Consider the following 124,803-nt stretch of genomic DNA (forward strand, 5'->3'; position numbering starts at 1 on the left):
ACATTTAACTATTTCAATTTTATCGATAAAATTTGAGAGACATGTATTTTAATAATTTTTAGTTCATTTCGAAGTAAAATAATGACAACGCATAATGCATTACAGTTTATTGTTTATGATATTAAGACAATGAACCTAATCGTGTACAGCGGGGACTATAGGATTATGTAGAGGAGGAATGATAAAAGGTTTTATATCGAATGATTTGATGTCATCTCCAGCTATAGCCTCTTTGATAGCAATGGCTAAAGAACAAAAGTAATTCAATTAGTAAAATATTTTGAAACAAGATCTAAATTTTAACAAGCATACGAAGCAATAAAAACTATTGTCGAATATAGCAAAATTAGTAAAAGAAACAAGCTTTTAGATTTGCATCAAAATAATTGAAGATAACTCTTCACTTCATATATTTCCTATATGGTCCGCATTTAGAAGAACTTGGTGTTATTTATCATTGTTTTAATATCAAAACTACAATAATGCTGGATCCTACGCTATTTCAAATACTATAAATAAATAAATAATAATTACTACTGACCTAAGATTTTTGCCAACTATTCTAATGCTGAAGATGATGTTGGAGCAAACTTATCAGACGCTACCGGGAAAAATTGTACTGTCGTTAAGAGGAGGAAGACCATCAGGCTAATGAGAAGTTGTCTTAGAAACATGATGGGCCAACACTTGAATATTTGAAAATGAAATTACAATACTGAAGTAATATATCTTGATGGATGAATTGTTTATCGTAAGAGTGAGTTGCTTTAAAGATTAGGATTAATTAAACGTTATGCATGAGGTTTTAGTTTTATGAAACTGACCATGGTCGTCTAGAAACTGAAATCTTCATTGTATATTGTAACTTTCTTTGCATGCAATAACATATCTCTTGTTACAAGGGAAATGAATATAAATTAAATAAAGAATTGTGACTTTATACACTATGCTTGTTATATTTATTAATAAATATTTTATAAAAATAATGTCATCTTTTAACATTATGCATATACTTTATGTAAAAATCTAAGATTATTGTATGGTAAGTTGAAAAAACTATATTCCATATCCTTCAAGTGCATAAATATAAATGAGAGAGGAATAAGAATCTCTTTTGTAAATTGGCTAGTAATCCTTAGTCATCCAATACTTTATGCTCTTTTTGTGATCAATTACATGAGGCATGGTCCTAAACTCCACACATAGAAATCTTTTTTAAAAATAAAACTAACTTAATTTTTTTGACGATCAATTTTCTTGTAATTTTTGAAAATATAAAAAGCAAAAATTCTCACTCTTAGAAATAATGATTTGAATAATATCTAGTTCACCTTTATTAATGAACCTAGTCGATGATCTTTTTCATAAAATTTAAAAATATCAAAACGTGGATGAAATTATTGTCAATTTGACATATTCAAGATGTTTGTTCGTTATTTTATATCAAAAGAGCAAAATATTTCAATAAACATCAAGATTATCATGATAATTTGAGTCATAATATGATGTTATCATAATTTTAAACGAGCATGGCAAAGTTAGAAATATTTGTAAAAAAGTCTTTCATTTTGTGTTAATTTGTTTCCCTCATTCTAAAAAATAAAGATGAATTTTAATAATCAATTGTCTAAATTTGTGAACTAAAAAGGTAAACATAATCAAAATTTATGAAGACAAATTTGATATTTTGTTAAAATACCTTAAATATTTATTTTGCCAACATTGACTTTGCAATCAGTTAAATTTCAAGATGAGCAAATTCTAATGCTCTAAGATTATTTTATTATAGGTAACTTATAATGAGAGTTTCTTTTTATAGAAATATTTTGACTTAGTAAATGCTAGTGACCTGAATTGAGAATTTGTTCATTTAACTATCGACTAATATCAATTGATCTGATCTCATCCCCAACTATCGCCTCTTTTATAGCAATGGCTAAAAAAATAAAAGTAATTCATGTTAGTAAAATATTTTGAAGAAGATCTAAATTTTAATAATTATATGATATTATCTAAAATGTTGAATAATATAGCATAATTAGTTAAAAAAAAAAAAAGCAATCTTGATGGCATTAAAAAAACTACACAAATTTTCACAAACTACTTATTTTTACGGTCCATATTGTGGTGAACTTGGTGTTATTAATCATAAGTTTTAACATCGAAACATGCATAATGCGTCATCGTATATTATTCTGAATATCTTAAGCAAGTGAAACTATTTTATTACTAAAATAATATTTTAGCCAACTATTCTAATTCTCAAGATGATGGTGGAGCAATCTCTTTATATGATAGTGCAAAAAATTACATTGTCATTTAAAGAAGGAAGATCGTTAGGCCAATAAGAAGTTATCTTCGAAACGTGATAGACTAACATTACATTAAATGTAAAAAAAATAAATTTTGCATTATTGAAGTAATGTGTAGATGGTTGAATTATTAATCACAAGAGTGAGGTAATATAAAGATTAGGGATAATTAAATTTTATGCATAATGTTATATTATTTTAATACTTTTTATGTAACTGAAATCTTCATTGTATATAGCAACTTCCGTAGTATCTAATAATGTATAAAATGGAAGAATTGAAATGTATAAAAGTTGAATAAAAAATTATGACATCATACAATTTATAAACTATGCTTGTTATATCCATAAGGTAAATATTTTATAAGAATATTATCATCTTTTGACAAGATACTTATAGTTTATATAACACTATTAAGATTTAAATTTTACAAAATTATTTCATATCTTTCAAGTGCATAAAAGCTACTAAGAGAGGATTTAAAGTTTACTTTGTGAATTACTAATTAATACCTCAGTAGTTTAGTATGTTATGCTCTTTTTGAGATGAAGTATATAAAGCATGGTGTAAAACTCTCCACGCATAGAATTCTTATTTAAAAAGAGGCCCAATTTAATTTTTTATGTTGTCAATTTAGTATTCTTGTAATATGAAAAAATCTAAATGTGGATTGAAAATTCTCACTAGTACAATTTTATATTTGAATAATTTCTCGTTCACCTTATTCAGGAATATTGTTGATGATCCTCTTCGTACCAGTTAAAAATATTAAAATACGGATGTATTGATTGTCAACTTGACTTGTTCGAGTCATTTGTTAATTATTTTATATCAGAAGTATAATATTTTATAATAAATATCTATTATCTCATGATAATTTAAATCGAGATATGATGTTATCAATATTGTATTTGTCGATAATAAACCTAAAAATATTTGTAATTATTTATATTTGCTTTTATGTTAATTCTTTTACTCAAATCCTAAAAAAGATTAATTTTAATAATGTATTGTTAAAACGAGTGAACAAAAAGTCAAACATATTAAAAATCTAAAATGTCACAATTATATAAAAATTTTAGAAAACTTTAGTTTTGCCTACTCTAAGATTATAACCACTTAAAGTTCAGAATGAGTGTATTTTAATGGTCCAATGCTAGTTTATCTTGGGCAACTAATAAGGCATTTATACTTTCTTTTTATAGCAATGTTTCAACTCATTAACAACTAGTGACTTGAAATTAAAATTTTTTCATTTAACTATCATGTAAGTTATTTATCATTAAAATATAAGAGCTTAGAATATTGGTATAATATAATGGAGTGAGGATATTGTGTGTTGGTCTACTTTTGTAGTGGAAATTGGAACTCTAACTCGCTCTCACGAATTATCAATTTATGGCAATAGACTATATAATTAAATAATATTGAGAAATAATATGTTATATTGGAACAATTATGTAATATAATGACATAACTATATTTTATGTGGTAATAGTTATATCCAACCTTCTTTTCAAGAAAACATAGAACCGATAATTATAATAATGCTTTTTACGGATGAAAGTTAATATTTAAAATTTCATTTGGGTTATCTTTTCTACAAGCTCACATTTAACTATTTCAATTTTATCAATAAAATTTGACAGACATGTATTTTAATAATTTTTAGTTCATTTCGAAGTAAAATAATGACAATGCATAATGCATTACAGTTTATTGTTTATAATATTAAGACAATGAACCTAATCGTGTACAGCGGGGACTATAGGATTATGTAGAGGAGGAATGATAAAAGGTTTTATATCGAATGATTTAACGTCATCTCCAGCTATAGCCTCTTTGATAGCAATGGCTAAAGAACAAAAGTAATTCAATTAGTAAAATATTTTGAAACAAGATCTAAATTTTAACAAGCATACGAAGCAATAAAAACTATTATCGAATATAGCAAAATTAGTAAAAGAAACAAGCTTTTAGATTTGCATCAAAAGAATTGAAGATAACTCTTCACTTAACATATTTCCTATATGGTCCGCATTTAGAAGAACTTGGTGTTATTTAAAATGTTTTAATATCAAAACTATAATAATGCTGGATCATACGCTATTTCAAATACTATAAATAAATAAATAATAATTACTACTGACCTAAGATTTTTGCCAACTCTTCTAATGCTGAAGATGATGTTGGAGCAAGCTTATCAGACGCTACCGGGAAAAATTGCATTGTCGTTAAGAGGAGGAAGACCATCAGGCTAATGAGAAGTTGTCTTAGAAACATGATGAGCCAACACTTGAATATTTGTAAATGAAATTACAATACTGAAGTAATATATCTTGATGGATGAATTGTTTATCGCAAGAGTGAGTTGCTTTAAAGATTAGGATTAATTAAACGTTATGCATGAGGTTTTAGTTTTTGAAACTGACCATGGCCGTCTAGAAACTGAAATCTTCATTGTATATTGTAACTTTCTTTGCATGCAATAACATATCTCATGGTACAAGGGAAATGTATATAAATTAAATAAAGAATTGTGACTTTATACACTATGCTTGTTATATTTATTAATAAATATTTTATAGAAATAATATCATCTTTTAACATAATGCATATACTTTATGTAAAAATCTAAGATTATTGTATGGTAAGTTGAAAAAAATATATTTCATATCCTTCAAGTGCATAAATATAATTGAGAGTGGAATAAGCATCTCTTTTGTAAATTGGCTAGTAATCCTTTAGTCATCCAATACTTTATGCTCTTTTTGTGATTAATTACATGAGACATGGTCCTAAACTCCACACATAGAAATCTTTTTTAAAAATAAAACTAACTTAATTTTTTTGACTATCAATTTTTTTGTAATTTTTGAAAATATAAAAAGCAAAAATTCTCACTCTTAGAAATAATGATTTGAATAATATCTAGTTCACCTTTATTAATGAACCTTGTCGATGATCTTTTTCATAAAATTTAAAAATATCAAAACGTGGATGAAATTATTGTCAATTTGACATATTCAAGATGTTTGTTCGTTATTTTATATCAAAAGAGCAAAATATTTCAATAAACATCAAGATTATCATGATAATTTGAGTCATAATATGATGTTATCATGATTTTAAACGAGCATGGCAAAGTTAGAAATATTTGTAAAAAAGTCTTTCATTTTGTGTTAATTTGTTTCCCTCATGCTAAATAACAAAGATGAATTTTAATAATCAATTGTATAAATATGTGAACTAAAAAGTTAACCATAATCAAAATTTATGAAGACAAATTTGATATTTTGTTAAAATACCTTAAATATTTGTTTTGCCAACATTGACTTTGCAATCACTTAAATTTCAAGATGAGCAAATTCTAATGCTCTAAGATTATTTTATTATAGGTAACTTATAATGAGAGTTTCTTTTTATAGAAATATTTTGACTTAGTAAATGCTAGTGACCTGAATTGAGAATTTGTTCATTTAACTATCGACTACGTTATTCATTATCAAAACCTAGTAGCTAATAATATAATTGTACTTTAATAAAGTTAGTTTTATGGACATTGATTTGCATTTGCAGAGGAAATTGAAAATCTACCCCTATTACAAGAATTGCACATTTAAAATAATAAACTATATAATTAAATAATATCGAAAAAAATTATTCATCTTACTGGAAAATTTCTGCAAAATAATGATATAACTTGATTTCATGTGGTAATAGTCATGTCAAAACTTCTTTTCTTATAAACTTGGATGTTTCTATTTCTAGAAATAGAAAGAGAGTATTCTTTGATATAATAATACTTGTCATGATTATTGGCAATCTATAAATGTTCAAAATTGATATTTATAATTTCGTTTGGGTCATTTTTTCCTCAAGTTGACATCTAACCATATCAATTTTATCGATAGTATTAAAGACTTTTATTTTATCATTTTTTATTCATCACATATTATGATAATGATAATACATAATGCATTAAAATTTAGTTTTTATGATATTAGAAAAAATTAGCTCGAGGAGATGTAAGGTGTACTAGATTTTAAAGGGGAGGTATGATTATAGGATTAATATCAATTGATCTGATCTCATCCCCAACTATCGCCTCTTTTATAGCAATGGCTAAAAAATAAAAGTAATTCATATTAGTAAAATATTTTTAAAGAAGATCTAAATTTTAATAATTATATGATATTATCTAAAATGTTGAATAATATAGCATAATTAGTTTTTAAAAAAAAGCAATCTTGATGGCATTAAAAAAACTACACAAATTTTCACAAACTACTTATTTTTACGGTCCATATTGTGGTGAACTTGGAGTTATTAATCATAAGTTTTAATATCGAAACATGCATAATGCGTCATCGTATATTATTCCGAATATCTTAAGCAAGTGAAACTATACTATTACTAAAATAATATTTTAGCCAACTATTCTAATTCTCAAGATGATGGTGAAGCAATCTCTTTATATGATAGTGCAAAAAATTAAATTATCATTTAAAGAAGGAAGATCGTTAGGCCAATAAGATGTTGTATTCGAAACGTGATAAACTAACATTACATTATACGTAAAAAAAATAAATTTTGCATTATTGAAGCAATGTGTAGATGGTTGAATTATTAATCACAAGAGTTAGGTAATATAAAGATTATGGTCAATTAAATTTTATGCATAATGTTATATTATTTTAATACTTTTTATGTAACTGAAATCTTCATTGTATATAGCAACTTCCGTAGTATCTAATAATGTATAAAATGGAAGAATTTAAATGTATAAAAGTTGAATAAAAAATAATGACATCATACAATTTATAAACTATGCTTGTTATATCCATAAGGTAAATATTTTATAAGAATATTATCATCTTTTGACAAGATACTTATAGTTTATATAACACTATTAAGATTTAAATTTTAAAAAAATTATTTCATATCTTTTAAGTGCATAAAAGCTACTAAGAGAGGATTTAAAGTTTACTTTGTGAATTACTAATTAATACCTCAGTAGTTTAGTATGTTATGCTCTTTTTGAGATGAAGTATATAAAGCATGGTGTAAAACTCTCCACGCATAAAATTCTTATTTAAAAAGAGGCCCAATTTAATTTTTTATGTTGTCAATTTAGTATTCTTGTAATATGAAAAAATCTAAATGTGGATTGAAAATTCTCACTAGTACAATTTTATATTTGAATAATTTCTTGTTCACTTTATTCAGGAATATAGTTGATGATCCTCTTCGTACAAGTTAAAAATATTAAAATACGGATGTATTGATTGTCAACTTGACTTGTTCGAGTCATTTGTTAATTATTTTATATCAGAAGTATAATATTTTATAATAAATATCTATTATCTCATGATAATTTAAATCGAGATATGATGTTATCAATATTGTATTTGTCGATAATAAACCTAAAAATATTTGTAATTATTTATCTTTGCTTTTATGTTAATTCTTTTACTCAAATCCTAAAAAAGATAATTTTTAATAATGTATTGTTAAAACATGTGAACAAAAAGTCAAACATATTAAAAATCTAAAATGTCACAATTATATAAAAATTTTAGAAAACTTTAGTTTTGCCTACTCTAAGATTATAACCACTTAAAGTTCAGGATGAGTGTATTTTAATGGTCCAATGCTAGTTTATCTTGGGCAACTAATAATGCATCTATACTTTCTTTTTATAGCAATGTTTCAACTCATTACCAACAAGTGACTTGAAATTAAAATTTTTTCATTTAACTATCATGTAAGTTATTTATCATTAAAATATAAGAGCTTAGACTATTGTTATAATATAATGGAGTGAGGATATTGTGTGTTGGTCTACTTTTGCAGTGGAAATTGGAACTCTAACTCGCTCTCACGAATTATCAATTTATTGCAATAGACTATATAATTAAATAATATCGAGAAAAAATATATTATATTGGAACAATTATGTAATATAATGACCTAACTATATTTTATGTGGTAATAGTTATATCCAACCTTCTTGTCAAGAAAACATAGAACCGATAGTTATAATAATGCTTTTCACGGATGAAAGTTAATATTTAAAATTTCATTTGGGTTATCTTTTCTACCAGCTCACATTTAACTATTTCAATTTTATCGATAAAATTTGACAGACATGTATTTTAATAATTTTTAGTTCATTTCGAATTAAAATAATAACAACGCATATTGAATTACAGTTTATTGTTTATGATATTAAGACAATAAACCTAATCATGTACAGCGGGGACTATAGGATTATGTAGAGGAGGAATGATAAATGGTTTTATATCGAATGATTTGATGTCATCTCCAGCTATAGCCTCTTTGATAGCAATGGCTAAAGAACAAAAGTAATTCAATTAGTAAAATATTTTGAAACAAGATCTAAATTTTAACAAGCATACGAAGCAATAAAAACTATTATCGAATATAGCAAAATTAGTAAAAGAAACAAGCTTTTAGATTTGCATCAAAAGAATTGAAGATAACTCTTCACTTAACATATTTCCTATATGGTCCGCATTTAGAAGAACTTGGTGTTATTTAAAATGTTTTAATATCAAAACTACAATAATGCTGGATCATACGCTATTTCAAATACTATAAATAAATAAATAATAATTACTACTGACCTAAGATTTTTGCCAACTCTTCTAATGCTGAAGATGATGTTGGAGCAAGCTTATCAGACGCTACCGGGAAAAATTGCATTGTCGTTAAGAGGAGGAAGACCATCAGGCTAATGAGAAGTTGTCTTAGAAACATGATGGGCCAACACTTGAATATTTGTAAATGAAATTACAATACTGAAGTAATATATCTTGATGGATGAATTGTTTATCGCAAGAGTGAGTTGCTTTAAAGATTAGGATTAATTAAACGTTATGCATGAGGTTTTAGTTTTTGAAACTGACCATGGCCGTCTAGAAACTGAAATCTTCATTGTATATTGTAACTTTCTTTGCATGCAATAACATATCTCATGGTACAAGGGAAATGTATATAAATTAAATAAAGAATTGTGACTTTATACACTATGCTTGTTATATTTATTAATAAATATTTTATAGAAATAATGTCATCTTTTAACATAATGCATATACTTTATGTAAAAATCTAAGATTATTGTATGGTAAGTTGAAAAAAATATATTTCATATCCTTCAAGTGCATAAATATAATTGAGAGTGGAATAGACATCTCTTTTGTAAATTGGCTAGTAATCCTTTAGTCATCCAATACTTTATGCTCTTTTTGTGATCAATTACATGAGGCATGATCCTAAACAACACACATAGAAATCTTTTTTAAAAATAAAACTAACTTAATTTTTTTGACGATCAATTTTCTTGTAATTTTTGAAAATATAAAAAGCAAAAATTCACACTCTTAGAAATAATGATTTGAATAATATCTAGTTCACCTTTCTTAATGAACCTTGTCGATGATCATTTTCATAAAATTCAAAAATATCAAAACGTGGATGAAATTATTGTCAATTTGACATATTCAAGATGTTTGTTCGTTATTTTATATCAAAAGAGCAAAATATTTCAATAAACATCAAGATTATCATGATAATTTGAGTCATAATATGATGTTACCATGATTTTAAACGAGCATGGCAAAGTTAGAAATATTTGTAAAAAAGTCTTTCATTTTGTGTTAATTTGTTTCCCTCATGCTAAATAACAAAGATGAATTTTAATAATCAATTGTATAAATTTGGGAACTAAAAAGTTAAACATAATCAAAATTTATGAAGACAAATTTGATATTATGTTAAAATACCTTAAATATTTGTTTTGCCAACATTGACTTTGCAACCACTTAAATTTCAAGATGAGCAAATTCTAATGCTCTAAGATTATTTTATTATAGGTAACTTATAATGAGAGTTTCTTTTTATAGAAATATTTTGACTTAGTAAATGCTAGTGACCTGAATTGAGAATTTGTTCATTTAACTATCGAATACGTTATTCATTATCAAAACCTAGTAGCTAATAATATAATTATACTTTAATAAAGTTAGTTTTATGGACATTGATTTACATTTGCAGAGGAAATTGAAAATCTACCCCTATTACAAGAATTGCACATTTAAAATAATAAACTATATAATTAAATAATATCGAAAAAAATTATTCATCTTACTGGAAAATTTCTGCAAAATAATGATATAACTTGATTTCTTGTGGTAATAGTCATGTCAAAACTTCTTTTCTTATAAACTTGGATGTTTCTATTTCTAGAAATAGAAAGAGAGCATTCTTTGATATAATAATACTTGTCATGATTGTTGGCAATCTATAAATGTTCAAAATTGATATTTATAATTTCGTTTGGGTCATTTTTTCCTCAAGTTGACATCTAACCATATCAATTTTATCGATAGTATTAAAGACTTTTATTTTATCATTTTTTATTCATCACATATTATGATAATGATAATACATAATGCGTTAAAATTTATTTTTTATGATATTAGAAAAAATTAGCTCAAGGAGATGTAAGGTGTACTAGATTTTAAAGGGGAGGAATGATTATAGGATTAATATCAATTGATCTGATCTCATCCCCAACTATCGCCTCTTTTATAGCAATGGCTAAAAAATAAAAGTAATTCATGTTAGTAAAATATTTTGAAAGAAGATCTAAATTTTAATAATTATATGATATTATCTAAAATGTTGAATAATATAGCATAATTAGTTAAAAAAAAAAAAAAAAGCAATCTTGATGGCATTAAAAAAACTACACAAATTTTCACAAACTACTTATTTTTACGGTCCATATTGTGGTGAACTTGGTGTTATTAATCATAAGTTTTAAAATCGAAACATGCATAATGCGTCATCGTATATTATTCCGAAGATCTTAAGCAAGTGAAACTATATTATTACTAAAATAATATTTTAGCCAACTATTCTAATTCTCAAGATGATGGTGGAGCAATCTCTTTATATGATAGTGCAAAAAATTACATTGTCGTTTAAAGAAGGAAGATCGTTAGGCAAATAAGAAGTTGTCTTCGAAACGTGATAGACTAAAATTACATTATACGTAAAAAAAATAAGTTTTGCATTATTGAAGTAATGTGTAGATGGTTGAATTATTAATCACAAGAGTGAGGTAATATAAAGATTAGGGTCAATTAAATTTTATGCACAATGTTATATTATTTTAATACTTTTTATGTAACTGAAATCTTCATTGTATATTGCAACTTCCGTAGTATCTAATAATGTATAAAATGGAAAAATTGAAATGTATAAAAGTTGAATAAAAAATCATGACATCATACAATTTATAAACTATGCTTGTTATATCCATAAGGTAAATATTTTATAAGAATATTATCATCTTTTGACAAGATACTTATAGTTTATATAACACTATTAAGATTTAAATTTTAAAAAATTATTTCATATCTTTCAAGTGCATAAAAGCTACTAAGAGAGGATTTAAAGTTTACTTTGTGAATTACTAATTAATACATCAGTAGTTTAGTATGTTATGCTCTTTTTGAGATGAAGTATATAAAGCATGGTGTAAAACTCTCCACGCTTAGAATTATTATTTAAAAAGAGGCCCAATTTAATTTTTTATGTTGTCAATTTAGTATTCTTGTAATATGAAAAAATCTAAATGTGGATTGAAAATTCTCACTAGTACAATTTTATATTTGAATAATTTCTTGTTCACCTTATTCAGGAATATAGTTGATGATCCTCTTCGTACAAGTTAAAAATATTAAAATACGGATGTATTGATTGTCAACTTGACTTGTTCGAGTCATTTGTTAATTATTTTATATCAGAAGTATAATATTTTATAATAAATATCTATTATCTCATGATAATTTAAATCGAGATATGATGTTATCAATATTGTATTTATCGATAATAAACCTAAAAATATTTGTAATTATTTATCTTTGCTTTTATGTTAATTCTTTTACTCAAATCCTAAAAAAGATAAATTTTAATAATGTATTGTTAAAAGGAGTGAACAAAAAGTCAAACATATTAAAAATCTAAAATGTCACAATTATATAAAAATTTTAGAAAACTTTAGTTTTGCCTACTCTAAGATTATAACCACTTAAAGTTTAGGATGAGTGTATTTTTATGGTCCAATGCTAGTTTATCTTGGGCAACTAATAAGGCATTTATACTTTCTTTTTATAGCAATGTTTCAACTCATTACCAACTAGTGACTTGAAATTAAATTTTTTTCATTTAACTATCATGTAAGTTATTTATCATTAAAATATAAGAGCTTAGAATATTGTTATAATATAATGGAGTGAGGATATTGTGTGTTGGTCTACTTTTGTAGTGAAAATTGGAACTCTAACTCGCTCTCACGAATTATCAATTTATTGCAATAGACTATATAATTAAATAATATTGAGAAACAATATATTAAATTGGAACAATTATGTAATATAATGACATAACTATATTTTATGTGGTAATAGTTATATCCAACCTTCTTTTCAAGAAAACATAGAACCGATAGTTATAATAATGCTTTTCACGGATGAAAGTTAATATTTAAAATTTCATTTGGGTTATCTTTTCTATAAGCTCACATTTAACTATTTCAATTTTATCGATAAAATTTGAGAGACATGTATTTTAATAATTTTTATTTCATTTCGAAGTAAAATAATGACAACGCATAATGCATTACAGTTTATTGTTTATGATATTAAGACAATGAACCTAATCGTGTACAGCGGGGACTATAGGATTATGTAGAGGAGGAATGATAAAAGGTTTTATATCGAATGATTTGATGTCATCTCCAGCTATAGCCTCTTTGATAGCAATGGCTAAAGAACAAAAGTAATTCAATTAGTAAAATATTTTGAATCAAGATCTAAATTTTAACAAGCATACGAAGCAATAAAAACTATTATCGAATATAGCAAAATTAGTAAAAGAAACAAGCTTTTTGATTTGCATCAAAAGAATTGAAGATAGCTCTTCACTTAACATATTTCCTATATGGTCCGCATTTAGAAGAACTTGGTGTTATTTATCATTGTTTTAATATCAAAACTACAATAATGCTGGATCATACGCTATTTCAAATACTATAAATAAATAAATAATAATTACTACTGACCTAAGATTTTTGCCAACTCTTCTAATGCTGAAGATGATGTTGGAGCAAGCTTATCAGACGCTACCGAGAAAAATTGCATTGTCGTTAAGAGGAGGAAGACCATCAGGCTAATGAGAAGTTGTCTTAGAAACATGATGGGCCAACACTTGAATATTTGTAAATGAAATTACAATACTGAAGTAATATATCTTGATGGATGAATTATTTATCGCAAGAGTGAGTTGCTTTAAAGATTAGGATTAATTAAACGTTATGCATGAGGTTTTAGTTTTTTGAAACTGACCATGGTCGTCTAGAAACTGAAATCTTCATTGTATATTGTAACTTTCTTTGCATGCAATAACATATCTCATGGTACAAGGGAAATGTATATAAATTAAATAAAGAATTATGACTTTATACACTATGCTTGTTATATTTATTAATAAATATTTTATAGAAATAATGTCATCTTTTAACATAATGCATATACTTTATGTAAAAATCTAAGATTATTGTATGGTAAGTTGAAAAAAATATATTCCATATCCTTCAAGTGCATAAATATAATTGAGAGAGGAATAAGCATCTCTTTTGTAAATTGGCTAGTAATCCTTTAGTCATCCAATACTTTATGCTCTTTTTGTGATCAATTACATGAGGCATGGTCCTAAACTCCACACATAGAAATCTTTTTTAAAAATAAAACTAACTTAATTTTTTTGACGATCAATTTTCTTGTAATTTTTGAAAATATAAAAAGCAAAAATTCTCACTCTTAGAAATAATGATTTGAATAATATCTAGTTCACCTTTATTAATGAACCTAGTCGATGATATTTTTCATAAAATTTAAAAATATCAAAATGTGGATGAAATTATTGTCAATTTGACATATTCAAGATGTTTGTTCATTATTTTATATCAAAAGAGCAAACTATTTCAATAAACATCAAGATTATCATGATAATTTGAGTCATAATATGATGTTATCATGATTTTAAACGAGCATGGCAAAGTTAGAAATATTTGTAAAAAAGTCTTTCATTTTGTGTTAATTTGTTTTCCTCATGCTAAATAACAAAGATGAATTTTAATAATCAATTGTATAAATATGTGAACTAAAAAGTTAAACATAATCAAAATTTATGAAGACAAATTTGATATTTTGTTAAAATACCAGCGGACTCTTTTTCCCAGTTAGCGCTCCAGATTGCGCTGCAGTTTGAAATTATTCATCACTCTTTTTCCCAGTTAGCGCTCCAGATTACGCCTCCTCCGCTCGCGGAGAGTAGCCAACTTCTCGCTCATCATGTTCGTTGATGCACTCCTCTTGAGCGGCTCCAACAACATGAGAGCGAGTGTGCACATGCAGCCCACCTGCGGCTGCTTGGGGCAAGGGTCCGGCTTGCCCCGTCTTGCTTGATTCGCCACGATTATTTACCATGGCGAAGTTGCGAAGTCCCTTCGCTGCTCGCTCAAAGTGCTTGCCCGCTCTGATACCACAATGTCACGGCCTTAGCTAGAATTGCCTAAGGCGTGAGGCACCCTTGCGGCCAAAGACGCGAACTTAGCTTGCGTTGCCTAAGTCGCGAGTCACCCTTGCGGCAAAGATGCGAACTTAGCTTGCGTTGCCTAAGTTGCGCTTCGCCCTTGCGATATTGCTTTGCAAGGATCAGCCCACTTGTAACCTCTCATAAGTCCCGAAGGACCTGTAAAAAGAGAAAGTTGATTAGTTCGAAAGAACGAGCGACGGACAAGTCCCGACGTCTCACGAAAAGGGGAAGCTTTACAAGCAATTCAGCGAGCACCTTGCGTGCATAAGAGAAAAGAGGGAGAGGGGGAAAATAAGGGCTTTAGAAGGTTGAATGAATAGCTGCAAGCCCACAAACAACCGCTCACCTGGTCCCGGGCGTGACAACAAGTTCCCGTCAAGGCAACGTGCGAACTTGCGAAAGAGTGTTCAACGCCCGGTATATATCAGAAGCCCCATCCAGCCCTGTGCCACCCGGGGGGTTCAAAGGGGCTGAAATGGCTGACGTTTTGGTGAGCGGAGGCAGATTCCAGAAATCAGCCCGCGGCACGCGAAAACGGAGCTGTTTTGGGCTGTTTTGGGGCTGTTTTGCTCGGTTCGGTGAGCGGTCGCTTTGTAACGCTGTAGTTTGTTCGAACTTACATTTTTACAAGAAAAATGACCCAAAACTAAGACAAAATAGGCTACCAAGCAGCTGTACATGTAGGTGTGAGTGACGAGCGGTTCGTTGAACGGAGTTATTGCGGGTGTGCGACGACCGTTCGTGACAGAATGTCTAGACTTCTGACAAACTCTCGAACTCCCAACAAAATCGTGTCCTTGACTCCAGAACTTCATTTTGCTTCATGCCTTGCTATCGTAGTTAATCCTGCACATGTAAAACACACTACGATCTAAATAATTATTACTAAGCATGAATCATGTTGTCCGATATGTCATTGGTCCATCGACGTTTCGTCCGATTCTTCGGCGCATCGTCCTCTCTTGCAGCCTATTGCCTAATCGACCAGTTGACCTCCGCAACTCCGATATACTTGGCAGAATTTTTGCTCTTCTTGGCCCGATGCCCGAATCCATGGCCCGAAGCATTCTATCGATACATCATCCGATCCTTTGGCTAGACGTCTAATCTTCTGATATGTTTTCCTCTGGCACAACATGATTCTTCCTACTTTAATTGTCACATCCTGATCGAAGCATCCTGCGTCACTAAAAACACAGATCAAATCATAAACACTTATCAATTGGTTTCATTATCAAAATACGAGATTCAACAATCTCCCCTTTTTTGATGATGATAATCAATTGATGATGAAGTTTACCTTAACTCCCGGAGTTTAAACAAACTCACCCTATCAATATGCCATATTGATAGAACATTGAATTTAAGCTGAATTTAAGTCATTGTAAATTTTATCATGAATATTTACAACAGGTCATCATGCATAACATGATCATACTTCTTCCCCTTTATCATCAATAAAAAGAAGTATAACTTTCTAGTGTTTGGAAATACAAATTCAAATCATTGTATAAAAAATATAATATCAAGTTTTATCATCATGCAATTTGTAAGCTAGAAAATTTAACAAGTGCTACATCATGCAAGCTATCATATTGTAGATATGCAAGGTAGTAAGATAGTAAGTTTACAACATACAAGCTAGCAAAATTTAAAGATATGTAAGTTGACATATTTGCTTTTCTAGCAAGTTTTTGAAATGTACAAGATAGCATCATTTTTGCATTTTCTTGCAATGTGAAACTTAGCAAAATTCACAATATAGCATCATTCATTCTTCTCTTTTGAGAAGTGCAAGCTTATCAATTTTGCTTTCTAGCAAGTTTTGCTCCCCCTTTGTCATTGTCAAATAGAAGGGAAGAATACAATATTGTAATTCTTTTCCTTTTATATCAATTTCCAAATCATGACAAAGGTAAACAACAAAAATGAATGTCAAAAGATCATATCTCATTTTTGATAAGTTTCTTCTTTTTTGTAAATAGAAAGCATGATAAGAAACGATCTTGATTCAAAAAGAAAACTCAAGTTATAATTCATGAATTAACAAAAATCATGATTCATTTGATAAAAAGATTGTTGATTTATACATTTAAACCAACATCACTTCAACTCATCATGTATAATTTCAAAATGTAAAATCATCAAACATGATACAAACATTTGTGTTCAAAACCTTCATCATTACTCCCATGCATGATAATAAAGCATTCATGATACCAAACATTAAATCAATATTTTTAACCATTTATCTCTTCATGATTGTTGGTACCAAACATTCATCAATAAATCAACATTTTGATCATTTATTTTCTCTTGAGCAATTGGCAAAAAGAACCATAGGAGAAAAAATGATATAATATCTTGATTGATGCTTAAGAAATCTTTAGTTATAAATCTAAAAAAAAAAATCAAGATAAAGCTCATTCAAATTCAAATTGTCAAAATAATCAAAATCTCAACATTTTTTTTAAGAAATTCAAAATGGCATAAATAATTTTATTGATCTCTCAGTGAAAAATCGATAAGATAGAGAAAAAGAAAATTTTCAAAAAAAATGCTTTCCTCCTTTTGTTTCAACTTATTCATTGATTTCATACATGTATGTTCTTTTCTTTTATGCCAAATCAAAACATGCATTATTTTTAAAATCAAAAAAATAACTTTCATTACGGTAAAAATCGATAATCCATAAATCTCAAGAATCATCATACATAAATTTGAAACATAAACTTATTAAGCATGATATCAAATCATTACTTCAAATCAAACATGATTTCATTAATCATAGAGCATCTTCAATCAAAATTGAGAAACAATATGATTCATCTTGTTAGTGTACAAGCATTAGATTTATACCTAACATTCTAGTGCATTTAAAACATTAAGCATGATTTCATAAGCCATTTTTAATCAAAATCATTTTGTTTATTTATCATAAGAAATATAATTTTCATGATTATTTTTAAAATCACTAGAAAGGTAAGCATGATCCTTATTTTTTGCATTTTCATTATATTATTCAACATGTAATTTTTAAGAAAAATAATTATTCTAAACTAAATTAAAAGTAACTCATGAAAAGCATCATGTAATTTTGAAATAAATTAAAGACATTTTGATTACCTCATCGTCGAAAGCCATTAAGGCGTAGTATGCCACCTTGCCTTTGTTGATTTTCTCCTCATCTTCGGATGAGCTTGATTCGTCCAACATTACTTTATTCTTCTTGCGTATAGCAAGTAGTTGTGTTCTTTTTATTCTTTAATTTTTGTTTCATTAACTTTTTAAATTTCATAAGTAGTTCAAGTTCATCATCACTTGAGCTTATGCTCGAGTGGTCTTCATGTGTTCTAAGTGCCAAATCATTTGTGTTCTTTGGAAGGTTGTTCTTGAATTCTTCACATGCATTGCACATCATTTCATAGGTCATCAAAGACCCTATAAATTCTTGGAGAGGGAAATAGTTCAAGTTTTTTTATTCTTGAATAGCCGTTACTTTTGAATCCCAAGTTTTAGAGAGTGAGCTTAAAACTTTATTCATAAGTTCAAGATTCGAAAAACTTTTAACAAGAGCTTTTAAATCATTGACGACATCCATAAAACGGGTGTACATGTCAATAATGGTTTCTCTCGGCTTCATTCGAAAAAGTTTAAAATCATGCATTAAAAAGTTAATTTTCGAATCTTTAACTTTGCTAGTGCCTTCATGTGTGATTTCGAGAATGCACTATATGTCAAAAGTCGTTTCGCACATAAGAAACCTTCGTACGATAAAATCTATTTTCGACGAAAAACCATTTCGTAAAGGTAATAACTTTGAAAGTAGTGAATGTAAAGAGTAAGTAAGGAGGTTTACAGTTAAAGTGAATTACTCAAAAAAAATTCAAACCAGATTTTAGAGTGGTTCGGTTGTCGTGACCTACATCCACTTTGCCGATTCCTCTTCCGTCGAGGCCACCGGCATCCACTATCGATCTTCCTTTAATAGGCGAAGATCAAACTCCTTCTTACACCCCCTCTTCTCCTTTTACCGGGTTTAGGAGATAACTCTTACAAGCACTCACTCCTCTCTCAAACTATTCTAACACTTAGAACTTTGAAGAGGAGGAATCTCACAAGAGATTACAACAGCGTTTTTCCCTTTTAAAATTCTCTGTGCTTGTGTATATTAACAAGGGATGAGAGGGGTATTTATATGCCTCAAGTTGATTTAAACTTGGAGCCTAAAAATATCTCATCTCAAGTTTCCTGGGATTAGGCGGTACCACCGCTAGTGTCAATTTGACACTAACACTGCACTGGGCGGTACTACCGCCTGGGAGGACGTGCTGGGCGGTACCATCGCCCAGACTAGTGGTACCACCACCTGTAGCCTCACGGAGGCTGTGTCTGGGTGGTACCACCGCCAGACACAATCTCGAAGATTGTGCCACGACTGTGCCACCTCTAGGGTCACTGTTTGGGCCTTTCATTGGGCCCAACACAGTCCTTACATGAGCCCAACTAGCCCCTAGTTGGGTTGGCCCAAATCCAATCCCAATTACATGCTAACTATGAATTCTAAGACATTTCCTAAGCTAAATAAGTCTGTAAGTCTAGTTTCTTCCAAAGAGCTTTCGGCGATCTTCCGGCGAACTTTCGACGATCTCTCGGCAATGTTCCAGCGGACTCCCGGCAAGCTCTTGGATTTCACGGTAATCTTCTTAGCGAGTTCCGATGAGCTTCTTCCGACAAGCTCCTAGACTTCTCAGCTGGTTCCTGCAGAACTTTCGATGAACGTCTGGACTTCTAACGAACTCTCGAACTCCCAACGAAATCGGGTCCTTGACTCCGAGACTTCATTTTGCTTCATAACTTGCTATCATAGTTAATCCTGCACATGTAAAACACACTTCAATCTGCACAATTTCCACTAAGCATGAATCATGATATCCGACATGTCATTGGTCCATTGACGCATCATCGTATCTTGCAGCTTATTGCCCAATCGGCTAGTTGACCTCCGCAACTCCGATATACTTGGTAGAATTTCCACTATTCTTAGCCCGATGCCCGAATCCTTGGCCCGAAGCATTCAGTCGATGCATCATCCGATCCTCTAGCTAGACGTCCAATACACACACACACACACACACACACACATATATATATATATATATATATAAATAGAGAGAGAAAGTAAGGTTTCTGAGTTTTCTGCTTGACGATCGGTGGCCAAACGTTGTCAGTTTTGGCCCAAATTTTATGTGAAGAATCCTTGCAGCAAACTCTACAATCCTAACGGTGTTGATCTACAATTTATCCTCTCTGAGGTACTTTCCTACTATACCCACTTTGTGAGACCTAGAATTCCCTTTTTTAGAAGATCCTTCTTATGATATGCTATGCTAAAGCCAAGATTATGTTCTTGATTGTATTATGATCCTCTAGTTGTTCTTAAAAGATTTACTATAAACCTGTTATCATTATTATTGATAGTGGAAGTTTGAGGTGGACTACGGTCCCGTGGTTTTTCTCACATTGGGTTTTCCACGTTAAAAGATTTGGTCTCACTGTGTGATTGAAGATTTTCTCTATTGTTTATGCTGTGCTGGTTGATATAACCATATATATGATGGAGGCAGTTAGTCTCATAACTGCTCATGTGGTGACTTACATAGTTCAAAACCAATCGTGTAGTGGCTTAGAGTTGATGAGTTGAGTGAATTATTATGAATATAATAATTCACTGAGCTAGGAGTTTTGATATGTATGCCTCATGACAAGCTCGATATTATGCGTAGAGGGTCATATAAATATAATAGGTGTTTTGATGAGTAGAAGTTTGGATATGAGATATCTGCTAGAGCCCTTATCTTATTGGATATCCAATAAGCCCATGAATTATTGGATCATATGGATCAGATATAATAAGAGCCAATAAGAGATTATTGTGTAGAGATCCACTAATCTAAGAGGCTTGGGTAGTTGGATGGAGATCCAGTACCCAATAGGATAGGATCCATTATGGTTAAATTGATATGAGACCTCTATAAATAGGAGGAAACTAAAGAGCCATAGGATAGATCCCTTTTGGCTGTCACCTCATATTCTCCTCTCTTCCTCTCCTCCTCAACCTGCAGCCCCTATTTTGGGACATATGGACAACAAGAAGGGCTGGACCCTTCTAGATTGCGTGGTGCACGTAGCGAGGAGATTTAAGTAGCGATTTAAGGAGCATCTTCACAGCCCCTGCTGTGTGGATCAATGCTAGAGAGGAGGACAGTTGACCTTCTTCATCCTCTTTCATAGATCTACAGAAATTCAGGGATACAAGATCTCCCTAGGTAACATTTTCTTACATGCATAATTTTTTGTTTCACGGGTTTTTACACACCAATTTTTGCACGATGAAAAGAGACTAATTTTTATAGAAATCTGGGGTTTTTGTTTATGTTCTTCCATTATGCATATGATGCCACCCCCAGATTTCCCAACAGATATGTGGTTGGAGTGTTTAAGTCTTGATCGATGTCTTTTGGAGTCAAATTGAGTTGGTATTAGGCTAAAATCATGCCAACTTGTCAAGAAAGCTAATGGGCTTGGACCAGAGCCAAATGGGACCTATTATAATGCCAAATCAATGGGCTTGAGCAAGCTTGGGCAGTGGTACCACCTAGACAGACATTGTTTTGTGCATATTAATACAATTGGTGGTGGTACTGCCCAGGATGGTGGTGGTATGACTGCAGGATCATCCAAATCCCAAAATTTTTGATGATTTGAATTTTTTTGCTCCATCTTGAAGCCATTTGGGCTATAAATACCCCCGACCAAGGCTTGGTTGGAGCAAGAAATAAGTTATGAAGTTTGTAAGGGTTATCACTCTCTTTGAACAATGGTTGAGTCTCTTCCTCCTCCTTGAGTCTAAAAGTGATTCTCAAAATGTCGGAGGTGTGAGGTCTTTTATAAAAGAATGAGTGTAGAGGTTCTCTCTTGAGCTTGTTAAAATGAGAAGTGTTATAACAATGGTAGTTGATCTTCACCCATTGGAAAGAAGATCAATAGTAAAAGCTGGTGGCCTCGAGAAAATAGGAATTGAGAGTGGACATAGGTTGGGACGACCAAACTACTATAAATCGGTTTATATTTCTTCTCTTGCATTAATTTATTGTTGTATCCTGATTTATCGATTGAACTTTTTGAAATTGATTTAAACTTTTTATAGCACTAATTTACCAACCCCCCCCCCCCCCCCCACCCCCCATTATAACAAAAATCAATCCTACATAGCATGCAATTAAAAAACGATCATCATGCAAATAACCTGGCTCTGATACCATTGTTGGGAAACCATCGAAGGTGCATCACATGCGTAGTGAAAAAAAATAAAATAAAATGATTTTCCTAACAAGGAGTATTAGATCATTGGGTGATGATTGTGAGCATAAAACTCGAAATTACAAAACCACACTAAGAGGGTGAGATGTTCTCACCTAGGGGAGCTCATATATCCTATAAAATACCAATCCTAGTCCAACAAATGAAGAAATTCTGTCAAACTCCTCTCTGGCGGTGATCTACATAGTGGACGACAATGGCAATGCACCTCTTCCTCGTTGTGCGTTCTCTCCTCATGACAATATACCACCATGCAGCAACAATAAGTAAGAAGGGGTCAGCCCTCTTATTGTCCTCTCACACTAGGGAGGGGGCTCACAGCATGAGAGAGATGGGAGGAAGAGACGAGGAGGCCGACGGCTTTAGGGGTCTAGCCTATGATCCTTTGAGCACCACTCCTGTTTATAGAGAGCTCCTTCATGAAAACCCTAATAGATATTTCTTAATGGGTATTGGATCCTCATCCAATAACTACTGGCTTAATGGGTATTGAATCCCCATCCAATAACCCCTTTAAACTCCATGCTCTATTAGGTCTCACCCAATGGATCCATTAAAACAAGGGTAAAAGAGACTTATTGGATATCCCATATCTAATCCTCTATTCGTCGAGTCATCTACCATATGTATGTTGTTAGGATTAAGAGTCGGCACTAAGAGGGGGGGTGAATTAGTGCAGCGGTAAAAATTACGTCTTCAATAGTCTCGTTGCGATAAAACTGTTTACGTTGAAAATCGATCTCGAAAATATCTTAACTTGAAACACATTCGTAAATAAATTGAAGGCAGTAAGCACTTAAAGAGGTTTGCAGTAAGGTAATAGCAAGAATAAAATGTAAACCAGAGAACACGGCAATTTTAGAGTGGTTCGGTCAACGTGACCTACATCCACTTTTGGCTTCCTCCTTCGACGAGGTCACTGGCATCCATTAGAGGCCTTCCTTTAATAGGCGAAGGCCAATCACCTTTTACACTCCTCTTCTCCTTTTACCAGGTTTAGGAGATAACCCTTACAAGCACTCACTCTCCTCTCTAAACAGAATTCTAACACTTAGACTTGGAGGAGAGAATTTTCTAAAGAGATTGCAGCAGCGTTTCTTTACTTTTAGACTCTTGTGCTTGTGTATTTTAACCAGGGATGAGAGAGGTATTTATAAGCTTCAAGTTGATTCAAACTTGGAGCCTAAAACTTTCCCATCCCGGGTTCCCTGAGCATGGGCGATACCATCGCCCAGTGTCAATCTGACATTGACATTGCCCTGGGCAGTACCACCACCCAGGTCTGGTGGTACCACCGCCTAGGGGGTAGTGCTGGGCGGTACCACCACCCAAACTGGCGGTACCACCGCCTGGCACCTTGCCAGGGATGGTACAACCACCTAGACTGGCGGTACCACCGCCTAACACAGTCTCGAAGACTGTGCCATGACGGTGAGACTTCTTGGAGCACTGTTTAGGCCTCTCATTGGGCCCAACACAATTCTTACATGGGCATAGCTGGTCCCTAATTGGGTTGGCCTAGATCCAAACCCAATTAAGTGCTAACTACAATTCCTAAGACATATTCTAAGCTAAATAAAGTCCGTAAGTCTTGGTTCTTCCGTCGAGCTTCCAGCGAACTTCCGGGGAACTTCCGACGATCTCTCGGCAATGTTCCGGCGGACTCTCCGGCAAGCTCCTGGACTTCACAATGATCTTCTTGGCGAGTTCCGATGAGCTTATCTAGCAAGCTCCGAGACTTCTCGGCTGGTTCCGTCAGAACGTCCGACGAACGTTCGGACTTCCGACGAACTCTCAAACTCCCAACTATTAGAGCTAGCCCCAGGAAATTTACCAAAAGGTAATTTGGCAACCCAAAAAAAGATAATAAAGCAGAAAAATAAAAGAGACAAGAACACCAGATTTACGTGGTTCGGTCAATTGACCTACAACCACGAACGAAGGAGGAGCAAATCACTACTATAAAAGAGGACTATTACAAATGTCTTAGGAAGATGTTCCTAGGCTATAAAACACCTGAAACTACTAAACAAGAAAACCAAAAGCAAACAATTATGTGTTTCTTGTGGTGCTTCTTGTGATGCATCTGACTTCAAAGCCCAGGTCCTTATTTATAGTTTAAACAGGAGATACCAAACTTGATTTTCCTGATGTGGGACTTGCCAAACTAATAAATCTCCACCTTAGCATGTCCCAACATTAACAATTAACAAAACTTACTCTACCTTCTTCATAAAAGCCCTAATGGGCAATCACCAACAATGAACACCAACCAAGTCCAAGCACTGCTTGAACTTGTAAACCGGAAGAGGCTTCGTAAGCATATCAGCTGGATTGTCCTTCGTATGAATTTTCTGAACAAGGACCTTTCCCTCAGCAATGGTATCCCGAATAAAATGAAACTTCACATCAATGTGTTTCGTCCTCTCATGATACATCTGGTCTTTAGTCAAATGAATAGCACTTTGACTATTACAGTAAATTATAGTAATACCTTGATGCAAACATAATTCGTCGAACAAACCTCTTAACCATAAAACTTCTTTGATCGCCTCTGTCACTGCCATATATTTTGCCTCTTAGTATATAAAGCCACGATAGGTTGTAAGGAAGCTTTCCAACTAACTGCACAATCGCCAACGCAAAAAACATACCCTATCAAAGATCTTCGTTTATCAAGATCCGGAGCATAATTAGAGTCGACGAAACCAACCAAAGTGTCACGATTTTTTCCAAACTCCAAATAAGCATCTGAAGTCCCTTCCAAGTATCTGAGAATCCACTTCACAGCCTGCCAATATGTTTTACCTGGGAGAGACATATATCTGCTAACCACACTAACTGCTTATGAAATATTTGGACGAGTACAAACCATTGCATACATAATACTGCTGATGACATTGGAATATGGAACTTGCACCATATATTCTTCCTCTTCAACTAACTATGGTGACTGAGCAACAGATAGCTGAAAATGGCTAGCAAGAGAAGTACTCACTGGCTTAGCGTTTTTCATGCCAAACCTCTCCAAGACTTTCTCGAGGTAATTTTTCTGAGTCAGAAATAATTTTCCAACTCCTCATTCTCTTTTGATCTCCATGCCAAGAATTTTCTTAGCTGCTCCTAAATCTTTGATTTCAAATTCACTACTCAGCTGCATTTTCAAAGTGTGAATTTCTGACAAATTTTTAGCTGCAATAAGCATGTCATCAACATAAAGCAACAAATACACAAAAGAGTCATCAGTAAACTTCCGGAAGTAGACACCGCTATAATACATGCTCCTCGTGTAACCATAACTCAACATAAAAGAATCAAACCTCTTATACCACTGTCTTGGAGACTGCTTCAATCCGTACAAGAATTTCTTTAACAAGCAAACATGGTCTTCCTTATCATCAACTTTAAATCCATAAGGTTGTTCCATATAAATTTGTTCTTCAAGTTTACAATGTAAGAAAGCTGTCTTGACATCAAGTTACTCCAATTCCAAATCATACATGGCAACTAAAGCAAACAAAACACGAATAGAGCTATGTTTAACAACAGGTGAAAATACGTCATGAAAATCAACACCATGTACCTGACTATAGCCCTTTGCAACCAATCGTGCTTTGTACCTTGCATCTTCAACCCCTGGAATACCTTCCTTCCTTTTGAAGACCCATTTGCATCCAATAATTTTCTTACCCGAAGGTGGCTTCACAAGATCCCAAGTTCTATTCTGATGGAGAGATTCAATTTCTTCATTCATCGCAATCAACCACTTAGCGGAATTATCATAAGAAACTACATCTGAGTAGGTAGTAGGTTCACCAACTTCACTTGTTTCTTCTGCAACAGACAAAGCATATGCAACTAAATTTGTATATCTTTGTGGTGGTCAAATATCTCTCCATAGTCTATCCTTGGCTATGGAATATTGCTCTTCCTCTAGATCATCTTCGTTAGTAGACTTGGGATCATCTATTAGTATTCTTTGAGTCAAAGAGTTTGATTGAAAAGAATCAAAACTACCAATCTCAAGCTTCACCTACTTCTGCGCACTATCATTTGTACAACTAGTAGATTCCTCTTTGGAAGATAACATAGACAATTCATTAAAAGTAACATCTCTACTGATTATAAATTTTGGGGATTTAGGATCAGAACACCATAATCTGTATCCTTTCACCCTAGAAGCATACCCAAGGAAAATACACTTTTAGCTCGAGGCTCTAATTTTCCTTTATTTACATGCATGTATGTTGGACACCCAAAAAATTTTAAATTAGAGTAATTAGCAGGAGTACCTGACCAAACTTTCTCCGGAGTTTTAAAGTCAAGTGCTGTAGAAGGAGCGCGGTTAACAATGTAACAGGCCATATTAATCGCCTCTACCCAAAAGTCCTTTGTCAACCCTGCATTTGAGATCATACACCTTGCTCTCTCCGAGAGTGTTCTATTCATACGTTCGGCCATACCATTTTGCTGAGGCATCATCATAATAGTGCGATACCGAACAATTCCTTCGTTTTTACAAAATTCATCAAAGTAACCTTCACAAAATTCCATGCCATTATCTGTTCGAAGCCGCTTAATCTGTTTACCTGTTTGCTTCTCAATCAAAGCCTTTCATTGTTTAAAGGTTAGAAAAACATCATTTTTATGCTTCAGAAAATAAACCCAAACTTTCCTGGAAGAATCGTCAATGAAAGTCAACATATACTTGGCACCACTCTTAGACTGAACACGAGCTAGACCCTAAAGGTCTGAATGAATATAGTCAAGAGTACCTTTCATTTTGTGAACTACCGAAGAATTGAAGCTGACTCTTTTCTGCTTTCCAAAAATGCAGTGTTCATAGAAATCCAGTAGTCCAGTACTCTGTCCGCAAAGAAGACCCCTTTTGCTTAATATGCTCAAACATTTTTCGCTCATATGACCCAAACACATATGCCATAATTTGGTGATGTCAGAATCAGACAATGATGATGAGGAGACTGCAACCGAGCCTATGACAGTAGTTCCCTGCAAAATATTTAAGCTACCAGACCTACAAGCTTTCATAACAACAAGGGCACTTCTAGAAACCTTCATAACTCCACCTTCAGTTGCGTATTTACACCCAAGAGCCTCTAGGGTGCCTAAATAGATGAGATTTATTTTTAAATCAGGAATATGTCTAACATTAGTGAGCATCCTCACAATACCATCGTGCATTTTAATTCAGATTGTGCCTCTACCAACAACATCACACGCAACATTATTGCCCATCAAAACAATTCCACCATTACAAGATTCATATGTGGAAAACAAATCTCTATTGGGACACGTGATAAAAAACAACTCGAATTTAAAATCAATTCATTTTTAGACCTCGTCCTGTCATTAGTAGCAAAGAAAATATTTCCAAAATTCTCATCAGCTGCTACACTAGCTTCAGCGGACTCAGTAGTTTTCTCAACAAGTTTTCCCTTTTGCTTTAATTTATTTTTCAATTTAAAGCAATCAACCTTAATGTGCCCCATTTTATGACAATATTTGCACTCCAAATTTCTATGTCTGGATTTAGATCTACTACTATCAAATCCTCTTTTATCCATTCTACCCCTAACAACCAGACCCTCAACCTGATTCCCTCTACTTTTCCTAGTGATATCCCTGTCTATCTGCTCCTTAAATTTTAGTGCAGATTTAATAATTTCCTGATACGAAATTGTTTCTTTTCCATAAATCATAGTATCACGAACTACTTAAAGGATTGGGGAAGAGAACACAAAAGTAATAGGGCCTTATCCTCGTCATCAATTTTCGCATCTATATTCTCCAAATCTATAACTAAGGAATCAAATTTATCAAGATGTGAGAGTATAGATATACCTTCAGTCATCTGAAGCATATACAAACTCTGCTTCAAGTAGAGACGATTCTCCATTGTCCTCTTTATATACAAGGCTTTAAGCTTGTCCCACATGCTCTTAGCCATAGTCTCCGTAGCTACCTCCCGTAAAACCTCATTAGAGAGATTTAGAATAATACTTGATCGGGCCTTCTTATCCATACCCGCAAGCTCTTCTTTTAACATATCATCTGGAATGTTCTCAGCTCCCTGTAGTGTCAAATCAACTCCGTCTTGAACCAGAATGGCCTCCATCTTGAGTTGCCACATACCGAAGTTGACATTTTTATCGATTTTCTCGACAACGATCTTTGTTATTGTTATCGTTGTCAAAAGATCCCGAAACCAGGCTCTGATACCAGTTTGTTAGAGCTAGCCCTAGGAAATTTAGCAAAGGGTACTTTGACAACCCAAAAAAAGATAATAAAGCAGAAAAATAAAAGAGATAAGAATACTAGATTTACGTGGTTCGTCAATTGACCTACATCTATGGACGAAGGAGGAGCAAATCACTACTATAAAATAAGACTATTACAAATGCCTTAGGAAGATGTTCCTAGGCCATAAAACACCTGAAACTACTAAATAAGAAAACCCAAAGCAAACAATTATATGTTTCTTGTGGTACATTGACTTCAAAGCCCAGGCCCTTATTTATAGTTTAAATAGGAGATACCAAACTTAATTTTCCTGATGTGGGACTATATGGGACTTGCCAAACTAACACCAACTAAGTCGCGTCCTTGACTCCGAGACTTCATTTTGCTTCATGCCTTGCTATCGTAGTTAATCCTGCATATGTAAAACACACTTCGATCTAGATAATTAATACTAAGCAATAATCATGTTGTCCGGCATGTCATTGGTCCCTCGATGCTTCATCCGATTCTTCGGCGCATCGTCCTCTCTTGCGGCCTATTGCCCAATCGCCCAGTTGACTCCGCAACTCCGATATTCTTGGCGCAATATCCGCTCTTCTTGGCTCGATGCCTGAATCCACGACCCGAAGCCTTCTGTTGATACGTCGACCGTTCCTTCGGCCCGACGTCCAATCTTCTAACATGTTTTCCCCCGGCCCAACATGATTCTTCCTGTTTTAATTATCTCATCCTGATCGAAGCATCATACGTCAATCAAAGCACAGATTAAATCATAAACACATATCAATTAGTTTCATCATCAAAATCCGAGATTCAACATATGTGACTCTCTAGGCCTAATACCAAGCTGGCCATAAGTTGAACTTGTTAGAATCCCTTCTGACTTAGAACTTCTTCTAACTCAGTGAATTATTATCCTCATAATAATTCACTCAACTCATCGACTATGGATATACTAAGCAACTATGGTATAATCTATAGACGGTACAAGAGAATCTAATCCATTGGACCTATCTGTCCTCATTTACTATGTATTTAAAGTCTCTAATCCATCTAATATCCTAGAGATTGTATATTGGGCATGGTGTTGTCAGGCCCATATGGGATCCATCCTAGTCTCTTATTGAATTCTCTCAGAGAACTCATTCTCTCTCAATCTGAAGTGACCCTAGCTAGGGATTTGCTTGATTGAGAACATATGAGATATTTCTCTAATGATACTAAGAGTGGATGATCCTTTATTGATACCCAATTGCCTTATAAGGTTGGCTACTATTCCCAATAATGATTTGTACTAGATCTGAAACTTCTAAACCTATAAGTATGGTATCAAAGAATGAAGTACTTAAACAAGATATCCTTGGTGCCTCAAGTCTAAGGACTAGATACATAATTTAGACTACGGAATCATTATTTGACGATAAGGTATTATTAACCATTCAACATTCTGTAAGCGAATCATTTAGTAAACTAAGCACTTGCACTATACTCCTAGTGTTCTCACACAAACAACTATGAGACCAATTATCTCCATCATATTGATAAGTATATAATATATCAGTTTATCCGATTAGATGTCCGTAATCTATGACCATAAATATTTAAAATTTATGTTTAAAGATAAATTGGTCTAATTAATTATTATGATCTCTTCGTAATCTAATTCTCATTGCATAGTTTCATAAATATCATAATATATTTATTATATAATATAAAGTAAAAAATATCATAACTAAAAGTAACTATAAGAGATTAAGCAGCAAATTAATTGTGGGCTACATATTGTACATTAAATCATTATCAATATATTTTCTTATATAAGTAGAACCCTTAACACTTGTTCCCACAAGCTAATTGGCCTCGAGAGAGTTCACCTGAGTTTTTTCTTTTAGAAATCAGATTTTTATTCTCCCTTGTTTATGATGTAATTAGTTAAATTAATAAATAAATATTTATTTTTTCAAAAAAAATAATTGCAACAAGAAATTGTTTACATTGTCTTCGTGAGGACTTATGGACTCCTATGGCTGTTGTTGAGCATTGCAAACATCCTGAGCTTCCTTGAGTCACACAAGGTATGTCAGAATTTTAATACCTCATCTCCTTCGAATGTATTTACATGCCATGCATTTAGTATTTATTATCATCAAGAATTTTTATCCTAATATGTGCAATGTTGTCTCTTTTATAATCCTTGTTGTACGTATCCTATCGATGATAATGTAATAATCTAATTATACTTGAATATCAAATTATTCTATTGTAAAAATTAACTTGCTACAATCAATTAAGGGTAAAAAACTTGATATCAATAGTATTCTGACAAATCCATTATACATATTCAAAGTTTCGTAATGAAATATTTGCTCCTATAAAATTTTAATATAATGTATATGTTTACGGATGTGTGAATTCTATAATTTTAGGGTTTGATCGAATATAGGAAACAATTTGGGCTAACATGATGGATATTAGTGTAATTTTTGAAATGTATTGATTAGATTGGATAAAGTCTTGATAGATCAGTATATGGATAGATTGGATAAAGTCTTGATAGATCAAATCTCATTTTCTGACGTTTATGTTAACAAGAATAAATAAGAATTATGGATATTAAATTATACTTAAATGTAGAGGATGATACAAAAATCCCGAAAACCCTTGCCGGCCTGCGCTGTTCTCTTCTCCTGGCTTATGTAAGCACCGCGTCATCCTACATCCGTATCTAGTGTGAGCCGGGATACCAAAGGACACCTTCCGATTGGTTGTTTTGTGTGGGTCCAACAAAGAGAGTTATGAGGACCTTTCTGGTAGCGCATTCTCTCGTGCGTGGTGAATGGGACGGGACACAGGTGACACACCCCTTCCCCACTCACCCACTTAAAAATGCTCCGACCGGCCGGCCATTCCCATGGCTTCTCCTCGCCCGCAACCCGGAATCCGTCCCCTCTTCGCTCTCTTCCTCTCTCTTTTCTTTCTCGTTTTCCTCCTCCCATGGGCGGCCGGCTCTTCTCCGCTGGAGTCATCCCACCTTTATCGAGTCCTGCACATCCAAGAACGGGAGCGCTTACCGCCCGCCGTCCAGGTGGCCGCCGCCCGTGGCCTTCTCTCCCGCCTCCTCCCATTCCACGTTTCCAGCTTCGAATTCGAGATCGTTTCCAAGGTCGGCAAGTTCTTGATAATGTCTCTTACTAAGACAGACGATCAAAAAATATGAATACGTAGAATTTATTTCCTAAACTTGTTGCAGGACTACGCGTTTCTACATTTCTTGAAAGGTTTGTGTTGAATCGAGGCTTTATGGGTTTGATTCTTGATGTGCTAGATCGTTGGTTCTTGGATTTCTTTAGGAGGGTTAAATTATCTGGTTTCTGCTGAATTGGTTTCCTTCTTCGTCCATTTCCCCGAGTCTTGGGTTCCTTCCTCTCTCTCTTGTCTTTCTCCTAGGCCTCGTCGCATGGACGAATGGCTCTTCTCCGCTGGAGTCCTCCAATCTATATAGAGTCTTGTCGACATCCAAGAACGGAGGCCCTCGCCGCCGTCATCCAGGTGGCCGCCGCCCCTGGCCTCCTCGCCCGCCTCCTCCTTTTTCACGTTTCCAACTTCGAGTTTGAGATGGTTTCCAAGGTCGCCGACGTCTTTATTGCTAATTTCTCTTACCTTAGACAGACGATCAAATAATATGATTCTGTAGAATTTATTGCCCAAACTTGTTATAGGACTACGCGGTTCTGCATTTCTTGAAAGGTTTCTGCTGAATTGGGCTTTTATGGATTTGATTCTTGATGTGCTCTAGTGTGCTAGACCGTTGGTTCTTGGATTACTTTAGGAGAGTTGAATTACCTGAATCTTCAAAGGAGGAAAAAATTGACAAGTGGAAGTATTGGCATCATTGTATAGAGGATCATGGTATGTTATTCAAGAAATTCTTGCATTTCCATGCACTTTGGCAACATCTTCCACATTCAAACATGTACAGAAAATTATTACAAATGTTTGACCACCTTGCTTATTTGCCACTTCTTGTTAAGGGTGGATTACAGGCAGGAATTTGTATCAACTGTTGATCTCCTGTGTAATAATAGTAACTAGTGGCTACATAGTATCTAACAGTGACACTTCTGAATATTACAGTGGATTCAGTTAATAGTTAGATTACTTGGAAGCAAGAATGATGTAGGTCATGTAGCACAATTGTTTGTGTCTACAAGGAAAATTCTATGCATCAGTTTAGAACCTGATGACTGTTGATCATTTTAGTTTTCGTGATTAACATTAGGATGCATTAACATTTTCCAAGAACTAATTGCAATTAACAGAAAATAATTGCAGAGAACATAACTGAAGCTGCTGGATTATTTCCAAGAACTCTCAGGAACCATTTTTGGTAAGTGCAGAGTCGTTCTTATGATGAACTAAGTAATACATCTAAAATCGACCAACACTATATTGTGTTAAATTGAAAATTTGGACTAGCGACAAGATAGACTGATCAATGAAGCAGCAAATGGTATAGATGCATGAAGAACAAAACAAGCCATTGTCTCATCGAAACATCTGAGAATGCAAAATCTAGGACAGATAATGTGCAGATAACCTGAAAAATTCAGGACTCAGTTCGAAGGTTAAATCGACTCTAGCATCAAGGTCATAAAGACAAAAATTAGAAGGATAGAGATTTAAGTAACTGTTGTATATGGTTGGGTTATTTTGGTGCTTAGGTCCTCAAATATTCTTTTAGTAATTGATGAGGAACTTTGTTATTTCAAGTGGATGTAGCTATCATGACCTCGTTGATGCAATTGGAAGAAATGGAAAATTAGTAGCAAATGGTCATATCGAAAAACAATTTTGTTGATGTTAAAGTGCTACTGTTAACTTAATTAAAGGAGTCTACAAGTTAGTAAATATTTTGTGGAGAAAAGCAAAAAAGAAAATTGTTCAATATCCATAAGGGAATTGATTTATAGGAGGTTTTTCAGCAAGATACAAAGGACTGGCTTTTGGCTGATAATTAAATTGGATCTGCACTCTTCATTAGTGTATTTTACTAACTCCTTCGTGATTAGACTATATTAAAAGATCTAACATTTTCTGATGTGTCATGGACAATTGAATCTTGCTAATACTCAATGATTATTCCTTTTAAGTGTTCTGCAAACTCATTTATCTTTAGAAAGAAAATTGGGACATGGGTAAGGGAACTTAACATGTGTAACAAGTTCAAGTAGTTAATTCATGTTTAATATATTCTATTCAGTAATAGGTTCAAACAAGTATAAAAACTTTTGCTAGATGAAGGCGAATATAATATCCAATAGAGATACGTGGCAGATGAATACTTGAAATTTTAGATCGTTTAGTTGCATCTATTTGTTGATTGGAGTATTGTGTCAATCCTCTTTCAAAGTTCTATATTAATCAAGATATCTTTTGTATCTATATGATTGTAGTAATTGTCAACATCCAGATCATTTAAATGTTCAATTTTTTCATCACTGTATTCTCTGCTAAGTGGATAACACTTCACTGGACTTATTTTTAAGGAAACATGTGGTGGAGTAGCATGCTTCATTATTAGCAACCATCCATCATTAAGTACAAAAGGATTCCCAGAAATACTGTAAGTACCATTAATTGTTTTTCATATTTATATTGATTCATTCTTTTGTTCATTGATGGTATAGGTTGGTGATTTTGTAAATTGAAGATTAAAATGCTTATTTGCTTTGTTCTTTTATCAGATTGAACTTCACTGACAAAATATAGAAAAATCCATGAAGAGTATGGTCCTCAATGAAATTGCTAAAGTATAAGATTAGTAAAACAAGGCTAGATTGGTAATATTGTTAATTGGTTACTACATTATTGTTTTGGTCTTCCTCATAAGATGTATGATGGCAACCTCCTTATTTTTGATGGATGCTAATTTTTACTACATTATTATTTTGTTTTTCCTCATAAGATGTGGGAGGGTGACCTTCTTATTCTTGTTGAATGCTAATTTGGCACCAAGTCATCAACCAGGGTGAATAAGTTGGGAGTCAAATTACTTAAATGTAGCTTGGTTGTGTTGGATACAGTATGCAGAGGCATTCTTTTGTACTTTGTTGACATTTTTTATTCATTGGGTAAAGATGGAAGGGAGCTTGATTCTTCTATATCTGATTGGTTTTACTTACTGCTTTCCTTGGTCGATGCTGAAAATCCATCTAGTTGGCTTTCTTTCTTCCTTCTAATGGTTCTGTTTGTTAGACTGTGTCCATCAAGATATTGTGTGGGACAACATCTGGATGTCTTGGCCAATAAATTTGTTTCTAATTTATGGAACTCCTTTCCATCAAGATTTATGGATATCGGAATTTTGGTACAGAATTATGCTACTATAAGTTTTTGTATATGGTTTTTCATTTTTTTTTAATTAGTGAAATATGAAAGTATTTAAAAAATACTTCAGATGCTTATCCTGTAATTGTGCCTCCTGGTTTGTGTTCCAATATTGAAATACTCTGTCAATGTTTTAACAGAATCCAAGGGACAAGTGGTGTGGAACTTTCTGCTGGTCTCCATTGGTACTTAAAACACTGGTGTCTGATACACATATCTTGGGAGAAGACCGGTGGTCTACAGTTGTCATCTCTACCAAAAGTGGGCTCCCTTCCGCATGTTCCTTCGGCTGGTATTTTGGTACAAAGACCTGTTCCGTTGAGTTACTACCAGAATGCTGTTACATCCAGTTGTAAGTTACTTTATTATTTATTTTTTAAGTTGATTTGGCGCTCAATAGCCCCCTTAGTTTGGTCTAGAAGTCTATTAATGTGAGACAGAAGTATCTAATTTCATCTTGATAGCTATTATTTGAAATTCACTTTCTAGTTTTTATATTACTTAAAAGCTACACATAAAGTTGAAACGAGTTTAATCTAGTCTGAAAATCCAAGAAACCAACTTTTGGCATGTGTATGTATGAGAGCTAGCATAAGGACATTTTTTCTTTTAGTTTCGTAAATTTTAGTGAATACTACTACAAATTATTTGAGCATCTTATGTACTTCGGTACATTATTTATCCTCAAAAGAAGAGAAATAAATGGATAGTTTCACTGTTTTTGAACAACATAGCTATTAGTTAAAATAAAATACGAAAGCTGGAACAAAGAGGTAAAATTAACGTGATTATAACCTCCATGAAGTTCCATTCTTTATACCATTCACTTCAGAGCATATAATGGAGGTTCACATTTAAAAATGAAATATATTTTTTTGTTTGATTTTTTTGGATTAAATTTGCTGAACTGAGTGCTAATTTGCTCCACTTTCGGCTTTATACATGGTTGCTTGTCACCATCTATAAGCATATCAGACTCCATAATTTGTTATAATCTAGCCTCATGATATTTGTGCTTTCTATATGTTTCTAACTGAAATTTGGATGGGCCAGAAAATGTTTGTACTAGATGTGGATTCAGCACCTACATAGGTGCAGATGTTACATGTACAATCATGGTGGTTGCCTCCAAGTTCTAACTAACATTTTACAATCATAGAAGTTAAACCTACTGAAACATGTGCTAAGAGATAGTAAATCTGTTAGAATGTCATAGTCCTTAAGTCCATCTAGGTCAATTAGCTATTTTTAGTGATTACATTCTCTAGAATGTTTCTTCATTATGCATCTAGTAAAAAATTGTTTCGCAAAAGAAATGAGGATATGTTTAATAAATCATTAATTTCATGAATAGATTTCTCTCCACTATTAGTTGGGCAGCAGGAAGCGACATTTTCCAAGAATGGCAAGTTTGAGCCATTTGATTTATAGTCATTTCAGTGTCTTTGGACCATGGAGAGTCATCATCTGTTGTATGCTTAAACTCATCTAAAATATATAGTCAGTTACCATGACATATGTTTGTTGCCATTTAGTTCCATTGCTGGTGACCTCTTGACTGCTGACTACCTGGTTATTGACCCCTCCAGCAACTACCTACCAAGTTGTCGGTCATCAACAAATAACTATCCATAACTGTTCGGCCATCAACACGTTGTTAGATCAGTGTTGTCAATCCATTTAAATTGTCAGTTAACTTTTTTTAATGCAAATGGTTCAATTTACTTTAAACACTGAATTCTGTCATATAACAACAAGTTCAATTAGTTTATGGTTATATTTTGTAAATGCTTTCACTTCTCCAGCACTTCCATGGTGCATTGAATGTGTGTGCATGGTGCATTTTAACTGACACATTGCGTGAGCTTTTTACTACTTTGCGCTGCCCTTGTACTCGTTTTACATAATGTTGGCATGCCCTCGTGCTAATATTTGTCCATGATGGTAACATTCTAGTGTGAGTTTGTGTTGCTTGTACTTGCGACCCTTGATTTTGCTAGAACCTTTACGGTGTTTGGATAAATTGGCTAAGATATTGATGCATAGTTTATGATGTGAAATGCCAGCCCTTGGAACTGCCTCGGGTGGCATTCTAGGGGATGACACCCCAGTTGTATGCTATTTATATTTGTTTCTTCCATGTTGTGAACTTTGTTTTTTATTGTGTTAAGATTCATATGCATGGTGGAGTTGGGAAAGATGGGAGAAGGAAATTGATTGGATGGTTCTCCAAGGGGTCAACTTACCACTTGCTTTCAATGGGCAAGAAGCCATTTGGCAGAAAGTTTTTGAGGTACAATACTTTTCTTTTTCTTCTATCAGTGTCCTTTGCTATTAGTTTGTCAAGGTATAATACCTCAATATATGTAACTTTTCTATCAAACATAGAGCAACAAATGATGTTTTGCCTGGACTGGTATGTACATAACAGTCCTGGTGTGTGAACCAGTATGTGGACTGCCCCCGTTTTGGACAGTTCAACCTGCCCATATAAAATGTAAAAAATATGTTTGCACCTTTGCCCTAATCGTGCACGTCATTACCTTGTACATTGTTGCTCTGCACCACCTTTGCCCTAATCGCATCTCAATCACACAGGATACATCATGTGATGTCGCCACTCACCATCTCTGCGCACAGCCACCTAGCGCATACACCTCTTCTCCTCTTCCTCCACTGCCTCCTTTTCTTCCTTCCTTTACTGTGCCTTCGCCTTCTCCTTCATCTTCACTCATACATACCAGTGTACTGGTACCGACCGGTCCAGGTCTGGCTAGGGAATAATATGCATCCAGTATGCACTAGATGACAATCCTTTTTATATAGTTTGAGATGTTAGTTCCTTACGGATGTAACTTTGCATGCTGCTTTTTTGTACAAGACAATATTTTGCTTCTCATCCCTGTACCATAATTTTTAGCTCTCTCATCAGTCCATTGACCATTCAAGACTCTACTAACCATGGTTTGCCGTACCGAACTATACCGCCCGGTACGGGCGGTACGTACCGGTCCGACATGCTTTCGGTACGCGGACCGCATCTTACCGGTCCGACACTGTAGCAGTACTGTAGCTCGGCACGCCTGAATATACCGCTCGGTACACCTGGGTGTACCGCTCGGTATACCGTACCGTACCGGTACCGAGCCCAGGTCGAAACTCCGGTACGGTACGGTATTGCGAACCTTGCTACTAACAATAGGTCAACTATGGAGTACAACTCACAATGAGGAGGTTCCTTTGGTGATTTGACAGTATTTGATACTGGCCGTCAATCTAATGTCAATACCCTGGAGCAAGGTTTTAAATACCGGTTCGTACCGACGTATTGAGCTCCGCTCGGTACAGCACGTACCGTTGGTATGCCAGGGTATACCGATGGTACATCCAAAAACTTAAAAATACCTACACTTACCATGCCTCAGCAATGGTCGAAATCTGGGGCGGTATTGGTCAGTACGCCTCGGTACCAGTCTGTCATGGGCAAAACTGTAAACATGGCTTTTAATGTAATGCTTATGTATGTCCGTGTATTTTGGTTTGTTCATGCGTTGCACAACATGTAGAGGGACAGTCGAAGGCTTAACAACCCCATTTTAGTTGAGTTTGGTGGCCGTTTTAGGCTTGTAAATAAAGGTTGTGTCATGTGGACACTTGTGAGAGATATTTGGTCTATAGTGGACCATTTTGGATCCTTTGTTGTGCGACCGTTCAGAGCTTGTAAAGTCTGTTTGTAATTTGCATTGGCTATGCAAGTGTTTTTCGAAATGTTTGCTTGTGGATCCCGAGTGAGGCGCTTTCTCTAACCCGTTTTCTCTTTTGTAGGTCTTAAGGGACCATTAGATGTTTCGGAGAGACTGACCTTTGCGGATGGACACGCAACGGTGCCGCACGACTTAGGCAAAACCAGCTAAATCCATGACAGATGGTATCAGAGCTGGACAAGCACTCATAGAAACACTTGACATGCAAACGTGGGGGACTTAGCGGGACTGCATTGAGGGCAGCCCGCACGCGCGACCGTTTAGGGGAAAGCGGGCATGGAGATGTAGGAAAAAGGAGTCGCTAAGAGGAGCGGGCATCTGAGATTGGCATTCAGAGGAATGACCAACCCTTCGCGCAAGAGGCATCACGAGGATAAGCAAGTTGGGAAGAATACGTAGCGGTTATAAAGTTTACGCAGAGTCGAGGTTCGATCAGTTTTTTGTGCACCGTCTCGAATATTCGAAATATTGACCATTCCAAACATATTAGCTCTATGGAAGTTGTTTAAGCTGGGTTTTGCCAAAAGACGTGACGGTAATCAAGTTTGCAAAGAGTGAAGGTTTGATCGGTTTTTTGTGCTCCCTCTCAAAAATTTAAAATATTGACAATTCCCAATATATTTGTCTTCGGGAAGTCGTATATGCTGGGCTTCGTAAGAAAACGTGGCAGTCATAAATTTTGTGCAAAGTCAAGGTGTGATAGGTTCTTTGTGCACCATCTCAAAAATTCAAAAAATTGATCATTCCCAAAATATTTACCCTAGGGAAGTCCTATGAGAATGGTTTCACAGAAAAACATGACGGTCATAAAGATTGCGCAAAGTCAAGGTTCAATCGGTTTTTTATGCACCGTTTACAAATTTTATTGACCATTCCCAACATATTTGCCTTAGGGAAGTTGTATAAGCCTGGTTTTGCAAAAAAAATATGACGGTTATAAAGTTTGCTTAAAGTTGAGGTTCGAATTTTTTTTTTGCACCATCTCGAAAAGTCAAAATATTGACCATTCCCAACATATTAACCCATGAAAATTTGTACGAGCCAAGTAGGTAGCCCTAGGGAGAAGCAACCATCGCCCCTGCCACAAGTCACCCTCGCACTCGCCATTGAGGGCACGGGAGTGCGTGCTGCCCGTGAGGTGCCCTTACACTCAGTCGCTTCTTGTCGCCTATCGCAAGGGTCGCTTCCCTACCTCTTCTCTAGCCGAGAACTATCAATCATTGGGATATTAGCCCTAGGGAAAGTTGTAAAAGTCTGGATTAAAAAAAAATATATTACGATCATAAAGTTTTTGCAAAGTCGAAGTTTGATTAGTTTTTTGTGCATCATCTCGAAAATTTAAAATACAGACCATTCCCAACACATTTTCCCAAGGGAAGTTGTTAAGCTTAGTTTCACGAAAAATAATGACGGTCATAAAGATTGCCCGAAGCTGAGAATCGATTGTCTTTTGTGGACCCTCTAAAAAATTTACAATATTGACAATTCCCCTTTTATTAGCTTTCGGGAAGTTGTTTAAGCTTAGTTTTGCTCTTGTTCAATCAAACTTCTATTGGGCCTAAGATGTTTAGAGATGTGGAGAGACATGTATAGCAATGTCGAGTGTGTCATTTGGCAAAAACAAGAAGTTGTATAAGCTTAGTTTCGCAAGAAACATGGCTGTCATAAAGTTTGTGCAACGTCGGGATTTGATCGGTTTTTTGCACAGTCTCGAAAATTAAAAAAATTGATCATTATCAACTTATTTGCCCTAGCAAAGTTGTTTGTGCAAGGTTTCACAAAAAATAGTGTCAGTCATAAAGTTTGTGTAAAGTCATGGTTCAATTGGTTTTCTGCGCACCATCTAAAAAATTCAAAATATTGACAATTCCCAGCATATTAGCATTATGGAAGTTGTTTTAGCCTGGTTTTGCAAAAAAACATGTTAATCAAAATGTTTGCGCATAGTCCAGGTTCGGTCGGTTTTGTGAGCCGAAAAAGCTTGGTTCGAACAGTATTCTATTCACAATAAAGTAACGGTCATAAAGTTTTCGCAATGTCTTGAGATGTGGAGGGACATGTATAGCAATGCCGAGTGTGTCATTTGGCAAAAACAAGAAGTTATATAAGTATAGTTTCGTAAGAAACACGGCCGTCATAAAGTTTGTGCAACGTCGGGATTCGATCGGTTTTTTGCATAGTCTCTAAAATTCAAAAAATTGATCATTATCAACTTATTTGCCCTAGCAAATTTGTTTGTGCATGGTTTCACAAAAAATAGTGTTAGTCATAAAGTTTGCGCAAAGTCATGGTTCAATTGGTTTTCTGCGCACCATCTCAAAAATTTAAAATATTGACAATTCCCAGCATATTAGCATTATGGAAGTTGTATAAGCCGGTTTTCGCAAATAAAAGTAGCGGTCATAAAGTTTGTACAAAGTCGAGGTTCCAATAGTTTTTGCGCATCGTCTTGAAAATTCAAAATATTAACCATTCCAAACATATTAGCCCTAAGGAAGTTGTAAAAGCTTGGTTTCAAAAATTCAAAATTCAAAAATAGTCCTAAATTTTGAATAAAGTCAATGTTGGATCCGTTTCCTATTCACTATTTCAAAAATTCAAAAAATTGATCATTCCAAACATATTTTGTCCATGAGATGTCGTAGGAGCATAGTTTCAGAAAAAAAATGTCATAGTTATAAAGTTTTTGCAATGTCGAGGTTCGATCGATTTTTTGCGCATCGTCTCAAAAATTCAAAAAATTGATCACTCCCAACATATTTGCCCTAGGGTAGTCAGTATAAGCATAGTTTGGGAAAAAAATGTGACAGTCATAAACATTGCGAAAAATCGAAGTTCGATTGTTTTTCGCACACCATCTCGAAAATTCAAAATATTGACCATTCCAAACATATTAGCTCCAAGGATGTTGTTTAAGGTTGGTTATGCAACAAAATTTGACGGTTATAAAGTTTACGTAGAGTCGAGGTTCGATCAGTTTTTTGTGCACCATCTCGATTATTCGAAATATTGACCATTCCAAACATATTAGCTCTACGGAAGTTGTTTAAGCTGGGTTTTGCCAAAAGACGTGACGGTAATCAAGTTTGCAAAAAGTGAAGGTTCGATCGGTTTTTTATGCTCCCTCTCAAAAATTTAAAATATTGACAATTCCCAATATATTTACCTTCGGGAAGTCGTATATGCTGGGCTTCGTAAGAAAACGTGGCAGTCATAAATTTTGTGCAAAGTCAAGGTGTGATAGGTTCTTTGTGCACTATCTCAAAAATTCAAAAAATTGATCACTCCCAAAATATTTACCCTAGGGAAGTCCTATGAGAATGGTTTCACAGAAAAACATGACGGTCATAAAGATTGCGCAAAGTCTAGGTTCAATCGGTTTTTTATGCACCGTCTACTAATTTTATTGACCATTCCCAACATATTTGCCTTAGGGAAGTTGTATAAGCCTGGTTTCGCAAAAAAATATGACGGTTATAAAGTTTGCTCAAAGTTGAGGTTCGAATATTTTTTTTGCACCATCTCGAAAAGTCAAAATATTGACCATTCCTAACATATTAACCCAAGAAAATTTGTACGAGCCAAGTAGGTAGCCCTAGGGAGAAGCAACCATCGCCCCTACCACAAGTCACCCTCGCACTTGCCATTGAGGGCACGAGAGCGCGTGCTGCCCGTGAGGTGCCCTTGCCCTCAGCCGCTTCTCGCCGCCTATCGCAAGGGTCGCCTCCCTACCTCTTCTCTAGCCGAGAACTATCAATCATTGGGATATTAGCCCTAGGGAAAGTTGTAAAAGCCTGGATTAAAAAAAAATATATTACGATCATAAAGTTTTTGCAAAGTCGAAGCTCGATTGGTTTTTTGTGCATCATCTCGAAAATTTAAAATACAGACCATTCGCAACACATTTTCCCATGGGAAGTTGTTAAGCTTAGTTTCACAAAAAAAAAATGAGGGTCATAAAGATTGCCCGAAGCTGAGAATCGATTGTTTTTTGTGGACCCTCTAAAAAATTTACAATATTTACAATTCCCATTTTATTAGCTTTCGAGAAGTTGTTTAAGCTTAGTTTTTTTCTTGTTTAATCAAACTTCTATTGGGCCTAAGATGTTTAGAGATGAGGAGAGACATGTATAGTAATGCCGAGTGTGTCATTTGGCATAAACAAGAAGTTGTATAAGCTTAGTTTCGCGAGAAACATGGCCGTCATAAAGTTTGTGCAACGTTGGGATTTGATCGGTTTTTTGCACAGTCTCGAAAATTCAAAAAATTTATCATTATCAACTTATTTGCCCTAGCAAAGTTGTTTTTGCAAAGTTTCACAAAAAATAGTGTCAGTCATAAATTTTGCGCAAAGTCATGGTTCAATTGGTTTTCTGCGCACCATCTCAAAAATTCAAAATATTGAAAATTCCCAACATATTAGCATTATGGAATTTGTTTGAGCCTGGTTTTGCAAAAAAACATGTTAATTAAAAAGTTTGCGCATAGTCCAGGTTCGGACGGTTTTGTGAGCAGAAGAAACTTGGTTCGAATAGTTTTCTATTCACCATAAAGTAACGGTCATCAAGTTTTCGCAATGTCAGGAGATGTGGAGAGACATGTATAGCAATGCCGAGTGTGTCATTTGGCAAAAACAAGAACTTATATAAGCTTAGTTTCGCAAGAAACATGGCCGTCATAAAGTTTGTGGAATGTCGGGATTCGATCGGTTTTTTGCACAGTCTTGAAAATTCAAAATTTTGATCATTATCAACTTATTTGCCCTAGCAAATTTGTTTGTGCATGGTTTTCATAAAAAATAGTGTCGGTCATAAAGTTTGCGCAAAGTCAAGGTTCAATTGGTTTTCTGCGCACCATCTCAAAAATTCAAAATATTAACAATTCCCAGCATATGAGCATTATGGAAGTTGTATAAGCCAGTTTTCGCAAAAAAAAATATCGGTCATAAAGTTTGTACAAAGTCGAGGTTCGAACAGTTTTTGCGCATCGTCTTGAAAATTCAAAATATTAACCATTCCAAACATATTAGCCCTAAGGAAGTTGTAAAAGCTTGGTGTGAAAAACAAACTTATAGTCATAAATTTTGAATAAAGTCAATGTTGGATCGGTTTTCTATTCACTATCTCGAAAATTAAAAAAATTGATCATTCCAAATATATTTTGTCCATGAGATGTCGTAGGAGCATAGTTTCAGAAAAAAAACGTGATAGTTATAAAGTTTTTGCAATGTCAAGGTTCGATCGATTTTTTGCGCATCATCTCAAAAATTCAAAAAATTAGTCACTCCCAACATATTTGCCCTAGGGTAGTCAGTATAAGCATAGTTTGGGAAAAAAATGTGACAGTCATAAAATTTGCGAAAAATCGAAGTTCGATTGTTTTTCGCACACCATCTCGAAAATTCAAAATATTGACCATTCCCAACATATTAGCTCCATGGATGTTGTTTAAGCTTGGTTATGAACAAAATATGACGGTTACAAAGTTTACGCAGAGTCGAGGTTCGATCAGTTTTTTGTGCACCGTCTCGAATATTCGAAATATTGACTATTCCAAACACATTAGCTCTAAGGAAGTTGTTTAAACTAGGTTTTGCCAAAAGACGTGACGGTAATCAAATTTGCAAAGAGTGAAGGTTCGATCGGTTTTTTGTGCTCCCTCTCAAAAAATTAAAATATTGACAATTCCCAAAATATTTGCCTTCGTGAAGTCGTATATGCTGGGCTTCGTAAGAAAACGTGGCAGTCATAAATTTTGTGCAAAGTCAAGGTGTGATAGGTTCTTTGTGCACCATCTCAAAAATTCAAAAAATTGATCATTCCCAAAATATTTACCCTAGGGAAGTCCTATAAGAATGGTTTCACAGAAAAACATGACGGATATAAAGATTGCGCAAAGTCAAGGTTCAATCGGTTTTTTATGCACCGTCTACAAATTTTATTGACCATTCCTAACATATTTGCCTTAGGGAAGTTGTATAAGCCTGGTTTCGCAAAAAAAATATGACGGTTATAAAGTTTGCTCAAAATTGAGGTTCGAATATTTTTTTTGCACCATCTCGTAAAGTCAAAATATTGACCATTCCCAACATATTAACCCAAGAAAATTTGTACGAGCCAAGTAGGTAGCCCTAGGGAGAAGCAACCATCGCCCCTGCCACAAGTCACCCTCGCACTCGCCATTGAGGGCACGGGAGCGTGTGCTGCCCGTGTGGTGCCCTTGCACTCAGTCGCTTCTCGCCGCCTATCGCAAGGGTCGCCTCCCTACCTCTTCTCTAGCCAAGAACTATCAATCATTGGGATATTAGCCCTAGGGAAAGTTGTAAAAGCCTGGATTAAAAAAAATATATTACGGTTATAAAGTTTTTGCAAAGTCGAAGCTCGATTGGTTTTTTGTGCATTATCTCGAAAATTTAAAATACAAACCATTCGCAACACATTTTCCCAAGGGAAGTTGTTAAGCTTAGTTTTACAAAAAAAAATGACGGTCATTAAGATTGCCCGAAGCTGAAAATCGATTGTTTTTTGTGGACACTCTAAAAAATTTACAATATTGACATTCCCATTTTATTAGCTTTCGGGAAGTTGTTTAAGCTTAGTTTTGCTCCTGTTCAATATTGGGCCTAAGATGTTTAGAGATGTGGAGAGACATTTATAGCAATGCCGAGTGTGTCATTTGGCAAAAACAAGAAGTTGTATAAGCTTAGTTTCGCAAGAAACATGGCCGTCATAAAGTTTGTGCAACGTGGGGATTTGATTGGTATTTTGCACAGTCTCGAAAATTCAAAAAATTGATCATTATCAACTAATTTGCCCTAGCAAAGTTGTTTTTGCAAGGTTTCACAAAAAATAGTGTCAGTCATAAAGTTTGCGCAAAGTCATGGTTCAATTGGTTTTCTGCGCACCATCTCAAAAATTCAAAATATTGACAATTCGCAGCATATTAGAATTATGGAAGTTGTTTGAGCCTGGTTTTGCAAAAAAACATGTTAATCAAAATGTTTGCGCGTAGTCCTGGTTCGGTCGGTTTTGTGAGCAGAAAAAGCTTGTTTCGAATAGTTTTCTATTCACCATAAAGTAACGGTCATAAAGTTTACGCAATGTCTAGAGATGTGGAGAGACATGTATAGCAATGCCGAGTGTGTCATTTGGCAAAAACAAGAACTTATATAAGCTTAGTTTCGCAAGAAACATGGCCGTCATAAAGTTTGTGCAACGTCGAGATTTGATCGATTTTTTGCACAGTCTCGAAAATTCAAAAAATTGATCATTATCAACATATTTGCCCTAGCAAATTTGTTTGTGCATGGTTTCACAAAAATAGTGTCAGTCATAATGTTTGCGCAAAGTCAAGGTTCAATTGGTTTTCTACGCACCATCGCAAAAATTTAAAATATTGACAATTCCCAGCATATTAGCATTATGGAAGTTGTATTAGCCAATTTTCGCAAAAAAAATAACGGTCATAAAGTTTGTACAATGTCGAGGTTCAAATAGTTTTTGCGCATCGTCCTAAAAATTCATAATATTAACCATTCCAAACATATTAGCCCTAAGGAAGTTGGAAAAGCTTGGTTTCAAAAAGAAACTTATAGTCATAAATTTTGAATAAAGTCAATGTTGGATCGGTTTTCTATTCATTACCTCGAAAATACAAAAAATTGATCATTTCAAACATATTTTGTCAATGAGATGTCGTACGAGCATAGTTTTAGAAAAAAAATGTCATAGTTATAAAGTTTTTGCAATGTCGAGGTTCGATCGATTTTTTACGCATCGTCTCAAAAATTCAACAAATTGATCACTCCCAACATATTTGCCCTAGGGTTGTCAGTATATGCATAGTTTAGGAAAAAAATGTTACAGTCATAAACTTTGCGAAAAATCGATGTTCGATTGTTTTTCACACACCATCTCGAAAATTCAAAATATTGACCATTCCCAACATACTAGCTCCATGGATGTTGTTTAAGCTTGGTTATGCAACAAAATTCGACGGTTATAAAGTTTACGCAGAGTCGAGGTTCGATCAGTTTTTTGTGCACCATCTCGAATATTCGAAATATTGACCATTCCAAACATATTAGCTCTAGAGAAGTTGTTTAAGCTGGGTTTTGCCAAAAGACGTGACGGTAATCAAGTTTGCAAAGAGTGAAGATTCGATCGGTTTTTTGTGCTCCCTCTCAAAAATATAAAATATTAACAATTCCCAATATATTTGCCTTTGGGAAGTCGTATATGCTGGGCTTTGTAAGAAAACGTGGCAGTCATAAATTTTGTGCAAAGTCAAGGTGTGATAGGTTCTTTGTGCACCATCTCAAAAATTCAAAAAATTTATCATTCCCAACATATTTACCCTAGGGAAGTCCTATTAGAATGGTTTCACAGAAAAACGTGACGATCGCAAAGATTGCTCAAAGTCAAGATTCAATAGGTTTTCTATGCACCGTCTACAAATTTTATTGACCATTCCCAACATATTTACCTTAGGGAAGTTGTATAAGCCTGGTTTCGCAAAAAAAATATGACGGTTATAAAGTTTGGTCAAAGTTGAGGTTCGAATATTTTCTTTGCACCATCTCGAAAAGTCAAAATATTGACCATTCCCAACATATTAACCCAAGAAAATTTGTACGAGCCAAGTAGGTAGCCCTAGGGAGAAGCAACCATCGCCCTTGCCACAAGTCACCCTCGCACCCGCCAAAGATGGCACGGGAGCGCGTGCTGCCCGTGAGGTGCCCTTGCACTCAGTCGCTTCTCGCCGCCTGTCGCAAGGGTCGCCTCCCTACCTCTTCTCTAGCCAAGAACTATCAATCATTGGGATATTAGCCCTAGGGAAAGTTGTAAAAGCCTGGATTAAAAAAAAAATATTACGATCATAAATTTTTTGCAAAGTCGAAGCTCGATTGGTATTTTGTGCATTATCTCGAAAATTTAAAATACAGACCATTTCCAACACATTTTCCCAAGGGAAGTTGTTAAGCTTAATTTCACAAAAAAAAAATGATGGTCATAAAGATTGCCCGAAGTTGAGAATCGATTGTTTTTTGTGGACCCTCTAAAAAATTTACAATATTGACAATTCCCCTTTTATTAGCTTTCGGGAAGTTGTTTAAGCTTAGTTTTGCTCTTGTTCAATCAAACTTCTATTGGGCCTAAGATTGTTAGAGATGTGGAGAGACATGTCTAGCAATGCCGAGTGTATCATTTGGCAAAAACTAGAAGTTGTATAAGCTTAGTTTCGCAAAAAACATGGCCGTCATAAAGTTTGTGCAACGTCGTGATTTGATCGGTTTATTGCACAGTCTCGAAAATTCAAAAATTTGATCATTATCAATTTATTTGCCCTAGCAAAGTTGTTTGTGCAAGGTTTTACAAAAAATAGTGTCAATCATAAAGTTTGCGCAAAGTCATGGTTCAATTAGTTTTCTGCGCACCATCTCAAAAATTCAAAATATTGACAATTCCCAGCATATTAGGATTATGGAAGTTGTTTGAGCCAGGTTTTGCAAAAAAACATTTTAATAAAAAAGTTTGCGCATAGTCCAGGTTCGGTTGGTTTTGTGAGCAGAAAAAGCTTGGTTCAAACAGTTTCCTATTCACCATAAAGTAACAGTCATAAAGTTTTCGTAATGTTTAGCGATGTGGAGAGACATGTATAGCAATGCCAAGTGTGTCATTTGGCAAAAACAAGAAGTTATATAAGCTTAGTTTCGCAAGAAACATGGCCGTCATAAAGTTTGTGCAACGTCGGGATTCGATCGGTTTTTTGCACAGTGTCGAAAATTCAAAAAAATGATCATTATTAACTTATTTGCCGTAGCAAATTTGTTTGTGCATGGTTTCACAAAAAATAGTGTCAGTCATAAAGTTTGCGCAAAGTCAAGGTTCAATTGGTTTTCTGCGCACCATCTCAAAAATTCAAAATATTGACAATTCCCTGCATATTAGCATTGTGGAAGTTGTATAAGCCAGTTTTCGCAAAAAAAAGTAACGGTCATAAAGTTTGTACAAAGTTGAGGTTCGAATAGTTTTTGCGCATCATCTTGAAAATTCAAAATATTAACCATTCCAAACATATTAGCCCTAAGGAAGTTGTAAAAGCTTGGTTTCAAAAACAAACTTATAGTCATAAATTTGAATAAAGTCAATGTTGGATCGGTTTTCTATTCACTATCTCGAAAATTCAAAAAATTGATCATTCCAAACATATTTTGTCCATGAGATGTCGTAGGAGCATAGTTTCAGAAAAAAAACGTGATAGTTATAAAGTTTTTGCAATGTCGAGGTTCGATCGATTTTTTGCGCATCGACTCAAAAATTCAAAAAATTGATCACTCCCAACATATTTGCCCTAGGGTAGTCAGTATAAGCATAGTTTGGGAAAAAAATTGTGACAGTCATAAACTTTGCGAAAAATCGAAGTTCGATTGCTTTTCGCACACCATCTCGAAAATTCAAAATATTAACCATTCCCAACATATTAGCTCTATGGATGTTGTATAAGCTTGGTTATGCAACAAAATTTGACGGTTATAAAGTTTACGCAGAGTCGAGGTTCGATCAGTTTTTTTGTGCACTGTCTCGAATATTCGAAATATTGACCATTCCAAACATATTAGCTCTAGGGAAGTTGTTTAAGCTGGGTTTTGCCAAAAGACGTGACGGTAATCAAGTTTGCAAAGAGTGAAGGTTCGATCGGTTTTTTGTGCTCCCTTTCAAAAATTTAAAATATTGACAATTCCCAATATATTTGCCTTCGGGAAGTCGTATATGCTGGGCGTCGTATGAAAACGTGGCAGTAATAAATTTTTATGGAAAGTCAAGGTGTGATAGGTTCTTTGTGGACCATATCAAAAATTCAAAAAATTGATCATTCCCAAAATACTTACCCTTGCGAAGTCCTATGAGAATGGTTTCACAGAAAAACATGACGGTCATAAAGATTGCGCAAAGTCAAGGTTCAATCGATTTTTTATGCACCGTCTACAAATTTTATTGACCATTCCCAACATATTTGCCATAGGGAAGTTGTATAAGCCTGGTTTCGCAAAAAAAATATGACGGTTATAAAGTTTGCTCAAAGTTGAGGTTCGAATATTTTTTTACACCATCTCGAAAAGTAAAAATATTGACCATTCCTAACATATTAACCCAAGAAAATTTGTACGAGCCAAGTAGGTAGCCCTAGGGAGAAGCAACCATCGCCCCTGCCATAAGTCACCCTCGCACCCGCCATTGATGGCACGGGAGCACGTGCTGCCCGTGAGGTGCCCTTACACTCAGTCGCTTCTCGCCGCCTATCGCAAGGGTCGCCTCCCTACCTCTTCTCTAGTCGAGAACTATCAATCATTGGGATATTAGCCCTAGGGAAAGTTGTAAAAGCCTGGATTAAAAAATATATATATTACGGTCATAAAGTTTTTGCAAAGACGAAGCTCGATTGGTTTTTTGTGCATCATCTCGAAAATTTAAAATACAGACCATTCCCAAAACATTTTCCCAAGGGAAGTTGTTAAGCTTAGTTTCACAAAAAAAAATTACGGTCATAAAGATTGCTAGAAGCTGGGAATCGATTGTTTTTTGTGGACCCTCTAAAAAATTTATAATATTGACAAATCCCCTTTTATTAGCTTTCGGAAAGTTGTTTAAGCTTAGTTTTGCTATTGTTCAATCAAACTTCTATTGGGCCTAAGAAATTTAGAGATGTGGAGAGACATGTATAGCAATGCTGAGTGTGTCATTTGGCAAAAACAAAAAGTTGTATAAGCTTAGTTTCGCAAGAAACATGGCCGTCATTAAGTTTGTGCAACGTCGGAATTTTATCGGTTTTTTGCACAGTCTCGAAAATTTTAAAAATTGATCATTATCAACTTATTTGCCCTAGCAAAGTTGTTTGTGCAAGGTTTCACAAAAAATAATGTCAGCCATAAAGTTTGCGCAAAGTCATGGTTCAATTGGTTTTCTGCGCACCATCTCAAAAATTTAAAATATTCATAATTCCCAGCATATTAGAATTATGGATGTTGTTTGAGCCTGGTTTTGCAAAAAAACATGTTTTGTCCATCAGACGTCGTAGGAGCATAGTTTCAGAAAAAAAACGTGATAGTTATAAAGTTTTTGCAATGTCGAGGTTCGATCGATTTTTTGCGCATCATCTCAAAAATTTTAAAAATTAATTACTCCCAACATATTTGCCCTAGGGTAGTCAGTATAAGCATAGTTTGGGAAAAAAATGTGACAGTCATAAACTTTGCGAAAAATCGAATTTCGATTGTTTTTCGCACACCATCTCGAAAATTCAAAATATTGACCATTCCCAACATATTAGCTCCATGGATGTTGTTAAAGTTTGGTTATGAACAAAATATAACGGTTATAAAGTTTACGCAGAGTCGAGGTTCGATCAGTTTTTTGTGCACCGTCTCGAATATTCGAAATATTGACCATTCCAAATATATTAGCTCTAGGGAAGTTGTTTAAGCTGGGTTTTGCCAACAGACGTGACGGTAATCAAGTTTCCAAAGAGTGAAGGTTCGATCGGTTTTTTGTGCTTCCTCTCAAAAATATAAAATATTGACAATTCCCAATATATTTGCCTTCGGGATGTCGTATATGCTGGGCTTCGTAAGAAAACATGGCAGTCATAAATTTTGTGCAAAGTCAAGGTGTGATAGGTTCTTTGTACACCATATCAAAAATTCAAAAGACGTTGTTTATTAGCTTTCGGGAAGTTGTTTAAGCTTAGTTTTGCTCTTGTTCAATCAAACTTCTATTGGGCCTAAGATTGTTAGAGATGTGGAGAGACATGTCTAGCAATGCCGAGTGTGTCATTTGGCAAAAACTAGAAGTTGTATAAGCTTAGTTTCGCAAAAAACATGGCCGTCATAAAGTTTGTGCAACGTCGTGATTTGATCGGTTTATTGCACAGTCTCGAAAATTCAAAAAATTGATCATTATCAATTTATTTGCCCTAGCAAAGTTGTTTGTGCAAGGTTTTACAAAAAATAGTGTCAATCATAAAGTTTGCGCAAATTCATGGTTCAATTAGTTTTCTGCGCACCATCTCAAAAATTCAAAATATTGACAATTCCCAGCATATTAGCATTATGGAAGTCGTTTGAGCCTGGTTTTGCAAAAAAACATTTTAATAAAAAAGTTTGCGCATAGTCCAGGTTCGGTCGGTTTTGTGAGCAGAAAAAGCTTGGTTCAAACAGTTTTCTATTCACCATAAAGTAACGGTCATAAAGTTTTCGCAATGTATAGAGATGTGGAGAGACTTGTATAGCAATGCCGAGTGTGTCATTTGGCAAAAACAAGAAGTTATATAAGCTTTGTTTCGCAAGAAACATGGCCGTCATAAAGTTTGTAGACGTCGGGATTCGATCGGTTTTTTGAACAGTCTCGAAAATTAAAAAATTGATCATTATCAACTTATTAGCCCTAGAAAATTTGTTTGTGCATGGTTTCACAAAAAATAGTGTCAGTCTTAAAGTTTGCGCAAAGTCAAGGTTCAATTGGTTTTCTGCGCACCATCTCAAAAATTCAAAATATTGACAATTCCCAGCATATTTGCATTATGGAAGTTGTATAAGCCAGTTTTTTCAAAAAAAAATAGCGGCCATAAAGTTTATACAAAGTCGAGGTTTGAACAGTTTTTGAGCATCGTCTTGAAAATTCACAATATTAACCCGAACATATTAGCCCGAAGGAAGTTGTAAAAGCTTGGTTTCAAAAACAAACTTATAGTCATAAATTTGAATAAATTCAATGTTGGATCGGTTTTCTATTCATTATCTCGAAAATTCAAAAAATTGATCATTCCAAACATATTTTGTCCATGAGATATCGTACGAGCATAGTTAAAAAAAAAAAACGTAATAGTTATAAAGATTTTGCAATGTCGAGGTTCGATCAATTTTTTACGCATCGTCTCAAAAATTCAAAAAATTGATCACTCCCAACATATTTGCCCTAGGGTAGTCAGCATAAGCATAGTTTGGGAAAAAAAGTGACAGTCATAAACTTTGCGAAAAATCGAAGTTCGATTGTTTTTCGCATACCATCTCGAAAATTCAAAATATTAACCATTCCCAACATATTAGCTCCATGGATGTTGTTTAAGCTTTGGTTATGTAACAAAATTTGACGGTTATAAAGTTTACGCAGAGTCGAGGTTCGATCAGTTTTTTGTGCACCGTCTCGAATATTCGAAATATTGACCATTCCAAACATATTAGCTCTAGGGAAGTTGTTTAAGCTGGGTTTTGCCAAAATACGTGACGGTAATCAAGTTTGCAAAGAGTGAAGGTTCGATCGGTTTTTTATGCTCCCTCTCAAAAATTTAAAATATTGACAATTCCCAATATATTTGCCTTCGGGAAGTCGTATATGCTGGGCTTCGTAAGAAAACGTGGCAGTCATAAATTTTTGTGGAAAGTCTGGGTGTGATAGGTTCTTTGTGGACCATCTCAAAAATTCAAAAAAATTGATCATTCCCAAAATACTTACCCTTGGGAAGTCGTATGAGAATGGTTTCACAGAAAAACATGACGGTCATAAAGATTGCGCAAAGTCAGGGTTCAATCGGTTTTTTATGCACTGTCTACAAATTTTATTGACCATTCCCAACATATTTACTTTAGGGAAGTTGTATAAGCTTGGTTTCGCAAAAAAAATATGACGGTTATAAAGTTTGCTCAAAATTGAGGTTCGAATATTTTTTTTACACCATCTCAAAAAGTCAAAATATTGGCCATTCCCAACATATTAACCCAAGAAAATTTGTACGAGCCAAGTAGGTAGCCCAAGGGAGAAGCAACCATCGCCCTTGCCACAAGTCACCCTCGAACCCGCCATTGATGGCACGGGAGCGCGTGCTGCCTGAGAGGTGCCCTTGCACTCAGTCGCTATTCGCCGCCTATCGCAAGGGTCGCCTTCCTACCTCTTCACTAGCCGAGAACTATCAATCATTGGGATATTTGCCCTAGGGAAAGTTGTAAAAGCCTGGATTTAAAAAAAATATATTACGGTCATAAAGTTTTTGCAAAGTCGAAGCTCGATTGGTTTTTTGTGCATTATCTCGAAAATTTAAAATACAGACCATTCCCAACACATTTTCCCAAGGGAAGTTGTTAAGCTTACTTTCACAAAAAAAAATGACGGTCATAAAGATTGCCCGAAGCTGAGAATCGATTGTTTTTTGTGGACCCTCTAAAAAATTTACAATATTGACAATTCCCCTTTTATAAGCTTTCGGAAAGTTGTTTAAGCTTAGATTTGCTCTTGTTCAATCAAACTTCTATTGGGCCTAAGATGTTTAGAGATGTGGAGAGACATGTATAGCAATGCCGAGTGTGACGTTTGGCAAAAACAATAAGTTGTTTAAGCTTAGTTTCGCAAGAAACATGGCCGTCATAAAGTTTGTGCACCGTCGGGATTTGATCGGTTTTTTGCACAGTCTCGAAAATTGAAAAAATTGATCATTATCAATTTATTTGCCCTAGCAAAGTTGTTTGTGCAAGGTTTCACAAAAAATAGTGTCAGTCATAAAGTTTACGCAAAGTCATAGTTCAATTAGTTTTCTGCGCAACATCTCAAAAATTCAAAATATTGACAATTCCCAGCATATTAGCATTATGGAAGTTGTTTGAGCCTGGTTTTGCCAAAAAACATGTTTATAAAAAAGTTTGCGCATAGTCCAGGTTCGGTCGGTTTTGTGAGCAGAAAAAGCTTGGTTCGAACAGTTTTCTATTCACCATAAAGTAACGGTCATAAAGTTTTCGTAATGTTTAGAGATGTGGAGAGACATGTATAGCAATGCCGAGTGTGTCATTTGGCAAAAACAAGAAGTTATATAAGCTTAGTTTCGCAAGAAACATGGCCGTCATAAAGTTTGTGCAACGTCGGGATTCGATCGGTTTTTTGCACAGTGTCGAAAAGTCAAAAAAATGATCATTATCAACTTATTTGCCGTAGCAAATTTGTTTGTGCATGGTTTCAAAAAAATAGTGTCAGTCATAAAGTTTGCGCAAAGTCAAGGTTCAATTGGTTTTATACGCACCATCTCAAAAATTCAAAATATTGACAATTCTCAGCATATTACCATTATGGAAGTTGTATAAGCCAGTTTTCGTAAAAAAAAGTAACGGTCATAAAGTTTGTACAAAGTCGAGGTTCGAATAGTTTTTGCGCATCATCTTGAAAATTCAAAATATTAACCATTCCAAACATATTAGCCCTAAGGAAGTTGTAAAAGCTTGGTTTCAAAATCAAACTTATAGTCATAAATTTAAATAAAGTCAATATTGGATCGGTTTTCTATTCACTTTCTCGAAAATTCAAATAATTGATCATTCCAAACATATTTTGTCCATGAGAAGTCGTAGGAGCATAGTTTCAGAAAAAAAACGTGATAGTTATAAAGTTTTTGCAATGTCGAGGTTCGATCGATTTTTTGCGCATCGACTCAAAAATTCAAAAAATTGATCACTCCCAACATATTTGCCCTAGGGTAGTCAGTATAAGCATAGTTTGGGAAAAAAATGTGACAGTCATAAACTTTGCGAAAAAATCGAAGTTCGATTGCTTTTCGCACACCATCTCGAAAATTCAAAATATTGACCATTCCCAACATATTAGCTCTATGGATGTTGTATAAGCTTGGTTATGCAACAAAATTTGACGGTTATAAAGTTTACGCAGAGTCGAGGTTCGATCAGTTTTTTTGTGCACTGTCTCGAATATTCGAAATATTGACCATTCCAAACATATTAGCTCTAGGGAAGTTGTTTAAGCTGGGTTTTGCCAAAAGACGTGACGCTAATCAAGTTTGCAAAGAGTGAAGGTTCGATCGGTTTTTTGTGCTCTCTCTCAAAAATTTTAAATATTGACAATTCCCAATATATTTGCCTTCGGGAAGTCGTATATGCTGTGCGTCGTATTAAAACGTGGCAGTAATAAATTTTTATGGAAAGTCAAGGTGTGATAGGTTCTTTGTGGACCATATCAAAAATTCAAAAAATTGATCATTCCCAAAATACTTACCCTTGGGAAGTCCTATGAGAATGGTTTCACAGAAAAACATGACAGTCATAAAGATTGCGCAAAGTCAAGGTTCAATCGGTTTTTTATGCACCGTCTACAAATTTTATTGACCATTCCCAACATATTTGCCATAGGGAAGTTGTATAAGCCTGGTTTCGCAAAAAAAATATGACGGTTATCAAGTTTGCTTAAAATGGAGGTTCGAATATTTTTTTACACCATCTCGAAAAGTCAAAATATTGACCATTCCTAACATATTAACCCAAGAAAATTTGTACGAGCCAAGTAGGTAGCCCTAGGGAGAAGCAACCATCGCCCCTGCCACAAGTCACCCTCGCACCCGCCATTGATGGCATGGGAGCGCGTGCTGCCCGTGAGGTGCCCTTGCACTCAGTCGCTTCTCGCCGCCTATCGCAAGGGTCGCCTCCCTACCTCTTCTCTAGCCGAGAACTATCAATCATTGGGATATTAGCCCTAGGGAAAGTTGTAAAAGCCTTGATTAAAAAAAATATATATTACGGTCATAAAGTTTTTGCAAAGACGAAGCTCGATTGGTTTTTTGTGCATCATCTCGAAAATTTAAAATACAGACCATTCCCAAAACATTTTCCCAAGGGAAGTTGTTAAGCTTAGTTTCACAAAAAAAAATAACGGTCATAAAGATTGCTAGAAGCTGAGAATCGATTGTTTTTTGTGGACACTCTAAAAAACTTATAATATTGACAATTCCCCTTTTATTAGCTTTCGGGAAGTTGTTTAAGCTTAGTTTTGCTCTTGTTCAATCAAACTTCTATTGGGCCTAAGAAATTTAGAGATGTGGAGAGACATGTATAGCAATGCCGAGTGTGTCATTGGGCAAAAACAAAAAAGTTGTATAAGCTTAGTTTCGCAAGAAACATGGCCGTCATTAAGTTTGTGCAACGTCGAAATTTTATCGGTTTTTTGCACAGTCTCGAAAATTCAAAAAATTGATCATTATCAATTTATTTGCCCTAGCAAAGTTGTTTGTGCAAGGTTTCACAAAAAATAGTGTCAATCATAAAGTTTGCGCAAAGTCATGGTTCAATTAGTTTTCTGCGCACCATCTCAAAAATTCAAAATATTGACAATTCCCAGCATATTAGCATTATGGAAGTTGTTTGAGCCTGGTTTTGCAAAAAAACATTTTAATAAAAAAGTTTGTGCATAGTCCAGGTTCGGTCGGTTTTGTGAGCAGAAAAAGCTTGGTTCAAACAGTTTTCTATTAACCATAAAGTAACGGTCATAAAGTTTTCGCAATGTCTAGAGATGTGGAGAGACTTGTATAGCAATGCCGAGTGTGTCATTTGGCAAAAACAAGAAGTTATATAAGCTTTGTTTCGCAAGAAACATGGCCGTGATAAAGTTTGTAGACGTCGGGATTCGATTGGTTTTTTGAACAGTCTCGAAAATTAAAAAATTGATCATTATCAACTTATTTGCCCTAGCAAATTTGTTTGTGCATGGTTTCACAAAAAATAGTTTCAGTCTTAAAGTTTGCGCAAAGTCAAGGTTCAATTGGTTTTCTGCGCACCATTTCAAAAATTCAAAATATTGACAATTCCCAGCATATTTGCATTATCGAAGTTGTATAAGCTAGTTTTTGCAAAAAAAAGTAGCGGCCATAAAGTTTGTACAAAGTCGAGGTTTGAACAGTTTTTGAGCATCGTCTTGAAAATTCACAATATTAACCATTCCAAACATATTAGCCCAAAGGAAGTTGTAAAAGCTTGGTTTCAAAAACAAACTTATAGTCATAAATTTGAATAAATTCAATGTTGGATCGGTTTTCTATTCACTATCTCGAAAATTTAAAAAATTGATCATTCCAAACATATTTTGTCCATGAGATATCGTACGAGCATAGTTTAAAAAAAAAAACGTAATAGTTATAAAGTTTTTGCAATGTCGAGGTTCGATCGATTTTTTACGCATCGTCTAAAAAATTCAAAAAATTGATCACTCCCAACATATTTGCCCTAGGGTAGTCAGCATAAGCATAGTTTGGGAAAAAAATGTGACAGTCATAAACTTTGCGAAAAATCGAAGTTCGATTGTTTTTCGCATACCATCTCGAAAATTCAAAATATTGACCATTCCCAACATATTAGCTCCATTGATGTTGTTTAAGCTTTGGTTATGCAACAAAATTTGACGGTTATAAAGTTTACGCAGAGTCGAGGTTCGATCAGTTTTTTGTGCACCGTCTCGAATATTCGAAATATTGACCATTCCAAACATATTAGCTCTAGGGAAGTTGTTTAAGCTGGGTTTTGCCAAAATACGTGACGGTAATCAAGTTTGCAAAGAGTGAAGGTTCGATCGGTTTTTTATGCTCCCTCTCAAAAATTTAAAATATTGACAATTCCCAATATATTTACCTTCGGGAAGTCGTATATGCTGGGCTTCGTAAGAAAACGTGGCAGTCATAAATTTTTGTGGAAAGTCTGGGTGTGATAAGTTCTTTGTGGACCATCTCAAAAATTCAAAAAAATTGATCATTCCCAAAATACTTACCCTTGGGAAGTCGTATGAGAATGGTTTCACAGAAAAACATGACGGTCATAAAGATTGCGCAAAGTCAGGGTTCAATCGGTTTTTTATGCACTGTCTACAAATTTTATTGACCATTCCCAACATATTTACTTTAGGGAAGTTGTATAAGCTTGGTTTCGCAAAAAAAATATGACGGTTATAAAGTTTGCTCAAAGTTGAGGTTCGAATATTTTTTTTACACCATCTCGAAAAGTCAAAATATTGGCCATTCCCAACATATTAACCCAAGAAAATTTGTACGAGCCAAGTAGGTAGCCCAAGGGAGAAGCAACCATCGCCCTTGCCACAAGTCACCCTCGAACCCGCCATTGATGGCACGGGAGCGCGTGCTGCCCGAGAGGTGCCCTTGCACTCAGTCGCTATTCGCCGCCTATCGCAAGGGTCGCCTCCCTACCTCTTCACTAGCCGAGAACTATCAATCATTGGGATATTTGCCCTAGGGAAAGTTGTAAAAGCCTGGATTAAAAAAAAATATATTACGGTCATAAAGTTTTTGCAAAGTCGAAGCTCGATTGGTTTTTTGTGCATCATCTCGAAAATTTAAAATACAGACCATTCCCAACACATTTTCCCAAGGGAAGTTGTTAAGCTTACTTTCACAAAAAAAAATGACGGTCATAAAGATTGCCCGAAGCTGAGAATCGATTGTTTTTTGTGGACCCTCTAAAAAATTTACAATATTGACAATTCCCCTTTTATAAGCTTTCGGAAAGTTGTTTAAGCTTAGATTTGCTCTTGTTCAATCAAACTTCTATTGGGCCTAAGATGTTTAGAGATGTGGAGAGACATGTATAGCAATGCCGAGTGAGACGTTTGGCAAAAACAATAAGTTGTTTAAGCTTAGTTTCGCAAGAAACATGGCCGTCATAAAGTTTGTGCACCGTCGGGATTTGATCGGTTTTTTGCACAGTCTCGAAAATTGAAAAAATTGATCATTATCAATTTATTTGCCCTAGCAAAGTTGTTTGTGCAAGGTTTCACAAAAAATAGTGTCAGTCATAAAGTTTACGCAAAGTCATAGTTCAATTAGTTTTCTGCGCAACATCTCAAAAATTCAAAATATTGACAATTCCCAGCATATTAGCATTATGGAAGTTGTTTGAGCCTGGTTTTGCCAAAAAACATGTTTATAAAAAAGTTTGCGCATAGTCCAGGTTCGGTCGGTTTTGTGAGCAGAAAAAGCTTGGTTCGAACAGTTTTCTATTCACCATAAAGTAACGGTCATAAAGTTTTCGTAATGTTTAGAGATGTGGAGAGACATGTATAGCAATGCCGAGTGTGTCATTTGGCAAAAACAAGAAGTTATATAAGCTTAGTTTCGCAAGAAACATGGCCGTCATAAAGTTTGTGCAACGTCGGGATTCGATCGGTTTTTTGCACAGTGTCGAAAAGTCAAAAAAATGATCATTATCAACTTATTTGCCGTAGCAAATTTGTTTGTGCATGGTTTCAAAAAAATAGTGTCAGTCATAAAGTTTGCGCAAAGTCATAGTTCAATTGGTTTTCTGCGCACCATCTCAAAAATTCAAAATATTGACAATTCTCTGCATATTAGCATTATGGAAGTTGTATAAGCCAGTTTTCGCAAAAAAAAGTAACGGTCATAAAGTTTGTACAAAGTCGAGGTTCGAACAGTTTTTGTGCATCGTTTTGAAAATTCAAAATATTAACCATTCCAAACAGATTAGCCCTAAGGAAGTTGTAAAAGCTTGGTTTCAAAAACAAACTTATAGTCATAAATTTTGAATAAAGTCAATGTTAGATCGGTTTTCTATTCACTATCTTGAAAATTCAAAAAATTGATCATTCCAAACTTATTTTGTCCATCAGACGTCGTAGGAGCATAGTTTCAGAAAAAAAACGTGATAGTTATAAAGTTTTTGCAATGTCGAGGTTCGATCGATTTTTTGCGCATCATCTCAAAAATTTTAAAAATTAATTACTCCCAACATATTTGCCCTAGGGTAGTCAGTATAAGCATAGTTTGGGAAAAAAATGTGACAGTCATAAACTTTGCGAAAAATCGAATTTCGATTGTTTTTCGCACACCATCTCGAAAATTCAAAATATTGACCATTCCCAACATATTAGCTCCATGGATGTTGTTAAAGTTTGGTTATGAACAAAATATAACGGTTATAAAGTTTACGCAGAGTCGAGGTTCGATCAGTTTTTTGTGCACCGTCACGAATATTCGAAATATCGACCATTCCAAACATATTAGCTCTAGGGAAGTTGTTTAAGCTGGGTTTTGCCAACACACGTGATGGTAATCAAGTTTGCAAAGAGTGAAGGTTCGATCGGTTTTTTGTGCTTCCTCTCAAAAATATAAAATATTGACAATTCCCAATATATTTGCCTTCGGGATGTCGTATATGCTGGGCTTCGTAAGAAAACGTGGCAGTCATAAATTTTGTGCAAAGTCAAGGTGTGATAGGTTCTTTGTACACCATCTCAAAAATTCAAAAGACGTTGTTTATTAGCTTTCGGGAAGTTGTTTAAGCTTAGTTTTGCTCTTGTTCAATCAAACTTCTATTGGGCCTAAGATTGTTAGAGATGTGGAGAGACATGTCTAGCAATGCCGAGTGTGTCATTTGGCAAAAACTAGAAGTTGTATAAGCTTAGTTTCGCAAAAAACATGGCCGTCATAAAGTTTGTGCAACGTCGTGATTTGATCGGTTTATTGCACAGTCTCGAAAATTCAAAAAATTGATCATTATCAATTTATTTGCCCTAGCAAAGTTGTTTGTGCAAGGTTTTACAAAAAATAGTGTCAATCATAAAGTTTGCGCAAAGTCATGGTTCAATTAGTTTTCTGCGCACCATCTCAAAAATTCAAAATATTGACAATTCGCAGCATATTAGCATTATGGAAGTTGTTTGAGCCTGGTTTTGCAAAAAAACATTTTAATAAAAAAGTTTGCGCATAGTCCAGGTTCGGTCGGTTTTGTGAGCAGAAAAAGCTTGGTTCAAACAGTTTTCTATTCACCATAAAGTAACGGTCATAAAGTTTTCGCAATGTATAGAGATGTGGAGAGACTTGTATAGCAATGCCGAGTGTGTCATTTGGCAAAAACAAGAAATTATATAAGCTTTGTTTCGTAAGAAACATGGCCGTCATAAAGTTTGTAGACGTCGGGATTCGATTGGTTTTTTGAACAGTCTCGAAAATTAAAAAATTGATCATTATCAACTTATTAGCCCTAGAAAATTTGTTTGTGCATGGTTTCACAAAAAATAGTGTCAGTCTTAAAGTTTGCGCAAAGTCAAGGTTCAATTGGTTTTCTGCGCACCATCTCAAAAATTCAAAATATTGACAATTCCCAGCATATTTGCATTATGGAAGTTGTATAAGCCAGTTTTTTCAAAAAAAAATAGCGGCCATAAAGTTTGTACAAAGTCGAGGTTTGAACAGTTTTTGAGCATCGTCTTGAAAATTCACAATATTAACCCGAACATATTAGCCCGAAGGAAGTTGTAAAAGCTTGGTTTCAAAAACAAACTTATAGTCATAAATTTGAATAAATTCAATGTTGGATCGGTTTTCTATTCATTATCTCGAAAATTCAAAAAATTGATCATTCCAAACATATTTTGTCCATGAGATATCGTACGAGCATAGTTAAAAAAAAAAAACGTAATAGTTATAAAGATTTTGCAATGTCGAGGTTCGATCAATTTTTTACGCATCGTCTCAAAAATTCAAAAAATTGATCACTCCCAACATATTTGCCCTAGGGTAGTCAGCATAAGCACAGTTTGGGAAAAAAATGTGACAGTCATAAACTTTGCGAAAAATCGAAGTTCGATTGTTTTTCGCATACCATCTCGAAAATTCAAAATATTAACCATTCCCAACATATTAGCTCCATGGATGTTGTTTAAGCTTTGGTTATGTAACAAAATTTGACGGTTATAAAGTTTACGCAGAGTCGAGGTTCGATCAGTTTTTTGTGCACCGTCTCGAATATTCGAAATATTGACCATTCCAAACATATTAGCTCTAGGGAGGTTGTTTAAGCTGGGTTTTGCCAAAATACGTGACGGTAATCAAGTTTGCAAAGAGTGAAGGTTCGATCGGTTTTTTATGCTCCCTCTAAAAAATTTAAAATATTGACAATTCCCAATATATTTGCCTTCGGGAAGTCGTATATGTTGGGCTTCGTAAGAAAACGTGGCAGTCATTAATTTTTGTGGAAAGTCTGGGTGTGATAGGTTCTTTGTGGACCATCTCAAAAATTTAAAAAAATTGATCATTCCCAAAATACTTACCCTTGGGAAGTCGTATGAGAATGGTTTCACAGAAAAACATGACGGTCATAAAGATTGCGCAAAGTCAGGGTTCAATCGGTTTTTTATGCACTGTCTACAAATTTTATTGACCATTCCCAACATATTTACTTTAGGGAAGTTGTATAAGCTTGGTTTCGCAAAAAAAATATGACGGTTATAAAGTTTGCTCAAAGTTGAGGTTCGAATATTTTTTTTACACCATCTCGAAAAGTCAAAATATTGGCCATTCCCAACATATTAACCCAAGAAAATTTGTACGAGCCAAGTAGGTAGCCCAAGGGAGAAGCAACCATCGCCCTTGCCACAAGTCACCCTCGAACCCGCCATTGATGGCACGGGAGCGCGTGCTGCCCGAGAGGTGCCCTTGCACTCTGTCGCTATTCGCCGCCTATCGCAAGGGTCGCCTCCCTACCTCTTCACTAGCCGAGAACTATCAATCATTGGGATATTTGCCCTAGGGAAAGTTGTAAAAGCCTGGATTAAAAAAAAATATATTACGGTCATAAAGTTTTTGCAAAGTCGAAGCTCGATTGGTTTTTTGTGCATCATCTCGAAAATTTAAAATACAGACCATTCCCAACACATTTTCCCAAGGGAAGTTGTTAAGCTTACTTTCACAAAAAAAAATGACGGTCATAAAGATTGCCCGAAGCTGAGAATCGATTGTTTTTTGTGGACCCTCTAAAAAATTTACAATATTGACAATTCCCCTTTTATAAGCTTTCGGAAAGTTGTTTAAGCTTAGATTTGCTCTTGTTCAATCAAACTTCTTTTGGGCCTAAGATGTTTAGAGATGTGGAGAGACATGTATAGCAATGCCGAGTGTGACGTTTGGCAAAAACAATAAGTTGTTTAAGCTTAGTTTCGTAATAAACATGGCCGTCATAAAGTTTGTGCACCGTCGGGATTTGATCGGTTTTTTGCACGGTCTCGAAAATTGAAAAAATTGATCATTATCAATTTATTTGCCCTAGCAAAGTTGTTTGTGCAAGGTTTCACAAAAAATAGTGTCAGTCATAAAGTTTACGCAAAGTCATAGTTCAATTAGTTTTCTGCGCTACATCTCAAAAATTCAAAATATTGACAATTCCCAGCATATTAGCATTATGGAAGTTGTTTGAGCCTGGTTTTGCCAAAAAACATGTTAATAAAAAAGTTTGCGGATAGTCCAGGTTCGGTCGGTTTTGTGAGCAGAAAAAGCTTGGTTCGAACAGTTTTCTATTCACCATAAAGTAACGGTCATAAAGTTTTCGTAATGTTTAGAGATGTGGAGAGACATGTATAGCAATGCCGAGTGTGTCATTTGGCAAAAACAAGAAGTTATATAAGCTTAGTTTCGCAAGAAACATGGCCGTCATAAAGTTTGTGCAACGTCGGGATTCGATCGGTTTTTTGCACAGTGTCGAAAAGTCAAAAAAATGATCATTATCAACTTATTTGCCGTAGCAAATTTGTTTGTGCATGGTTTCAAAAAAATAGTGTCAGTCATAAAGTTTGCGCAAAGTCATAGTTCAATTGGTTTTCTGCGCACCATCTCAAAAATTCAAAATATTGACAATTCTCAGCATATTAGCATTATGGAAGTTGTATAAGCCAGTTTTCGCAAAAAAAAGTAACGGTCATAAAGTTTGTACAAAGTCGAGGTTCGAACAGTTTTTGTGCATCGTTTTGAAAATTCAAAATATTAACCATTCCAAACAGATTAGCCCTAAGGAAGTTGTAAAAGCTTGGTTTCAAAAACAAACTTATAGTCATAAATTTTGAATAAAGTCAATGTTAGATCGGTTTTCTATTCACTATCTTGAAAATTCAAAAAATTGATCATTCCAAACTTATTTTGTCCATCAGACGTCGTAGGAGCATAGTTTCAGAAAAAAAACGTGATAGTTATAAAGTTTTTGCAATGTCGAGGTTCGATCGATTTTTTGCGCATCATCTCAAAAATTTTAAAAATTAATTACTCCCAACATATTTGCCCTAGGGTAGTCAGTATAAGCATAGTTTGGGAAAAAAATGTGACAGTCATAAACTTTGCGAAAAATCGAATTTCGATTGTTTTTCGCACACCATCTCGAAAATTCAAAATATTGACCATTCCCAACATATTAGCTCCATGGATGTTGTTAAAGTTTGGTTATGAACAAAATATAACGGTTATAAAGTTTACGCAGAGTCGAGGTTCGATCAGTTTTTTGTGCACCGTCTCGAATATTCGAAATATCGACCATTCCAAACATATTAGCTCTAGGGAAGTTGTTTAAGCTGGGTTTTGCCAACACACGTGATGGTAATCAAGTTTGCAAAGAGTGAAGGTTCGATCGGTTTTTTGTGCTTCCTCTCAAAAATATAAAATATTGACAATTCCCAATATATTTGCCTTCGGGATGTCGTATATGCTGGGCTTCGTAAGAAAACGTGGCAGTCATAAATTTTGTGCAAAGTCAAGGTGTGATAGGTTCTTTGTACACCATCTCAAAAATTCAAAAGACGTTGTTTATTAGCTTTCGGGAAGTTGTTTAAGCTTAGTTTTGCTCTTGTTCAATCAAACTTCTATTGGGCCTAAGATTGTTAGAGATGTGGAGAGACATGTCTAGCAATGCCGAGTGTGTCATTTGGCAAAAACTAGAAGTTGTATAAGCTTAGTTTCGCAAAAAACATGGTCGTCATAAAGTTTGTGCAACGTCGTGATTTGATCGATTTATTGCACAGTCTCGAAAATTCAAAAAATTGATCATTATCAATTTATTTGCCCTAGCAAAGTTGTTTGTGCAAGGTTTTACAAAAAATAGTGTCAATCATAAAGTTTGCGCAAAGTCATGGTTCAATTAGTTTTCTGCGCACCATCCCAAAAATTCAAAATATTGACAATTCGCAGCATATTAGCATTATGGAAGTTGTTTGAGCCTGGTTTTGCAAAAAAACATTTTAATAAAAAAGTTTGCGCATAGTCCAGGTTCGGTCGGTTTTGTGAGCAGAAAAAGCTTGGTTCAAACACTTTTCTATTCACCATAAAGTAACGGTCATAAAGTTTTCGCAATGTATAGAGATGTGGAGAGACTTGTATAGCAATGCCGAGTGTGTCATTTGGCAAAAACAAGAAATTATATAAGCTTTGTTTCGTAAGAAACATGGCCGTCATAAAGTTTGTAGACGTCGGGATTCGATTGGTTTTTTGAACAGTCTCGAAAATTAAAAAATTGATCATTATCAACTTATTAGCCCTAGAAAATTTGTTTGTGCATGGTTTCACAAAAAATAGTGTCAGTCTTAAAGTTTGCGCAAAGTCAAGGTTCAATTGGTTTTCTGCGCACCATCTCAAAAATTCAAAATATTGACAATTCCCAGCATATTTGCATTATGGAAGTTGTATAAGCCAGTTTTTGCAAAAAAAAGTAGCGGCCATAAAGTTTGTACAAAGTCGAGGTTTGAACAGTTTTTGAGCATCGTCTTGAAAATTCACAATATTAACCCGAACATATTAGCCCGAAGGAAGTTGTAAAAGCTTGGTTTCAAAAACAAACTTATAGTCATAAATTTGAATAAATTCAATGTTGGATCGGTTTTCTATTCATTATCTCGAAAATTCAAAAAATTGATCATTCCAAACATATTTTGTCCATGAGATATCGTACGAGCATAGTTTAAAAAAAAAAACGTAATAGTTATAAAGATTTTGCAATGTCGAGGTTCGATCAATTTTTTACGCATCGTCTCAAAAATTCAAAAAATTGATCACTCCCAACATATTTGCCCTAGGGTAGTCAGCATAAGCATAGTTTGGGAAAAAAAGTGACAGTCATAAACTTTGCGAAAAATCGAAGTTCGATTGTTTTTCGCATACCATCTCGAAAATTCAAAATATTAACCATTCCCAACATATTAGCTCCATGGATGTTGTTTAAGCTTTGGTTATGTAACAAAATTTGACGGTTATAAAGTTTACGCAGAGTCGAGGTTCGATCAGTTTTTTGTGCACCGTCTCGAATATTCGAAATATTGACCATTCCAAACATATTAGCTCTAGGGAAGTTGTTTAAGCTGGGTTTTGCCAAAATACGTGACGGTAATCAAGTTTGCAAAGAGTGAAGGTTCGATCGGTTTTTTATGCTCCCTCTCAAAAATTTAAAATATTGACAATTCCCAATATATTTGCCTTCGGGAAGTCGTATATGCTGGGCTTCGTAAGAAAACGTGGCAGTCATAAATTTTTGTGGAAAGTCTGGGTGTGATAGGTTCTTTGTGGACCATCTCAAAAATTCAAAAAAATTGATAATTCCCAAAATACTTACCCTTGGGAAGTCGTATGAGAATGGTTTCACAGAAAAACATGACGGTCATAAAGATTGCGCAAAGTCAGGGTTCAATCGGTTTTTTATGCACTGTCTACAAATTTTATTGACCATTCCCAACATATTTACTTTAGGGAAGTTGTATAAGCTTGGTTTCGCAAAAAAAATATGACGGTTATAAAGTTTGCTCAAAGTTGAGGTTCGAATATTTTTTTTACACCATCTCGAAAAGTTAAAATATTGGCCATTCCCAACATATTAACCCAAGAAAATTTGTACGAGCCAAGTAGGTAGCCCAAGGGAGAAGCAACCATCGCCCTTGCCACAAGTCACCCTCGAACCCGCCATTGATGGCACGGGAGCGCGTGCTGCCCGAGAGGTGCCCTTGCACTCAGTCGCTATTCGCCGCCTATCGCAAGGGTCGCCTCCCTACCTCTTCACTAGCCGAGAACTATCAATCATTGGGATATTTGCCCTAGGGAAAGTTGTAAAAGCCTGGATTAAAAAAAAATATATTACGGTCATAAAGTTTTTGCAAAGTCGAAGCTCGATTGGTTTTTTGTGCATCATCTCGAAAATTTAAAATACAGACCATTCCCAACACATTTTCCCAAGGGAAGTTGTTAAGCTTACTTTCACAAAAAAAAATGACGGTCATAAAGATTGCCCGAAGCTGAGAATCGATTGTTTTTTGTGGACCCTCTAAAAAATTTACAATATTGACAATTCCCCTTTTATAAGCTTTCGGAAAGTTGTTTAAGCTTAGATTTGCTCTTGTTCAATCAAACTTCTATTGGGCCTAAGATGTTTAGAGATGTGGAGAGACATGTATAGCAATGCCGAGTGTGACGTTTGGCAAAAACAATAAGTTGTTTAAGCTTAGTTTCGCAAGAAACATGGCCGTCATAAAGTTTGTGCACCGTCGGGATTTGATCGGTTTTTTGCACAGTCTCGAAAATTGAAAAAATTGATCATTATCAATTTATTTGCCCTAGCAAAGTTGTTTGTGCAAGGTTTCACAAAAAATAGTGTCAGTCATAAAGTTTACGCAAAGTCATAGTTCAATTAGTTTTCTGCGCAACATCTCAAAAATTCAAAATATTGACAATTCCCAGCATATTAGCATTATGGAAGTTGTTTGAGCCTGGTTTTGCCAAAAAACATGTTTATAAAAAAGTTTGCGCATAGTCCAGGTTCGGTCGGTTTTGTGAGCAGAAAAAGCTTGGTTCGAACAGTTTTCTATTCACCATAAAGTAACGGTCATAAAGTTTTCGTAATGTTTAGAGATGTGGAGAGACATGTATAGCAATGCCGAGTGTGTCATTTGGCAAAAACAAGAAGTTATATAAGCTTAGTTTCGCAAGAAACATGGCCGTCATAAAGTTTGTGCAACGTCGGGATTCGATCGGTTTTTTGCACAGTGTCGAAAAGTCAAAAAAATGATCATTATCAACTTATTTGCCGTAGCAAATTTGTTTGTGCATGGTTTCAAAAAAATAGTGTCAGTCATAAAGTTTGCGCAAAGTCATAGTTCAATTGGTTTTCTGCGCACCATCTCAAAAATTCAAAATATTGACAATTCTCAGCATATTAGCATTATGGAAGTTGTATAAGCCAGTTTTCGCAAAAAAAAGTAACGGTCATAAAGTTTGTACAAAGTCGAGGTTCGAACAGTTTTTGTGCATCGTTTTGAAAATTCAAAATATTAACCATTCCAAACAGATTAGCCCTAAGGAAGTTGTAAAAGCTTGGTTTCAAAAACAAACTTATAGTCATAAATTTTGAATAAAGTCAATGTTAGATCGGTTTTCTATTCACTATCTTGAAAATTCAAAAAATTGATCATTCCAAACTTATTTTGTCCATCAGACGTCGTAGGAGCATAGTTTCAGAAAAAAAACGTGATAGTTATAAAGTTTTTGCAATGTCGAGGTTCGATCGATTTTTTGCGCATCATCTCAAAAATTTTAAAAATTAATTACTCCCAACATATTTGCCCTAGGGTAGTCAGTATAAGCATAGTTTGGGAAAAAAATGTGACAGTCATAAACTTTGCGAAAAATCGAATTTCGATTGTTTTTCGCACACCATCTCGAAAATTCAAAATATTGACCATTCCCAACATATTAGCTCCATGGATGTTGTTAAAGTTTGGTTATGAACAAAATATAACGGTTATAAAGTTTACGCAGAGTCGAGGTTCGATCAGTTTTTTGTGCACCGTCTCGAATATTCGAAATATCGACCATTCCAAACATATTAGCTCTAGGGAAGTTGTTTAAGCTGGGTTTTGCCAACACACGTGATGGTAATCAAGTTTGCAAAGAGTGAAGGTTCGATCGGTTTTTTGTGCTTCCTCTCAAAAATATAAAATATTGACAATTCCCAATATATTTGCCTTCGGGATGTCGTATATGCTGGGCTTCGTAAGAAAACGTGGCAGTCATAAATTTTGTGCAAAGTCAAGGTGTGATAGGTTCTTTGTACACCATCTCAAAAATTCAAAAGACGTTGTTTATTAGCTTTCGGGAAGTTGTTTAAGCTTAGTTTTGCTCTTGTTCAATCAAACTTCTATTGGGCCTAAGATTGTTAGAGATGTGGAGAGACATGTCTAGCAATGCCGAGTGTGTCATTTGGCAAAAACTAGAAGTTGTATAAGCTTAGTTTCGCAAAAAACATGGTCGTCATAAAGTTTGTGCAACGTCGTGATTTGATCGGTTTTTTGCACAGTCTCGAAAATTCAAAAAATTGATCATTATCAATTTATTTGCCCTAGCAAAGTTGTTTGTGCAAGGTTTTACAAAAAATAGTGTCAATCATAAAGTTTGCGCAAAGTCATGGTTCAATTAGTTTTCTGCGCACCATCCCAAAAATTCAAAATATTGACAATTCGCAGCATATTAGCATTATGGAAGTTGTTTGAGCCTGGTTTTGCAAAAAAACATTTTAATAAAAAAGTTTGCGCATAGTCCAGGTTCGGTCGGTTTTGTGAGCAGAAAAAGCTTGGTTCAAACAGTTTTCTATTCACCATAAAGTAACGGTCATAAAGTTTTCGCAATGTATAGAGATGTGGAGAGACTTGTATAGCAATGCCGAGTGTGTCATTTGGCAAAAACAAGAAATTATATAAGCTTTGTTTCGTAAGAAACATGGCCGTCATAAAGTTTGTAGACGTCGGGATTCGATTGGTTTTTTGAACAGTCTCGAAAATTAAAAAATTGATCATTATCAACTTATTAGCCCTAGAAAATTTGTTTGTGCATGGTTTCACAAAAAATAGTGTCAGTCTTAAAGTTTGCGCAAAGTCAAGGTTCAATTGGTTTTCTGCGCACCATCTCAAAAATTCAAAATATTGACAATTCCCAGCATATTTGCATTATGGAAGTTGTATAAGCCAGTTTTTGCAAAAAAAAGTAGCGGCCATAAAGTTTGTACAAAGTCGAGGTTTGAACAGTTTTTGAGCATCGTCTTGAAAATTCACAATATTAACCCGAACATATTAGCCCGAAGGAAGTTGTAAAAGCTTGGTTTCAAAAACAAACTTATAGTCATAAATTTGAATAAATTCAATGTTGGATCGGTTTTCTATTCATTATCTCGAAAATTCAAAAAATTGATCATTCCAAACATATTTTGTCCATGAGATATCGTACGAGCATAGTTTAAAAAAAAAAACGTAATAGTTATAAAGATTTTGCAATGTCGAGGTTCGATCAATTTTTTACGCATCGTCTCAAAAATTCAAAAAATTGATCACTCCCAACATATTTGCCCTAGGGTAGTCAGCATAAGCATAGTTTGGGAAAAAAAGTGACAGTCATAAACTTTGCGAAAAATCGAAGTTCGATTGTTTTTCGCATACCATCTCGAAAATTCAAAATATTAACCATTCCCAACATATTAGCTCCATGGATGTTGTTTAAGCTTTGGTTATGTAACAAAATTTGACGGTTATAAAGTTTACGCAGAGTCGAGGTTCGATCAGTTTTTTGTGCACCGTCTCGAATATTCGAAATATTGACAATTCCAAACATATTAGCTCTAGGGAAGTTGTTTAAGCTGGGTTTTGCCAAAATACGTGACGGTAATCAAGTTTGCAAAGAGTGAAGGTTCGATCGGTTTTTTATGCTCCCTCTCAAAAATTTAAAATATTGACAATCCCAATATATTTGCCTTCGGGAAGTCGTATATGCTGGGCTTCGTAAGAAAACGTGGCAGTCATAAATTTTTGTGGAAAGTCTGGGTGTGATAGGTTCTTTGTGGACCATCTCAAAAATTCAAAAAAATTGATAATTCCCAAAATACTTACCCTTGGGAAGTCGTATGAGAATGGTTTCACAGAAAAACATGACGGTCATAAAGATTGCGCAAAGTCAGGGTTCAATCGGTTTTTTATGCACTGTCTACAAATTTTATTGACCATTCCCAACATATTTACTTTAGGGAAGTTGTATAAGCTTGGTTTCGCAAAAAAAATATGACGGTTATAAAGTTTGCTCAAAGTTGAGGTTCGAATATTTTTTTTACACCATCTCGAAAAGTCAAAATATTGGCCATTCCCAACATATTAACCCAAGAAAATTTGTACGAGCCAAGTAGGTAGCCCAAGGGAGAAGCAACCATCGCCCTTGCCACAAGTCACCCTCGAACCCGCCATTGATGGCACGGGAGCGCGTGCTGCCCGAGAGGTGCCCTTGCACTCAGTCGCTATTCGCCGCCTATCGCAAGGGTCGCCTCCCTACCTCTTCACTAGCCGAGAACTATCAATCATTAGGATATTTGCCCTAGGGAAAGTTGTAAAAGCCTGGATTAAAAAAAAATATATTACGGTCATAAAGTTTTTGCAAAGTCGAAGCTCGATTGGTTTTTTGTGCATCATCTCGAAAATTTAAAATACAGACCATTCCCAACACATTTTCCCAAGGGAAGTTGTTAAGCTTACTTTCACAAAAAAAAATGACGGTCATAAAGATTGCCCGAAGCTGAGAATCGATTGTTTTTTGTGGACCCTCTAAAAAATTTACAATATTGACAATTCCCCTTTTATAAGCTTTCGGAAAGTTGTTTAAGCTTAGATTTGCTCTTGTTCAATCAAACTTCTATTGGGCCTAAGATGTTTAGAGATGTGGAGAGACATGTATAGCAATGCCGAGTGTGACGTTTGGCAAAAACAATAAGTTGTTTAAGCTTAGTTTCGCAAGAAACATGGCCGTCATAAAGTTTGTGCACCGTCGGGATTTGATCGGTTTTTTGCACAGTCTCGAAAATTGAAAAAATTGATCATTATAAATTTATTTGCCCTAGCAAAGTTGTTTGTGCAAGGTTTCACAAAAAATAGTGTCAGTCATAAAGTTTACGCAAAATCATAGTTCAATTAGTTTTCTGCGCAACATCTCAAAAATTCAAAATATTGACAATTCCCAGCATATTAGCATTATGGAAGTTGTTTGAGCCTGGTTTTGCCAAAAAACATGTTTATAAAAAAGTTTGCGCATAGTCCAGGTTCGGTCGGTTTTGTGAGCAGAAAAAGCTTGGTTCGAACAGTTTTCTATTCACCATAAAGTAACGGTCATAAAGTTTTCGTAATGTTTAGAGATGTGGAGAGACATGTATAGCAATGCCGAGTGTGTCATTTGGCAAAAACAAGAAGTTATATAAGCTTAGTTTCGCAAGAAACATGGTCGTCATAAAGTTTGTGCAACGTCGGGATTCGATCGGTTTTTTGCACAGTGTCGAAAAGTCAAAAAAATGATCATTATCAACTTATTTGCCGTAGCAAATTTGTTTGTGCATGGTTTCAAAAAAATAGTGTCAGTCATAAAGTTTGCGCAAAGTCATAGTTCAATTGGTTTTCTGCGCACCATCTCAAAAATTCAAAATATTGACAATTCTCAGCATATTAGCATTATGGAAGTTGTATAAGCCAGTTTTCGCAAAAAAAAGTAACGGTCATAAAGTTTGTACAAAGTCGAGGTTCGAACAGTTTTTGTGCATCGTTTTGAAAATTCAAAATATTAACCATTCCAAACAGATTAGCCGTAAGGAAGTTGTAAAAGCTTGGTTTCAAAAACAAACTTATAGTCATAAATTTTGAATAAAGTCAATGTTAGATCGGTTTTCTATTCACTATCTTGAAAATTCAAAAAATTGATCATTCCAAACATATTTTGTCCATCAGACGTCGTAGGAGCATAGTTTCAGAAAAAAAACGTGATAGTTATAAAGTTTTTGCAATGTCGAGGTTCGATCGATTTTTTGCGCATCATCTCAAAAATTTTAAAAATTAATTACTCCCAACATATTTGCCCTAGGGTAGTCAGTATAAGCATAGTTTGGGAAAAAAATGTGACAGTCATAAACTTTGCGAAAAATCGAATTTCGATTGTTTTTCGCACACCATCTCGAAAATTCAAAATATTGACCATTCCCAACATATTAGCTCCATGGATGTTGTTAAAGTTTGGTTATGAACAAAATATAACGGTTATAAAGTTTACGCAGAGTCGAGGTTCGATCAGTTTTTTGTGCACCGTCTCGAATATTCGAAATATTGACCATTCCAAACATATTAGCTCTAGGGAAGTTGTTTAAGCTGGGTTTTGCCAACAGACGTGACGGTAATCAAGTTTGCAAAGAGTGAAGGTTCGATCGGTTTTTTGTGCTTCCTCTCAAAAATATAAAATATTGACAATTCCCAATATATTTGCCTTCGGGATGTCGTATATGCTGGGCTTCGTAAGAAAACGTGGCAGTCATAAATTTTGTGCAAAGTCAAGGTGTGATAGGTTCTTTGTACACCATCTCAAAAATTCAAAAGACGTTGTTTATTAGCTTTCGGGAAGTTGTTTAAGCTTAGTTTTGCTCTTGTTCAATCAAACTTCTATTGGGCCTAAGATTGTTAGAGATGTGGAGAGACATGTCTAGCAATGCCGAGTGTGTCATTTGGCAAAAACTAGAAGTTGTATAAGCTTAGTTTCGCAAAAATCATGGCCGTCATAAAGTTTGTGCAACGTCGTGATTTGATCGGTTTATTGCACAGTCTCGAAAATTCAAAAAATTGATCATTATCAATTTATTTGCCCTAGCAAAGTTGTTTGTGCAAGGTTTTACAAAAAATAGTGTCAATCATAAAGTTTGCACAAAGTCATGGTTAATTAGTTTTCTGCGCACCATCTCAAAAATTCAAAATATTGACAATTCCCAGCATATTAGCATTATGGAAGTTGTTTGATCCTGGTTTTGCCAAAAAACATGTTTATAAAAAAGTTTGCCCGAAGCTGAGAATCGATTGTTTTTTGTGGACCCTCTAAAAAATTTACAATATTGACAATTCCCCTTTTATAAGCTTTCGGAAAGTTGTTTAAGCTTAGATTTGCTCTTGTTCAATCAAACTTCTATTGGGCCTAAGATGTTTAGAGATGTGGAGAGACATGTATAGCAATGCCGAGTGTGACGTTTGGCAAAAACAATAAGTTGTTTAAGCTTAGTTTCGCAAGAAACATGGCCGTCATAAAGTTTGTGCACCGTCGGGATTTGATCGGTTTTTTGCACAGTCTCGAAAATTGAAAAAATTGATCATTATCAATTTATTTGCCCTAGCAAAGTTGTTTGTGCAAGGTTTCACAAAAAATAGTGTCAGTCATAAAGTTTACGCAAAGTCATAGTTCAATTAGTTTTCTGCGCAACATCTCAAAAATTCAAAATATTGACAATTCCCAGCATATTAGCATTATGGAAGTTGTTTGAGCCTGGTTTTGCCCAAAAACATGTTTATAAAAAAGTTTGCGCATAGTCCAGGTTCGGTCGGTTTTGTGAGCAGAAAAAGCTTGGTTCGAACAGTTTTCTATTCACCATAAAGTAACGGTCATAAAGTTTTCGTAATGTTTAGAGATGTGGAGAGACATGTATAGCAATGCCGAGTGTGTCATTTGGCAAAAACAAGAAGTTATATAAGCTTAGTTTCGCAAGAAACATGGCCGTCATAAAGTTTGTGCAACGTCGGGATTCGATCGGTTTTTTGCACAGTGTCGAAAATTCAAAAAAATGATCATTATTAACTTATTTGCCGTAGCAAATTTGTTTGTGCATGGTTTCACAAAAAATAGTGTCAGTCATAAAGTTTGCGCAAAGTCAAGGTTCAATTGGTTTTCTGTGCACCATCTCAAAAATTCAAAATATTGACAATTCCCTGCATATTAGCATTGTGGAAGTTGTATAAGCCAGTTTTCGCAAAAAAAAGTAACGGTCATAAAGTTTGTACAAAGTTGAGGTTCGAATAGTTTTTGCGCATCATCTTGAAAATTCAAAATATTAACCATTCCAAACATATTAGCCCTAAGGAAGTCGTAAAAGCTTGGTTTCAAAAACAAACTTATAGTCATAAATTTTGAATAAAATCAATGTTGGATCGGTTTTCTATTCACTATCTCGAAAATTCAAAAAATTGATCATTTCAAACATATTCTGTCAATGAGATGTCGTACGAGCATAGTTTCAGAAAAAAATCGTGATAGTTATAATGTTTTTGCAATGTCGAGGTTTTATCGATTTTTTGCGCATCATCTCAAAAATTCAAAAAATTGATCACTCCCAATATATTTGCCCTAGGGTAGTCAGTATAAGCATAGTTATGGAAAAAAATGTGACAGCCATAAACTTTGCGAAAAATCGATGTTCGATTGTTTTTCGCACACCATCTCGAAAATTCAAAATATTGAACATTCCCAACATATTAGCTCCATGGATGTTGTTTAAGCTTGGTTATGCAACAAAATTTGACGGTTATAAAGTTTACGCTGAGTCGAGGTTCGATCAGTTTTTTGTGTACCGTCTCGAATATTTGAAATATTAACCATTCCAAACATATTAGCTATAGAGAAGTTGTTTAAGCTGGGTTTTGCCAAAAGAGGTGACGGTAATCAAGTTTGCAAAGAGTGAAGGTTCGATCGATTTTTTGTGCTCCCTCTCAAAAATATAAAATATTGACAATTCCCAATATATTTGCCTTCGGGAAGTCGTATATGCTGGGCTTCGTAAGAAAACGTGGCAGTTATAAATTTTGTGCAAAGTCAAGGTGTGATAGGTTCTTTGTGCACCATCTCAAAAATTCAAAAAATTGATCATTCCCAACATATTTACCCTAGGTAAGTCCTATTAGAATGGTTTCACAGAAAAACATGACGGTCGTAAGGATTACGCAAAGTCAAGGTTCAATCGGTTTTTTATGCACCGTCTACAAATTTTATTGACCATATCAAGGTTCGCCGAACCGTACCGTACCGGCGTTTCGACGCTGGCTCGGTACGGTACGGTACGGCGTACCGAGCGGTATACCGAGGTGTACCGCTCGGTACACCCGATTTCACCGATTTATCCCTCCGAAAATACCTGAAAATTAAAAAAAAAGTTAGGATAGAGTTTTCAAGTTACAAATAAATATAGTAATAGTATAAGTTTAGCAAAATCAATGTAAATTTGGTAAAAATAGCTTCACATATCTTTTTCGGGCTTTGAGGTAGTCTTGTTCGAGGTTTGTATTTCAGCTCGTTATACCTTGTCGAGTTCCATGATCTGAATCTTGAGTGGCATGTGTAAAATATTGCTCCTCAGTCCATTCACCACCCTCAAGTTGTGCAGACGAGACCAACGACTGCCCGGTATCACCGCCATCATCTGTTGAGGCACTGCTGTCCGTGTTGCTGTCATGTCTCTGGACCGAACGAGAAAGAGAATGTGATTGTGAAGGTGTCTCGTCGCCCGACTCGATTCTTTCCAACGATGCAACTGATGCTATTGCCTTCCCCTTTGCCTTTGCACGTTGGGCGGACGAGTGTGACCGTTGGGTATCGGTAGTTCCTCTAGCAGTTTGACTCATACCTCTTGATTAGAAAGTTCTTCCTCTTAATCTTCCCAAATTTACCTCGATTGAATTCACAAATCGTTGTTTTATAGAGTTTATGAGAGAAAAGAAATGTTTGAGAGAGAGTTTAAGAGAGTATAATGAAATAGGGGAGAGAAGATTAGTTTAAATAGGAGGAGAAAGGGCTCCAACGGTCAATTTGACCGTTGGAGCACTGTAGCACTGCTACAGTGTGGTAACGGTCGATTTCGACCGTTACCGAGTGGTACCGGTCGATTTCGACCGTTAACGAGTGGTATCGGGCGGTAACGGTCGAAATCGACCGTTACCGAATGGTACCGGGCGGTAACGGTCGAAATTTCGACCGTTACCGCCCGATATATACTGAATTCGGTGTACCGCCCGGTATAGGGTGGTCCGCGTACCGGTCGCCTCTCGGACCGGTACGTACCGCCCGTACCGGGCGGTACGCATCGGTATGGCGAACCTTGGACCATATCCAACATATCTGCCTTAAGGAAGTTGTATAAGCCTGGTTTCGCAAAAAAAATATAACGGTTATAAAGTTTGCTCAAAGTTGAGGTTCGAATATTTTCTTTGCACCATCTCGAAAAGTCAAAATATTGACCATTCCCAATATATTTTATTTGTACGAGCCAAGTAGGTAGCCCTAGGGAGAAGCAACCATCGCCCGTGCCACAAGTCACCCTCGCAGCCCCCAAAGATGGCGTGGGAGCGCGTGCTGCCCGTGAGGTGCCCTTGCACACAGTCGATTCTCGCCGCCTATAGCAAAGGTCGCCTCCCTACCTCTTCTCTAGCCGAGAACTATCAATCATTGGGATATTAGCCCTAGGAAAAGTTGTAAAAGCCTGGATTAAAAAAAATATATTACGGTCATAAAGTTTTTGCAAAGTCGAAGCTCGATTGGTTTTTTTTGCATCATCTCGAAAATTTAAAATGCAGACCATTCCCTACACATTTTCCCAAGGGAAGTTGTTAAGCTTAGTTTCACAAAAAAAAATGACGATCATAAAGATTGCCCGAAGTTGAGAATCGATTATTTTTTGTGGACCCTCTAAAAAATTTACAATATTGAAAATTCCCATTTTATTAGCTTTCGGGAAGTTGTTTAAACTTAGTTTTGCTCTTGTTCAATCAAACTTCTATTGGGCCTAAGATGTTTAGAGATGTGGAGAGACATGTATAGCAATGCCGAGGGTGTTATTTGGCAAAAACAAGAAGTTGTATAAGCTTAGTTTCGCAAGAAACATGGCCGTCATAAAGTTTGTGCTACATCGGGATTCGATCGGTTTTTTGCTCAGTCTCGAAAATTCAAAAAATTGATCATTATCAACTTATTTGCCCTAGCAAATTTGTTTGTGCATGGTTTCACAAAAAATAGTGTCAGTCATAAAGTTTGCGCAAAGTCAAGGTTCAATTGGTTTTCTGCGCATCATCTCAAAAATTAGCATTATGGAAGTTGTATAAGCCAGTTTTCGCAAAAAAAAGTAACGGTCATAAAGTTTGTACAAAGTCGAGGTTCAAATAGTTTTTGCGCATCGACTTAAAAATTCAAAATATTAACCATTCCAAACATATTAGCCCTAAGGAAGTCGTAAAAGCTTGGTTTCAAAAACAAACTTATAGTCATAAATTTTGAATAAAATCAATGTTGGATCAGTTTTCTATTCACTATCTCGAAAATTCAAAAAATTGATCATTCTAGACATATTTTGTCAATGAGACGTCGTACGAGCATAGTTTCAGAAAAAAAACGTGATAGTTATAAAGTTTTTGCAATGTCGAGGTTCGATCGATTTTTTGCGCATCGTCTCAAAAATTCAAAAAATTGATCACTCCCAACATATTTGCCCTAGGGTAGTCAGTATAAGCATAGTTTGGGAAAAAAATGTGACAGCCATAAACTTTGCGAAAAATCGATGTTCGATTGTATTTCGCACACCATCTCGAAAATTCAAAATATTGAACATTCCCAACATATTAGCCCCATGGATGTTGTTTAAGCTTGGTTGTGCAACAAAATTTGACGGTTATAAAGTTTACGCAGAGTCGAGGTTCGATCAGTTTTTTGTGCACCGTCTCGAATATTCGAAATATTGACCATTCCAAACATATTAGCTTTAGAGAAGTTGTTTAAGCTGGGTTTTGCCAAAAGACGTGACGTTAATCAAGTTTGCAAAGAGTGAAGGTTCGATCGGTTTTTTGTGCTCCCTCTCAAAAATATAAAATATTGACAATTCCCAATATATTTGCCTTTGGGAAGTCGTATATGCTGGGCTTCGTAAGAAAACGTGGCAGTTATAAATTTTTTGCAAAGTCAAGGTGTGATAGGTTCTTTGTGCACCATCTCAAAAATTAAAAAAATTGATCATTCCCAACATATTTACCCTAGGTAAGTCCGATTAGAATGGTTTCACAGAAAAACATGACGGTCGTAAGGATTGCGCAAAGTCAAGGTTCAATCGGTTTTTATGCACCGTTTACAAATTTTATTGACCATTTCCAATATATCTGCCTTAAGGAAGTTGTATAAGCCTGGTTTCGCAAAAAAAATATGACGGTTATAAAGTTTGCTCAAAGTTGAGGTTCGAATATTTTCTTTGCACCATCTCGAAAAGTCAAAATATTGACCATTCCCAACATATTTGATTTGTACGAGCCAAGTAGGTAGCCCTAGGGAGAAGCAACCATCGCCCGTGCCACAAGTCACCCTCGCAGCCCCCAAAGATGGCGTGGGAGCGCGTGCTGCCCGTGAGGTGCCCTTGCACATAGTCGATTCTCGCCGCCTATCGCAAGGGTCGCCTCCCTACCTCTTCTCTAGACGAGAACTATCAATCATTGGGATATTAGCCCTAGGGAAAGTTGTAAAAGCCTGGATTAAAAAAAATATATTACGGTGATAAAGTTTTTGCAAAGTCGAAGCTCGATTGGTTTTTTTTGCATCATCTCGAAAATTTAAAATACAGACCATTCCCAACACATTTTCCCAAGGGAAGTTGTTAAGCTTAGTTTCACAAAAAAAAAATGACGGTCATAAAGATTGCGCGAAGTTGAGAATCGATTGTTTTTTGTGGACCCTCTAAAAAATTTACAATATTGAAAATTCCCATTTTGTTAGCTTTCGGGAAGTTGTTTAAACTTAGTTTTGCTCTTGTTCAATCAAACTTCTATTGGGCCTAAGATGTTTAGAGATGTGGAGAGACATGTATAGCAATGTCGAGGGTCTCATTTGGCAAAAACAACAAGTTGTATAAGCTTAGTTTCGCAAGAAACATGGCCGTCATAAAGTTTGTGCAACATCGGGATTCAATCGGTTTTTTGCACAGTCTCGAAAATTCAAAAAATTGATCATTAACAACTTATTTGCCCTAGCAAATTTGTTTGTGCATGGTTTCACAAAAAATAGTGTCAGTCATAAAGTTTGCGCAAAGTCAAGGTTCAATTGGTTTTCTGCGCACCATCTCAAAAATTCAAAATATTGACAATTCCCAGCATATTAGCATTATGGAAGTTGTATAAGCCAGTTTTCACAAAAAAAATAACGGTCATAAAGTTTGTACAAAGTCGAGGTTCAAATAGTTTTTGCGCATCGTCTTGAAAATTCAAAATATTAACCATTCCAAACATATTAGCCCTACGGAAGTCGTAAAAGCTTGGTTTCAAAAACAAACTTATAGTCATAAATTTTGAATAAAATCAATGTTGGATCGGTTTTCTATTCACTATCTCGAAAATTCAAAAAATTGATCATTCCAAACATATTTTGTCAATGAGATGTTGTACGAGCATAGTTTCAGGAAAAAAAACGTGATAGTTATAAAGTTTTTGCAATGTCGAGGTTCGATCGATTTTTTGCGCATCGTCTCAAAAATTCAAAAAATTGATCACTCCCAACATATTTGCCCTAGGGTAGTCAGTATAAGCATAGTTTGGGAAAAAAATGTGACAGTCATAAACTTTGCGAAAAATCGATGTCCGATTGTTTTTCGCACACCATCTCGAAAATTCAAAATATTGAACATTCCCAACATATTAGCTCCATGGATGTTGTTTAAGCTTGGTTATGCAACAAAATTTGACAGTTATAAAGTTTACGCAGAGTCGAGTTCGATCAGTTTTTTGTGCACCGTCTCGAATATTTGAAATATTGACCATTCCAAACATATTAGCTCTAGAGAAGTTGTTTAAGTTGGGTTTTGCCAAAAGACGTGACGGTAATCAAGTTTGCAAAGAGTGAAGGTTCGTTCGGTTTTTTGTGCTCCCTCTCAAAAATATAAAATATTGACAATTCCCAATATATTTGCCTTCGGGAAGTCGTATATGCTGGGCTTCGTAAGAAAACGTGGCAGTTATAAATTTTGTGCAAAGTCAAGGTGTGATAGGTTCTTTGTGCACCATCTCAAAAATTCGAAAAATTGATCATTTCCAACATATTTACCCTAGGTAAGTCCTATTAGAATGGTTTCACAGAAAAACATGACGGTCGTAAGGATTGCGCAAAGTCAAGGTTCAATCGGTTTTTTATGCACCGTCTACAAATTTTATTAACAATTTCCAACATATCTGTCTTAAGGAAGTTGTATAAGCCTGGTTTCGCAGAAAAAATATGACGGTTATAAAGTTTGCTCAAAGTTGAGGTTCGAATATTTTCTTTACACAATCTTGAAAAGTCAAAATATTGACCATTCCCAACATATTAAACCAAGAAAATTTGTACGAGCCAAGTAGGTAGCCTTAGTGAGAAGCAACCATCGCCCCTGCCACAAGTCACCCTCGCACCCGCCATAGATGGCGCGGGAGCGCGTGCTGCCCGTGAGGTGCCCTTGCACTCAATCGCTTCTCGCCACCTATCGCAAGGGTCACCTCCCTACCTCTTCTCTAGCCGAGAACTATCAATCATTGGGATATTAGCCCTAGGGAAAGTTGTAAAAGCCTGGATTAAAAAAAAATATATTACGATAATAAAGTTTTTGCAAAGTCGAAGCTCGATTGGTTTTTTGGGCATCATCTCGAAAATTTAAATTACATACTATTCCCAACACATTTTCCCAAGGAAAGTTGTAAGCTTAGTTTCACAAACAAAAATGACGGTCATAAAGATTGCCCGAAGCTGAGAATCGATTGTTTATTGTGGACCCTCTAAAAAATTTACAATATTGACAATTCCCCTTTTATTAGCTTTCGGGAAGTTGTTTAAGCTTAGTTTTGCTCTTGTTCAATCAAACTTCTATTGGGCCTAAGATGTTTAGAGATGTGGAGAGACATGTATAGCAATGGCGAGTGTGTCATTTGGCAAAAACAAGTAGTTCTATAAGCTTAGTTTCGCAAGAAACATGGCCGTCATAAAAAAATGACGGTCATAAAAATTGCCCAAAGCTGAGAATCGATTGTTTTTTGTGGACCCTCTAAAAAATTTATAATTTTGACAATTCCTCTTTTATTAGCTTTCGGGAAGTTGTTTAAGCTTAGTTTCGCAAGAAAACATGGTCGTCATAAAGTTTGTTGAAAGTCGGGGTTTGATCGGTTTTCTTGTGTAGTCTCAAAAATTCAAAAAATTGATCATTATTAACTTATTTGTCCTAGCAAAGTCGTTTGTGCATGGTTTCACAAAAAATTATGCAAGTCATAAAGTTTGCACAAAGTCAAGGTACATTTGTTTTTCTGCACATCGTCTCAAAAATTCAAAATATTGACCATTCCCTACATATTATCATTATGGAAGTTGTATGAGCCTGGTTTCGCAAAAAAATATGATAATCATAAAGTTTGCGCAAAGTCCAGGTTCGATCAGTTTTTTTAGCACCATCTCAACAATTCAAAATATCGATCATACCCAACATATTTGACCTATGGAAGTTGTATATGCCAGTTTTCACAAAAACAAGTAGCTGTCATAAAGTTTGCGCAAAATCGAGGTTCGAACAGTTTTTGTGAATCGGCTTGAAAATTCAAAATATTAACCATTCCAAACATATTAGCCCTAAGGAAGTTGTATAAGTTTGGTTTCAGAAACAAACTTATAGTCATAAATTTTGCATAAAGTCGATGTTGGATCGTTTTTCGACGTACCGTATTGAAAATGCGAAAAATTGATCATTCCAAACATATTTGTCCATGAGATGTCGATTTTTTGCGCACCATCTCAAAAATTCAAAAAATTGATCGATTTTTTGCGCACCATCTCAAAAATTCAAAAAATTGATCTCTCCCAACATATTTGCCCTGGGGTAGTCAATATAAGCATAGTTTTGGAAAAAGACGTGACAGTCATAAACTTTGCGAAAAATCGAAGTTCAATTGGTTTTTTGCGCACTATCTCGAAAATTCAAAATATTGATCATTCCCAACATATTAGCTCCAAGGAAGTTGTTTAAGCTTAGTTTTTCAAAAAAATGTGACGGTTATAAAGTTTGCGCAAAGTTAAGTTTCGAATGATTTTTTGCACATAATCTCGAAAGTCAAAATATTGACCATTCCCAATATATTAGCCCAATAAAATTTGTATGAGCCAAGTAGCCCAAGGGAGAAGCAACCGTCGCCCCTGCCCCAAGTCGCCCTCGCACTTGCCACTGAGGACACAGGAGCACGTGCTGCCCACTAGGTGCCCTTGCCCTCAGTCGCTTCTCGCCGCCTATCGCAAGGGTCGCCTCCCTTCCTCTTCTCTGGTAGAGAATTATCAATCTTTAGGATATTAGCCCTAGGGAAGTTGTATAAACTTGGATTCACATAAAAAATATGACGGTATAAAGTTTCTGCAAAGTCGAGGTTCTATTTTTTTTTGTGCACCATATCAAAATTTTAAAATATTGATCATTCCCAACACATTTGCTCAAGGGAAGTTGTAAAAGCTTAGTTTCGTAAAAAAAAATGATGGTCATAAAGATTGCCTAAAGCCGAGATTCGATTGTTTTCTTATGGACCCTCTCAAAAATTTGCAATATTGACCATTCCCCATATATTAGCTTTCGGGAAGTTGTATAAGTTTAGTTTCGCAAGAAAACATGGCCGTCATAAAGTTTGAGCAAAGTCGAGGTTTGATCGATTTTTTGCGCAGTCATAAAAATTCAAAAATTTGATCATTATCAACTTATTTTCCCTAGCGAAGTCGATTGTGCATGGTTTTACAAAAAAATATATCAATCAAAAAGTTTGCTCAAAGTCAAGGTTCAATTGGTTTTACAAAAAAACCAATAAAGTTGTATGAGCCTAGTTTCACAAAAAAACACGACGATAATAAAGTTTGTGCAAAGTCAAGGTTAGATCGGTTTTTTAAACAACATCTCAAAAATTCAAAATATTGATCATGCTCAACATATTAGACCTACGGAAGTTGTATAAGCCAGTTTTCATAAAAAAAGTAACGGTCATAAAGTTTGTGCAAAGTTGAGGTTCGAATAGTTTTTGCACCCCATCTTGAAAATTCAAAATATTTACCATTCCCAACATATTAGCCCTAAGAAAGTTGTATAAACCAAGGTTCGCCATACCGTACCGTACCGGAGTTTCGACCCGGGCTCGGTATGGTACGGTACCGGTGTACCGGGCGGTACATCAGGGCGTACCGAGCGGTACACCCTGGTGTACCGATAATTTTATATTATTTTTGTATACTGTAGCAGTGCTACAGTGTAGTACTGTAGCACTGTAGCAATGCTACAGTATATTGCTGTAGCACTGTAGCAATGCTAGAGTGTATTACTGTAGCACTATAGCGGTACCGGGCGGTCCGCGTACCGAGTACCTGTCGGACCGGTACATACCACCCAGTACGGGCGGTACACTTCGGTACGGCAGACCATGGTATAAACTTGGTTTCAGAAATAAACTTACAGTCATAAATTTTGCATAAAGTCGATGTTGGATCGGTTTTCTACACACCATCATGAAAATTCAAAAAATTGATCATTCCAAACATATTTATCCATAAGATGTCGCATGAGCATAGTTTCAGAAAAAAAAACGTGATAGTTATACCGTTTTTGCAATGTCGAGGTTCGATCGGTTTTTTGCACACCGTCTCAAAAATTCAAAAAATTGATCACTTCCAACATATTTGCCCTAGTGTCACGACCTTAGCTGGTTTTGCCAAAGGCGTGCGGCACCCTCGCGCGTCCGTCCGCAAAGGTCAGCCTCCCCAAAGCCTCCCATTGTCCCTTAGGACCAACAAAAGAGAGAACGGGTTGAAGAGAACGCCTCAATCGGGATCCACAAGCAAACATGTCCGAAAAACACTTCATAGACAATGCAAAATACAAACAGACTTTACAAGCTCTGAATAGTGGCACAACAAAGGGTAAAATGGTCCATTACAGACCGAAAAGCTCTCGAACGTGTCCACATGACACAACCTTTATTTACAAGCCTAAAGAGGCCACCAACCCAACTAAAATGGGACTATTAAGCCTTCGGCCGCCCCTTTACATTCTGTACAAGGCATGAACATGCCAAAAGACAACGGACAGACATAAGCATTACATCCAACATCTTGTTTAGAAGTTTGTCCGTTACATTCTCCCCCACTTATCCCTTCGACGTCCTCGTCGAAGCCTTTGTGAACACTGCAACTCTTCGCCTTTGCTGAGTCTTCAATCTTCCGCTCCAGCTGCAATGCGCCTCCTGGCTCCCAGCTGCTCTCCGCTGCTGTTTCTGAGTAGTCGAACCTTTGATCCGCCATGCTGCTTCAACTCGCCAATGACTCTGACTCTGGTGTGGGGTTGGCTGAGTTGTATTGATCCTCGTTGATTCCTGCGGATCCACCAAATGAAGGAAAAGACCATTCTTACTGCGCCAGTTTCTCAAAATTTCCACATGCTACTTGAACTGGGTGGATGCTTGTTGGAGCTTTAACGAGCATCGCCTCGCAAACTTCTGAAGTTTTGGGTCCTTCCTCCACAAAATCTGCTCATTGACTCTTCTTTCAGTTAGTTGTCACATCCAAGTAGGTTCGCATCACTTCCGCTTTCGATTGGCATTTCGTTGGGAAATGAAGCGGACAATCTACTCTCAGTAGCATTGATCACCGTTGGTGAGGATTTTGACAACTATTGTCTTCAATTATCTTCGAAGGGTCTTTGAACTTGTGCAGAGCTCCTCTGCTGGATAGATAAGAGAACTGGGGTACTCGGTTTCGCCCATTCTCTTAAGAGTTGAGAAGGCAAAGGTTACTTGACTTCGCCCGCCTCCTCGAGGTTGTACTTCATGCATCGAGCTGGTTACTGGCCTTCGCCTGCTCTTTGCTCACACTTCTGAAGCACTTGAAGTGTTTGCACTCCTTGCGTTGAGTTAGCTACTGTGATTCACCTTCTCAATGCCATTGAACTTCTGGAATGCAGGAAGTTTTCACCCCAACTTGGAGTAATTCTCTGATAGATGAGGTCGCCTCTGGGATTGTACCGTCTTCTCCATCAACCCTGCCGCCTACTCCACTGAGTAGCAAAGGTACAGCACCACGTACTGCCTGCTTCGTTCCTTGGTCGTGCACTCTTGCATGACCCGAAGTCCTTCACTTACGGCTATCTTGATGAGAAACTTGTTGACACCGGTCTTACGAAGTTTCTTGGCCTCTGCCCTTCAGCCTTGTCTCGGTACTTGGAGATTGCCTCTGCATGCTCCACCTCCTCGGCCCCTTTCACGACCAAGCGCTCTCCCTCCGTGAGAGCAAGGGATCAATGACTTGCACGGAAGTCCCGCCTCTGCGGTACCATGGCGCTGCCATGCCCATGGCCCTACTATCCGTCGCTTCGCCTCTGTATCCCTTTCCTTCACAATCAGTAGAGATGTCTCCGTGGCACTCCTCTGAGTCCACCTCCATTCTAACTGATGCTTGATTTTGGGTAGCTAAGTCCCTCTGGACTCATCGTCGCTTCCTCGCCCCTTTCGACCTCCTGCTTCAACACCTCTGTGTTCTCCAAGCAGTCTGTTTGGTCGATGGAAAGACAGACTGCAACTCCCATGCATGGCCTCTGCCATCACATTGTAGGGTTTGCACCGATTCTGTTCTCCTTAGCTTCCTTGGTAGCAACGTTCGCTTACTCGACCTTGTCCTCTGACTTGTCGGGCTCCCTTAAGCGAATATGAGCTCTGGAGCAGTCCAACTCTCCAGCTGCTTCGATCATACCTCTGCATGATCAAGTCCCTCTCATGGGACTCACTGGTACTTGCATTCGAACTTTTCCCTTGGTGGAACCCAGCCCCCATATGCTGATGACCAAGGTTTTCATCCGATGCAAAATTCGGTGCACGCCCGGGATGGTGGTCTCCGAAACGAAGAGAGATGTTGCTCCAACGGGACAGTTATCCAGGAGGGATAAGTCTCAGCTCTCCAGAGGGATAATCATGTGAGACGGACTTCACATGTTGAGGAGTACCTCACAAACAACAACTCCACGAAGCTCGATGGACTGAGCAAGCGGCGAGGAGTCGTCGCATGATCTCGCTTGAGAGAATGCATTGGTGGATGCATTGCGAGATCAAGTGGGGGAGCGACCCAAAGCAACTCAAATGGAGGCACACTTGGAGTCGATATGGAGATCGGACTCAAGGGAGGGCTGACCCGTGGAATGGTGGGCGCGACGGCCACCATCGACTCAATGCAAAAACGAGGAGCGGAGCAACTTGGGTGTAACTTGGCGAAGTACCCAAGCCGCATGAAGGGAGCCAGCATAGAAGTTGGAACATGGAGCAGAGGCACAGCGCTTTCCCTAGACAGAGGTCAAGGACATGAACTCTTGTAGAGGCAGGAGTAGAATCATGCTGTTCCCTGGGTCCTTCATTCTGACAGAGCGGACTCATCTTGCATGGTGCCAAAGACGAAGGGAGCTTCGGGGCACATGCACCTTATCTCGGAGGAGCATTCGATGGAGGAACTAAGGCGACTCAATTTGCGGAGGCGAAGTTGGGTACAGAAGGCCTTAGCACGGGGCAAGAGGACGCAGAGGCAGGTACTCTTGAAGAATATGCCACAGTGTTGCCATTCGAGTTGCTATGAAGGAAGCGGTGCGCAGTGGAGATTGTGCTGGTAGGGGCAGAGGCCCAGGATCCAGACAATGGTGCACAAATTACAGTGAAGTCGGTGGACTTCGGGAGCTACTAGGCGACGGACTGTCCTAGAGCGGTGCTTCATCTAGGTGTGACCCAAGAGTGGGTGGATGAAGGTCGATTGCCAAAGGAGCGAACAAAATCGAAGGTGGAGGAGACCCTGCGATGTATTGGCAGAGGCCACACATGGAGGGTTCACAATTCGAGTTTATTCCACAAGGATCAGAATGCAATGGAGATGTCACCAGGAGGCGACATGGTGCAGCGGATCGTGGTGGAACAGTTCGTGGCAATGCGACACACACGACAAAGTCCCGTGAGGGATGAGATCATATGGAGGTATGATCGGGAGCTACTGGGAGCTCCGCTTTGGTGAACAACACGACGGCAAGAAGGGCTATGGATTCAAGGAGTGAAGGCCATGGTACCGCAGAGGCGGGTCTTCCGGGCGTGCACCGAATTTTGCATCGGATGAAAACCTTGGTCATCAGCATATGGGGGCTGGGTTCCACCAAGGGAAAAGTTCGAATGCAAGTACCAGTGAGTCCCATGAGAGGGACTTGATCATGCAGAGGTATGATCGAAGCAGCTGGAGAGTTGGACTGCTCCAGAGCTCATATTCGCTTACTCGACCTTGTCCTCTGACTTGTCGGGCTCCCTTAAGCGAATATGAGCTCTGGAGCAGTCCAACTCTCCAGCTGCTTCGATCATACCTCTGCATGATCAAGTCCCTCTCATGGGACTCACTGGTACTTGCATTCGAACTTTTCCCTTGGTGGAACCCAGCCCCCATATGCTGATGACCAAGGTTTTCATCCGATGCAAAATTCGGTGCACGCCCGGAAGACCCGCCTCTGCGGTACCATGGCCTTCACTCCTTGAATCCATAGCCCTTCTTGCCGTCGTGTTGTTCACCAAAGCGGAGCTCCCAGTAGCTCCCGATCATACCTCCATATGATCTCATCCCTCACGGGACTTTGTCGTGTGTGTCGCATTGCCACGAACTGTTCCACCACGATCCGCTGCACCATGTCGCCTCCTGGTGACATCTCCATTGCATTCTGATCCTTGTGGAATAAACTCGAATTGTGAACCCTCCATGTGTGGCCTCTGCCAATACATCGCAGGGTCTCCTCCACCTTCGATTTTGTTCGCTCCTTTGGCAATCGACCTTCATCCACCCACTCTTGGGTCACACCTAGATGAAGCACCGCTCTAGGACAGTCCGTCGCCTAGTAGCTCCCGAAGTCCACCGACTTCACTGTAATTTGTGCACCATTGTCTGGATCCTGGGCCTCTGCCCCTACCAGCACAATCTCCACTGCGCACCGCTTCCTTCATAGCAACTCGAATGGCAACACTGTGGCATATTCTTCAAGAGTACCTGCCTCTGCGTCCTCTTGCCCCGTGCTAAGGCCTTCTGTACCCAACTTCGCCTCCGCAAATTGAGTCGCCTTAGTTCCTCCATCGAATGCTCCTCCGAGATAAGGTGCATGTGCCCCGAAGCTCCCTTCGTCTTTGGCACCATGCAAGATGAGTCCGCTCTGTCAGAATGAAGGACCCAGGGAACAGCATGATTCTACTCCTGCCTCTACAAGAGTTCATGTCCTTGACCTCTGTCTAGGGAAAGCGCTGTGCCTCTGCTCCATGTTCCAACTTCTATGCTGGCTCCCTTCATGCGGCTTGGGTACTTCGCCAAGTTACACCCAAGTTGCTCCGCTCCTCGTTTTTGCATTGAGTCGATGGTGGCCGTCGCGCCCACCATTCCACGGGTCAGCCCTCCCTTGAGTCCGATCTCCATATCGACTCCAAGTGTGCCTCCATTTGAGTTGCTTTGGGTCGCTCCCCCACTTGATCTCGCAATGCATCCACCAATGCATTCTCTCAAGCGAGATCATGCGACGACTCCTCGCCGCTTGCTCAGTCCATCGAGCTTCGTGGAGTTGTTGTTTGTGAGGTACTCCTCAACATGTGAAGTCCGTCTCACATGATTATCCCTCTGGAGAGCTGAGACTTATCCCTCCTGGATAACTGTCCCGTTGGAGCAACATCTCTCTTCATTTCGGAGACCACCATCCCCTTGGACTACTCCGATCTGCTGAACAAACTGTGCATTGTTCTGCCTCTTGCAAACGCACTTGCTAGATTGCGCCTCCACGTCAATACAGCCACCGCTGCACCCCTCAAGGCCTAGCAACATGCTGAACTCGTTGCACACTTCAGCCTCCTCCGGACGTATCCTTCGCATGTCGAAGAGAAAGTTTCAATGCTCCATGGCGCCGAGTCTCGACCGCCTTGGGATGGCCACGAACAATCCATCGTCCGCATACAAGCCCATGCATGAGTACCGAATTCTTCGAGTTAGCAATTCCCCTCACCTCTGTGAGCTTTGCACAACTCTTTCGGTCGCTGAGCAACTCATTCCACTTTGCATGGTCTCGTCCTTTGCCAAGCGCCTCGCTTGCCTTGAGCACCATCAAGTAAAGTTGTCAACGTTGAGCCGTAGCTCAAACTCAGCCATCCCAACCTTTGTGCGCTCCAAATTCTTCCAAGCTTGCCTGTTCTCGTGGTGCCTCTTGCGCGAAGGGTTGGCCATTCCTCTGAATGCCAATCTTAGATGCCCGCTCCTCTGAGCGACTCTTTTCCCTACATCTCCATGCCCGTTTTCCCTCAAACGGTCGCGCGTGTGCTGACTGCCCTCAACGCAGCCCCGCTAGGTCCCCCACGTTTGCATGTCAAGTGTTTCTATGAGTGCTTGTCCCGCTCTGATACCACACTGTCACGACCTTAGCTGGTTTTGCCAAAGGCGTGCGGCACCCTCGCGCGTCCGTCCGCAAAGGTCAGCCTCCCCAAAGCCTCCCATTGTCCCTTAGGACCAACAAAAGAGAGAACGGGTTGAAGAGAACGCCTCAATCGGGATCCACAAGCAAACATGTCCGAAAAACACTTCATAGACAATGCAAAATACAAACAGACTTTACAAGCTCTGAATAGTGGCACAACAAAGGGTAAAATGGTCCATTACAGACCGAAAAGCTCTCGAACGTGTCCACATGACACAACCTTTATTTACAAGCCTAAAGAGGCCACCAACCCAACTAAAATGGGACTATTAAGCCTTCGGCCGCCCCTTTACATTCTGTACAAGGCATGAACATGCCAAAAGACAACGGACAGACATAAGCATTACATCCAACATCTTGTTTAGAAGTTTGTCCGTTACACTAGGGTAGTCATTATTAGCATAGTTTCGGAAAAAAACGTGACAGTTATAAACTTTGCGGAAAATCGAAGTTTCATACCGGGGGTGATGCAAAATGGGGGGACAAAGCAGAATAGATTTTGACGAAAAACCAATAATAGAGCTATATTTGCTGGAATGAGTATTTCGGATAGAAAATTCATAGTAGACAATGAATGAACTCTCGAAGAAAAGTCACAATATAGTTGTATTTGCTGGAATGAGTGTTTTGGAGAGAAAATACATGAATTCGTGATAAAAATTAAATAAGATCGAAAATTAGCTCACCACTAAGTTAAAATCACAAAGGGATACAGAAAGTTCACCACCCCAAGGATTTATAAATGAGGATACAGGATTGAAAACAAAAGACTCACCACTCAAGGATGCATCCAAGAGATACAGAGTTTAAAGGAGTACTCAAAGAGAGCTTATGCCAAAATATCATTTGTTTCTAAAGTCCTTTCTAAGCCCTAAATACCAAAATAAGTACTAGCGCATGAAATAACACTTCATGCATAGGGAATTTCGAAATTAAGTGTTTTACAACTACTAACAAACTCCTTGATAAGACCCTAGGGTCTTATCGTCAAAGAAAAAAGGGAGAAGGGATGATCACTTCGAGGGGATCGGCCTCTGAGGGTTTGTCAAAAGACTAAATAATATTTCCTTGATTTCTAAAAGAAACAATTACATCTCTATTTATAGAGTTCTGACTCTAACTGAACTTAAAAGACTCAATAAATATTATTTAAAAGCTCAGAAAATAAAAGGACCCTAACATTTCCTCCTTCAATTCAGCCTTGTCCTCAAGGCTAAGCAGCATCAAATTCTGGAAACTTCTCTTTTAGCGTTCTGTAGGACTCCCAAGTGGCATCTTCCTTTGGTAAATTGGCCCATTGCACCAGCACTTCACTCACAGGATGTCTACGGTACATTACAACTCGTCGATCAAGTATGGCTTGTGGTTGAGCTTGAACTTCCCCAGTAGTAGAGGTATCCGGCAAATTGTGCTGCATTATCTCATCTTCACCCAACTTCCTCTTAAGGTATGAAACATGAAAAACTAGATGTATTTTAGAGCTAGCAGGCAAATCCAGATGGTAGGCAACTGGTCCAATACGTTCTAATACCTTATGAGGTCCAAAAAATCGAGGAGACAGCTTCATAGAAGATCGGACCTTTATGGAAGTTTGTTTGTAGGGTTGAAAACGAAGGAAAACCTAATCACCCACGGTAAATTCTCGTTCACTTCGGTGTTTGTCAGCTTGTTGTTTCATTCTTGCTTATGCGACTGTGAGGTTATCCTTTAAAAGCTGAATAATCTTATCTCTATCCATCAATTCCTTGTCCACTTGATCAACTTTAGAAGAACCAGGTATATATTTTGTAATTGTAGGTGGGGGTTTGACCATAAATTGCTTCAAAGGGAGTCATCTTAATAGAAGAATGGTAAGAGGTGTTATACCACCACTCCGCCCAGGGAAGCCATTTAATCCATTCCTTCGGCTTATCACTGGTAAAGCCAGTGATTTAAAAAGCGCTAGGCGCCAAAAGGCGCCAAGGTCCAAAAACGCCCGAGGCGCTAGGCGCTCGCCCGAGCGAAGCGAGGCGCTAAAATATAAAAATATATAATATAATTAATAAATATAATTATTTAAAATTTTAAATAAAAATATGCTATTAAATTAAGAAAATCTAAGATACAAAATCACAATGTCACATTAACAAAAAGTTTCAAAATTCAAAACATTAAAATTTTACATCAAAGTCATTCATCATAATCAATATTATCGTCATTTTCACACAAATCATCTTCATTGAATTCGTCTTCTTCCTCTTGTTCTTCGATTCCTTCCTCTTCATCAAGATATGTTTCATTCTCTATGTCTTCAACAATAGCAGGAGCCGAGCTTGATGCTTTTGCACTCATTTTTCTCTTTGACATCTGTCTTGTATATGTTTGTAATTCTCCAGCACCTGAAGCTCTTGCCACATCTCCCCACGTCAATATATCATCTTCAAATACAAGCTCGTCTTCAGCATCTTGCAAGTTAGCACACATTTCTCCTACTAACCACTCATTTGAATCATCAATATCTTGCAATGAGATTGAATCAAATCTATTTTTCAAATCATGACGAGTCTTCAAAGCTTGATTATACTTTATGTAAATAAGATCGTGCAATCGTTAATGTTCTAACCGATTTCTTCTCTTCGAGTGAATCTGTCATGTCATATAATTTAAAAATATATTAATACATATATCTAAATAAATAAATTAATTAAAATAAAAATATTTAGTAATACTTACATGCTCAAAGACATTCCAGTTTCGCTCATAACCCGAAGCACTACATGTCAAACTAAGTACTTTGACAGCAAATTTCTGTAAGTTCGGGGTGGAATTTCCAAATAGACTCCATTCAGCTGCAAAATTTATGTTATTATTAGCAATAACATAGTAACATAATATATATGAAATTAATTATATCAAATTATTAATACCTGGAGAGGTAGTTGTCCTGGATCGAACGACAATTGAAATTCCAAAAAGACCTTCAGCATTTTTATATAAAGATAATTCATGAATAATCTTATCTTGAACCTCAATGCTGGGAACTAATCTTGCAACACACTGATATAACCCACCCAAAACTTCTGCATCAAATCCAACAGATTTAATCTTATAAAAGAATTCAGGGTTCAAATAATATCCTGCTGCATGTAAGGGACGATGAAGTTGACAATTCCATCTTTCGTCAATGATTGTAAAAATTTTCTCATATTTTTCTTTATTTTCATTAAAAGATCTTTTAATCGTCTCCTTTGCTCTATCCATAGCCTCATAAATATATCCCATTGCAGGCTTATTTTCATTATCCACCAACCGAAGGACTCGAACAAGAGGGCCCATTACCTTTAATATATAAACTATATGATTCCAAAAGGATGGCATTAAAATGATATCAGCAGCCCTCTTGCCTTTTGCTTCTTTTGCCCATTTGCTTGTCACCCATTTCTCAGAGGTAAACATATTTCTCAGAGTATGTTTTTGACGATGCACGCTCTCTAATGTCAAGAATGAAGTAGCAAATCGGGTAACACCATGTCTCACTAATTCTTTATTCCCTGTAAATTCTCTCATCATATTCAAAGCCCCAATGTGATTATAAAGAAATCCAATAACAAAAATTGCCCTTTCTAAGGTTTTCTTGATTTCTAAGATTTTTCCAATATCTTCCAACATTAAATCAATACAATGTGCTGCACATAGAGTCCAATACAAGTGGTCTTTTTGATTCAAGCAATTTACTTGAGACAAAGGATAACAAAAAGGATAAGACTTAAGAGTTTAACACACTTAATTGAAGATAAAATAATTAACAAAATCAAAAGATGAATATTACCAGCTAAAACATAGTTGCTTCCGTTGTCGGTTATGATTTGAACGATATTTTGTTCTCCAATTTCTTCCACGAAGTTGTCAAGTAAATCATATATCTTGTCTCCAGATTTTACAAAAGATGAAGCATCTATTGACTTCACAAACATAGTCCCTAAAGAACAATTAACCATAAAATTAATTATACTCCTGCGCCTCCTGTCAGTCCAAACATCTGACATAATAGAGCAACCATGTGTTGCCCATGATTCTTTATGACCCTTTAGTAAGTCATTTGTATAATTCAACTCTTTTTGCAGCAATGGAACTCGCATCTCATAATAACTTGGAGGTTTTAATCCTGCACCATATCTTCCAATAGCTTCAATCATATCCTTAAAACTGTCTAAACGAGTTGTACTAAGGGGAAGACCAGCCTGATAGAAGAAGCGAGCAATGTGCTGAATTGTTCTTCCTCTTATTTCTTTATCACAAGCATCACTTATATTTGTTTGTCTCAATTTTGAGCCTCCTGCTTGTCCTTGTTGTTTCTGGGATCCTTGAAGCATATATAGATCCATCGGTCCTTTTCTACCTTTCTTAGTACTTATAACTTCTTTTCCCTTTTTGTCGTATACTCTTTTTTCACTTGGGTTAATACTCGTAGAATAATTTTCTTCTTCATTTCTGATATGTTCAACATTGTCTTCTGGTAAATTCCCATAAGATTCATTCTTTTGTGTCTTCTTTTCATTCATATAATTCAGCAACTCTTCTTTTACCTCAGGTGGACATTTTTTGCAAGCTGCTGCATTCTTGAAATTTCCTACTAGATGTTGTTTTGCACGAAAAATACCACCTCTGGTAGTCTTATCGCAGAATATGCAAGTCACTGCATTAGGATCTTTCAGATCCTTCAAATAATTATACTTCCATGCAGGATCTTTTTTTGATACCATTGGAGACTCTATTGAGTTGCTTTCTGCACTTGCCATTTATGTTGAAACCTAACAAAAATTTCAAATAAATAAAAATTAATAACATTAAAATCAAAATAATATATTATTAATCTATTAACAGAAAATTAATCATTTCAAAATTCAAATAAACTTAATATTAAGAGTATACTGAGCTTGATGGAGAAACGAGGAAGTAGCAGCAAGCGACGGCGGCAGCAGTGGCGAGCGGTGGTGGCAGCGGCGAGCGGCGGCAGCGGCGGCAGCAGCAGCGGCGGCGGCGAGCGGCGGCAGCGGCAGCGGGAAAGGGAAAGGGAGCGGAAGGCGCGAGCAACGGGAGGCCTCGAGGGAGGCGCGAGCAGCGGGAAGGCTCGCGGGAGGGCTCGCAGGAGGCGAGAGGGCTCGCGGGAGGCGCGAGCAGCGGGAGGGCTCGCAGGAGGCGCGAGCAGCGAGAGGGCTCGCGGGTGGCGCGAGCAACGGGAAGGCTCGCGGGAGGGCTCGCGGGAGGCGCGAGCAACGACAACGGCGAGCAGCGGCAGCGGGAGCAGCGGCAGCGAGCGACGAGATCGCGATCGGGATCGAGATCGGGATCGAGAGCGGCAGCGGCAGCAGGTTAGTGTTGGGTTAGGGTTAGGGTTAGGGTTAGATCGGTTTAGTTGGTTCGATTGAACCAACTAACAACCGAACCAGGACCGAACCAGACCTAAAATTCTGGTTCGGTCGCCTTGGTTTACCCAGGCGCTCGCCCGAAGCGCCCAGCGCCTGGGCTCGGGGGAGCGCCCAGGCGGCGCCTGTTTGAAGTGCGCCGCCTGGGACATTAGCGAGGCGCTCGGGCCTCGCCTCGCCTCGCCCGAGCGCCTAGGCGAGCGCCCGAGCGCCTTTTGCAATCACTGGGTAAAGCATTTGAGATAATTTTCTAAGCACCTGTTTACCATTTAATCCATTCCTTCGACTTATCACTACAAATATAGTACTTTTTCCTTGAGATGGTAGGAGTCCGTCAATGAAATCCATAGATATGTCGGTTCAAGTAACATCAGGAATAGGGAGGGGCTGTAGCAAGCATGGGGTAGCTATTGTCTCACTTTTGTGGCGTTGGCAAACATCACATTCAGCAACAAATTTCTTGATAAAATGTTTTATACCTGTCCAGTAAAAAAGTTGTCGGACTCACTTATAAGTGCGGAGAAATCTGGAATGACTAGCAATTGGTGATGAATGGAATTCCTTCAGAATTATCTCCCGGCAAAAAAAATGTGGTGCTACAACTATTCGGCCTTTATAGCGCAAGTCCATCGAATCCCAACTATAATTTGGGACAGAACCTGAAGCTTCTTCTAGTTTTTTAATGATATTTTGGATCTCAGGATCATTTGACCATTCCCTTCTTATAACTACCAAAGTCTCACAAATAGGAATAGAAATAGCTATAAGTTCAACTTGTTCTGGTAGGCGTGAGAGTGCATCTGCAACTAGATTCTCGCTCCCTTTTTTATAAATGATCTCATAATCGGATCCTAGTAGCTTTGTGACCCATTTCTGCTGTTCTAAAGAAGAAATCTTTTGCTCCAGAAAATATTTGAGGCTTTTGTGATCAGTGCATATTTGAAACCGCCGGCCAATTAGGTAGGGTCTCCATTTTGTGACTGCATGTATAATGGCTAGCATCTCCTTGTCATAAATAGATAAACACAAATGAGAAGGGGAAAGAGCCTTACTAGCGTAAGCAATAGGCCGGCCTTCCTGCATTAATACAGCCCCTATATCAGCTCCAGAAGCATCAGATTCAATTATAAACAACTTATTAAAATTGGGTAGAGCAAGCACTAGTGTAGTAGTCATTGTAATTTTCAAGAAATTAAATGTCTGGGTTACCTCTTATGACCATCTGAATGCATCTTTCTTTAGAAGTGACGTCAAGGGGGCATTGATTTTGCCATAATCCTTCACAAACTTTTGGTAATAGCCAGTTAGTCCCAAGAACCCCTTTAAAGCTTTGATTGACTTTGGAATTGGCTAGTCTTTCATCATTTGGATTTTTGAAGGATCAACTGCAACACCCTTTTGAGAGATGATATGGCCAAGATACTCAACATCTGGTTGCCCAAAACTGAACTTGGATTTCTTGACAAAAAGATCATGCTCACGAAGAATATTAAAGACAATTCGTAAATGTAATAAATAACTCTCTAGGGAAGGACTATATATCAAAATATCATCAAAGAAAACCAGAACGAACTTACGGAGATGAGCCCAAAATACATCATTCATTAAACTCTGAAAGGTAGAGGGTGCATTAGTTAACCCAAAAGGAATTACTAGAAACTCATAATGACCGTTGTGTCCTGAAGGCAGTTTTTGGAATATCACCTTCATGTACTTTGATTTGATGATAGCCCGATCGTAGGTCCAATTTAGTGAAAACCTGAGGTCCTCCCAATTCGTCCAACAGTTCAACCACTACTGGAATAGGATATTTATCTTTCACCGTAATATTGTTAAGTGCTCTGTAGTCCACACACATCCGCCATGTGCCATCCTTTTTTCTGACCAGTAAGACCGGGGAGGAATATGGGCTAACACTAGCTCTTATAACCCTTGTTTCGAGCATCTCTGTGACAATCCTCTCTATCTCTGCCTTTTGGAAATGTGGATATCTATAGGGCCGGACGTTGGTTGGTGCTTTCCCAGGTAATATCGGAATCCGATGATCATAATGTCGATGAGGTGGAAGTCCATGTGGCTCTGCAAAGACTTCTGCAAACTCTTTGAGCAATGAATCAATATTTTCAGTTGGAATGTGCACAGTCATTTCCTTTTTAATGTTCTGCAATTGCACTAAAAATCCGGTGTGTCTTTCGAAGAACCTGCTCCATCCGAAGGCTAGTGATAGTTGTAATCTAACATGTCAAACTTCCTAATAGACATTAAGTACGTAGAATTAACCCAATATTGATCAAATTACGATGAAATCATCATTAAATCTACTAATCACACCATTAACATACTTAATTACTCTTTAATTAGTCCTCTTTCACCACTAAAAACATGTCAAACACCCTATTATGGATTAAATACATTAAATTGACCCAATATGGGTCAAATTTCGATGAAATCATCATTAAAACCACTAATTACAGTATTAAAAAAATTCTCTAATTAACCTTATTCTATCATCGTAAACATGTAAATCACCTTAATATGCATTAAATACATAGATTTCAACCCAATTTGTGTCTAATTTTGATTAAATCAGTATTAAACATACTAATCACAGCATTAAAAACCTTAATCACTCCAGAATTAATCATATTCTACCATCATAAATATGTCAAACAACATAATAGACATTAACTACATAGAATAGGATTAATCATCTCATAACTTAACAAAAATCTAGAAATAGAATACATACCTTTTGATTAGAGTGATCCTTCTCTCTAACTTAAGTGTTAAACGTCTCAAGTGAGCCTCCAAAATTTGATCCAATCTATAAGTTGCAGCTTTGCTTGAGTTTAAGAGATTGAAAATGTGAGAATGAGAGAGAGATGTAAGTGAGAATAAAAGAGAGTAAAAGAGGTTGATAAAAGGGGGAGGACAGGGTTTAAAAACCCTTTGAACTAGTGCCAATGGTCAATTTGACTGTTGGAATGGATCAAATCTCAACCATCCATTGATATGAGTTTCAACCGTGTTGCTCGATACAGACCTTGTATCACTCGATAAGAGATACCCAATTCATAACCGCTTGGTACAGAGTGGTCCGTATGCTAATCACCTGTTGTATCACCTTTATTGTACCGTATCGAGTGGTACAACAAACCAAAGATTGAGATTTTGTATCGTACCGGAGTTTCGAGCTTCGCTCGGTACAGTACCGTGTAGCAAGCGGTATGCCAAGGCATACCGAGCGGTACACCTAATTTAGGCATAAAATCCTTCGAAAATACCTGAAAATTAAAAAAAAAAAATTTGGATTGAGTTTTTAAGTTAGAAATAAATATAGTAATAGTATGAGTTTAGCAAAATTAATGTAAATTAGGTAAAAACAGTATCACATATCTTTTTCGGACTTCGAGGTATAGCCTTGTGCAAGGTTTGTATTTTAGTCCATTACTTATTGTCCTTTTATAAATATTGAAATATCTATAGAAAAATCATTTGAATTATTAGACTATTTTTTTACAACATAAACTCTAAAATTCAAATGAATTAAATAATCACATATATAGATATACTTGATTGTTGATTCTACCATCAAAACGAACGACGGGCCACTACGGGTGGTGGATCGGGGTCCTCGATCCTATATATTTGCATATCAATATGATATGTTTGTTGGACTCAATTATAAAATTGATCCCATGACATAATGCATTGATACACCGTATGCCATTGGTGCAATAATATAGTGATGATCGTAGGTTGATCGTCATGAATCATATTTGTCTAAGGCAGCTCCTGAGGCATATATTGGTGAATGTCAGAGCTTCTACTTTCGCTAATGATCTGTATCATACTGTTGCTCGGAGAAGTATGACCATCACCGTACTGCTATTGGCCATATGATTCTCCATAATACGACGACTATGAATAGAATGAGCTTTGTTCTGTGTCTACATCATGTAGGCTTTATTGCATCTGCTCAAATTCATCCACTGCCTTCCCCTTCCCCTTCCGCGCATAAACTTGACCAGTGCCTTGTCGAGTTTCATGGTCTGAATCTTGGGTGGTATGTGTAAAATATTACTCCTCGGTTCATATACCACCCTCAAGTTGTGTAGACGAGACCAATGACTGCCGGACATCGTCGCCATCATCTATCGAGGCACTACTATCCCTGTTGCTGTCATGTCTCTAGATCGACTGAGTTGCTGAATGCGATTATGAAGGTGTCTCGTTGCCCAACTCGATTTTTTCCAATGATGTGAGTGATGCTACTTCCTTCCCCTTTGCCTTTGCACGCTGGGCGGACGATTGTGATCGTTTGGTGTTTGTAGTTCCTCGAGCAGTTTGACTCGATGTTGTTTGACTCCTACCACGTTGTGATCGAGGGGGATTTTCCAACTGCTGGGGTTGTGCTTCCTCTTCTTTTATTGCCTCATCAAGTAGAGGATCCTCTTGGTTCTTTGCTGCTTCAACCCAATCTAATATCAGCTCTGAATCTTCATCATAGAATTGGAGGTCGATGGGATCGATATCTGGTTCTTCTAGCTCCTTATCCAACTCAACACATCAAAACCTTAGCCGCATGTTATAATGGATATATACCAGTTTCTCTAACCATCTATACGAGAGTTTGTTGTAGACCTTCGTGTGAATCAATGCAAACATTGACCAATTATATTCATAACCACTAGATGTTATCATTTGTGAAAGTACACGAACGACAACCTTCCTTAAATGTGGTGCATCCCCTCTAAATTGTAGCCACCACTCCATTGCAAAAAGATATAAATAAGATTTTATTAGTATAACAAATAATTAACATCAAACATAATTGATAATCAATATGTGTAACTTTTTTTCACTAGGATCCATAGTGTAACAACATCATACAGCTACAATGTCGAAGAATGAACCAACTGTTTCTTGAAATAATCGACCCTCTATAAGAGCATCAGCTGCATCAGTAGTGTTTGGTAAGAGCTGATATATAGCATTTCGTAGTGTCGTTAGTAAATCATTTTGCATTCCGAGAGCATACCGATATTGAATTGTTGGGTTTAGATAATACGTTGCAAGACATTATTTTGTTTGTATGATTTTTTATTGTATAAAAAATAATAAATTAAATTATTTTGAATATGAATTTACCTTATGGATATCTTGATCCATATGAACTTCGGTCCGACAATCAATGATCCGTATGTATTGGTCGACCTTAAAATCATCTTTGAATGCTTTCCTGACCTCCTCTCTTGCTAAAATCAACATATATTTTTGATACGACATCTGTGGATGCTTGTCCATATTGACCTTATGGAGAACAATATAAAGTGGTTCCATACCTTTTATAATTTCTACTACGGTCTCCCAAAATCTAGAGGAAAGAATGGACTTTTCTATATTTTTTCCATTGCTCAATCTCGAATATCTGGAATCAAACCACTCTTGTGAGGTGACCATTGCCTTCAAGCCATGCCTTTTTTACTGTAATGACTTTAATGTAATAAAATTGGTAGTAAACCAAGTGACTCCAAGTTAGAGTATCTCACCGTTTACATACTTTTGCATTAAAGCGTATACCCAATGATGATTATATATAAACTTTGTAATTGATTGTGCTCGAGCTACACAATTCTTGACCATGTCCAGCTCATCAATATCCTTCGGCATTAGATCTATGCAATAAGCTACATATGGAGTCTAAAATAATGTTTTTCTTTTTTCATCAATTGCAAACCGACCTTCTTGAAATTCGCTCCATTGTCATTATTATTTGACCAACATACTGTGGTCCGATCTCCTCTACTATAGTGTCCATCAAGCTCTCAGTGTAGTTTGCATCTTGGATCTTTTCAAAAGCATTAACTGACTTATGAAACACCATCCTTCTGTTACAATAAATAAGAAAGTTGATGATACTCATTCTTGTTGGTCCTTTCCAACTATCACACATCAGTGTCAACCCCATATTCGTCCTATTGCCTCTTGAAGGATTTGATCCAATCCTTCACTTCTACCACCTCCTTCTCTAAGTGTACGTCGTGAATCTCCCTTGGTGTTGGTGGTTGGATCCTCGTGCCAGACTTTTGAATAGAAGAGATCATACTCTGATAATATGGACCTTGGGCTGTGTTGGCTTGAATCCTGTGGAAGTTGAACCATTTTAAAATTGCTTTTCCAATATCCCGTTTCTTTTCTTTTATGTATACATCATCAATCCATGACTGTTTCACTGTTTGTGGGGGATAGGTTTGCAGATCAATATCAACAATATTTGGTGTGGACCTCCTGCCAAGACCTCTCATAAAACCACGAAGTCCACCATACCTCATGCTACTAGTTCAGCCTAATTGAGGAGGAGCAGTTGGCTGTCTCATGCTGGCCGACCTTTGGATTCTACTACCACTGTCATGCTCCAATTATGAGTCAGGTCGTCGATGTCTCATTGCTTCATCGACCATATACTGATGCTCTAATAATGCACGAATCCCAACTATGAGATCCAGGTCGACTTCATCGTCGCAACCCTCATACTGATCATAAACTGGTTTCTGCGTAGCCCTATAATATTCTTCCTCAACTCTTGTCTTTATTTTTAATGTATCTTTCTTTTCTTGTTGTAGCTTGTTTTGAAATAATTTACGGATCTTCGTCGGAACCTTCTTGCATTTTGCAACATCAGGATACCCGTCGGCCAAATGCATCTTTACCCGAGTTATTGCTTCACCCTTGTCAATGTAGTCACAACAAATACACTACCAATGATGACGGTTCCCATCTATCTTTCGGGCATGAACCCATACATCATCATGTGGTTGTTCCTTTGATGCCATGATCCTATCAAATTTAAATCAAATATGCTATAAAGTATAAACATGTTGAATTGACCTAATATCGATCAAAAACCATTAAACACAGTATTAAATAATTTTATTAAATTATAACTAATCTTATTTTGCCATCATAAATATGTGAAATACATAAAAAAAGCATTAAATACATAATTTTAATCCAATATAGATCAAATTATGATAAAATCATCATTAGATACACTAATCACATAATTAACATGGTTAATGATCCACTCATTACTTCTCTTTCAACACTATAAATATGTTAAACACCTTAATAGGTATTAAAAACAATGAATTAAGCTAAAATCGATCAAATTTCGATTAAATCATCATTAAAATGACTAATTGCAGCATTAAATAATTTTAATAAAACCTAACTAATCCTATTTTACCATCATAAATATGTGAAATACATAAAAAAAGCATTAAATACATAATTTTGATCCAATATGGGTCAAATTACGATAAAATCATCATTAAATACATTAATCACCTCATTAACATAGTTAATTACTAACTAATTACTTCTCTTTCAACATTATAAACATGTCAAACACCCTAATAGGTATTAAAGATATTAAATTGACCCAAAATCGTCAAATTTTGATTAAATCATTATTAAAATGACTAATCATAGCTTTAAATAACTTTAATAAAACCTAATTAAACCTATTTTACCATCATAAATATGTCAAACACATAAAAGAAGCATTAAATATGTAATTTTGATTCAATATAGTTCAAATTACGATAAAATCATCATTAGATACACTAATCATATGATTAACATAGTTGATTACCCACTAATTACTTCTCTTTCAATACTATAAATATGTCAAACACCCTAATAGGTATTAAAGACATTGAATTGACGTAAAATCGATCAAATTTCGATTAAATCATCATTATAATGACTAATCGCAACATTCAATAACTTTAATAAAACCTAATTAAACTTATTTTACTATCATAAATATCTTTCAATATTTAATATGCATGAAATATAAATATTTGACTTAGTAAGTGTCTAATTTCGAATTAATCAATATTAAACACACTAATCATAATATTAAAGATCTTAATTACTCGCTAATTAAAGAAAGAGAATATATACCTCTTGATTAGAAAGTTCTTCTTCTTAATCTTCTCAAATTAGCCTTGATTCAATTCACAAATCATTATTTTGTAGAGTTTAGAAGAATGTAAATATGAGAAAAAAAGAGTTTGAGATAGTTTAAGAGAGTATGAGAGTGAAATGGAGTGAAATAGGGGAGAAGATGAGTTAAAAACCTATGAGAAAGGGACCGTTGGAGCACTCTTACCAAGTGGTAACAGTCGATTTCAACCGTTATCGATCCCGAGCGATAACGGTTGATTTCAATCGTTACCAAGCAATAACGGTCGAAATCGATCATTACTGAGCTGTGCCGGGCGGTAACGGCTGAAATTTCGATCGTTACTGCCTGAAATAAACTTGTATCGTCTGATATAGGGCGATGTTAAGCGTTCCGCCCGGTAGCAGGCGGTCCGCGTACCGATATGTTGTCGGACCGGTACATACCGTCCGTACTGGGCAGTATTATTCGAAACTGTAAACCTTGCAATAAACCCTGTTTTTTGTAATGGAAAGAATATTACACTTGGAGCTTAGGGCTTGGTTGTAAGGTCCCTTGCTTGCAAGAGTATGGAGCAAGAAGGTCTTGGAATGGATTTTAAGTCTTAACACTTTGCTACGGAGAAAGCTACTAGGGAACTATTATGGATTCAATCACCATAGAAAATAAGTTTTTTCATCTTACTGGAATATCATGAGATTTTGAGTTATCGTATTAAAGTACATATATTGATGAGCAATGGGGAGTGCACTAGGTTTTTGCCCTACTCCTAGTGAGGGAGAGTTATCTTTGAAAGATCAAGGCAGAACAAGTAAAGCTTTATATTAGGCCTATGTTACTTGAACATGATTCGTTTTAAAAAAGTGACTCATCTACAAGAGTTATTTAAGATGATTTTTGTTGCTAAATTTACCTAGACGTCATAATGGTCAGAGAATGGATGAGAAGGAAATCCCTTTTGCAAAGCTTTGTTTGTCCTTGCAGGTTATATTCTAAAGGATTCTCATAATGTTTTGTATACTTAAGGAATCATATTTAGGTCCAATGGTACTTTGATTGCTGTTAAAATTCTTAAAAAGGCAAAATTTTGGCTATGTTATAATGGCACACATTCATCTTACAAGCCTCAGAAGACACATGTTGGCAACTACATATGATTATACACATTTATCTAAAAGTAGTACGAAGAGTAATGATATTTATCAAACATTGTGTTTCTAGGTATTAGAAGGATACATAATCTATATCAAGTTAATTAATATTTTAATGCTTGGTCCTAATATACTAGGAGTTTGCATTAGGGTTTGTCGTGCCACTGTACCGTTCGGTATGGGCGGTATGTACTGGTCCGATAGGGGACTGATATGTAGATCATCCTGTACCAGGTGGTATATGCTAAATAATCCCGTATCACCCAATTGGGGTTTGTTTCAATCGGAACGGTCAAAATCAGACCATTACTGACCTGTACCGGTTGGTACATTTCAACTGTTACCGACCTGTTCTAATCGGTAATATTCCGTTACTGACCTGTACTAGTCGGTATTGACTGAGAACAATTGGATTTCGATTGTTACCAATGGACGACTCAGATCTAACCAGTTCCAATAGTCAAATCCATTTGAAAGGATTTTTAAACCCATTCTTTCCCCTCTTCCACCCCTTTTCATTATCTAAAGCTCTCCTACTTACTCAATCTCTTTCTCACTCACTTTTTTCTCTCATTCTCACATTTGCACTCTCTTAAAACTTTATAAAGCTGTGATTTATAGTCTGGATTAAGTTTGGAAGGCTAATTTAGGAGGATTAATATGTAAGTTAGAGGAAGAACTCTCTAATCAAAGTTATATATTTTTTCCTCAATTTTTATGATTTATGAGATAATTAAGCCCAAGGTTCGTAATTTCATACCGTACCGGAGTATCAAGCTCAGCTCAGTACGGTATGATACGAGTATATCATACGGTACGTATCGGTGTATCGCTCGGTATATATTTATATATATATTATTCAAAATTAAAATCCTTGATTAAGCCTGTTCTCAATGTCTAATATATTGTTTAAGGTCTTTATGATGATAAAATAGTGTTAATTAGGGAGTAATTAATAACTTTAATGTTGTGATTAAGATGTTGAATCAAGGATTTTAATTTTGAATAATACCGCCCGTATCAGGCGATACGTACTGGTCCGCCAATAGACCGATACACGAACTGCCCGCTACCGAGCGGTACCATCGATTGGGGTTGTTTCTGCCCTGTTACCACCCTAAATTAATCGTCACCGCTCGCTACCGGGTGGATTTAACCGAGGGAGAAGAAAGAAGAGGTGAACCTGGAGATCGGCGTCGCTCTCCCTCCTCGTCTGAGGTGATGAGGCCTTGGCATCGTCGGCGACTTCTCATCCGCGCGGGGAGAAGAATCCTCGGCGTCACGTGGTGAAGGAACCGAGCGTCGAGGCGGCGTTTCTTCTCCCCACGCAAGCAGAAGAAATGAGGCGACGAGGCAGAAGGAAATGGTTTCTTCTCCCCACCTTTTTCGCACGGGCAGAAAAGAGGCAACGTCAGAGAAAACGATTTTCTTTTATATATATATATATGTATATATATATAAACCGAGTGGGGAGAAGAAATCGAGGTTTCTTCTCCCTACATGCCAAAAAGGGTAACGAGGCAGTCACCCCTTTTTTTTTAACTTATATATATATATATACATATACATACATATATATATATATATACATATACAAGGTATGTAATTTCGTACCGTACCGGAGTTTCGACATTAGCTCGGTACGGTACGAAACTGAATACCGAGCGATATATCGTTCGGTATACCGCTCGGTATATATATATATATATATATATATATATATATATATATATATATATATATATATATATATATATATATATATATATATATATATATATATAATTCGGCGATGTCGCCTCGTTTATATATATATATATATACATATATATATATACATATATATATATACATATACATATATACATATACATATATATATATACATATATATATACATATATATATATAAATATATATTTGTATATAAAATATTTTTATAAAAGGTGACGTCACGTCGCCTCGTTTATATATATATATATATATATATATATATATATATATATATATATATATATATATATATATAAAGGCGATGTCGCCTCGGCGACGTTGCCTTAAAATTTGACATCGCGTCGCCTCAGTGACGTCGCCAAAAAAGGCAGAGCGACGTCGCCCTTTATAAAATATTTATATATTAATTTATATATAAATATTTATATATATTAATATATATATATATATTTCGTTCCGTCCGGTAACGGGTGGTCCGTGTATCGGAAAACTGACGGATCGGTACGTACCGCCCGTACTGGGCGGTATTATTCGAAATTGCATACCTTGTACATATACGTATATATATATACATATACATATATATATATATACATATACATATACATATACATGTATACATATACATGTATACATATATATACACATATATAAAACGAGGTTACATCGCCTTGGTTTTCTACCCGCATGGGGAGAAGAAATCGAGGTGTCTTCTCTCCACGCGCCAAAAAGGGCAACAAGGCACTCGTCCCTTTTTTTTTTTAGCGGTATATCTAAATCTATCTCTCGGTATACAGTATTGTATCGTACTAAGCGAATCTCGAAACTCCGGTATGGTACAAAATTTCAATCCTTGCGTTGAATAGTATTTTCCATCTTAAAACCCATAATATAATTTTTTTTATTTTTCAAAAATTTTTGAAGCTATTTTTTATCATTTTCCTATGTTGTTGGTATGCCCCGCCGTATCGACACATGGTACACTAGTATAGGGCAGTACATATCGTATTGCCGGTCAGTTGGTACACTGGTTTGGACCAGGATGGTGAACCCTGGTTTGAATAATGTCTACCTTTGCACTTTGGTGAAGATGTTTGAGATATGTGCAAAGAGCATTGCAATTCTACAATTTGCAGATTATGTTGCAGAAAAGAGGGAAAAAAAAGGTCAGACATAGTATTGTTCTGTTTTTTAGATTTGTTCTTTCCCTAATTGCAAAAGATATACTGAAAGCTCTTTTGGTTCATTGAACAAAATATGACAGTTTTAATACCTTAACAAGAAATCTAAAAATCCAATAGAGTGATAGACTAATAGTAGAGTTGAACTATTTTGTGAAACATGACACCACCCAGAAAGATAATCAATCAAGAATGCCAAGTTCTATTTGTGTTCTCCTTTTTCTTATTGTTGCTAGGAGAGACTAATTAAAGTTGTTAATTCTTCTAATTTATTAAAAAATAAAAAAGTATGCACACCTAGTTATGTGCTCTTATTGTTGATAGATAATTTATAAATTGTGTAAAAATGTATTAGTTTCAAAGATATCAATATACTTTTTTTTTTTACTTCAAAAGAAGTTCTGATCTTAATTACCTTCTGTTTCTTTTTAGTCTCTACAGTGATACATTTGATGAGAACACTCCACCTGTAGATGATCCAAAGTATATATCTTCCTTGGGTTCTGCAATATATAAAGGAATGCAAAGTGGTGATGATGATGCAATATGGCTCATGCAGGTATCATAAATTAGTTATTTCATAGGCACCATAGGTTGATATTATTCATCCTTTAATTACTCCAACACATGAATGAGGAGTTGACATCTTGAAGAGGGTTCTTTTTAAGTGTAGATATTGGTGGTCAATTTTTACAATTTAACAATTGATTAGTTTGGCAAACTTGGAAACTTGGTTTTAGATTTAATACATGTTAGCTAAAGCTGGGTTTCAGAACAAATAGATAGTTTGTTAATTTTTATCCCTGTTTCTATTGATCCAATTTGAACACTAAGAACTTATGTATCATGTAATAGATATTTTGTGATTAGAAATAATTTCAAGGTTATTGCTGAAGATGCATGCTATTGTACCATATTGGTTGCCAATGAATATTAAGCATTAAACAATCCTGGAGTAGGAAGCTTTTCCTATTTCAGTTAGATGATGCCTAGTGATTATTTGAGTTTCTTGTGGTTTTATAATAAACAGATATCAACATTTTATGAGGCATGATACCCTCATTATCATGTGTGGGCACCTTGTTGGGGTGATACATGCTACTTTGCATTAGCCAACATATACAATATGCCAGTTCCTTTAATTTTTTTTTCCATGAATTAATAGATTTTAGGCTTCTTTCATGGTCAAGCGTGATGCTCTTGGTTTCAAAGTAACATCAAATAATCTTTTTGGGTTCTAAACTTCTACAGGGTTGGTTATTTTCATATGACCCATTCTGGAAACCACCTCAGATGAAGGTAGTGTTTTTGTTGACCTGCTAGTTTAGATTTTATTAATACTTATCTCCGTCATTATCTTATTATTTACTTGAAATTCTGTGTTCATGTCCATTTTATACCAAATACGTTTGATACCTATGTTAATCCTTATAATAAAGTTTTCCTTGATTTGCAATTATGTTACAAATGTTCTTGTATATGGAGGTTGGCAAAATCATGGGATCAATTTAGAAATATCATGTGTGCTTATTTAATATACTATGACAACGAATAAAATGGCATATGATTTGAGAATTTGTTTTATGATGATCATTTGTATAAATTTTAGTAGGCCATCTTTTGAACTGATTTATAGGTTTATAACTAGGATGAGATTGTAAATAAGATGTTCTCAAGAAGTGAGAGATCGGCATTGAAGAATGCTTATCAAGTATCTCTGGATTGATTTAATTGAAGGCAAACAAGAAAAGAAAGCATATGGTCCTATCAACTGCAAAACTGCATCACACAATGTAATATTGAATAACTATTTGGGATTGAATTTGTCGATCATTTCCTGTCACTTGACTATATAGAGTTTTCTTGAACTACATCAACGCTATTGTTTCTGGTGCATCAAAACTTTTTTTTCTCGATATTGGCACAATTTTTTATAGTTATCTGCACCATGTTTTGACAGTAGAAGTGATGTTAAACTTATGCTATCATCAGAACTAGTTACTTCTAAGTTGTTATCATTGTTAGGCTTATACCATCATAAGATGTTAAACTTACAAATTGTTGCCACAATTTGGTTCAGAACCTGCAATTTAACTTTTCTTTTATTGTTAGGCTCTCTTGCATTCAGTTCCAATTGGGCGGATGGTAGTTCTTGATCTATTCGCTGAAGTAAAACCAATATGGGTTAAATCAAAACAGTTTTATGGTGTTCCATACATCTGGAAAGTTCTCTGTTTCTCAAAATGTTGGTTTTCGTTAATTTTCTTGTAGCAATATGTAAAGATTCCTTTTTTCCATAATCTTGATCAGCAGCAACTTATATTAATTTTCTGCAGGTGCATGCTACACAATTTTGCTGGAAATATTGAGATGTATGGTATTCTCGATGCAATTGCACTTGGACCTATTGAAGCTCGTACAAGTGAAAATTCAACCATGGTTAGTTGCCCTTTTGTGGTACTTAAAATATAATTTATTATGTGCAGCTTATTTTGTGATACATGGTACCTAGTCCCAGGGTTTTTAATTTCAAATAATACTGTCTGGTACGAGCGATACGTACCGGTCTGATAGCATACCGGTACATGGACTGCTCGCTATTGGGCGGAACACTCAATATCGACCCGTATCGGATGATACAGGGGCATATCGAATAGTAACAATTGAAATTTCGATCATTATCGCCCAGCACAGTTACCGCTCGACATAGCACGGTAACGGTTGATTTCGACCGTTACCTACATTTTTTTTCCTTTCTAACCATTATTTGGGCTAGTTCCACATTGTGAATTTGCTGATTATGCCAAATGTTATCAAGGTTCAACAGCTTAAAACATGCCATTACAGTGGTTAGTGTTGTGCTTCTGACCAGTGATATAGGATTGTTGGAATTTGTTATTTTAGTTCACTAGTGAGTTAAAATTATTCCTTAATCTAGGTGTGGTAGCCATAATTTATTTATATAGTTTATTATATTATTTCTTGCATCTCTAGAAAATTACTGGGAAATGTTTGAATATATAAACACCATTTTATGACAGTGTTCACAATTTTAATTTTGTAAAATCTGTAGTGAATCACATCTCATGTTTTCACTATGAAAATGATTGGTGAAGCACGAACAAAATCTGTGCTATCTGTTAAAGGAACTCTTATAAACTGGTAGTGTCAATCTTTTTCTCAAACATATCTTTATTATTCAAAAAATATATTTTTCGGTGCTGAAGCCTTTTTGTGAGCATCAAAGGATATGACTTTGACTACTTGGATAAAGTAAAGTTTGTTTTAGCTAAAAAAATGTTCCCTGTCTCTTTCAACAAGTAAAAGTTGTAGCAAAATTTGTTGTGATTTCTATTATAAGTTATGGAATTTAGAAGGAGCTATATATTAATATCATCTCTTAATCCATATATATCCTTGAGGAATATCATTGGTATGTTTTATGTTTGTCTAATATTTCGCTGGTCTAAAGGTTGGCGTTGGAATGTCTATGGAAGGCATTGAGCAAAATCCTGTTGTTTATGATCTGATGTCTGAAATGGCATTTCATCATAAACCAGTAGATGTCAAGGTAATATTTACTTTTGTGTACCCATCTCTTTACCTTATTGAATACCACCCACATGTTTTAAGCTATAATTTTCCTTTCTTGCCTCCTATATGGTGTAATGTATAAATTGAAGATATCCTATAGGTTAGTTACATAGAATAAGTTCAAATAGTTTTCCCAAACAGGTACATATATAATTTAAGATTCTTTTTTCGGTTCAGCAGTTAAGTAGTTCCTGCTTCAATGGCAGATTAAGTCTAGTAATCTATAAACTAGAATAGTATCACTAGAAAAGAAATTTAATTAAAATTTGGAACTTTGTGAAGGACAATATCAAGTTAAATGCATTTTTGTTGTATTGGGCAAATAGGAATTTAATTTTGATTTATTTATTGTAGGTCAAATTGCATTAGCTGTAGATTAAACCTTGCCTTGTGAACAAAATTTTGGCCAAATGTGATCTCAGATGGAGCATGTTTCTTTTCTTTGTGCATGTGTTTTGATTGTACAAATGTGATTTGCGTATCTGTTTATGGGTTTTCACTTCTTCACTTTGCCTACTTTCTTTTTGATCCTTCATTTAACCTTTGTTAGGTCGGATACATTTAAATATGTCCAGCTGGCAAGGTACTTGACCTATTTCTGGGTTTTTATGCATCATTTTTAATATTGAGGAGCTTAGGTGGTCATTTTTTGGTAGAACAAAATGTAGCATTTTCTTTCTGTTCTAGGATATATAATCCGCTTATTGCCATTCTTCCAATTATGTAGCAAGATATAGTTTCTTAGTCATCATGCAAACTCAGCAAAATAGTTTGTTCCATCAATTCAGGACAGCTTAGTAATTGGATTTCAGAATCTGATAATAGTTAAAAGCATGCCTATTTTTACTTGTGGAAAAAGAATAATGGAACTAGAAGCTCAATGAGGAAGAATCACAATGTGAAAAAAGATCCATATTTCACTTTTAGCAGATTTATTTGGTAGAAATAATTAGATCATCTAGTTTGATTGTTGCCTAAATTTCCTACAACTAACATTCTCTTTTGTTCTTTGTCAATGAACAATTTTAGTTGAGAAGTAAATTTGGTGGAATTTTAATGATGTAGAATTCATTATATACATTGTTAAGTGATAAACATATGAAAGCTTGATTTACTGACTGATTATTTCAAAATTTAGATCAGACCCATCAAGAAATGTTTTGGCTTTTCTTTTATCATTTTCTTTTCAGATCTGGGTTGACTTATATGCAACAAGGAGATATGGAAGGTCTGTTCCAGCACTACAAGACGCCTGGCAGATACTATATCATACTCTATATAATTGCACAGATGGTGCCTATGTGAGTTTAATCTTTGTTTTCTCTATTGTAGGCTAATTTATGACTCATAGTAGATCCTTATTATCCACATATAAACTTCATATTCATCTAAAGGTTTTCAGAGTCGAATCTTCTTGCTTGAAATGTGGTGCATTGTGGCTTTAGAAAACTAACCATTCTGAGTGTTCACTACAAAAGATGATTCCTTTTTTTGTAAATTATGGTTTTTGATAAAATTATGTACCACTTTTGAATCAAGCAAACTTGAGGTCATTTTTTGTCATTGCTCTACTTGGATATACCAAACATAGGGTTTAGTTAAGTCTTCGTGACCAAAGTTGACGGCTTTGGGAGGGATATAATTGTTCACAGGAGGTTACAATCTAGGATTGCAAAAAGAGAGTTCAAATACAAATAATTCTTCTTCCATAATTTTGTCAATTGCCAATAGAAGTCACAGTCTATGAATGCCAAAGATCATTTGTATGCATGCAACCAAGAAAGTAAATGTCCATAAGGACTCCATATTTCTTTTACTTTCTTTAAAATTAGGATCAGGAAAAGCAAATCCAATTGTCTTCTTTTGATAATAAGAAACTTGACAGTTGACACAATAACACCAAATAAGTCAAAAGACGAAGATATTATGAAAGCTTGCCACCATCGGTGGTGATCACATTGAAGTGATCAAGAACCATAAAGGTACCAGTAAGGAAAATCGTTTAATATTTGATCACTTGAATTAATCATTACTTTGTCAATTGGTTCAATAATAGCACAATTAGATATTGCCCTATATTGACTTTTTAGTTCAAAAGATCATGATGTTTTAAGCTGCTTTAGTTGCAGCATCACTACTGGTAACTTCAATGTTTTCTATCCTTATTGGGTTTGGTATTCAGAGAAACACTTGGATTTTAGTAAAAACGGAGATCTACACTCTTCCTCTCTGACAACAGCAGAAAGAATGCTTCAACTTAAGTCCGAGGAATCAAAGAGATTTTACCATTGATGTTGATAATACATCAATGATGGTACTTACAAACCTGGCTTTAGATTAATTACTTTCTAGATAAAGGTTGATGAGCAAATTATAACAAAAACTATTTTCATTTGGAAAGCAAATATCAAAGGCATGAAAAAAAAAAATCAGCTTTTGGATGTTTTATATAATTATGCGAAGGTTATTCAGTTTTTGAGCCAATGGTAGCTTTCATTTACGAAATTATTTCTTGATTTGTACAAAACTTAAGACTCTAGAATTTTCTTATTGAAGAACAAAATAAAAGAAACATAAAATCCTATTTTCCTAATCGTAGTTGTCTCATTTGATAATCTTTGAATTACTTCTACTCAAGGATCACCGTTTTGGGTACTGGACCCATTTTGGTAATCTGCTCAGACTAGTACATATCAATCAGTACTGGTGTACTGTGTGTATCGGTGTTCTGGAGAAGAAGAAAAAGGAGAAGAAGAAGGGGTGGTAGAGGAAGAGGAGGGAGGAGGAAGGAGGTAGGAGGAAAGAAGAAGAGGAGATGGTGAAGAGGAGGAAGAGGAAGAGGAAAATGGGCATTCCTATGAGAAGCAATTAGGCCAAAGGTGGTGTTTGGTGGTGGTGTGCAGTGAGGCCATGGTGTGCCTGAGAAGTGGAGGTCACCTTGAGAAGCAAAGGTTGCGCTGTGCGTGAGAAACAATTAGGGTAGTTTCCTTATATATGGATGAACTGAATCGCCCTAAACAGGGGCGGTCTGCATACCACATACCAGTTGATATCTGAACCAGTACATGCTGCCTGTTTCGTATCAGTCTAAGTGAAACACGTCATTTGCTTCTACATCTTTTCATCTGTTTTCTTATTCTCTTTATTATCATTTTACTTTTCTTCCTTATCTTCTTTGTTACGGCCTTTATCTTTACTATTGGTCATGATGGTTAATGTCCCAGCAGAGCATTAGAAATCTTTGGCCGCTTTTATAAGCAGAGGCAAAGAAAGAGGTGCTGAGAGCTAAAAGACCAAAGAGAGAGAATTTCATGATCAAGGGCATTAGAAACTTAAAGTTTGCTTGTGATTGGATTGCGCAACTAGACCATAGTCCAAATTGAAGTGGTTCAAGCTAAGCTTTCTTCCAGATTCTAATGGGTAAACCATTGCTTGAATTGGTTTAAATTACCACATGAAATTACAGTTTTACCTCTTTGAGATTATTATCATTAATTAAGTGCATCACTTTTGGTGCTTTCGTGCATTTACTTACCAGTTATTAGTTCTAATGCTTTTTGATGTATCTATATGTCTCAACCGCTCAACAACAGGACAAAAATCGAGATGTAATTGTTGCATTTCCAGATGTTGATCCATCTGTCATATTGATACCAGAGATATTTGAAGAGAGAAAGCTTGTGCATTTTAGTTGACAATTATCAGAAAGAGAGCCACTGAAGGAAACAGCTAATTCTTATGATCAACCACATTTATGGTATTCAACTGCTGATGTCACACGCGCATTAGTTCTTTTCCTAGAAAATGGGTATGATGTATCAGATAGCCAGACTTTCAGGTGATTTGCGATTCATTTGTTTTAGCGTAAAGCTTGCCATGACTAGAGCAAGGAATTGAAACACACTCTGATAGTTATCTGCTTATATGTTAGACTTGCATAATGCTGGTATCTCTCTTCCATCCACATCTCTGACATATTACTGGTATTTATATGCTAGACTTGCATAAAGCTTGCCATGACTAGAGCAAGGAATTCAAACACACTGTGTTAGTTATTTGCTTATATGTTAGACTTGCATATTGCTGGTATTCATCTCTTCCATCTAAATCAGCATATTTGCATCTTAATATTAGTTTCAAAAGCAGCTGAAATTTGACTGATGGTAGTGGCAAAATCCAAGTAGAGTTCTGATTTGACAGGTTTAAGCAATGTACATTGGTAGACGGTTGTGGTTCTGTAACTGCAAAATTATGATGAGTCAATTGCTCAGTGATACTTTTGGATGAAGTCAGTATATTTTCCTTTCCTTCTTATTCCCCCTCTTTTTGTCTTTTTATCTCTTATTTGTTCTATTTTTCCAATTACTAGGTGACTAAGATGTCTTTGTTTCTAAAACAAGATCTTGTACATGTTGCTAGAAAATGAGGTTTTGCATGTGAATTTGGTCTTTGGTCCTTAGCAGGTGTGAAACTGGCATGATATGCAACATTGAGGCTTAGATCGTCCCAACCACTTACTAAATCATTGTCCAATAACCAATTTTCTTTTATGGTTAAAGATACTTCCTTTCTCATGTAAATTTACATTGTTCATAGTTCATACTTCATATTGCTCTCAATGTCCATGATTGCAAGTTCTTTATCCAGTTGTACATTATTTTATGACAATGAAAGCTTATCAAGTTATAACCCATATAAAGCAGTCTAGACTACAGCTCCATGACTAGAATTGGCTTGTGTTTGTTATGATACATGTAAATTTTTGCTGCTTCAATGGGTATGACTCTTTCTATCAATTCTTGTTGTTCTCATGTGATAAACTTAACGGATAATTATATAAAATGATAAATATTGTAAATTATCTGCATCCTTATCCATTTTTTCTCCCTTTCTTCCACATAAAAATATTATACAGTTCAATATTATCATAAAGTCAGCTACAAACAATATTATACAGTTCAAATATTTATTCCCATCAATAATAAATTTTTGTAAATCATGTCAATATTAGGAGCTTTTAACATGCAACTATATTTTGATAATGGATCTTATATGAATTTTAGTTTCCTATTATTCCATATATGATCTCGTGGATCTCACCCGTCAGGCATTAGCAAAGTATGCAAACAAAGTATTCTTGAAGATTATAGAAGGATACCAACTCAGTAATTTAAAACAAGTGACCATATATAGCCAGCACTTTCTTGACCTTATGAAAGAGCTGGACATGCTTTTGTCATGTCATGATGGATTTCTGCTTGGACCCTGGTTGGAAAGTGCCAAACGCCTTGCAAGAGACCCAGAACAGGAGCAACAGGTAAGATTCTTGTTGTCACCTGTTTGCCCTCCTCAAATTTGAATACTTGTATGCCTATTTAAGTAGGATTCTGCCATTGTCATGCTTCTATGGTGCAGTTTGAATGGAATGCAAGGACTCAAGTAACCATGTGGTTTGATAACACTGAGACTGAAGCTAGTTTGCTTCGTGATTATGGTACATACAAATGCAGAAACAATTTTCTTTATACCCTTTACTTTGGTGTCATCAATCTGTTTTAATGTAATACTCTTGCGACAATCTCATTTGTGCAGGAAACAAGTACTAGAGTGGTCTTCTACTAGACTACTATGGGCCAAGAGCATCTATATATTTCAAGTACATGATAGACAGCTTGGTGAAGGGGGAGAGTTTCCCATTAGAAGACTGGAGGAGGGACTGGATAGGCCTTACCAACAAGTGGCAAAGCAGTAGAAATTTGTTTCCAGTGAAAGCTTCTGATGATGCTCTAAATATATCTCGATGGCTATATGACAAGTATTTATGTACTGATAACTTGCAATCACTTTATATGGGTTCAAACTATGATGAAGCTGCTAATTTTGTGATCTTTTATGTTTGACACACAATCTCCTGATGATAATTTCGTTCCCAAAGTTCAAAAGAATCTTATTGCCTTGCTTTTTTTATCAAAGCAATTATGTTATGAGTTGTTTGTTCCATAATGGATTCCTAATCTATTTGTCGAGAAGGCATTGTCTAGGCAATGATATGTCAATTTGCCACAATTTGAGTTTCTTATTACTCTGTAACACCAGAGTCAACTTAGTACTTATGAGCACTTAATATGTTTGGTGTTCTCACTGTTTATGGACTATGGACATTTCAAAATATATTAATGGGAACTTTTAGTACCAAACAAGAAGTTAATCATTTTTTATGATAAATGCTATTGTTGACTACTGCAATAATTTTAATTTCTTTTGAGTTTCCTGACACCTGAACCGACATAGACCAAACTTACCAGAATTGTCATGGGCACTGTCAAGCTACAGCACTTTTAATTCAGTTTTCAAAGCATGCTTGTGACTTATGGGCATAAATATTTGATTTACACGTAAAAATTGCTTTGCTTGATTCACTCAAAAGTGCTTAGAAGCTTTTTAAGTTCAAATCGGCTTCCAAGGTAGTGCCTTCTCAAGCTTGAAATTTATCTAAGCATCGTCTAGTTCCTGGCAGAAATCCTGGTGAACTTAATTAGCTAGTGATTGTAGTTTTGTAGCACCTCAAACTTAATCTTTCGAGCCAAAAAGAAATTAAAATATAATATGTTCAACATATTGTTAGATGAAGAGTGGTGATAAGAAACCCCTAGAGACTAGAAAAGTAGGTCACAATGGTTTCTATAATATTACATGAAACATGCCCTGAATCATGTTAGCTTCTTAGTTTCCTCTCACTATCTTGTCATAATTAACGATCATAGATGGACTAAGTAGCCCTAATTAACATCAACAGGTAGCAGTAACAGGGAAAAGCTGAAGTTATCTTCATTAATTCATATGGAGTTTAGGTTCGATGATTCATACCAATGAAAATTTTAGACAGAGAAGTTAAACTTATTTTGCAATAAAAATAACTTAGAATGAAAAATTAATGCACTCTTGCTATGAACTTAAAAACACCTAAAAAAAAAAAAACTAAAGCAAATTAATCACTCGAAAGTTCTCTTCGTGTCATAAAGCCAATCACATGTGACATGACACGTAGTCTTTTTGCTTATTATTATTATGACATTTCTCACTTTATATTATTTGATGCATAAATATATTATGATGTCTATGGATCTGTGCAATAGAAATCGGATCATGACGAGATCACGATAATGAGATCGATTTACCTTTAAACATAGATCCTAAATAATCCTGGTTATAGGTTATTTGAGATGGACATCGAGATAACTGGACAAATTGGTGTGTTGTATACCCTTCCATATAATGGAGGTGGCTGGTCTCATAGCTGCTCGTATGGGGACACTAGGACTACAGTGAGTACTTGTACTATAGTTATAACACTCACGGAATACTGGATGGTTGATGATACCTCGTTGTCCCCACACTTGCATGATTGATTCGCTGATGTGTTATAGCGAATCAACCCGTCCATATAGGTTATAGTGCTCATGGAATGCTAGATGGTTGATAATACCTCATTGTCAAACAATGATTCCGTTATCCTAGTGGTGTACCTGGTCCTTAGACTTGAGATACCAAGGATGTCCTATATGAGTACTCCACTCTTTGATATCAAACTTATAGGTATAGAAGTTCTAGATCTAATACAGTCGATCATTGGGAGTGGCAGCCAACCTTACGAGGACTATTAACTATCGATAGAGGATCATCCACTCTCGGTATTATGAGAGGAATATCCTATATGTTCTTGCTAAAACAAATCCTTGGCTAAGGTCATTCGGATTGAGAGAAATAGTTCTCCGAGAGAATCCGATTAGAGTGAAACTCGAGGTGAAACCGTATGGGCCTGACAACACCATGCCTAGTATACGGTCTCTTGAAAATTAGATGGATGAGGGACTATAAGTATACGATAACTAAGGATATATAGGTCTAAAGGATTAGATTCCCCTATATCATTTGGGGATTACGGCATAGTAGCATAGTACATTCATAGTCGATGAGACAAGTGAATTATTATGGAGATAATAATTCACAGAGCTAGAAGAAGTTCTAACAGGTATGACTCACGCCCAACTTGATATTGAGCCTAAGGGTCATACATATATGATAGGTGTTTTGACGAGTACAAGTTTGGATATGAGATATCCGTTAGAGCTCATATCTTATTGGATATCCAATAAGCCCCTGAATTATTGGATCCTATGGATGAGATCCAATAAGAGCCAATGAGAGATTATTAGATAGAGATCCACTAATCTAAAAGGCTTGGATAGTTGGACGGAGATCCAATACCTAATAGGGTAGGATCCATTAGGGTTAAGTTGATAAGGAGCCTCTATAAATAAGAGAGAACTAAAGGGCCACAGGCTAGATTTCTTGGTTATCACCTTATATTCTCCTCTCCCCTTCTCTTTAGCCAATAGGTGTGGAGATTTGACTAGCAATTTTAGGAGTGACTTTGCAGCCCCTACCATATGGATCACCGCTAAAGAGGAGGATGCTTGACCTCCTTCATCCTCTCCCACAAAGAGGAGGACCCTTGCAGATGGCAGCATTGGCCGCCATCTGCGTGCAAGCAGTCGGCGAGCGACAGACTGCTACTGGTAGCCTGCGAGCAGAACTGCCCACAAGAGCGATGGTGATCGTAGGTGTTAGGAACAGAGTCGGCACTAAGAGGGGGGGGGGGGTGAATTAGTGTAGCGGAAAGATTACGTCGGTTCAAAAAACTTTCATACGATAAAATCCGTTTCCGACAAAAAATCATTTCGTAAAGGTAATAACTTTGAAAGCATACGTAAGAGAGTAGTAGATGTAAAGAGTAAGTAAGGAGGTTTACAGTTAAAGTAAATTGCTCAAAGAAATGCAAACCAAATTTTAGAGTGGTTCTATCGTCGTGACCTACATCCACTTCACCGATTCCTCTTCCGTCGAGGCTACCGACATCCACTATCGGTCTTCCTTTAATAGGCAAAGATCAACCTCCTTCTTACACCCCTCTTCTCCTTTTACCGGGTTTAGGAGACAACCCTTACAAGCACTCACTCCTCTCTCAAACTATTCTAACACTTAGAACTTTGAAGAGGAGGATTCTCACAAGAGATTATAATAGCGTTTTTCCCTTTTTAAATTCTCTGTGCTTGTGTATATTAACAAGGGATGAGAGGGGTATTTATAGACCTCAAGTTGATTCAAATTTGGAGCTTAAAAACATCTCATCCCAGATTTCCTGGGTCCAAGCGGTACCACCGCTAGTGTCAGTTTGACACTGACACTACACTGGGCGGTACCATCGCCCAGTCTGGTAGTACCACCACCTAGGAGGATGTGCTGGGCGGTACCACTGCCTAGACTAGCGGTACCACTGCCTGCAGCCTCTCGGATGATGTGTCTGGGCTGTACCACCGCCTGACATAGTCTCATAGACTATGCCACGACGGTGCCATCTCTTGGGTCATTGTTTGGGCCTTTCATTGGGCCCAACATAGTCCTTACATGGGCCCAACTAGCCCCTAATTGGGTTGGCCCAAATCCAATCCCAATTACATGCTAACTACAAATTCTAAGACATTTCCTAAGCTAAACAAGTCTGTAAGTCTAGTTTCTTCCACGAGCTTTCGGCGATCTTCTAGTGAACTTCCGATGATCTCTCAGCAATGTTCCAACAGACTCCCGGCAAGCTCCTAAACTTCACGATGATCTTCTTAGTGAGTTCCAACGAGCTTCTTCCGGCAAGCTCCTAGACTTCTCGGCTAGTTCCTGCAGAATTTCCGACGAACGTCTAGACTTCTGACGAACTCTCGAACTCCCAACGAAATCGTGTCCTTGACTCCAGGACTTCATTTTGCTTCATGTCTTGCTATCGTAGTTAATCCTGTACATGTAAAACACACTTCGATCTAGACAATTATTACTAAGCATGAATCATGTTGTCCGGCATGTCATTGGTCCATCGATGCTTCGTCCGATTCTTCGGCGCATCGTCCTCTCTTGCGACCTATTGCCTAATCGGCCAATTGACCTCCGCAACTCCGATATACTTGGCAGAATTTTTGCTCTTCTTGGCCCGATGCCCAAATCCATGGCCCGAAGCATTCTATCGATATATCATCCGATCCTCTGGCTAGACGTCCAATCTTCTGATATGTTTTCCTCCGGCACAATATGATTCTTCCTACTTTAATTGTCTCATCCTGATCGAAGCATCTTGCATCACTAAAAACGCAGATCAAATCATAAACACTTATCAATTGGTTTCATCATCAAAATACGAGATTCAACATTCTCTCCCTTTTTTATGATGACAACCAATTGATGACGAAGTTAACCTTAACTCCCGGAGTTTAAACAAACTCGCCCTATCAATATGTCATATTGATAGAACATTGAATTCAAGCTGAATTCAAGTCATTGTAAATTTTATCATGAATATTTGCAACACGTCATCATACATAACATGATCATACTTCTTTCCCTTTATCATCAATAAAAAGAAGTATAACTTTCTAGTGTTTGGAAATACAAATTCAAATCATTGCATAAAAAACATAATATCAAGTTTTATCATCATGCAATTTGTAAGCTAGCAAATTTAACAAGTGCTACATCATGTAAGCTATCATGTTGTAGATATGCAAGGTAGTAAGATAGCAAGTTTACAACATACAAGCTAGAAAAATTTAAAGATATGCAAGTTGGCATATTTGCTTTTCTAGCAAATTTTTGAAATGCACAAGATAGCATCATTTTTGCATTTTCTTGCAATGTGTAACTTAGCAAAATTCACAAGATAGCATCATTTTTGTATTTTCTTGCAATGTGTAACTTAGCAAAATTCACAAGATAGCATCATTCATTCTTCTCTTTTGAGAAGTGCAAGCTTATCAATTTTTCTTTCTAGCAAGTTTTGTTCCCCCTTTGTCATTATCAAATAGAAGGGAATAATACAATGTTGTAATTCTTTTCCTTTTATATCAATTTCCAAATCATGACAAAGGTAAACAACAAAAATGAATGTCAAAAGATCATATCTCATTTTTGACATGTTTCTTCTTTTTTGTAAATAGAAAGCATGATAAGAAACGATCTTGATTCAAAAAGAAAACTCAAGTTATAATTCATGAATTAACAAAAATCATGATTCATTTGACAAAAAGATTGTTGATTTATACATTTAAACCAACATCACTTCAACTCATCATGCATAATTTCAAAATGTAAAATCATCAAACATGATACAAACATTTGTGTTCAAAACCTTCATCATTACTCCCATGCATGATAATAAAGCATTCATGATACCAAACATTAAATCAATATTTTTAACCATTTATCTCTTCATGATTGTTGGTACCAAACATTCATCAATAAATCAACATTTTGATCATTTATTTTCTCTTGAACAATGGGCAAAAAGAACTATAGGAGAAAAAATGATATAATATCTTGATTGATGCATAAGAAATCTTTAGTTATAAATCTAAAAAAAAAATCAAGATAAAGCTCATTCAAATTCAAATTGTCAAAATCATCAAAATCTCAACATTTCTTTTAAGAGATTCAAAATGGCATAAATAATTTTATTGATCTCTCAATGAAAAATCGATAAGATAGAGAAAAAGAAAATTTTCAAAAAAAATGCTTTCCTCCTTTTGTTTCAACTTATTGATTGATTTCATACGTATGTTCTTTTCTTTTATGCCAAATCAAAACATGCATCATTTTTAAAACCGAAAAAACAACTTTAATTATGGTAAAAATCGATAATCCATAAATCTCAAGAATCATCATACATAAATTTGAAACATAAACTTATTAAGCATGATATCAAATCATTACTTCAAATCAAACATGATTTCATTAATCATAGAGCATCTTCAATCAAAATTGAGAAACAATATGATTCATCTTGTTAGGTGTACAAGCATTAGATTTATACCTAACATTCTAGTGCATTTAAAACATCAAGCATGATTTCATAAGGCATTTTTAATCAAAATCATTTTGTTTGTTTATCATAAGAAATATAATTTTCATGATTATTTTTAAAATCACTAGAAAGGTAAGCATGATCCTTATTTTTTGCATTGTCATTATATTATTAAACATGCAATTTTCAAGAAAAATAATTATTCTAAACTAAATTAAAAGTAACTCATGAAAAGCATCATGTAATTTCGAAATAAATTAAAGATATTTTGATTACCTCATCGTCGAAAGCCGTTAAGGCGTAGTTTGCCACCTCGTCTTTGTTGATTTTCTCCTCATCTTCGGATGAGCTTGATTCGTCCAACATTACTTCCTTCTTCTTGCGTTCTAGTTACGTTCTTTTTGTTCTTTAATTTTTGTTTCATTAACTTTTTAAATTTCATGAGTAGTTCAAGTTCATCATCACTTGAGCTTATGCTCGAGTGGCCTTCATGTGTTCTAAGTGTCAAATCCTTTGTGTTCTTTGGAAGGTTGTTCTTGAGTTCTTCACATGCATTGTACGTCATTTCATAGGTCATCAAAGACCCTATAAATTCTTGGAGAGGGAAATAGTTCAAGTTTTTTTATTCTTGAATAGCCATTACTTTTGAATCCCAAGTTTTAGAGAGTGAGCATAAAACTTTATTCACAAGTTCAAGATTCGAAAAACTTTTAACAAGAGCTTTTAAACCATTGACGACATCCGTAAAATGAGTGTACATGTCAATAATGGTTTCGCTGTGCTTTATTCAAAAAAGTTCAAAATCATGCATTAAAAAGTTAATTTTTGAATCTTTAACTTTGCTAGTGCCTTCATGTGTGATTTCGAGAATGCGCCATATGTCAACAGCCGTTTCGCACATAAGAAACCTTCGTACGATAAAATCTATTTTCGATGAAAAACCGTTTCGTAAAGGTAATAACTTTGAAAGCGTATGTAAGAGAGTAGTGGATGTAAATAGTAAGTAAGGAGGTTTACAGTTAAAGTAAATTACTCAAAGAAATTCAAACCAAATTTTAGAGTGGTTCGATCATCGTGACCTACATCCACTTTGCCGATTCCTCTTC

General features: G+C 36.0%; 1 protein-coding gene across 16 annotated transcripts; it reads left to right on the forward strand.

Moving 5' to 3' along the window:
* The first annotated feature begins 31,498 nt into the window (after positions 1-31,498).
* On the forward strand, positions 31,499-117,784 carry LOC103973708 (alpha-N-acetylglucosaminidase-like). 16 transcript variants are annotated; one of them, XM_065137263.1, is made up of 15 exons: positions 31,499-31,809; positions 31,897-31,924; positions 32,366-32,555; positions 34,193-34,269; positions 35,174-35,385; positions 37,205-37,326; positions 108,634-108,760; positions 109,453-109,500; positions 110,314-110,422; positions 110,537-110,640; positions 111,674-111,772; positions 112,986-113,096; positions 115,389-117,112; positions 117,211-117,289; positions 117,388-117,784. In XM_065137263.1, the coding sequence occupies exons 5-13, from the start codon at positions 35,368-35,370 to the stop codon at positions 115,488-115,490; spliced, it is 840 nt and encodes a 279-aa protein (XP_064993335.1). In that variant the 5' UTR covers positions 31,499-31,809; positions 31,897-31,924; positions 32,366-32,555; positions 34,193-34,269; positions 35,174-35,367; the 3' UTR covers positions 115,491-117,112; positions 117,211-117,289; positions 117,388-117,784. The 16 variants fall into 16 exon arrangements, with proteins under 16 accessions (XP_064993335.1, XP_064993332.1, XP_064993338.1 ...); XM_065137266.1 differs by having other exon boundaries at positions 31,500-31,809; positions 32,443-32,555; XM_065137260.1 differs by having other exon boundaries at positions 31,897-32,555.
* The last annotated feature ends 7,019 nt before the right edge of the window (positions 117,785-124,803 follow it).

The sequence above is a fragment of the Musa acuminata genome, chromosome BXJ3-1 (assembly GCF_036884655.1).
Source record: "Musa acuminata AAA Group cultivar baxijiao chromosome BXJ3-1, Cavendish_Baxijiao_AAA, whole genome shotgun sequence".
NCBI lineage: Eukaryota > Viridiplantae > Streptophyta > Magnoliopsida > Zingiberales > Musaceae > Musa > Musa acuminata.

Coding starts and splice junctions, on each gene's coding strand:
- LOC103973708 (XM_065137260.1), top strand. Junction 108,761..109,452: donor ATGCAATATGGCTCATGCAG/GTATCATAAATT, acceptor AAACTTCTACAG/GGTTGGTTATTTTCATATGA. Junction 113,097..115,388: donor ATTGCACAGATGGTGCCTAT/GTGAGTTTAATC, acceptor GCTCAACAACAG/GACAAAAATCGAGATGTAAT.